Source organism: Enoplosus armatus, chromosome 20 (genome assembly GCF_043641665.1).
Source record: "Enoplosus armatus isolate fEnoArm2 chromosome 20, fEnoArm2.hap1, whole genome shotgun sequence".
Classification (NCBI taxonomy): Eukaryota; Metazoa; Chordata; class Actinopteri; order Centrarchiformes; family Enoplosidae; genus Enoplosus; species Enoplosus armatus.
In genome coordinates, this window is record NC_092199.1 from 4,261,929 (window position 1) to 4,363,408 (window position 101,480).

The 101,480-nt window shown below is 42.5% G+C and overlaps 4 protein-coding genes across 5 annotated transcripts in view; 2 read left to right on the forward strand and 2 right to left on the reverse strand.

Moving 5' to 3' along the window:
* Nucleotides 1–18,562: 18,562 nt before the first annotated feature.
* Nucleotides 18,563–82,672, forward strand: tanc2b (tetratricopeptide repeat, ankyrin repeat and coiled-coil containing 2b). Its single transcript, XM_070926534.1, has 26 exons — nt 18,563–18,686; nt 44,386–44,540; nt 48,441–48,624; nt 50,344–50,592; nt 55,752–55,883; nt 63,473–63,754; nt 63,962–64,086; nt 66,067–66,298; nt 67,192–67,361; nt 67,880–68,158; nt 69,202–69,369; nt 69,897–70,057; nt 70,664–70,772; nt 70,883–71,005; nt 71,218–71,454; nt 71,557–71,766; nt 72,666–72,759; nt 74,347–74,480; nt 74,676–74,799; nt 75,534–75,709; nt 76,212–76,344; nt 77,332–77,361; nt 78,729–78,820; nt 79,321–79,467; nt 79,585–79,685; nt 79,790–82,672. The coding sequence occupies exons 1-26, from the start codon at nt 18,566–18,568 to the stop codon at nt 81,864–81,866; spliced, it is 6,045 nt and encodes a 2,014-aa protein (XP_070782635.1). The 5' UTR covers nt 18,563–18,565; the 3' UTR covers nt 81,867–82,672.
* A 3,218-nt stretch (nt 82,673–85,890) lies between these two features.
* On the reverse strand, nt 85,891–87,971 carry g6pc3 (glucose-6-phosphatase catalytic subunit 3). Its single transcript, XM_070926535.1, has 6 exons — nt 87,686–87,971; nt 87,013–87,119; nt 86,842–86,932; nt 86,642–86,760; nt 86,325–86,466; nt 85,891–86,233 (listed from the first exon to the last, which is right to left on the reverse strand). The coding sequence occupies exons 1-6, from the start codon at nt 87,901–87,903 to the stop codon at nt 85,891–85,893; spliced, it is 1,020 nt and encodes a 339-aa protein (XP_070782636.1). The 5' UTR covers nt 87,904–87,971.
* A 321-nt stretch (nt 87,972–88,292) lies between these two features.
* lsm12b (LSM12 homolog b) lies at nt 88,293–93,923 on the forward strand. 2 transcript variants are annotated; one of them, XM_070927265.1, is made up of 5 exons: nt 88,293–88,423; nt 90,475–90,608; nt 91,569–91,678; nt 92,481–92,607; nt 93,343–93,923. In XM_070927265.1, the coding sequence occupies exons 1-5, from the start codon at nt 88,297–88,299 to the stop codon at nt 93,433–93,435; spliced, it is 591 nt and encodes a 196-aa protein (XP_070783366.1). In that variant the 5' UTR covers nt 88,293–88,296; the 3' UTR covers nt 93,436–93,923. The 2 variants fall into 2 exon arrangements, with proteins under 2 accessions (XP_070783366.1, XP_070783367.1); XM_070927266.1 differs by lacking the exon at nt 90,475–90,608 and having other exon boundaries at nt 88,297–88,383.
* A 4,286-nt stretch (nt 93,924–98,209) lies between these two features.
* Nucleotides 98,210–101,480, reverse strand: part of tmem101 (transmembrane protein 101) — a 3,745-nt gene continuing 474 nt past the window's right edge. Inside the window, exons 2-4 of the mRNA XM_070927608.1 lie at nt 100,401–100,581; nt 99,338–99,484; nt 98,210–98,804 (exon numbers count right to left, since the gene is read on the reverse strand). Of these exons, the coding sequence (XP_070783709.1) occupies nt 98,496–98,804; nt 99,338–99,484; nt 100,401–100,581 (637 nt within the window). The 3' untranslated portion in view covers nt 98,210–98,495. The remainder of the gene's footprint in view (nt 98,805–99,337; nt 99,485–100,400; nt 100,582–101,480) is intronic.

A 101,480-nucleotide genomic window follows, 5' to 3' on the forward strand; every position in this document is an offset into this window, starting at 1 on the left:
CATGATTCCTCATTGCAGACATGAACAGTAACATTTGGCTGCAGCCTGAACTGTGTATGAACTGGGACGTAGAGCTGCAACTAAAGATTAGTTTCATGATCGATTAAGTGCCCATCACAATCTACTAAAGCCCAAAGTGACTTCTTAAAATGTTTTGTTTTGTCCAACCAGAAAAGACATTCAATTTAAAATCACATAAGGCAAATGAAAGTAGCATGTTTGGCAGTTTTGCTGGAAAAATGCCATTTAATTTTACTAATTGACAATCGATCATTTCAGCTGTACTGTGATGGATGTTCACATCGGACAGTTCGGGTAATCATTTTACCTTTTGCCTTCACAGCTGACTGTTTTTAAACAATCACTTCACTCATGAAATACATGGCCTTTGTCGTGTGATTGAGTGCCACTGCCCCTTTTCCCTGAAGCTTAATGAGCCAATTATTATATTTCATAAAAATGTCATGATTTCTTCTGTTCCCACCCTCTTTATTTCAGGCGAGGCGGGTTGCCTCGACTGTAAAACACAGCGGGAAACCCTGCAGAAAAATCCTTAAATTTCATACTGTGTGTGTTTAGTTACTGCCCTGCTATTATGGTCTTGATAATGTTAGAGACTGAGTTTTGGTAATAAAAACCACGTATTTTATTGGTGTTATATTGGACGTTTGCTAAAGATACCAGGCCTGCTCACTAGTCATCTCCTTCCTCTGTCACTCTCTCCCCCTCACTCTGTCATCACTTCACTTACTGTAACTTTCTCCTTGTTTCTCGCACACTCTGTTACTCTCTCTCCCACCCACTCAGATATTTCTGGAGAACAAAAGGAGAGAGAAGAGAGGGAGATGAAACAGTAGAGCAGGGAAGGCTCAATGTACCAGCCCTGCGTAGGCTAATGAGTCTTCACCGCTCCATCCCCTCTTTCTCCCATCCTCCTCCTTTTTTCTCCAGTCCTTCTGTCTCTATTTATCCACATCATCTCATAACCAAACTTGTCCACCTTTCTCCTTTCACCCTCCCCCCCCCACCTTAAAGTCATCTCCCTCTTCATCTTTGTCTCCTCCATTCATTGCTGCTGCTTCTGTTCCTCCTCCTTCATCTCTTTTCATCAATCCCTGCGATCACAGCTTCTTTTTTACATCCGTCCCACTGTTCCTCCTTTCTTTTCATTCCTTCTGGAGTGGTTATTTCCTTACACCCCCTCATCTTCCTTTTTTGTCAAGTCCCACTCATCCCACCCATTCATCATCCATTTATTCTCATTATTACAGGTGCTCACCATTTGCTATCCCTTGTCCTCACTCTCTTTTCTTTAAACCATTTGTTCTTGTTTTTCCAAAGACATCAATCCATTCCATCACCATCTTTTCTCTTCCCGGCATACTACACACTGACACACATATAGACCCAAAATCCTCTGTAGACAAAACAGCCTGCTAGATTGTGCACTTGGCCGTGAGAAATATGAAATAACATGGTGGTGGCCCATTTAAATTTTTGATGCCATACAGGACTTATCAGCCCCCCCCCCTTCTGCAGCGGGCATCCTGTTGTTTTTGCCATTCGGGAAACTGGGCTTTCATTGTGGCAGTTGATGTGGATGGGCTCATTATTGTCGCTCAACGCTGTGTGCCTTTGAATGGCAGGAAGTGCCCTTGCTAGCTGAGCATACTGAGGGATATTGTGTTGCTTTGCTTCGCATGATAAATGCAGCAAAACACAACGTTGCATAAGCGAACGGCGGCATTGGTTCACTTCACAAGAGCTGCAATTGCGAGGAACACAACAGCAAGGCGTGGACTTAAACCCACGCCAGCTGTGTGTCCAAATGCGTCTCCCCGGCTGTCTCTGTTTGATGGCAGTTATCGTGCCATCTCTGAATTCAAACCTACAGTCTGTCTGTGTCTGTACTTGTCTGTCTGACTGTCTGGTGCCCCCCTCCTCCTCTTCCTCCTCCTCCTCCTCCTCCTCTCCAGTGTGTGGCAGCCATGTTTGTCACTCTCAATAGCATTAACTCCTGCTGACAGTCGCTGGAAGGACTGGATCTATCAGGCTTCCGGATGAGTTTATGTGTTGCGACAGGTCTGATGATTGTGCCACACATTTGCAGACACGTATACTCTAACAGGCGCATCGACACTAGTACTGAGATGATGAGTTGATTGACAGAAAATGTATTGCCTGCAGTTTTGATCATTGATTATTTGATGATTTATCAAACAAAAATGCCAAATGTTCACTGGTTCCAGCTTCTCAAATGTGAGGATTTGTCGCTTTGGTCTGTTTTATATCGTTATACATTGAATATATTTGTTTTTTTTAAGACTGTTGGTTAGACAAAACAAGAAATGTGAAGACACATTTTTCACTCTGTTCTTACATTTTGTTTTTTGAGAAAATAATTGACTGTATCGATAATGAAAATAATCATTTACACCATCGGTTGCAGCCTCACATGCACACTTACATCATCAAAACAAATTGAAATCCTTCTGCAATTTCAAAAATATCCCTTTTCTAGTATTAGTACTAAAGGAAAGAACCAAACAACACCCAAACAGGTCGAGGTGCCCAGCTGAAGGCTATGCATGAAAAATTGATGCCAGATCAGCACGCTGGATCTGTGAAAAACAATACTTGCTTTTCCCTCTCTCTCTTTCACACACACACACACACACACACACACTGACCCATATCCTAGAGTTGGTGATGCTGTTTTGTTCACCCATTGTTGGACAAACACCTTTTGAGTTATCTCTGTTAAAAATTAAAAGTTCTTTCTATGTAAAACATAGAACTTGACAGTAGTTTGTTTCTGAAGTTGAAGTTATTTAAATTAAATACAATATCCTGCTTTAGTCCATCCATCTTGACAAATATGTTGTCTAAAATATGAGTCTAGTTGTTTAGTCTGAATGGTAGTAAGAACGATCCAGCAGCAGCAGCAGCAGTTCAGGTTAGGACATGTACGCTTTACACTTTTACCGTTCTAAATATAGTACACATACTGTAGCACACGTACAGTATTATAGGGATGTAGCTGTCATGTTAATGATAAAAGACATCCAGCCACATACAGTAGCCTACTTTCTCCTCACCATGTATAAGTGTCTGCTGTGGCACTGCTGGCTCTGCAACCCCCCAGTCTATTTTATATTTAATGTGTATTTCATTATTCAGGCCCCTCTTGTTTGCAGTTGTAGTCTCCATTGCAATTGAGATGGTGTGTGAGTATACTCTGTGTGTAGTCCCCCCCCCCCCCCCTTCTCCTATCTTCACAATGACACTGAGAACAGAATGAATTATTGCATTGCTGTGGGCAAGCATAGGATAAGAATAACAGAGCGCAATGAAAGAGGGCGCAGTAGCAAGGACAGCGTCTGTCGTCTCCCTAATTCACCTCTCTCCGTCCTCCATGCTTCATCTGTTACTATGGGCACAGTCAATGGCCGCCTCTTTCTGTTTCTCCGTCTCTTCCTCTCTTTGTCTCCCTAATTGTTACCCCCTTGCAGGTTGAAAGCTTTGCATTCCGATTGGAAAGAGGAGAAAAACAAAATGACACCCTGCTTGCCTGCCTCTGGCCTTTTTCTATCCATCAAACACCCCTTTTTTTTTTACGGTTGTGTTTTTTTGCTCATGGCTATTTTGGAGACACTGTATGCTGGTCTTTTTTATCTGTTGTTTGTTTGGCATTCAGCTGGTGTTCACAAAGAGAGGTGCACGCTGTGGCCAAGCATTAAATCATCATATAAATAGATACACTAGTGATTGCATTCTGTTATTTGGAGAAGCTTTTGTGTGTTTTTATTTTTTATGCATTTGTTGGTATTCTTTTAAGGCTGCTTTTCTGTAAAAGTCTTTTCGTGGCACTAGCGTACAGCACCCCTCAATTAGGTTGAATTCTATCAAAACAAAACTCATTTCAGAGTTTTCGCTCTTCAAAATGAATATCACCAAATGGCCAGTCAACAAAATGATTTACATTTGTCATACAGCCTGCAGACAGTTCATGGAAAGCTTCTGTATGAACCTGCGAGAGAGGATTTAGACTTAAAATGCGGCGCTATATGCTAATCTACAGCCAGGAGCTGTGTCTTTGACACTGAATACAGTGCTGCCCTTGTGGATTGTTTGTCTGAATTTCATTACCTAAATTGAGCTTTGTATATTTCAAGTCACCGTTTGCATTGAGCTGTATAATTTTGAGACATATCTGTTTCTGTAACCTTCAAGTTGTTAAAATCTCATTTTCCCCTTTGTCAAAGCCGAGAAATAATTGTTGCTGCTGGCGTTATCACAGAGAGCAAACTAATGCATAACTTTGCTTAATGGTTGCAGAGTTGCTAATATAATAGCGCTGACAGTTCCTCCCAGTTTGTGGGTTTTGTTGATTTTGAAAGAAACATTTCTGTGTTCCTTGATTGATCTTCTAAGAATTAGTTCACCCTAAGTGGAGCTGGCAAAGACGAGATTAGGGTGTGGTACAAACTTCTCCTTCCACATTTCTGGTTTTGTTGTGAAGCTTACAAATCCCCACAGTACAGAGAGCCCCCCTCAGCAACAGCAATAAGGATCAAATTTAGCAGTATTCCTCTTTAAGCCGCTGTATGGGAATAGCTCAGTCTGTCATTTACCGAGGCAGTAATTTGAAAGGCAGTAAATATCTTCCACCATAATGAACAAGCACTGACTGCAGCAGGAGCTCTTTTCTTCAGCCTCCCTCTGAGTGAATTTATCAGGATCCCAACCTTTTCTCATTAAACACTCTTCGTCGGTGCAGAGAGAGAGGCATCTGCAACCTTAGCAGGAGTCGCAGACGCCCCTCCTCTCACTGTAGACTGCCAGAGGTCAAAGGGAACCGGAGGTGATGCTGCTCCTGTGCCGCAGACCGAGATGTGTAGATTAACTACAAATCCTTGACAGCAGATGCAGTATGATGGTGTTAGTCACAGCACATACTGTCTACGCATCAAATGATAAAATGTTCACTTCTGTGCACTTACTTAATCCGGTAATTAATTAATCAGTAGACAGAAAATGAATCAACAACAGCTGACTGTTCGCTAAGCCCCGTCTCACTTAGCTACTGATGCTAAGCCTGTCAAGCTTTCCATTCTTGCATATATTCTACATTTATTCAGTTTACAGTAATAATGGTGGCAGATTTACCTCTCGAAATTCTTTGTAATTTTTGAAGCTATGTGTCCTTGATTTCAGACAGTGACTGACAAAAGCAGGCTTCTCACTTCTAGTTGGCAACTGTCTAACCCTAGCTAGCAAGCTAATAAAGCTCCATGAATCGGTTGAAAACAATGTCACTGGCTGACTTTTTAATGTTTCCTGCTGACCCGTTTTAAAACGAGAATTTTGAAAAGGGGTCTTACATATGCATTTGATTGCTACGTAGGCCTACGTGATATTGTGCTAAAAGATTGAGGCTAAAGCTAGCTACTGCTGTTCTAACATAACTCTGTCTTGCTTTAGCTTACATGCTTGTTTTTTATTATAACGGTGTGTTTTCACTTTTAAAGTTACAAGAGAAAAAGCTTGCAGGTGATTCCTAACCAATGTGTTTGGGTAACGATGGCTGTGCACAAATGCAATAAATAGCAAGACAGAGCCGCTAACGTTATCCTTAACTCTGTTAGCATCCCGGGGCCCGGCTTTCACACAGTGGGGAACTACTACATGTTATATGTTAGTTGTGAATGTGGCTTTTTTAAACATAACATGTAACCTGACAAACTAACGTTTCTCATGCTCCTCTGTTACTACTGAAGGTTGTAAGCTAATTAGCTGAACGTGCTAATGTTTGCAGCTTACGTTACAGCAGATAAACACACTGTTGAATGTTCCTTATACTTTAGTCCTTGTGTTTTTAGTTTTGGAAAGGGAAATAAGACACCACCCTTGAAAATCTCTAAATGCTGAGTCACTCTTACTACAGCCTCATGTCAACGCTTCAGCATGTGGAGAAATTCGAAGCTTGACAGGCCTGCCATGCCTAGTTATGGTTTCCAAAGCTACATTGGACAATCTGTGTTCAGGGCAGGGCTTTAGTGAACAGCAACTCATTGATTCCAGTTTCTCGATTGTGAGGATTTGCTGCTTTTCTCTGTTTTGTATCATTGTAAATTGAATATCTTTGGATTTTGGGCTGCCTGTCGAACAAAACAAGCTATTTCAAGACATCACCTTGGGCTCTGGGAAATTACGATGGGCATTTTTTTGTAGGCTATTTCCTGACATTTTATGGACTAAATAATTGACCGGGTGATGTAACCTATTAATGATCGAAGAGAGGCTGAAATCGCAAAGACAACGAAGGAGATTGTCATTGCCTGAATTCTCGTATTAGTGCTGGAGACGTAAGAGGGTGAAATAAGGAGGGAGGCGGTCCAGGTGGGATGTCTGCTTTTCACTTTTTTTTTTGTGGTCCCTCTGTGTGTGATTGTCAGGGATTAAAAATGAATAGAAACAAAAGCATCATTCTTCATTGGAGCGCCTGGAGGCAGACCAGGAGCCATACCAGCTTTTTATTTCACTGCTCATCCTCCTTTCAGAAGGCAACCAAAGGAAAAAATCCCAACAACACTTCCATTTCCGTTTGGTTATTTTTGCTGCATGCTTTTCACTTCTCTGCTCTGTGATGTAACCCCAGTGGTGTGTCAGACTGAAGGTAGGAGATGCTTGATGCGGCCTCTCTCTCTCTCTTTTTTTTGTTTTTTCCAGACTCTTCTTCACTAGCTTTTATTTTTATTTTATTTTTAAACGAAGCCCACCCACTCAGTGCTGCGACACAGCTTTTCTCAGCATAGGACGGCAGTGTAGGAGTCAGGGCATTTCGCTCTTTTCTTTCTTTCATTTTTTCTCTCTGTTACATGCACACACATTCTGTATTTCTCCCTACTTCCTCCATCATAACACCTCCATCCATCCAGGACACTGCTGAGTCGTGGTGCTGTCAGCCAGAGCCTGACGCACTCAGCCACTCACATATGCGTCACCTCTCTGGCCCAGTGCCGCCACCGTGCTGTTCGCTGTCCTCCACATATACCTCGGTGGCCAGGGTCATAGGCCCTGGGCTTTTCTGGAGGGTGGGAGGGAGATGAAGTGTTATTTCAAGCCAAGGAAACACTGTTTTTTTTTTTTTTTGGGTTGTTGGAGGGGATCACAGGTCATGCTTGGGCCAAGTACACCACCATACAGGTATACATTGAAGTATATCAGTTAAAAACATTAGAGATATTAGCTTTCATAGCCCGACCACAACTGTTTTCTTTTAGGTCAATACAAGTATTGATATTTGAGAGTTCTGACAATGTGATAATGAAATATCAAACAATTATTTTGAAACACTTTGTAAACACTTCTGATAAGGATCCCATAAATTTGTCTCTTTAGCGGGACGTTTTACAGTTGAAAAATAAACTTGTACAAGTTGTAATAAATCTGAATTTAGATATATAGAGAGCGCCCTGAGGCAAATTACTATAATTCAAATGACTTATACGGCAATACCAATGCAGGTATCTAATATCGGCCAATAGATGAAGCTTTGTACATTAACATTAATATTAAATAGCAGACAGACACAGTTATCAACTAGCAGGTGAACATAGTGGAGCATTTAGCAGCTAAAGAGCCAGATATTTCCCTCAGGAGCTGGTAGAGACCAAAAACAGAGCTAAAAGGAGAGTAAATATTGGACTTACATACAAGCCACATGACTCCAAGTGAATGATAATGTTGCTCCGTAACTGCTGGATGCATAAATAAGCAACTGTTTAAGTATATCAGCTTAAAAGGTGATAATATGTAAAAGCTGTGTTTCCAACTCGCTGCCCCCACCAAAAAAATCAGTTATTGCAGGGTTAACTTATTTGTTTGTTTTTCTTTTTTTTATATATTATCTGATATTATTAAAAGCTCTAGATTAAGGTAATGCTAACCTCAAATAAGTTAATGGTATGTGTTTAATTTGAATTTGAAAGAGCAGTGAGGTGCAAATAAATGAAACAGTTGTGCACATTATTTTGCCATATAAAGATTCAAAGAATATTCTGTTTTGTACTAAAAGATGAAGATTGAACTTTGTTTGTCCATTGATGGGCTACGAATAGTTGTCTCGGATGTTTTGTATTTATTCTAATTCACATGAATTGATTGATTGTTAATAAAGAAATCAGCTTCATATATTCATATATTGGAGTTTTATGGCTTAATCTTGATGCACTGATCATATATTAAAATGCTAAACATTGGCTTATACGTCTTTGATTCTATTATAAAAACATTGAAATGAGCCAACGTAAGCCCATCAGTGCAATGCTTGTCCAAAATAACTAGAATATATTGTATAATGTAGGTCATATTATAGCTGGGAACACAGGTGAGGTAAAAAGAGGAGCAGCAACAACAGTAGTATGAGCTAAAAAAAGACCTGCATTAGGATTTGTCGTAGCCGCCGGATAATCAACAGTTATGTAACAACAGGACAAATAGAGATACCCCTGTAGTGCTTTGGGCATTACTGGGATATAGGAATATTTCTTCTGCTGTTGCTTGGTAAATTGGAAGATGCCATTGATTTACAGTTCGCTCTGGGCTTGTAAACCAACGTGCAGAAAGAACAAATGAGCATACAACAACAAAGATTCGTCTAAATTATTTGCAGTGCTATTATCTAAGTAAATACTCTTCGTTTAGGCTGTGACTTGTGTTGAGTTTTTGCCACCTTTTTAAAGAGGTATTTTGTCCAAATTAGAGGTAAAGCGTGTACTGGCTCGGATAACAATTGGCTTAATTTGGCTTATAAATTTGACTAATGTATAAACTACACCATATGGTTGTTGTGTTTTGGCCGTTTAGTTGGCGCATTTTGAATTCCACATGCAGGCTTGTTATTTGAGTTTGTTGGCACCATTTTTGACCAGACCACAAATAAAGAGTGCTAATCATGAAGCATTATAGTTGCAGAGAATCTTTTGGTCCTTGGGGGGAAAATATCAGTACAATCTGTCCTATTGAATACTTAAACTATTAAACCATTGTTTCCTGGATTGTCCTGTGGTGTTCTTCCTTTAATAACTATTCCTTGATTTACTTGGTACAAAGAGTGGACAAGAATGCTTGTGCACAAATTACCTGGAGACAGACTGGAGTATAAATTTAAGTTAAGTTATCCTTTATTGATCCCTACAAGGGAATTCATTCTCATTTGACCCATCCGAGCCACTGTGCAGCGCCTGGGGACCAGCTCTAGTTCTAAGCCAGAGCCTTAGTCGAGGGCAGAATTAGGATACATACGTGTTTTCACGGGGAGAAAGGTCCTGACCCACTGTGCTGCCCAGGCTTGAAATCTAATATTAGTCTGTCCAAACAAGTCCAGCTGGTGCTGGTAGTGTGTGTTTTAAATTCAGTTTTTGCTGTATATTATTGGACTATCCAGCAGGCAGTAGGCATTAGAAACATTCAGAAGTGTCTGCTACCCACACAGTACACCAGTTTCTTTGCTCTCATGCAGGCTGGCTGTTTTTTTGTTTTTTTGCCTTCTTGCTTGTAAAAGAGTAGGACACACACATTAAATCAAAGCTGATATGGGCATTGCCCTAAATGCAGTTAACAGCTTGTGAAACTGCTGGCTCGGCTGGCCCTCCCTCTCTCAGTCTCCTTCCTGCTCTTACACCTGCATTATGTTGTCTCCACAGACTCACAACAACAAAGGGTCCATAACAGTATCTTCCCTCTACTGGGAACCCTCGTAACTGGTGCAGTTTGCCCTTCCTCAAAGAGTTGACAGGATTGTCTTTTGCCCCGTCACAGCTGGTAAAAGAGCCGGTGACAAACTGCTCAGCGTGCCTCACTCTCAGCTTTACATTTGCTTTAAAATCACCACGAGGTTGGAACATTGTTTACATCCATCAGATGCTTTGCTCATGTGTTTGTGCATAGCTGATATGAGGGTGCAGGTATAAGGATATATGGTTGCTTACAGGAAAACGATTTTCATTATTGATTAATCTGCAGATTATTTTCTTGATTTCTCAATTTACAAATTAGTGGAAAATGCCTGTTATAATTTCCCAGAGCCCATAAATGACGTCTTCAAATTGTTGTTGTTTTGATATTTAGTTTTCAGTTTTACAGAGAAAAGCAGCAGATCCTCACATCTGAGAAGCTGGAGGCAGAGAATTTTCTGTCGATCAACTAATTAATACTATTAATGAACTAACTGCTCTAATTGCACGTGTGTGAGCTACAGGTAGGATGGCTTATATTTCACTGACTAGACCAAAAGTGTAAGTTGCCATTTTGTAAATTATAATGGGCATTTTCCACTAATTTTTCATTGTGGAATATTGCATTTCATCTGTTCTTTAAATAGCTGGATTATTTCTGATAAAAGCAATGATAAATTAAGAATAAATTTAAATCTCAATGCCAAAGTTTACCCTGGACGTACTGTACTGTTTGTTCCTTTCTCTTGTTCCTTTCTGGCACAGTCCTGATGAAGCAGATTATGTGACTGATAAACTCTTGTTTATTTCAGACTTAAACTTAATTTTTTGTATATTTCGTAGAAAAGCACTACTGTATCTGGCTGCTGCTGTATCACTGGTGGGTTTTTTTTTGATGATTTTGCAGCCCTGCTGTGTTTCCATCACCACTTCCCTCTTTCAAGGGAAGTGGTGATGGAAACACAGCAGTGATTTGCTGCTGATTCCAGATCAGAGGGGGGGCTCCCAGCCTTGTTCATGTTAGGGACCCAAAATAGATAACATAACACCTCAGAATGACTTTTAATTAAAAAATTTTTAGTTGGAAATGAAATGAATACATTCTTTGTATTGTATTGACGTATGATCACATGATTTTCTCATTGTACTAAGTTCAGAAGATAAAAGTAAAAATTGACTCTTATTGTTATGACACCAGTGTCCCCTGCAAAGAATATTTTTGGTCTCATCTCAGTATATCAACCTCGCTCCTGTTGTGCATGGCCGTGTGTCTATACAGTAAATGTGCGTGTTATGGTTTGGATGGAAGCGGTTCCCTATTGTTTTACATTGGCAGGATGTCAGGACCCTCCACTTCCTGTGGCAGACCAGCGCTGGCTGAGTGCAGCGGTGGTGAGAAAACACTTGACAAGCTCTCTCACAGAAGATGTGTGTGTGTGTGTGTGTTTACCCTTTAGAGTACGCATGCATTTTAATGTTAGCTCACACTGAGGCTGATGCTAATGAAGATGTCCGCCAACTTTACAACTGAGCAGATGTCTGCGCTCTCATATGGCTCAGTGCAGCTCGCTGTGGTGCTGTGATTCATTAAGATGCTCCACTTTGTTGTGAATGTGATTTAAGTGAATGTCAAACCAGAGGAGCAGCAGAGTGTTCATCTGAGACCAAACTCAAACACACAGCCGCACACTTTTGCATGCTAGCGCTGAAATGGTTTTCAGCTTTTCTCTGTTTTGTGTCATTATAAATTGAATATCTTTTGGTTTTGGACAAAACAACTAGACAAACACTTCACAAAAGACTTTCCTTTGGGCTGGAGGATATGTGATGAGCATTCTTTCACTATTTTCTGAAATCTATTTTATAGAGCAAACGATTAATAATGTAATCAAAATAATCATTAGTTGGAGCCCTTATGCATACATAAATATCTGATTGACAGCAGGAACAGCGTGCTGATATTGGTGCTGTTAATATGACTGCTGACAGAGTGTTTGCTTCTGCAACTTAAAACCGAAATAGTGCTGAAACGATTAGTTGATTAATGGATTAGACGATTAATCGATTGTCAGAAACCTAATACACAACAATTTTGATCAAGCAAAAGTGCCAAACGTGATGTTTTCAGCTTTTCTCTGTTTTGTGTCGTTATAAATTGAATGTCTTTTGGTTTTGGACTGTTGGTCGGACAAAACAAATGGTTTGAAGACTTCAAACTTGGGCTGTAGGACATGTGATGAGCATTTTGTCACTGTTTTCTGAGCCCTTATGTGTACATGCATGTCTATATAGCTGAAAGGCGCAGGAGCAGTCACACCCCAGCCTCCTCTCTGGTGACAGTTTGGCAGCACCGGTTGTTGCTCTCTACAGGAATCAGCACACAGCACTGATTCACTCTTTGGCATTTACCTTTTCCAATTTCAAACTTTTTTTTTTTTTTAACACTCTCTTTAAATCAATCTCTATTTTGGTGAATTACCCGTGGTACATCTGCTCACACACGACAACTCCTTGTGATATATGGTGTGCATATTCGTTCTTTTATTTGTGTGTGGGCTACCGCCTGCTGAATAAATGTCAGCATGTTTTATTATCGCCGCTCGCACATGATCCCTCTGTATTTGAGATAGTTTAACATTTAGCTCTCTTGAGAAAGCAATGCATAATAGGATTCCAGGATAATGCAAGGATAGTGGCACTTCTTGCGACAAACTTACACAATTACTTACTCTGAATTTCTAGATGTCATGCTTTTAAGGTATGCAAAGTACAAAGAGGATTCCTGTGCCTGGTGTAATGCATTACAGAGAAACTGTGATAAAATAGGATGAAGAACTCATTTGTGTGGCCTCTCTATTTCTAACCTGGAATGTTATTTTGATGAATGGTGAGAGGAATTTGCTGTGACATGGAGAGTAACAGGAGAATAGGGGTGTTTAATTAGAGGCCCTAGTTTTCTTCCTGGTGAGAAACTGGGGAATGACAACAAGTTGTCAACAACATTAGGGCGCCACAGAGGCAATCAGGAATGGTAAGGAATAAGACAGAAAGGAACTGATCCCAACACTGAAACACTGCGCTGTCACTGAATGAAGTCATTGAGCTGAAGGATGTAATTCCCTGGGCTCCTAATATCCGGGATGTGTCTCAGTTACGTTGCTCGGTAGCAATCTTTTTCTCTTTCCATTGTCGGCTGCTTTGGAGGGTCCCGCGAATAAAAGACGGGCATCGATTGGACTTTTAAGGCGAGTTTATCGGTTCCTTTTGTGTGTGACGTGATCGATCAGTCACAGAAAAAGAACCAGATCCGTTTCAAATCTTAATTTGTTCCACCTACTCTCCTCCAGATTAGGTATTTTAAAGTTTTTGGACATCCAGAGTAAAGATCAAAACCCCTATATGCGACTAGTGATGACTTCGACTGCCTGTCAAATACTCTGCTCTTTCTGCCAAAGGTGATCACACAAAAGACCACAATTTATAGTAATCACGCTCAGACAGTACCTGGGGAAGAAGCCTCATTTTGAAGCAGAGGTCACATTGAACACTGTGAACACGGGCAGGTTCATCAAAGTCAGTCTGAACGATAATGATAGCGGAGTTCTCCGCCATGCTCCGTGGGTTCACTATCAGATGTCACGCTGACTTCTCCCATAATGACTCTTTGTCCAAGTGCGAAATTGGCTTGCTCCTTTGACATCTTAACACAGCACCGCGGCATTACAGCTGCAAAGAATAGCCAACAGAGTAAGTGCACCATTATTTCTTCGGTTTAGGAGATGGTCTTTTACCTTCCGAGAGAGTAAAGCTTTGATTTTACAGCTGAATAGGATGTGGTTACAGAGTGCAGACGGTCGGTTCTGACTTTGAATCGGATACTGAGACACTGAGCTGTGAACGTCACTTGTATTGTCACGTTGTTGTTGACACAAGTGGTTGACAGATGTTCTGTAAGGAACTAGAATGATGCCCACTGTCTCTGCGGCTGGAATGAAAACATGTCTCTCAGTCTTCTGTCAGCCATAGGGTCCTCCCCTTTCATGTTCCCTGCTTAATGGGCCATTGATCTGTGTGGCAGGACATTGTACTGTGATCACTGGTAACAAGAGAACAATGTGCACAGAAGAATAGAAGCGTTCTCCCTCGAATAAAAGAGGCACAAAGATGTGTTTCCCAAGCCTAAAAAGAAATGCTTGTTGAGGGAAAGGAGGCTGCTGTAAAGAGGTAAAGCCACATTTGTGCTGCTTGGAATTTTTCCAAAACCTCCGTACCAAAGTAATTTAAATTGAAGGTTTAACATAGAATCGTCATTTAGTGGGTGGAATGGTATTGAACCTGAATGAAAGTTCATTTCCAGCAAAACCTGCAGCTCTTTTTTTTGCACCAAAGCGACTTGCCCTGTGTAATACAGTGTGTCACAGACAGGAATACTGTTTTTAAAACTTAACAGTATCACCACACATCTGAAGAGGACAAGGCCCAAAGATTCTGTGATCTATTGTAACTAAATCTGTAGCTTATTGTCATCCATTCATTTAAATGATTAATGCTTCAGATGTGACATGTCGAGCTACTGAACTCATCTGATGGCAAGCAAGTTGCTCAAAGCGTTACCTGAGGTGCTAATCAGATACGCTGCAGGAGCGTGGCGAGTGTGCAAAATCTATTCCTCTATATCATTGAGCTTTCCGCTCACAGCGTCACACTCTTTATACACACTTTCATGTGTGTGTTTTCATGGCTCACTGTGCAAGAGATGCTCGTAGCTAGAGCGCGTCATCTTCAAAGCCCATATTGATTTTCACGACATTGATTTTACTAGACGATATGGCTCATCAGGTGCACGAGGTGAGAAGCTATTCTTGGTGGGTTTGTTGGTGTTGAACATGCAAGAAATGGTGTCAGAGTACAGGTGTTAGCAGCAGGATCTATACTTTTGTCCGTAAACACCAAGAATAAAAAGGTTATATTTCTGAAATTTCTCAAAAACACTCCCAAATGATATGTATTTGAGTGCATAACATTTCACGTTTTGTTGGTATACCTATTAATTTGACACTTGACACATCCTGACATGGTGGCTCAAGTCAGGACGTGAGCCCTGAAAATCCTCTGCAGAGGACTCCCTTCCATAATCAGTGTCAATCTTAGGCTGGCCCAGTTCTCACACAATCATGCCCCACGGCTTATTCTATCTGTCCATCGACAACCTTGATCTTTCCACCAGCTAGCCAATCTAGCCTGCTGTGTGGCTACTGGCACACAGTGTGTGAATCTGCGATGGGAGAGATAATACTTGAGTATTTGTTTGGGCTTTCTGGGCTGATGGTGAGCTCTGTGATTGAAACACAATGCGGGGCTGGCCAAAACATACAATCCTTTTTGCGATAAAAAGCCTTCTTGTCGTTCTGCTTAATGCAGCAATCTTTGATCTATCTACACACAGAAAATCCATTGGTTTAGACTAGTTTTCATACAACATCATAGTTTAGATGTTATTAATAGCTCACTTAATTCCAGTGGGTTGTATTTATTCTGAGTATAAATCGTTTGTTCCAAAGCTCCTCTGCTGGCCTGTCGTGCTTTACAGTAGATCCATTCGCACTTGAACAGGATTATGAAACAATCCCCCGGTGACACTGACTGTGCTGCCCAGTGATGCCACCCCCCCACCCTGCCAACTCCTCTCTTCTCAGCTCCATCCACTGTGGCTAATTCCGCCTGCCTGCCCCCTTGGGCGTAATTGATCATATCATTAACCGTATGTGGATCTATCCCAGGGAACGCCCACTGTTTCTCTGCTAGTCCTCGCTCATTGAACCATAGAGCGCAGTGAGATCTATGATTGTGGCTCTAAAGCAGGACTCTCTGCATGCAACAAGGACTGTGATGTAAACTATTTTGTTATCTGCAGGCCGTACAGATAGAGGCTCACTGACTGTTTAGTCTAACCATGGGGAGGCGGAGAAAGTGGAGCTTGGTGTCGCGGCCCACCTTCGCCACTTTAAGGGGCCGCTTGGGCCCCAGGAGCAAGGGCGTGGAGGGTCTGTGCGTGAGCAGCTTGCTGGGGGTCCTCCGGTCCCACACCTGGCTGATCGGAGAGGAGGATGTGGCCCTGCTGCTGGCCCGCACCTCCTTGCCACGCTACCAGCACCAGCGATCTCACTCCCTGTCTTTCTCTTTCTGCTCCTCGTCTGCAGATGGCGGGAGCGAGGACTTGGCAGACCCCCGCTCGCCCAGTCTAGACCCTCACCTGAGCCACGTCGGCCAAGGTAAGCAAACAAAAATCTCACGTGTCAAAAAAAGAGTACATGCAGTAAGCTGAGTCTGAAGCCCCGACCTCAGAGCTGCCTGTTAAAGCCATTTGAGCACCCCAGCAATACTTTGTCTTCTCTTCTATTGCTTATTATGGAGTGTACTGAGCCGCTCCCAGGCGCGAATGTGTATTATGAGAGTGAATGAGAAGCCGAGCTGCTGAGAAACAGCATGTGAGCTCTTTTCCCACCTTTACCTCCTCATTTCCTGTAATATTTCTCTCCTGGCAGCCTCTTTCCAGACTCCATTTCTTCTCCCTTAATGTTTCCACCATAGAAACCCATGGAGGCCTTCTTTAGCCGAGTTGTATTTTATTTGACTTTATTGCAGAAAACTTTTATGACTAGTGGAAATGAAGTGATATTTACAAGGAGAGAACTGTATGAATTTTACATTCTTGTAATTTTGCCTGTAAATCTGAGTTACTTTGAGGGGAAATGGGCTGTATACAACAGTAGATGTTTATCAACAACAGGAATGTCAGTGCTTGGCAGGAAATGTTTTGGGCAATTATAATTTCTTTTTCTGCCCCCCTCCCCCTCCCTCGTGCATGTTTTGAGCCGAACACCTCGACGAGTAGGTGTTTGTGTTTATTTCGAGGCATGGAGTGGCCCTTAAACGTGTCTCTCATCACAGTCTGAAATAAAACGCCGTCATTTCCCCCTCGGCGCTTTTGTTCTCTGGATTTTCACAACTGAAGTGCGGCTTTTCCTCCCTCTCCACCCTCCATCTTTGCCCTGAAATCACACTTTCTACTTCAGCATGTTGCAGTTTATGTCTGTTTTCATGAGGCTGTTCAGAAAAGTGTTGAGATTGTGCACCAAACATTTTTGGTATCACTGTTGATTTTAAGATGATTTGTTTTAATAGTATAATTGTGTGTTTTCATCCAATATTGGAATGCATAAAAATTGAGTTGGATGTCGACTAGTACTTTAATTGCTGCCAGAATACTAAGTTCCCCCTTGGTATGGGAATTAACACCAGACATGAGGAGAATTTCCATGCTTTGGGGATGTAACCGCTGCTCTGGCTGTTGTTTTCGCGTTTGCAGCGACATTCCCCAGTGAATGGATGGAGTGACTCCAGCTTGTGTGCAAGTGTTTCTACATACTGGTGTATTTGCATTACAGCAACCAATATGACCCCATCTTGACCGTCATACAGGCTTTCCTCTGGGACTTGTCACGGACTAGTTGTCCGATAATGGTCTCATGTCTCACTGTGGCGGCTGCTATCTGATGCGAGACTGTTGCTTGACCAGTTGCTTTTACAGCTCCGTCTGCAGGGAAATGGGCAGTCTGAGCCAGAGCCGATTCACAAAATGGATGTTGTGTTTACAGACAGCTGGCTGGTTTTGGTCACAGGGGAATGTGTATGTGTGTGAAGTTTCAAAAAAAAAAAGCCCTAAGTTGTCATAATTTGTGGTTTTTGAAGCAAGAGAGGAAAAGGGGGTGGGTGAGTGATGGAGAGTGGTTGTTTTTGCTACGTCTGTAATTACTGCTCATTGTGCGAGCCTCTTTTTTTGTAAATAAAATGCTCTCTCATGGTCATGACTGTGCTCTTTCTAAACACATTTCAGATGGTTAGAAAATCCTCCTTTATTATATAAAAATTGTGGGGTATTGTGTTACCATGGGGCTAACGGAGGTCAGCCAGGCTGTTGTTTATAACGTAAACGGCACGTGTTGCCTGCAGGGCTTCTCTCTTCTGGGTCACGCCAATCTTGTTACATTCAATACTGGTGTTGCACTGGAGCAGGCTGAGCTACTGTGAGTGTCATTCACTTTCCACAGGGGTGAACAAAGAGAAACACCAGTAGAATCCAAAGCACTCAAACACAGTAGCCCTCCAATGAACAGTAAAAGTGCTAAAACGATTAGCTGATTGATAGTAAATTGTATTGGTTTTAATAATCAATCGTTTGTCGTTTATCAAGCAAAACAGACAAACATTTGCTGCTTCCAGCTTGTTAAATGTGAGGATCGACCTTTAGGTTTTGCCTTTCTCGGAGGACCAGAGATTGAAAACACAGCTTTGCGCTCCAGGGATTTGTGACAGCCATTTCTGATATCTGTTAAACAAACTAAACAATCAGTTAATTAAAAAAAATATAATCAGAAAGTTAAGTCCTAATGGAAAGAATTGTTAGTTAAAGCCCAAAACACTACCTTTGTACATCTTTGTGTAACTTTTTTGAGAGCTGAATGTTAAATTATTAAAGTGTTTCTGTCATTTTACAATTAAATATCAGCAGAATATCACTCTCATGTAACTGAAATGATTTCCATTCATGAGAGGCAGAATGTCATTTGAGAAGATTACATCAGTGACAGACTACATAGACTCCTTGCTTTCTTTGCACAAACTCACCCTTCATTTAAATTAAATGCACCATTGAAAGCAGAGAAAAGCCTCTCATACCATTTTGTTTCCCCTCCCATCCTGCAGGTGGCAGCATAGACAGCGACTGTGCCTTTGAGGGAGACTACGCTGTGCCCCCGCTCTCCATGACCGAGGGCATGCAGCACATTCGCATAATGGAGGGCGTGTCGCGCTCGCTGCCCTCCTCCCCGCTGCTCACCCACCAGACCATCAGTGTCAGGCTACAGCCCGTGAAGAAGCTCACAGGTAAACACACTGCAACTCAAGTTAGATTCATAAAAGTGCGTGCAGGATTTGAATGAGTCAAGCAGTGTCACATTTTGTAAAAACTTGGGTTTGGGAAAAAAAAAACACGGCCAACAGAGATGTGGGCTGAATCTGGTTCAGATTTGTCTTGTACGCACATCCTTGCCTGTAGCTGTCCTCCCCCATAGACTCATTGTACTAACACAACCTCCCTTAAACCTTCACTGTGCCACTGTAGGCGGGATACCTAATCACAGAATCAGTGAATTAAAGCAGATTTCACGAGACAAAGTGAAGAGGAGTGGAGTTTCTCCTCACCCTCACGTTTGCCGATAAGCAGTAATCACTTCCCGTATTACTTACCCGCTAATTGTGAGTTGAAACATAAAGCTTGGCCCGGCTCTGGCCTGCGGCAAACACTGCTATTTCCAATTCTTGTAAGCACCAAAGTCCTACCTAATTGAGAGTGCCAAGAACAGCTGATGGACTGTGAGCTGTGGTCGGCTCTGCCCTCCTTTTATCGCTCTTTATCTCCCACCACTAATCGCTTCCTTTCCACACTCATCTCTGACATTCAGGGAATGTGGAACATCGCCTCCCCTCCGTCTCCCCATTAACTGGATTATGAGTCTGTGTCATGTTCCCTCTGCTATTATTATTATTATTATTATTATTATTATTATCGGGGAAGCTGTGGTTTGGTACACGGGGCAGTGTGGACATCCAAGGCCTTAATGCTGCTCTGGATCTCAATATGTGGAATGAAATATTGACATTGCAGCTTTACCCAATATCGCTGCAGCCTCCACACAGAAGCAGAGTGGGTGTGAAGGACTTTAAAGCTTGATTCTGTAGCCACCACTAGGGTGCACCAGCCTCTCAGCTACCTCAGATCATTAACCATTTCTGATATGCCGGGGGGACCGTGATTTTTACATCAGACAGAATGATTTATACTCTCTCCCGGGTCGTCCAAACTGTGAGTTTTAAAGAGGAAACACTGATTTTCTTCCATTATAACTTGGTGTGCCACATCGCTGCAGAGGGCTCTGTGTGGGTGACAGGATCCAGCAGTTTTTTGGGGGGGATCAGGACTTGAGAATTAGATTTCAGACAATATTATCACACTCTCTTCGCTGCTCTCTGCTCTTTGAGGAGCCATCTTTGCTCCATTCGTTTTCTTCTTTTACTCCATGTTTCGTGTGCAGATTCGGCCTAATTTGATGTCTACACTTTCATCTGCGTGAATCAAAGTTAATTTTTTAGATTTTCTGTAAACATACATATGTGTGTGTGTCTAGATGGCCGTCACAGAGGAGAATAGCTTGATTAAAGATGCGCGGTGCTGTCTCATTTGTACTATTCTCATTCCATGGCTGACGTAGGGAGACGTCTCTTTGCAGTATTGTCGCACATGTCGTCATTTGGCGCGTTATATTGTGCCAGTCAGTTGCTGCTTTTAGACCTTAACTTGGGAATTAGGGAGTTTCTCTCAGTTTTAATATCCTGCATGTCTCAGCTGTGTTTCACTTACACTTCGTCATCTTCAGAGTGTGTTTGCGCGCATGACAGCGAGCGATATCATTTTGGCAGGATTAGCCCTTCACCGTGTTAATCCTTCCAGATTTATGTCTCTGTCACACCTCCTATTGTGCGTTATATTGTAATCTGTTGCAATAATTAAGTCACTGACAAAAACAACAACATAAAACTGTATGATTTTGTACAGGACTGACATCTGTACATCATAAAACGTGATTTTGGCTGTATGAGAGGAGCCTTCACGTCAAGGGTTATTCTTCAGATATGACTTATAGCTAAATGGCTCTTGAATCAGCACATCTGACTCTACATGCGCAAAAGCCCTCAAGTGCCCTGAGGTTACTTCTGTCCTTCAAGTCCTCAAAGACCTGTGTCTGCTCTCAAGTGGCACTGAGCACCAGATTGTACCAGGTCTCAACCACGCCGGCTTTCTCTCACCCTTTAATTAATTCAACTCAGCACCACTTCCTGCACAGCTTGACAGTACCAAGCTTGTGTGTGTGTGTGTGTGTGTGTTGGCGTCAGAGGCCAGAACCCCTCCCATGCCGGAGATGGCAGAGGTGGTGGCAGAGGAGCGCATCAGAGAGCAAACAGCAGCAGGTCTAGAGGCTGCAGCACTTTGATCTCCCCCCGGTGGCCTCCACCAACCGCAGCCCCTCTTTGCCCTCCTGTGTAGCCCCTGATTGGCCGTAGGGAGGCAGAGATGTGGTGTTGGTGAGGACTAGTTATTCAACCTCAAGGCTCTCAAGGATGAAAACGCAATGAAAGCGCTGACCTTTTTAGAGAATCATTGAGTTTTCTGATTTAATCCCCTCTCCCTGCATGAAGACTCTCAAGGGGGCCCTCGGATACTCGAGGGGTCGACTTGTGAAACAGATTGGTGAGGAAGACGTACAGTACTGTACCATACCATCACAGTAAACTCATTTCAGACTATTTTGCTGGTGGAATCACAAGTTGGTAACTCAAGATTTAGTATGGACATTAAATGATGATGTTTTGTCGAAAAATGTAAGAAAATACTTGTGATAAAGATAAAAAATAAACTTTATTATCAAAGATGACAGTAACAGTAGATATGAGATAACACTACATTGTGAACAATGAAGAACAAAGTGAAAGAACAAAGTTACTTTCACTTCTCAATTCTGGTGAAATCACCTTAACTTAAACTATCTGAGGAAGATCATGTGAGGCAGTTGAAAGCCTAAACAGCTGCTGTATGGACACTGTGGTGAGATTGTTTCGGGGGATTTTAACCCTTCGATTACTTACTGGAGGTCATGTGAGGACAACTCAGCTATCTCCATATGACAACTGCAAACCTCCCTCCTCTGAGGAAGACCTTGACAGCTTTGTATCATGTCACATGATTTTCCTCAGCACGTAGATTTGTCCAGCTGAGTTTAAGTTCAAGTTTATGTTACACTTCAATTGAGAGTACTGCACTGTATTTAAATACAGTTTTAGGTACATTCTATGTTACTTTTGCTAAATATTTATACTCCAATATTTTACTCATGTAGTAATACGTTTTACTCTACTACGTGCACTACATGTACATCAAAGATCAAGATTTTACATATGAACCGGGATCATCTTAGGCTGTAAAATATGATGTATTGAACTGAATTTACTACCCAACAGTATAAAAGTTACGCTAGTTGAAGCCTAATTAGCTCCACCTCAACCAGGCAAACATTAAAATACTGCTCACTATTAATAAGAATCTAATAATATAACACTGACAGGAGCCATTCTGCCACCTAATGACTACTTTTACTTTTGATACTTTAGGGACATTTTGCTGCTAACACTTTTGTACTTGTACTTATAATTATGAATATAAAACTATACATTTTTTTAGTGTGATATCGCCATTTTTACTTCATTTGTCTTAAACCAATATGGGCCTGCTGATGTATTGCTCTGCCTCTAATACTCCATTCAGGAAAACTGGAGTCTCCATCACCTTTAATCCAAACAAACTAACAATAATGTTTTTATACTTTATTAAACCTCCAAGGGAAAGTGTCTTTTAATCCCCCTGCGTTACAGAAAGGTCAGGCAACTTGGTCAGGGGAGAGTTTCTGCGTCTGAGTGCACTTTAACCCAAAGTTTGCCAACACTTGAGCGTGTCTCAGAGGACAGTGTCCTAATTATAAGCCATTGCAAGTTCTCAAGGAAAATGTCCACTTTGCAAAACATTTTTAGAGGCTTTTCTGTCTCCTGCTGTGCTCTCATGAAAACATATGTTCTGAGCAGTGGGGTTTGTTCCAGATATGCAGCATTCCTTCATCTTCATTTTACCATTTTGTGTTTACGTTGTCTATTTTTAGTCCGCTGCAGTCTAAGGCTATGAGTCTCAATGATTTCTCATTCTCAGTGATATCTCAGTGGCTGCTTGTTATGAATTGTAATCACTGATTGCTTATTTGTTCCTTAATAAACACCTCACTCAAGTGTCAGGAGACGTTGCCCCAGTTGATTGATTGGCCTTGCTCCACTCTGAAACATTTAAAGGGAATTATTTCAACATCTCTCCCCAGATTACACTGCTTTCCCCTAATTAATGGCAGCAATCAATACAATTACTGCCTCCCCATGGATTGCCACATAAAGTTGGAAAATTGCATTTGGCCTTAAAACCTGCGAATAGGCTTGATTTAATTATACCACCTAATTTTTCTCCCACTCTTGCTGCAATTATCACAGTAATATGAGTATATGTAAAATCAATTGTCTTTCTGGTGCGTACAGTAATAGAGTAATATGTGAATAAGTGGCAGTGTACTACAGTAAGCTAACTTCTAAATGGTCACATGATGTAGGCATAGAGATGCTCAGCAGTGGTGTGGATGGTCGGGATTAACAAGGCACAGTGTGCAGAACTGCTTAGTCAGGTTTCACAGCTCATTGTGTGGGTGGTCTTAAAGGATCCACATTAAAACATTGAGCTCTGTTAAATTAGCTACTCGTGATGAATGCTGCAATTCTGGGCCTGTGTCATTGTTTGGTGTCTTAATGGGGATGACAGGATCACTTGTTGGGATGTTTCTTGCACAGATACAATGGACTATAATAAGATTTCGCTTTGTTTTAACCTCCACAGCTGAAACTCAAGTTCAGGCACGTTATTTGGGGGGATTTTCAAGAGGCACCTGGGAAATGTAGGGTATCATTACCTGAAGTGCTGGAGGAGGCAAGTTGTGGGAAAGGCTGGTAAAACTAAATGGCTCCAGTTATCTTGGTGGTCAAGAGAGAGGCATTGTTGCAGACACACAAGTAACAAACCATCATTGATGAATCGCTAGTGATTTTTCAAGTCAAACAGTCGTTCCAGCTTCTAAATTGTGAGGTTTTGCTTTGCTTTTCTTTGTCTTGTGATAGATTGTCTTGTGTCTTTTAGTTGATCATGTCACATGGTCTTCATCAGTAGATGGAGTTTTCCCAGTTGTCATGGTATTGTAGATTTTGTCTAATTTTTTGTTTTTGATTACTTTAAGGACTTCAGTGTGAAAATACTACAGGTACAAAGTCCTGAATTCAAAAGTATTGTCAGAAAAATATACTTACACATCAAAAGTATTCCTTATAAAGAATCACCCCTTTAGAAGGTTATGTATATATATATAGTATATTACCGGGTTATGATGCAGCATTTTAATGTTGCAGCTGGTCGAGGTGGAGCTAATTTAATAAACTGCTTTATATGATATTGGGTAGTTTCAGTTTATAACAAGGCATCATTTGTATTTCAAATCTTAACCTGCACAGTAACTAGGTGCTTGTAAGAAGATTAACTGGATGCAACAAAGCAGCTGCCCTGTTTTTTTTGGAGTAATATGTTTTATGCATCAGTGGATTCCTTGGTATCGTGTAAATCTGGATTTTTTTCCCTTTAACTCATGATGTCGTTTAACACAAAGCTGCAGTGCACCGTGCCTTGAACGTTTTATGATATCTTGTCCCCTCAGTGTATTGTTGAAACATTTAGGACATCTCAATCTCTCCCTCTCTCTCTCTCTGTCTCTCTCTCTCTCTCTCTCTCTCTCTCCACGACTCCTTAGCCAGCCTCGCGGTTTATACGGCATCTGGTATCCTCTGTGAATTTTTGAAATGAACACTGACATTTGGGACATCTCAATCTCCACGCCTCTTTACCCAGCGTCGCACCTTGAGAAAATCGTTCTTCAATTATTCTCATTATTTCTTGCCTCCACCGTCCCAGCCACCACGGACCCTCCAAATCATTTGTTCCGCTGAAAGGAAATGTGACATTTTCAGCTCCACTGTCACAGGTGAAAAATAAAGAGTGAAGGTTAAGTGTAGGAAGGAGTAATTGAAATGGAAGTATGATGCCCTCAGGAGGAGCACTAAAGAGCCAGTTCGATTGAGTGCTGTGACGGAAACTCTTGTCATATTTTAGTCATTGGCCAAATATTCTGGATGTTTTAGTGATGAAATATCATCACAAATCTGCCTTTTCTTCATTACAGTGTGTCACTGTAAAGTTACTTGCGGGAATTAATATTAATATGTATCTGTATCTGCCATTTGTTCTGCTGACATTTATTGTTGAACGCTGGTGCCGAATAGTAACAGAAAGAGACAACAAGCTGTTCCATTACAGGATTTTCTAAACTGAAACTGCTGAAGTTGTTTAGTTCAAATAAAGAAAAAGATTTGGAGCAAAATGAAAATACACAGGGTTTATCTTAGAGCTTCATTTGTTTATGCCTTTGTGACTCACATCTACACGCTTAACCAGAGGAATACAAGAGTTCATTGACGTATTTTAGTTTCGCTCTAACATCTAAGATTTCAAGATCACTGTTTGTTACTTATTGGAGGTCTACTGTAATGACCGTACATGGTTCGGTTTGAATATGAAAGAAAACCCATTTTAAAATCATGTTGGAAATGCAGAAGACACCTTAAAGGAAATTATTGATTTAAAAATGAGAAAGAAAAACTCAATGTGTGATTAAAGAATACAGAAAAGATGATTTTGGGAGGTGTGCAGCTTAGAGGAGATGCTTTTGAAGATGCAATCAAGAAAGGTTTGCGAAATTACCACTTAGAAATTGTCGATTTATGAGTTGCATTAAAATGCATCTGATGGAAAGAATAAATAACCATTGATGAGGGTTGTTATCATGAAAGGCACGAGTCAAGTTTTTCAAAAAGAAAGTCTGCCACCGTCTCTGTCACATAAATATAGGAAAAAGACACGGGGAAGATAAACTGGTCATATTAAGAATGACAAAACACCACATTATATCAACAGAGCTTTGTTTTGTGGCAATTGGAATAAAGATCATAGTTTATTTCTTGAGCTGCAAGTTGTCATGCGCTTCGTGAGGATGTTTAAAGATTATCTGAAGACAACACACATTTGCACAAGATTTATAATGTTTGATCCCAACAAAATGCAGAACTCAGGATGGGATTGATCACTTCCCAAATGATAGCAGGTTTTTTTCACCACCAGTCAGCAACATAAATGTCTCCTGATGCTTCTGTTTCTCTCACACTTATGCAACCTCCTTGAGCGAATGTTTCTGTGCTCATTTTAATTCTAACAGTGTCTTACAATTAAAGCCAGGCATGTGATCAACCACCCCCTCTTGTCATCTCACTGGATTATGTTGCATGTTGTTGACAATATGCGACCAGCCTACAATACGCATCACTTGTATCATGCCACAGATGTGAATGCAAAGTTATTTTTTTTCCCCCACACAAACTTAAAAATGGCAGAAAATAAATCGCTGTGTGCTCTGACTGTCCAGAGGCAATGGTTGATTCCAGGGATGAGACCCAGGTTTTATGATGTAGAGGACTCCAAAAACTTTGACTTGTGACTGCAGCACATATTTAAGGCTTGTTGGTAGCATGCTGCAAACGATGCTCAGAGACGTCTCTCTGGGGAAATAAGTGTGACTGGAGGAGATTAATAAAAAAACACTTAGAAAACAGCGGGCTTACAGCGTAACAGATATGAACCCCAACAAAAGCAAAGGAGGCACACAATAAACTCTCAGCCCCTTGAGTTTGAACCCCCTAAATAGCCATAAAACATGGCTGCAGCTGTACAAATACAGTTTCAAGGGTAAAACAAGGACAGACAGGGACGCCTGAGCCCTAGAGGAAAATGGAGTATGTTTTATTGAAACCCTTGTTCGTTATCAAGTAATACCGCTTCTCTTTTTTCCCCCTCTTGTGATCTGATGTGTCCCCAAAGCTCCATCCACGAACAGCAAAACTGTGTCCCTTTAATAATACGCTCCCTCCCTTCCTCCTTTTTTTTTTATTTTTTTTTATGCCATTTTCTTTCCTCCCTCAATACCCACCCTTCTCCTCCCCCTCCTTTTGCTCTGCGGTTGCCATGACAACAGCAGCACTGCACCATTCATCTGTTGGAGACCTGGGCTCCTGTTCCTGTAGAGAGAGAGTGTGCGCGCCTCTCACATCTATACATAACACGCTAAGCGCTAATGCAGTCACGGAGGCGAATGAGGAGCTCACTCTCTTATCTGTGCTCGCGGGCTCCTCGCAGGAAGAGCTCTCTACGCCGTTTCTTTTTTACTTTCTCTCATAGTGGTGAAGGTTGTGGTGACCTGTCAGCCCTACTGCCATTGCAGAGGTGTCACCTCTGTGTCCCCCAGTGACACAGTGACTGCTGCGTTCTTCCTTCCTCCTTCCCTTTTCCTCCCTCTGCCTCTCTTTTCCTCCTCCTCCTCCTCCTCCTCCTCCTCTCGCTCCTCCCGTCACTGCCATATCTGCCTGGCTCTGTATCATTTACTGCGACTGAATTGAGCGGGCAGCATCAGCACTGAAACCTGTGGAGATTTCCTCAGAAAGGAAACAAGAGGGAAGAAAGAGAGAGAGGGAGCTTCTGTTCCTCCGCACTTATCCTCCCCTGCTTTGTGGCAGGTGTTTTTTCTGTTTTCTTTTTTCTTTTCTTTTTTCTTTTTGCTTATTTTTGATGAACTGGTCATCGCTCAGGGAGGAAGGACTGCTCGTGTCGCTGGAGGGGGAAGGAGGGGAGCTGGTGCCGTACTCCAGCCTTCAGGAATGCGAGATCTGGTTTGAGAATGGTGAGCCCCTGCCACACCCTCTTTTTGCTTGTTTCATTCCTCCATATGTGCCTGCAAACTCTGTCTTCCCCACCTTTTCACCTGCTGCTCCACCGTTTGCTCGACCAGAGCTTGCTCCAGGTCTGTCGGCTCTCTGCTGTCACAGCTGGAACGGCTGTGTCGGCCACTGGTTCGAATGACGTTTGTACAGACATGGGGCTAATGGGAGGAGCGCAGGAAAGTAAATTTCTCTCCATGAAATGATGCATTTGTCAAAGGGCTGCACTCTAATGACAATGTAGGCTCGAGGACCTGTGAATCAACCAGAGTGCGATAATGTAAGTGTTTTTTCGTGGCGAGCTGCTCTGTTTCATGCGTCAGCGTGGGTGAGCATTCAATTGTCTTTGAGTGTGTGTGTATATGTGTATGTCTGTTAGAGTGTGTGTGTCTAAGCACAAGCTGTGGGCGGCTAATGGTGCTTGTTCTTGTTGTTGTGTGTCTCACTTTTCCTTCCAGAGCACAGCGTCGTATGTAGCCTATAGTTGCGTAAATGGGTTGAAGTTGGTGGGGAATAGTTTGTCCCCACACCATGCAGTCGGCCGCAGCAGCAGAAGCAGCAGAAGCAGCTTGTTGTCGTGTACCAGAACCTCCCAGTCATGTGCTGGGATATGGTTCCTCCTTCCAGTTCCAGTGCTGCAGGCTGCCTCTACCTTCCCAAGGGACTGCTAGCTGGTGTGTGAACAGAACAAAATGTCTCAATAACACTGTCTGCCAGCAAAACACAAGCACCTCATCAGCAGCTGCTATTGCTAGTCTCAGGTGAATGGTTTTTGATGAGGCGCCCACAGCCAGTTTTCACACCACTTAGTATCCCCACCTGGAGAGTGCTTTGATGAGCTTACTTTGTCAGCTGCCATTCAGGATGACACCACGGACTTCATTTTCAGGGTGGCTAAATAACCATATTGATTGTTTTGATTTGATAGGTGGGAGAATGTTTCCTGGGTTTAAGGATCCCTCGTGGGGTTATTTGAATCTGATGGAGCAGAGCGAGTGATACACAGCATCCCTCCATGGTTATGACACAAGTATTATTTGTATTATTTCTCTCCCTCTCTCGACGTCTTAGCTGAGTGTTGATTGTCTGACAAGAAGTTGTTGTTGTTGTTGTTCCAAGAAAATCTAAAGATGGCAATTCAACTGGGACAGAAAAAGATAGTTATAGAGTGAGGCAGTATAGCTGGTGATGGGGCTGATAGTGGCAGTGTATTTTCCAAGGTTATTCTCATCTCTTCTTCTGTGTCTATGTCAGTCAATTGAGCCTGGCTTTGAATTCCCCGGCTTCTCAATTGATGAGACCCACTTACCTGAAAATCAGCCAAAAGACCCCCCCAAAAATTCCCCTCATAATGCCCTCTGCAGTGGTTCAGAGTGATATTGATTTATATAATTGCTCAATTTCCCACCCTTGCAATCCCTTGAGCGTGTGTGAGACAAATGGCTTGTAAGCCGAAGATAAGTTATGAAGTAAATACGACAGACCATCTAAATTCCAACCTCCTTGGGTCCATTTTTTTAGGCATCACTTAACCTGACACACAGTGTATAAAATGTAGCCCTAGCTGGACTAATATTCGATGCCTCTGGAAATTAATGTGACGTTAATTTGCTAACCAGTGGATTAGAGGCTATATGCACCATTTAGTGACAGTGTGGCGTCTGGATCTCTGATGGAGCTGCAGGCCTGTTTCACCACTCAATCCTGATTACAAAAGCAGCCTGCTGAGTGAATCTATTGGCGGGTGGGCACAGTCTGTACTATGCGTGACACCCTGGCTATAAATCAAGCATTGACGACACCACTGTCCTTTAAAATCCCTCACTTTGTTGCTCAGTGGAAAAAGGTTAGAAGAGGAATCTAATTATGAGCTGCATACTGGAGTTGTTGAAAACTAGTTGGAGGGTGTCACATTGCCCCCATCGTGACTCAGGTGACCCAGCAACTCCTACTGCCTGCTTTTCACACAAATGACAGCCTGGAAGTCCATTTCCTTTACAGTCAAGCAGCACTATGTAACAACTCCCTGGGATCTAGAATCACCATTTTCTTTATTATGATGAGAGAAGACACAGTGGTGGCGCCATTAGCAGGAAGTCATCCTCTTGTGCTCTTGATCCCCCTCCGACCATGCTCTTTAAAGTCAGCTTCCAGTGTACTCCAGATAACAACCTGCAATTAAAAATCTTCCCCAAAGCTTTCAAAACATCTACCATATACCCTCTGCTAAAGAAACCCAGAGAGTGCCGACCTTAGCAATTACAGGCCCATCTGTAATCTCTGTTTCTAAGGTAAACTTCTGAAGGAAACAGTTTTTAATCATCTCAATGACAACGGCATATTACAAAAGTTTCAGAGAGGCAACCACAACTCTGAAACAGCCCAGTAGCCAACAGTAATACAGGAAGTCAGAATTAGTGCAAAGTGGCTGTCCTTAGCACAGTGTTTGACAAAGTAGTTAATCATTTGATTAACAGTCCTGGATAGTGTACTTGCCTTGTTTTGTTCACACTAAACATACTTTTTTGTGATACTGACAGTGGCGTTCCTCAAGGAACCATTCTTGGTCCTTTCTATTTTCTTTATACATGATCCCGCTTGGTAACTTCATCACAATGTCGTTTACCACTGTCATGGAGATGATACACAATTTTGTATTTCAGTTTTACCAGCTGCTCTGAGCACATCAATGCATGGAGGGGAAGTAGAAAGAGAAGAATTTTGATCAATATTTAGCCGTCTGGCCAAATAGATTAGAACATATGCAGAGTTAAGTAAATTCAGACTTAATTGAATCTTGATTCGCATTGAACACTATATTTATACATATTTATCTAAAGCTAAAGACCTTTTACTGAGGTCAATTTACCCAACTGCTCAAGGCACTGTGCATAAGCACTGACTTTTACTTGTTTTGTGAAGCTTTAAATAACCTACTGTCTCCTTACATCAAAGATTACCAGACGATTAAAGACCTTCATTGTCTTATTTCTTAGACGTTCCCATTTTCTTCACACAGTAAAACTGCCTCTTGATCTTAGAATAGCAAACTTGCTCTGTATTGTTTTTGTTTTAAATACCAAGACCCATCTTTTTTCTTCTGGGTTTTAATTTGAAACATTGCTGCATCCAGGGCTTTCATGTTTTTCTCTTTTTGGTTTTACTCTTTAATCCCCAGTGTTAAAATAATTTCTCGACATAAAACTTCTAACTATCTTTCTGAGTTTCACCCCTCTAATGTAAAGCTAAAGGCTACATCTTTGCATGAGAGCTGCTTTACAAACTAAGTTACTGTTACTATCTTACTACCCCTTTAGTGTTGTTGTTGCTTACCTTTTAGGTTTATCTGGATATTTAGTAAAAAAAAGCTGTAGAGGGGATAAGAGAAACCCGCAGTGTGCTATTAATAGCGATGATAATGATTTGCTTACAAAACAGAGCAGTGGGTTACACATACCACCTCACTGCTTTCTGCACATGCCGATGATGGAGAGCTGAGCAAACATTTCTCTGTGAGATATACACAAACACACACAGAGGCCTAAAGAAGTGTGTTATTGTGTGTGTACGTGTGTCCATGCGTATACAAAACCCTTACTGCACAGGACTGCACAATGACACCAGCCTCAGTGTTAATATTCACCACTTGTCTGCTGTTAACTTATTTGCTCAGTCATTTCAGGGTGCTGAACCGCTATGAGGCATTTGTCTGGATCACATCTCTGACTTTGTATGGCTGCAATCAGTCTGCTAACTATGTCTGCTGGATTACATAAGAGCAACAATTGATTACAGCTTTTGTCAGACATGAAAGAATGTTTGGGAAGGCTTTGATGTTGACATGCTAAAGATTATGAGAAACATCTTAATCTTAATCAGCCTCAAAAGTCATGTTTCAGTTCATGTTTTCCTATTTATTGTCTTGTTTGAGTGTTCAGTTTAATTCCTTAATTGAATAACGGCAGAGAGACATCCTGCTCGTCCTGATATTCTCAATGACGAGGGTGTGGCCTTCGAGTTGAGTGTGGCCGAGAGGTTATAAATACTCCAGCTGGAACAGAGGTCAAGGCAGCCTAGCTATTATTAGGCCCGCTGTATCAAGTGGTGTCCTTGGCTATTATGCTACTCTCCTTTTCTTTAAGTGGTGTTGTGTTTGACTTTACAGCCTGCTGTTGTCCTCAGGCCTCAGCAGTGCAGCCCCCCCCCCCCCGTGTCTCCTGCTGAGGAAGCGTATGGGAAAAGTTCACGGTCACACCTCTGTGTCACCCCGCCACCGAGGGAGCGAAACCATGAGTGAAGAAAGTTAACAGTGTCTGAGCCACTCAGTGTTAACAATAGCTGCTGCGCTTCTGCAGCTGAGTCATGAGGGCCGAGTCCTTCAAGAATGAAGGGTTTGTTCACTGGAGTAGACAGCGGCCCAGAAAGCCTGCAGTATGGACATAAGGGGAATATACACGGCAGGGATTTAGACCAATAGATGGTATGATAAGAATAAAGCTGCTCAGAGCAAATAAATGGTCCAGTGTGGCGAAATGCAATAAAACAGAACCCTATTGATCTCCCCGAAATAGTGTCAAGCTGCAGGGCTCTGTTCACTGTAATGCTAATGTGCACTTGATTAGCAGTTTCTAAAAAAAAAAGCCTTACGAACAATGAAATGACACACAAATAGTAGTGAGATGGAGCTCAGTTAAAAACCCTGATAAGAGTACGGTCAGTAAGAAAAACCTCTCTAAAAAGTGCTTTTGCGGAGGACTGTTTTGGTTTTCTAGCCTCCACTGTTCATGCAGGATGTTCCACAGCGCTGTGGGAAAAAGCCCCATCATGTTCGCTCAGTCGAGTTCGGTCTTGAGACTTGAAAAACGCCTTTAGACGCCACTATGTCCCTCTGTTAGGTTGTTTTAAAAAATCTTTCTGAAGCCAATCGGATTTCAGACTGCTGCTCTTGTTCCGAGGCTGGGCTGCTGCATACAGATTAATTGCTTCATGAAAAATCAATTTGTGATTTTGGACACTTTGATGGATAAACAGCTCCTCCTGCATAGATTGAAGTCCTCCAGATTAATTTACTCATTTGTTGATGTAGCTTCGATATCACTTGATTTTGTGCTATTGGTATAATCCAGGCCCAATAAGGTTACGTGAAATGTTGAATTAACAGCTTTTCGGGCGAGGGAGAGCTCGGCTAATGAGCGTTCTTAAAAAACCTGCCCCTCCCTCTGCCCTCTTAAAATTCTGCCTGTGCCTCACCTTCCTCGGCTAATCCTCCCAAGGCTGTAATGATAGAAACACAGACACTCACACACATACATAAAAGAGGGAGAGGCAGTCTAGCTAATGGACTTGCACTCGCTGCTGACAGTCAGCAGCCTCTGTTTTGAGGCTGTGACTGAACAACCCGCTGTGTTGCGCAGAAACATCTGGTCGGCATTGTTTTGTTCAACAAGTCAACAAGACGAGCACACAAAATCATCAGCCTGATTACTATATTCACCCTGGGAATAAGCCTCTGGGCCATACCTAAAGACCGGTGAAACTGACAACATGTCTAGAGTCCTCAGTATTATTATCAGCCACATCTGTGTTTCAATTTTTTTATGAAAAAAAAAAAGTACTCCACCGATTTTAGTATCAATGCAAAATCAAAATCATTGCAGCAGAACTAAAAATATTGTCTTTTTCATTCCATGTATTCCTCAAAACCTGGCACCTCCATCACCCACAATGCAACTTGACTGCCAGCAGCTTGGTCAGAGATTTGGGTGTGTTATGCTAGTAGCAGGCAGTTAATGCAGCCTCGGTGGAGGTCCCCTTTTAAGGAGTTGCACAAGATAAAAAAGTTAAAGTAAAGATATATTATTGAATTTGCACAAAACTTCATACTAGCACCGTTTTATTACGCCTCTTTTGATCTTTTGCAATTTTCAGAGATGTCACATAATCACATAAAAATTGTCAAATTACATACAAATGTAAGAAGAGATTATACCTGTACAACAGTCTTTATAATGCTTTGAAATTAAATTCAACATTAACATGGAGAATCTGGCTTGCCGATATTGATTTAACCGCATCACCCAGCCCTCCTGGAGAATATAGGATCTCAGACATATGTAAAAAGCCTCTTTTTCGTCCTCACATTCGTAGATAAACTTGATAAAGACAGCTTCAGCTCTTTCTGAGCGCACAGCAAAAAAAAAGAATCAGAGCCTCAGCTGCAGCAGCTTGCATCTTTTGAAAGCTGAATTCCTTCAACTGAGGTGACGAAGGGGAAGACCTGGTCCTGTAAACCAGCTGAGGGTTGTCAATACGAAGAGGTTGTTTGATTACCTTTGAGCAAAAAGTGATGGGACCTTGAAGCTTTCAGTGCTGGTGAAATCACCCTCTCCCTGCGTTACCGCCACCTTGGAAAGGTGGACGAGACTGGTCGTTTCCCTGTGCTCTGCTGTTGCCATAGTGACCAGCGCCGCATGCTCGCTTTCTGCTTGGGTTGCAGGCAGTTGGGCAATGTATGTCCTTACCCACATTATCGTTCTGTATGTGCTTGTGTTTGTTAATGCGTGCATGTGTGGGCGCCTATGTCTTTGTCTGAGCGCCTCAGGTCGTATGCAACTGAGACAGTGGTACAGACGAGACTTCAATGCTATAGAAATGTCTCCTTTCACCTGCTTATCGTTCACTAATCTGCAGCATGTGTGCTTTGCATATTTGAGTTTCCAATTCATATTCAGATCTTGTTATGTATTTGTTGAAAACCCAGGTTGTGTCTGAGGGGACTGTCGTGTTGAAAAGAAGCTCTCCTCTTTGCACAACACTCTGCATATGTGAATTTGAATCACAATATTGACTTGCTTTCTTTTTTGTTGATGATTCCACCAAAGGCTGCGTGTATGTGCTGACGGTCTTGGGAATAGAGATCAGCTTTTTAAATTTTCACATTGTCCTTTAGCTTATTTACTGTCACCAATCTCTCTGCGTCCCCTCCCCTTTCTCACTCTAATCTCACATGTACACTTGCATACATGCCACATGCATATTCATGTTCATACCATCGCATCCAGAACATGTAACAAATATCTATTTCACGGCTACGTGCATCTGCACACACAGACAAGATATATTTATTCATAAGCTCATTAGAGGAGTGGATTTGCCTGCTGCCATCCATCACACTGTCACCCATCCCCAGCCTGGCACACACTGACAACAGAACTGCAGGAGAGAAGTCCCTGGGATTTAGTCTCCTGGAGCTGCTGCTATAGAGGGGATTTACTTCAATAGACAAGGTCTCACTTTACCATTTTATAGAGGTGAGATCAGGGAGACAAAATCCAAAAGAAATGGTAATTGCTCATTCACCGTAGTTCAGCAGAATGCTAGCTTTGGAGTGGCACAGGTGTACTGTGAAAGATTTAAAGATGTAAAAGCTGTTGGTATATATGAGGAAGTTGTTTTGGATGCTCCTTCTGTCACGTGAAGGCTCAGTCCATCACCCTGTCCTTGGAGTAGTTTGTTACAAGCTGTTGCGAGCTTGTCACTCCGGGTGCAAGAACAACTTACTGAAATAAGGCAGGACTGTGGTTTGAAAGAGAAATCTAACTTTGGGCCCCTTTTTGCATGAAAGAAAGTCCAGCTATTGCAGACTGCTGTATTACTCCCATTCAAGACTCAACTGGATAAATATAGTATTTAAGTTTATATCTGATATAATGTGTTTGACCACATATTGGCTTGTTTGACACACTTGCATGTTTATAAGATATATTTTATAGATTTTTTTCTATGTCATTTTAATCATCCTCAGTTCTGCCTACTATACATCGCTAATACTATCAAGTTAATGTCAAACAAGAAACACGTATTTAAGCTTCATTGTAAGCTGAATTAATTGTGAAGATGGACAACTAGTACTCTTTGAAGAAAAAAAGATGTTTGAGTTGTCTGCGAGCCTGTTTGTCAGGCTGAATACATCAAGTCTGTCAGAGTTGCTGTCATGGCAGTTGATCCAGTCGTGGGTAACTCTGGTCCCTTCTTCCTCCTGGCTGTCAGTTGTAGTTCCTCACTGTGGCATCTGTGCTGGCTCACTTCCTAGATGTGGTCAATGAGCGGAGTCCTTTCCAGACCGTACCAACACAGTATTAACACTGTGTGCGGCAAGTACTTACACACATACATGTAGCTCTGAAGAACTTCTTTTATTTCTGCCAAGGAGATTTTTTGTTTTTGTTTGTTTGACTGTGTGTTCGTTAGTGAGCAGAATAGCTCAAGCCTTGACAGCAGATTGCAGTGAATTGGCGGAAAGTTAGACCACGGGACGAGGAATAAGTGATCATTTTCTGGTGCAGATCCAGATCAAGTTGCAGATCTTTTCAAGGAGTTTCTATAATTGCTAAATCGGACGTTTTGCTCATGAACCTGGCACCTGTATCCCATCATTGTCAGTATAACGTCATTGTCCTTGAAAACTGCTTTTCTCCAAGTTTAGTTTTAGCCATGCTGGTGGCGTGGCTCTAAGGAACGCAGTTGGTCGGTGGGGCGGTCTGCTACTTTGGTCCTGGATGGATTAACTTGAAATTTGTACAGACAACCACAGTCCCCAGAGGACGGATCCTATTTACTTTGGTGATCCTCTGACCTTTTAAAACTCTAGCACCAGCATGACATTTGTGGCTTTGAGTGAAATATCTCTAACAATTGGATTGATTGCCATAAAATTTGATACTTACATTCTTGTGCCCCTCAGGATAAATTGTAATAACTTAAATGATCCCATCACTTTTCAAGTAGTGCCACCATCAGATTAAGATTTCAGTTTGTCCAATACTTTGGTTTATGACGAAATACCTACAAAACTGAAGACATTACCATCAGCCTCAACTGTGTTTATCTCTACTTAGCATGCTTACACGCTAAACTAATATGATGACCATGATAAATTACACATCTGCTAAACATCACCATGTTACCATTGTCATTGTGAGCATGTTAGCATGCTAGCATTTAGCTCAAAGCACTGCTGTGCCTAAGTAAAGCCTCACAGAGCTGCCAGCTTGGCTGTAGACTCTCAGTCTTGTTCAGATAAAATGAAGGATTACATGCTCCCTTATGGCTTGAGAAATTCTACCACTGATATATATTATTAAGCCCTTTGAACCCATTGAATTACCAGTATTGAAGAAAAAAAATCCTTGTCACAAAGCATAAAGCAGAGCCGTCTTAGTACCTGAAAAGTTGACATTGTGAAGACAGTCTGTATCTGCTTTTATATATTTGGAAATGATGGAGATTCTGTTTTTAAAATGGCAAGTTTAGAGGATTGTTCTGCCTGCTGTCTGCTGCCTTGGTCACATAAGACATGCAGTATACTCTCTAACAATTACACACGCATATGTTGTACTGGCTTTAGCTGTAACATGAACCCCAAACAGAAGCCGTAAGGAGCCTGTTCTTGTTCTGCAGTCATTGTTGCTCGAACATATGTTTCAACTGCTGCTCATGACTTCCTGCTCACCCCTCTCAGGTTCAGCACAGTGCTGCTGCCCCGGATAGCTTTGGACATGTTCGCTCACCCGTAATAAGAATGGTTAGCAGTTGCAGCATACAGTACATAATATACTTTAAACCCTTATTTAACCAGATTAGTCAATTAAGAACAAATTATACTGAGACCCTGCCCATACCAAACCCCCACAAGTACAAAAAAAAGAATAGGTTGAACAAATGAGCCATGCACACAATTTAGTTGAACTCCATTACTGCAGCCTTTTCAAGAAAGTGAGGACTTTTATTAGACTCAGGGAAAAGATGCTTAGAAATATCTCCTGATTCCTGTCGTGTGTGAGTGTAGCTTTGGAGGTCACACCTGGGCAACAAGAGACACCCTTTTGTCGGCTGTATTTATTTACGAGTTTTAGGTGATCCGGTGTAAGCAAGCGCAGCATTTTTGTGTTAATCGTCAACACGTTAAACGGCAGACAAAGCAACGTCCTTGCAGATTTGTTCCACTAACTAACAAGTGTTTTGTTTGGCATCTCTTCCTATGTGTTCATATGTGTAAAGACTCCTCTGCATTGTGAATTCTTGTGCGTAGTAGACCTGCTACTGCTGCCACCATCTATGCACTCATGATACTCTAAGCTGGTCTGGGTAACAGTGCTCACAATCCTTCTGCCGTGACCGAGGACCCAGAAAAAGATCGTGTCACAACCACCACCCCCGACTTTCAACATGCAACTCTCTCTCTCTCTCTCTCTGAATTTCTCGTTGGAAGGGACTCGTTTGATGTCTCAGACTTTGTGCTTTGAGTCAGGCGCAAGAACATTCCAGAAATGGATCTCATTTGCATTTCTTGGTGTGATTATGACGCTGGACAAATAGACACAACAAGCCAATTTAATACATTCCATCTTTTCTGTGAGAAAGTCCATCTTGTCTGCTGCTCTGTGAGTGTTGTGAGTGAAATGCAGAGGAAATATGGTGATATTTTCACATTTCAGCAGTTGGTTGAGGTTCTGCCGTTCTGCCACTACCTGATTGCCCATGTGTACTCATGCTTTAGCTTTATTTGACCAAAGGCAAATACAAAGCTGCCTAAGAAAGTCTTCAGGATGTTTTCATTTAATCAGTGTGCTGCTTCAAGTTCATAAGCTCTCTGTCTCCCTCCCTTTCTTTCCTGTCCCTGTCGCTCCTCTCTTTCTTGTCTTCTTCCATCTCCCTGATCTGTATATGTGTGTGTGTGTGTGTGTCTCTGTGTGTGTGTACATGTTGTCTCCTTCTCTATATGTGTGTGTGTGTGCTTTCTGCTCCCAGCCCCTCTGCGGAAAGCAAAGTTTGTGGAGAGCCCTCGCATTCCACAATCAGAGCTTGGCTCCCCTACACACACCTCCACCACTGCCAAGAATCCAGACCTGGACACATACTGCCCTGGTAAGTTTTTGGCCAGCCCATCCCTCATTTCGTTGTGTTACTTTTTACTTGTCGTCTGTGAATGCAGTAGAGAGAGACTCAGAGAGAGAGGGAGATGGGGAGAATGTACGGGTTTGCCAGTTTTTCTTCCTGCTGCTGCAATGACAAAAACGTTGTTAAGGTCATTAATGACATTAATGAAATAGCTCTGTTGGAGCCCACAGTGTCCATCGTCATCGCCTCCTCCCCCTCTGTCTCTCTGATCCTCCCTGCTGCTTTCTCACTCTGCTCTGCTTCTCCGGATCTTGTTTAGGTGCCGCCTCGGTTGTCTGTTAACTTCACAGTCGGTAGTTGCTCGGTAATCCTGTGGACAGTCCGGATTTCCCTCTGTCCCTGTATCTATCCCCGTCAAACCCCCTCTCTCCACCCTTCTTCGCACGAGGACGCGAGTAAAGCCGGTCACTCGAGGATAGCGCTCTGCTGAGATTTGGTTCTAGTATATCTGCTTTCTCATCTCGCCTCTCCTCTTCCTGTTGCCACTGAGAAGCGCTGTGTTAGCTTCCTGACCTGTCTTGTTGGCTCGACCTCTGGTGGATGTGTGGGCTTCTCAACAGAGCAGGGCGATGCCGCAACACCCGAGGGTTGGATGAAGACATGAGAGAAATAGTGATGGGAGGGGGTCTGAGTGCTTTACTGTTGTAATTTAGGAGGAAAATGGTCGACAGAGTGCTACCAGCCTTCTCCATCTGCCAGCCTCTTCTGCTGAGTCTCTGCTCAGTGGGAGCTATAAGTAGGTGATCTGTCTGCAGACACATACTAGAATATAGTTGTTTAAAGGATTTCTTACTTCTGTATAAGTCTAAATAGTATGTAGTACATTAGGATATACCCTTTATTTCTGGCTGTTGGCTTGCTGTTGAATCTCATGGATGAAAAACTGTTGACCCTGGCTTTATTTTGCATCAGTGCTGTGAAATAGACTGTGGAATAACCTATCAGTTGTGATGAGCTGCTAAGAGCTCCAGCAGATGTGACATTTCAGGGTTGAAATTGTAATCTCTTGTGCCATTGAGGCAGGAAAACAGTTGATTACAAACAGGAATTCTCTGTCTGTGCAATAACAACTTGAGCTGGAGAGGAACCAGCAGGGCTGAGATGAATTTTCAGGGGTAAAGACTCGCGCCTCCCAGGTGGACAGATGGACATCTTAGCTCTTAACAAGGGCTCCCTGGCATGAAGCAGAAGCAGTGACTTAAACATCTGATCGCATGCCAGTCCGCACTCTGCTGCTGATACTGTAGGGCGCCCGGAGGAAGTCAGGTATCAGCTGAGTTTTATGGCCTACAAAGAAATTTGTGGTCTCATAAATATGGTTTGTGAATACTTTGCGAGATAGCTTGTAAAATTCACCACCAGCTGTCCTCCTTTATATAAATCAAAGTGAAAGCTTTTCTAATGATGTTATAGCTCAACCATCTTACAGTATTTATCCAGACTAGGTGTGGGCCTCTATCATGGTATTATGTCATTTATATCATAATATCTGTATATAGTTGACTGAACTTTGAGTTAAAGTCCAACTGAAATCACGTTCAGTAATCCCTTTTTGCAGTCAGAAATAATGTCAGCGTTATTTGAAATGTGTTGTCAATAGTTTTTTACTATAAAAAGAAAGAAAGAAAGATCTTTGGGTAAAGAAATATTCCTTTTCGTCTCAGCCGCTAGAGGGGCGTGTCTGTGTTTGATTGACAGCAGCTGGCAGGCTGAGCCTCAGCAGGGGAATGAGGGGGAACACACTTGCGCTGTAGCTTACAAGCCATAGGTAGACAGTGTTATTGTAAGCAGTGGTGTTGAGAAGAAAGGACCACATGCATGCTTACATGCTGTTTTAATGTGCGATTTGATTGGATGTATGGAAACAAGCTGACTGGGGGCACCGACATTAAACCAGAAAATATAAATATCTCCCTTTTGGTTTTGATATGTGTTTTACAGAGTAGATGTGTTTACTGTAGCAGACAAAAAAAACATGCAATTCAATTTCAGTTGGACTTGGGGAGCTCATAGTGCCGGAGAGACAAGACAGCATTCAACTCAGTGTACAAACGCCACAGATAATTACAAAGAAAACCATTAGCTAAAGACAAAATGTGCCTTAAAGTGCCAAAGGATTTCCATTCAAGAGTCACGACACAGTTTTTGTAAAATGTTCTGGAAAATCAGTTGAGAAACTGGTTATAGATGAAACAACAAAGATAACAATGTGTATTTTTGGTTATTCTGGAAAATGAAATACCTGACATATCAAGGTACAAGGTAAATATCCAATATGACCATAAAGTAGACCTGCTCATTGATTTGTAACATTGCCCTCAACAGCCAAATACACCCAGAAATAGTTTCTACGGTTTAAACAGTATAGTAAAATGTCTGACGATGGTCTCATGGTGTATAAATGTACTCTATATCAGCATATCAACGAGTCCTAACCCAGACCTGGAGTCCTGAGTCCTTGCTTTCATGTATAAAACCTCCAAATGTTGATGCATAGATAAAATCACTGCTGTGCACATGAGGAATGTGAAATTCACTCCTCTGATCTCTTGATTATCCTTCCAGTCTCTGGTTTCTTGGTGACGTGTCTGCCTGTGAATACCTTATCTGCGGCTGTTCGTTCATTGGCATTCGGGTTTTCTTTTGCCCTTATATGAAAAAAAAAAATAGGTGTGAATCTACCTTGTTTTCATTTCCTTTAGTTGTCAACAGCTATTTCTGCAAATTCATTTTCACCCTCAATATGCATTACACTTCCTCTTGAAGCATCTCTCTCTTTCTATCTTTGTCATCGTTTGTAAATATGTATGTGCTCTCTGTGGACTTGCCCTGCTGAAGTGAAAGTTAAAGTGCCCAGGTGGAGGTGAAATAAGAGCCACCGCATGGTATGCGTTATCTTACCTGCGGCCCGGGCCTATTAATACCATCTCCCCGTCCTGTCCAGTCCCCTGCTTGCAGCACACATGCTTCTCTCTCCCTCCCTTCTCTCGGGTGCGTGAGGGCAGATCTGTGGACGACCAGGGAGAAACAGATGCGCTCGCACAGAAACACATTCCTAGCTGCGCGCAAAGATAGTTGCTATGGCAACCATCTGTCTCCTTTGCAGCTCAGGAATCCAATGGAGAGTGTGTGTGTGTGTGTGTGTGTGTGTGTGTGTGTGTGTGTGTGTGTGTGTGTGTGTGTTATGGGGGCTGGTTCAGTGAAATAAGAAATGTGTTTTATGCCTGATTTTTTTTTTTTTTTCATATTCAAATTTTATCATTAAGGATCTCATGGTGTCACTGTGATGAGAAATGCCTGAAGCTCCTCTTTAGGCGACTGTTATGTTCTCGATGCTGTCATGTAGCTTTGAAGCGATGTGGATGTGTGTCTTCTGTAAGATGTACCGCGTGTGACTGTCATAATATGTATTTTAAGAACAAAAAGTGGAGCTATAAACCGAGAGAAATCAATACATACAACCCCTACGTTATGGTAATGTCTGCTTCTCCTTTGATAGTAGCTCATTAGTATTGGTTACAGAGGAAGGTTTAAAAACAGATGTACATCTATCTATATCTATGATATCATACTTTAGTTTCTTTGGCCTACCAAACATTTAGATTTTGATTTGATTTGACAGCTCAATGATAATAGTTGTCCAAACCACTGGATCCTAGCCACGTTTGACTGTGTTGTAGGTTTTGGTTTTTGGAGTGTGAGAGTTTAAAGATGTACAAAGGGATTGCCTATGTTTAGCTCAAGGGAGTGACTGCGGGCTCTGGCGTCGAGATTAGAGATTTTTGCTCCCACATCAAAAGAAACACAGACAAACTGCTCGCCCCTGCACAGGGTTGTCCAACAGCTAGCTGCGACAGACATGCCGTTGTATACATATACAGGAGCTAAACAGAAACAGTACAAGGCAGGCGGAGCGGTAGAAGTAGACAAAGCGATGAGTGAAAGGGAGGCAGACAAACACTCACACAGAGGCAGGGATAGACAGACTGAGCCCCTGTTTGATCACGGTCACGGCCGAAACCCCTCAGGAGCAGTTGACTAATCAGTGCTAATGTATTCACTGCTTACTACTACCAGTCTGTCAACTGGGAAGCCTGCACTGCCTCCATGTCCAGACACACAGGCATACAGACACTGCAGAACACATATATAAGCTTCAGATAGATGTTTTGCTCTTTGTTTGCCTGCAGTTTTCTCCTATTGGTGGCTGCACATCTCAGCAGTCCCCTGTGATATTAGCCATAAGGAGCTGGAACAGTAATTCCATCTACCTACATCTTCTCTATTACTGCATTCACCTCAAGGGATGCTCGGGGATTCAGTGACCTTGGAGACCCATGTAATCTGCTCCGTATATATATCCAGCTGCATCACTGAGCCGCTATATCCATCTCATCAAGGCTCATACGTAATTAGCTGTTTTGGACCGAATGTGTGCTGTGATTACCTCATTATTGGTCGCTGCTGTGTGTTTTTATTGAGGCTCAACAGCATGTCATCTCCATTCGCTTCAAAGGTTTGGTTTCTCCCCTCCCTCATAAGGTGCCCGCCTTCCTGACTTGCTCAGAGAGACTTGGAGTCAGTCTAATGAGGATCCTGACAGTGCCCTGCCTGTCCGTCCACCAGCGAATGGAGAGGGGAGCCCGGGCTTTAGATTGCCTGTCTGTCCGTTTGTCTTTGAACAGACGAGTGAGAGGCCACAGGCTTTAGACAAGCTGTCTGTCTTCAGAGAGGTGGTGAGGTGGCTGGAACTGTCTAATGGTCGTCAGTCAGGACTCAGTGTAGCTACCTGCCAGTCTGGTCCAACCTGCCCTGCAGGAAAACGAGTGGGGGAGAGGAGTCGAGAGAGGAAACTGGCCCTGCCGCTAGCTGTCTCCGGCTCAGCGCTGTTTATTTAAACCCCGGCCTTCTTGTGCTGTTTGCTTCAATGTCATTAAAGTCTGGGCCAATTCAGAGGCTTACACATCCAATCACAGCTGTTTGGATTTAGCCACTAGTTACTCCTTTTTACAACCGGCAGGGTGAGTAATTAGTGAAAGAGAGAGTGACACTCCAGTAAGTAAAGTGAAATTGAATTTGAAATTGATATAGTAGACACCTCCAGGGCATTATAGCCAGGTGTTATTGAAAAACATGATACCACCAATGAGGGTTTGTTATGGATGGAAAGTAACCAGGCAACAGGGCGAGAAAGATGAGGTCATTAAGGGATTTTGTTTTGGGTCCTATTGCAAAGTTGGCAACTGAAATCCCTCAGCTCTACGAGTGTGTGTGTGTGTGTGTGTGTGTGTGTGTGTGTGTGTGTTTATGTGTGTGTGTGGTTTTTGATCATCTGATCATCATGCAGGCTCACACTGGTGTTTTCTTTTCTGTGTAAACAGGATAGAGCGGTGGATACACACCCACTTTGTCTTGAAAAGTCACACACAGTCACTCTCTCCCTCTCTCTCACTCACACACACTCACAAACACACACACACACACACACACACACACACACACACACACACAGGTGAAGGGCGTATCTCATTACGTCACACGAGCTGCGGTGGTGATGAGCGGTGCGGAAGGAGCTGTCGTCAGTGTGGAAGGCTTTTTCTCGTCAGCGTGGAGAGTGGTTTCGTAAACAGTTTGAAAGGATTCATGTGGCTGCTGAAAGAGATTTTTGAGTTTATGTAAGAAGACACCTGAACAAAGACGTCCAGCTGTGGTGGAATGTGTAATGCACAGCTCTGAGCTCCGGGAAAACTCAGGTAGGGTGTTTCATGTCGTTGTCCTGAGCTCAGGTGCTGTGTATCCTGTATCCGGGTCGGTTGTCGCTGCTGTGGTTTATGCAAAGCGAATGAGGCAGATTTTCTGTGTGTTTAGTATTTCCAGGGACAGAGGTGGTGAACATGAAGCCCTTTAAAGGATGTTTTTTTGTGTGAAAACAAGCTGCTGTTCTGTTCCTACCCACCACTGACATACATTTCTTTCTTTCTCTCTTTTTTTTTTCCTTTCCTCCGCAATGTCTCCCCCCCACCTCCTTCCTCCTCCTCCTGTCTCTCTGCCTCTGCAGGGGAGTCAAGCCAGGAGCTGGGCCCCCCTCCGTCGGTGGATGAGGCAGCCAACACATTGATGACGCGCCTGGGTTTCCTTCTGGGAGACAAAGTGAGTGAGGGGCCGGCCGGTACCCAGTACAGCATGGAGGAGCCCGAGGCGAGACAGGTAATGGTCTCATTAATGAACTGGACTTGCTTTGGGGACTCCTTTTTGTCTGGATTTCTTTGAACAGAAGTTACCACTCTTAAATCTTCTATCAAGGAGCTTCACTTCTGTATACAAAAACCTACAGCCTGCAGCTCAAACATGGCCTTCAAATCTCATGATGTCACCAGATGCACACTGTCACTTTGAGCAAATTTAAGGGAAACGTTGTCTGAGGTTGTGTAAGACTTGGGATAAAGGACTGGCGCCAAAAACTTAATTTCTTTATCGCCCTTCATGCTTATTGTTATGGTTAATCCTAATCTAATTGTCTTATTGTGTACGTGATTTTGACACATTTCTATTGTGAGAGATCGTGCATCGGAACTTGAACAAACGCGCAATCGTCTGATTCGATCTGTTTTGACATTTATCTTCATAATGTCCTTGTTTACGCTCGCGTCTTGACAGATCTTTGGAAGACAGGATAGCCAGATCAAAAGACGGCTCTGTAAATTGCCCTCAGACACCACGGCGCTTTGAATTCAGAATTTATCAGTGCCTCTCCATCAAGCATCAGATATCTACCCGTCTAATTAGATTTTTATGTAACAAATACTCTTAATTATTTATTTCCCACGGTTCTTTAAACTTTGCTTATTGAAAGCAAGTTTCTTGAGTCAACTCAACGTTCTCCGTAACCTTTCAGCTTGTGAGTTTGGCAGTTGTGCAACAAACAGCTCTTGGCACAAAGGGCCTGCTCTAAGCTCTGCAGCAGATGCCCTGGTTTCTCTACCTAAACCTGATTTGACAGGTATGAATTTTCCAAATCAAGGGAGGAAAAACAGCGGCGGCAGAGGGAGAGAGGAGGGGAAAGAAGGGAGGTGGGGGGAAAGGGGCGAACCTGTTGCTGAAACATTCAACACGGGCCTAGGTATGGGTTTGCACTAAAGCAGTGTGGATAAGCGATTAGACTGATGGACTGCCTGTGCTTGATGTGAGCGCTGCTGTAGCAGTGGGGGTGTATAAATTGAGAGAGGTTTATTCAAGCGGCTCTTTTTAGAGACGTGACTCATACTAGCACCCTGCTGCATCGTGCACGCAGTACAAACTTATTATTTTAGATATCTGCCCCAAATACTGTTCTCCGGATTGCAGTTTTGTTTGATTCATTAACCACCAAATATGACGAGGATTGCCTCGAGACACCATCTATTAGCAGATTACAGAGTGGGTAATTTTTCTAATTTTCTTGGGATTTGCTAGCTTTCATTGGAGAGCACAAATCACAGTAATACAGTAGATTCACACATGTAATCTGGATATCTGCAGGATGCTGAAAGTGTGTCTTAATGTTTGTCATCATAACCAAGTTACCAACCTTTTTGATGCTGTAGTTAATTAACAATGAAGGCAGATATCAAGCTGCTGAAGCATGGGGTGAGGGTTTACTTTTCTTTACTGTAAAACACCAATCTACCATCTCACATTTGACATGGTTAAATTCCTACAATAGCTGCTGCCAGACCTCACCAGCTGACGGAGCAAGGTGACCTCAACTTGCAGAGAGTTGCAGTTAATTGCCTTTCATACTCTCGTGCTCTCGCTCCCTGAATAGACGCAATGCTCCCAGGTTCAATCCAATCCTCGTGCGACGATTAAGGTCAGATCCGCACCAGGCGGGGTTCATTAGCCCGGGCTGATAGAGCTGTGGTGTCGCTGTGTGTTTGTGTTTGTTTGCGTCGGGGTCAAGCTCCTGTAAACAAGCGGTCCCGTCCATGGCGAGATCAGAGGGCAGCGGTGACTGAAAGATTGTCTGACAAATCCTTATTCGTTCAGTCGCACACACATAAACACACAGAGGCTAGAGACCATGTACTGTAATGTACAGTGTGTTGACTTGTGTGTGTGTGTGCAAACGTACTGATGTCACAGTTTATAATTCAACCACTAACCAGTACTACTGTGCAACATGCGCTCCCTGTCCACTTATTAGACACACCTATACAATCTCATGTAATCCAGAACAACAGCTCTGCCACATATTCTGCCTTAAGAAGCTTATAGAGGCCAGTTTTTGTGTTTTGTTTTTGTTGTTTCAGAGAGTTGTTTATTACTGAGGTCATGGTTAGTGGTGCCGTTGTACTCGAGTGCATTATATTGAAAAGTGTTTCTAATATTCCTCCCCCCTCATGTTTGTAAATGTGGTGTGCAAAGCATTAGAAACATCTCTCAATATAATGCAGTCCAGTTCAACACCTTCAAGAACTTTATTATCTTAATGGTCGAATTTATGGCTCAGCTGTTGTATTAAGATAACGGTAAATGGACTGCAGTGATGTAGCACAATGTTCCGCATTCACACACACACACACACACACACACACACACACACAACTGGCAGTGGAGCCATGCTGTCGTGGCTATTGGGACTGATTGGGGGTCAGTGTCTCGCTCAAGGACGCTTCGACATGTAGACAAGAGGACCCAAGGATCAAACCTCCAACCCTGATCTATCTCCTGCGCCACAGCCTCAGGAGGCTGACGACAGATTAATCAATAATGAAAATAAGTTAGTTGCAACCCTGTGTGTGTGTGTGTGTGTGTGTGTGTGTGTGTGTGTGTGTGTGTGTGGGTGACTGACTGTATTAGCTCATCTTGTCCCTTCAGTCTTCTTCCTGTGGATTAAACCAGACTACATTGAGATTTGAGCACCACTTCACCCCTGCTGTTCTCTCTGTGTTCACCCCAGTGTTGACCTGAACTCATCGACAGCACCGTTAAGGAGAGACCTCCATGTGTTTGTGTGTTTCGTGTGTCGGATAAACATACTTAATCACTCGGCATGCCTGTTTTTCTTGCGCCTCATGCATACCCATGCATGTATCTTTTAGCCGTGTGCGCCTGTGTGTTTGTGTGTTTGTGTGAGAGTGCATCTGTGGGTGTTCGCAGCAGCAGATTAGACGCAGCAGAGTGTTTTTTTCATTTTGTCCCCTGTGGTCTCTTGTCTCCTAACCTGAGTTGATGCAGAAGAAGGTCACTACAGGGTACCAAAACAATGCTGGGGCTGGAAAGACTCCAGAAATATGTATTCAGAGCGTGTTTGGGATTTCAGTTTCAGCTTCTTCTGTTTTTTAACTTCGTCATGGCAAGAGGAAAATATGCATGAAAATAAGTGCGTAAGTGAGGGTAAGATACTGTGTTCTCCATCCAGATTATGATATACATTTAAAGTTGTATTAGTGTTAAAACGTGGGGATGAAATTGTAACACATCTCCTACAATCCCCCCACCTGTTTAGGGAGAACGACAGTATACAACCTCACATGTGCCATGAGACTGTACAGAATCAGATTTTGGAAATGCCACTCCCTCTCGTTTCTAAAAAGGGGAAATGAATGTTTTCCTGCATTTAGATGTTCTGGGTCACGTCCCTGGTATGTATAATCACTCTCCAACGTTTGTTTTCTTCTTGCGATGCTCCTCAGCCGTAGTAATATGGGCCATAAGGTACATTTGTAGAGTGATTGTAGGTGTTACAGGCGCGATTTACAGGTTTTATTAACATTATTGGAAAGAATACTGGTTATTGTTTGTGTATGGATACATAAGCTGTCTGGCGTCATCTAATTTGTGAAGCTCTTTCAAACCTATATTTTAAATGCTACAAATGATTATATGATATGTGTTTGTGTGTGTGTGTGTGAGAGAGACAATCCTTTGAAGGACTGACTACATGAAGGCAGCAGGGGAGCTGAGCTTTTGAAAACTGCAATATTGAAGTGACATTTTCGTCTGTATATGACTCAGATATTAAAGTTCAAACATTGTACTTTGCCATTTATACCCGCGTGTGCTAATTGAGTTGTTGGAGCCAAACAAAGCTTTTTAGAAATGTGTGTGTGTGTGTGTTTGCGTCTGTCTCAGGGCCAGAACCAGAGGATCAGCCCTTGCTCCACCCTGACCAGCAGCACTGCCTCACCCCCTGCAGGCAGCCCCTGCTCCACCCTCCCCCCTGCCATGCCTGGCCAGGCCGGCAACAAGGACTGTGCCTACGGTTCTGTCACCAGTCCCACCTCAACCCTGGAGAGCAGGGACAGCGGGATTATCGGTGAGATCTACACACAGATTTACACAGAACACTCTTAACAAACTAACATGTATAAATGTCCTTAAAGGCCTTAAATATGTTTCTTATTGTCAACTAATCTCTGCCTTTGGTGCACTAGTGTGTATTTACGGCAGCACGGCGGTTATAATGATTTTAATCTATTGATACACAGGCGACACGTCTTCATAGGAAAAAGTCATCGTTGATTTTATTAGTTTCATGGGGATCTGTTGACAATAAGAAAAATATAGGATATCACCAGCTTTTCTTGTAGAAGAGCACGAACTCCTGTACAGAACACGACAATGGTATGGTTCATTTGTTTTAATTTAATTTAGTTATTTACTTACATTCATCATCGTCTAAATGTACTTACTTGGAGTCCTGCACTCATGCAAGATTTTAGATTTTTTCAAGTTGACGTTAAAACAATACTGACATGCACATGTGTTCGTTTTTAGTCGCTGTCGTCATTCAGCCTGTCCATACTGGTCACAAAGGTCCCATACTGGTGCCTTCATGAAGCCATTTTGATGTAAGTGACGGGGGACAAACTCGTTAGTTCTCATTCTGAAGTTCAGCTGAAGGTAAAATGCAAATCAAGTGGGAGTCTTCCCAAAGTCTTTGTAGTATGATAATCCCTCTTTGTGTTTCCACGGACAGTGTTTCCTTGCTGAGCCGTAGCAGCGGGATAGTAACACGAACTGAGGATTTTGACCTAAAAATACTGTAGCTTTAGATACCCACTTGATTTGTTTTACAAATTGATTTAACTTTTGAACAAATCTTTGCCTGAAACGAGGGCTGTGGATTTTGTCCCTCATCACTTACACTGAAATCACTTAAAGAAGGGTTTTCTTTGCGGCCAGTATGAACAGGAGGAGCAATCACACGGACCAATAACCTTCTCAAAGTACCCATGGGCATGTCAGTATTGTATTAAGATGGGCTTCTAAAATTCTTAATCAATAAAGGTAGATTTCAAGTGGCAGAATGCAGACCAGGCAGAGCAATAAAGTTAAGTTAGAAACTAAACAAAACATGTCTATAAAACACGTGATTTAAAAAAAAAAAAAGGTACAGAAGTAGTCAACATTACCTGCTCAGACAGGTAGCTCCAAAGACTAGGAGACCTGACAGTTACTGTAAAACTTGTGACAGTCAGTAGGAACACGCCTGAGGGTGTAGCCTGGTTCCAAAACCTCCACTGCACCTCAAACTTTTGGTAATCTGAATGTTTTTCCGAACCTGGGTGCAGACCACAAACTGTACCCGACTCCACCTGAACAGTGTGGTCAGTTTTCCAGTCAAACCAGTCTGTTCTCCCACTGGAAGACGATTCAGGTGTCATGTTGACATTAACTGTGGCTTTCTTGCATTGTTAGTAAACAAAACAGGACAGATGAAATGCTCACTGATGTGAAGCGTTTTGCATATGTCAAAACTGGTGCCAACATTGTTTCCTGGCAAAAATGGTGAATGCCCGCAGTTTGACAAGGAAGGCACTACATCAACACACGACGGATCGATTCAGAACAAGAGTAAAATAAAGTGTGAAAGCAGACGGGCTGCGTAAAGTGAAGGGAGGACAGTCAGACTCAAACAACCCCGGTGTGAAAATGGCCTAAAAGCATGACTCACATGTCTCACAGTGAACCAATTGTAGCTGCATAAGCAAAGTAACAGCGCTGAAGACACTGTTGTTTTGTTCTGTTGCAGCCACACTGACCAGCTATTCCGAGAACATGGAGCGAGGCGGCAAATACGGCGAGGGCTCCCGGGGAAACCTGAAACTGTGGCAGTCCCAGAAATCAGGCATGGACTCGTTCCTGTACAGGGTGGATGAAAACATGACCGCCTCCACCTACAGCCTCAACAAAATCCCCGAGCGCAACCTGGAGAGCATGTCCTCCCACTCTGCCCACTCCATCCCTCTGTACCTCATGCCCCGCCCTAACTCTGTGGCTGGTGAGTCCCTTCCTCCGTCCCTCCCTCTCCTGGGAAAGTAGAAAAGGAGGCAACAGTTTGTCTGAGGAGCCAGACATAAGGTTTTTTACAGGTGCATGAGCATGCAGTACACAAATTCTGAGTACTTTTCTGGCAAAATTGGATTGAACTGAAATAGGGTGTCATGTGACTCAGCACAGTCACATGACACCCTATTTCTGACTCCTTTAGTTCTCCCTCTTCACTCCTTTCAAGCTTTCTTTCCTCGCTTGTTTTCTTCCTCCCTTTGAATTCTTTGACGTCTGTGTGTGTGTGACTCCTGTGACCACGACTGAAACAATGAAACACTATTGAAAAGACGAGAGGAATATATTATTATATTGGAGGTCCAACCTCATCTGTAATTATATCGTGCTAAAAAAAGCCTGATCGAGTCTCGTTAGGCCGTTGTTTATCTTGCCAAATTTCAGCTAGAATTTCCTCCAACTCAGCTGTCAAAAACACATAAAATCCTTCTCCTTTCCTTGCCTCTCATTGGCTGTTAGCAGTGATGTAACCACCCATAATATGTGACATTTACCCATTAATATCACATATTATTGTAAATTACTGGGACATCTAGAGCTAGCAGTTCAGGAGGGGAATATTTAATGTGTAAACTGCTCATATGAAGGAGATGTAGTGCAGATCCCAAAGCTCCACCACATTTCTCCGGCAGATCTGGGATAAATCGGCCTAAACTTCCTAAAATCTGAGCCTGGTTTCAGGAGTAGCTCAGTTGTGGTTTGATTTGATTCAACTTGTTGTAATTTTTTAAAACATTCATCTTTAATTATCTAGGGAGGAAACAACTCTTGTTTTCATATTTTATGGGGTTTATGTTGAAGTTTCGGGTAGCTGCAAATCCGCAGTGGTATTTTGTTAAACTCTCGCAGCCCTCTGGTGTGGATTGAAACCACAGAGCAGAATAATACAGTCTGGGAAAAACAGCTCCAGCAGAAGAATGTACTGCGGCTGGAAGAATATCACAGAAGAAAACTGGCATTTGTGTTGCTGACAGAGGTCTCATTGATGTGTGTTTCTTATTGTAGGCCACAGCGGCCTCAAAAAGGCTCCCAAAAGTAACTATATCAGGAAAAATGTCAGTTTCATAACACTGAGGCAGTCCTAATGGGCCTGATTTGTATTATTGTTCTCCTCATCAGAGAGGCTGTTACAGACGATGAGCTCTATTATGCACTTCTCTGACTCCCACAGGAAAAAGTGTGTGTGTGCATGTATTGTAGACACGCATATGTATTTCACTAAACACTGTAATATGCCTGACAAGGCCCGTCGCTGCAGCTATGACCCTCTCTTTATGCCGGTCATGTTCTGCTGTTTGACACTGCTGTCTGGCAGCGCAGCGACTCTGCCGGGTTTAGAGATTCATCCTAGATCTCCTCTCCCGCCCCTCAATACCCAGACCTTCAAAGGAGACTGCGTGAGACAGCTTTAAAGACACACTATAAGCTGCAGATGATGCAACAAATAAAATAAAGAGAGCGGGAGGGAGGCAGTGAGAGAACAATAAAAAAAAACAAAAAAGATGATGTTTCTGAAGGCATTTGTGTTTGTCAGGAACAGGAATTCTGTACTGAGGAGATGCATGTGGAAGAGGAGTGAAGAAGAGTTTCATAATCTCTCTCTTTATCTCTCTCTCTCCTCCACAAAGAATTATTAGATGATGTAGGGATGGGGAGGCAAGCACAGGCTGAGGATTGGCTGGGCTCACACAGCAGTGGAACATCAAAGCCCCAGGCATTAACCGTTTCTATCCCCCAGAGTGACAGAGAGACTCGCTTTGATGTGTGGAGAGCGAGGGAGAGAGATACGGAGCGAGAGCAGAAGGCGACTGGGGAGGAAAGTGAGGAGGGAGGAGGGGGCTACTTTATTACCTAATGAAGGCAGCGCGTTGGTAGAGCTTAAGATGGATATGGAGGAAGGAGTAACCCAGAGTATTAAATTTTCTCTCTCCCGTCATGGTGTTAATACTGCTCTCTTTGAGGGGGAGTGGGGTTGATCAGAATTTAAAAAATTGTCTTTACTGCCCGTCGGGAATTCAATTTCTTCTTTTTCGAGTTTTCATTCAGTGAGTAAGTAAAGACAAGAAGTTCTGTTTGTTAATGTCTTCAACCTCAAGCCAAAACAGCCCTGACCTTCTCCTGAAGAGCCACATGACACGATTTATACAACTGCTCTAATTTACATTATGTTATATTATATACATATACATTATACAGCTGTTTTTACTGGCTGAGCAGTGCTCCTAATGACTAGTAAACTGATCTGGATGTGTAATATCGGTGGAGTGTCCTGACCTCCAGTTGTTTAAGAGCAATAAACAGCGACTAACAGCTACAGATATATGAACCCATGAAGGCAGTTATGGTTTTATTTGTCCAGGTTTTGAGATATTCATCTGAGATTTTAGAGGTGAAAGTAGTTTGTGGTGCACTTGTTGCTCTGGATAATCCGCAGATCTCACTGTGAACTACTTTCACAGGGAGGTGGAGGCACAAATCTCAGACACTGATATCTCGAAACCTTTTCGTGCCTTGACACCACAAGAGGAAAGTGTTTTTTTAAATGTAATTTGGGGTGAAGTGACCCTTTGAAATTGCCACGTTGGATGATCTATATACACCAGCTTACATAACAGCCTGGGGATTGTGGATTCCCTCCTCATACAAAGACTAAAAGGGTATAAAAGACACTCTGAGATTCAGTGGACTGACTCTCTCGTCTCTAAATTCACTAAATTAAGATAACAGCTCACCCGAGATAACATTTGTCAATTTGGGGGGCGGACGAGTGTCATTGATTTCCATTTTATCCTGATTTCCTTTTTGTCCCTGATCCCACCTCTGCTTATATACTCCGGCGTAATACCTGGAAATATTATTGTTTAAATACCAGGGCCTCCATTATTTATCATCTCAAGTCATCTCTCGGGGAGATGAGAGGAGAAGGGCGAGGCGTTCAGAGCACCAGCAGCCACCTCATATCTGAGATGACGAGTCGGCTCCCTGGCTGATACTGCGACTGGCTCTGGACGGCAGCCCAGCTGGTCTTTGAGCGTGTGTGTACCTGTGTGTGTGTGTGTGTGTGTGTGTGTGTGTGTGTGTGTGTGTGTGTGTGCGTGCACGCATGCGCTTATGCTATCAGTCACTCTTTAAAACAGGAAGTGTCTGATGTGGCTGTCATTGCTCAAGGCAGCAGAGCTCCCTGCTGCACAGTTAGACTCTCTCACTCTTCCTCTTCCATACTGGTGTTTTCTTTCCTCTTTATTCTTTTCACTATTCGTGCAGTCTTTAGCGCATTGGCTCAGGAGCTGTGAATGTGATCCCCAGCAGCCTGCTGCATTGCAGATAGAGATGATGAGCACACAGATTTGAGTCCTCACATTCAAACACAGTTGAAAGAGAGAAAAAAGCCCTGTAGCCCTGAGTCATTCTTCCTTGGTTTAGCAGCAGATTAATGCCTCCACTGTCTCCACTTTTAGCCCAGTTGGATGACCAGCACCCCCATTCCCATCAGGGCCAAGCCTCCAGCATTCTCAGCTGCCAGTTTCCCTCCATTTTGGGAAACCCATGAGGCTCATTTTTGGGTCCATGGCTGGGGTGACTCAGGCTGTCAGCAACACACACACACACACACACACACATGCTCAGTACTTCACTGAGCTTAACTCCGGCGGCACAGAAACCACTCTTTGAACCAACGACAGGACAGGATCAGCGTTGAGGTGCTGGTGAGTTTTACACCGGTGAGAGGTGGTGGGGCTCAGAGGCCTGCCACTTGGAGGGATTACTCTGCCTTACTTTTTGGAGTGACTGGATATCCTTGAGAAGAAGCATGCATTGCCAGTCACACCTTTTCCCCAACTCCTTGAAACTGATTTGGGATCTCAGGACCTCCAGAGTATTTCAGGTATATAGATTCCTAGCTCTGATAAGGATAAATCCGGCTTTTGACAACTTGGATCTTATTTCTGTAGCTTTGTTCGTCAATTCTTTCAGTCATGATAACAAGTTAATTGCTGATATCTGGGAACATACTGACATTGTTAAAAAATTTAGTCAGATGATCAAAAAAGTTTTAAACAAACATCCGGGTTAGCCAAATTCATTTTGGAGAGAAAACAATAGCAAAGTGTGAAATTATTACCCAAGCTGTCTGTTGTAAACACCCATCACAGTTTACAGACCCACTTCCTGGTTTCCTGCGCTATCTGCACTCGTTCAGATAATCTGGCTAAAGTGTTGTCTTGTTTACAATCTGTCATCAGACTTTGTTGTCTCGCTGTTCCCAGATCTCAGAAATGTGTTCTCATATCTGATATAAACAGCATGAAAAACAGCTACGAAAATCAGACCCAAGTTGAAATGAACTGGATTTACTTTAAATACAATTGAACAAATAGTCCCAAGATACCTGTATTCTGCCCTCTATCACCGTCTCCTTGGCTTTTCCATTACCACTGCATTAGTCGAGTTTATTCTAACCAAATCTCCTGTCAGAGCACTTGTTGCCTAAAGGACACACTAAATGACCCCTTCCCACCGACGTCTGGATGATTAAGTCCCTTAATCTCTGCTGGATTTTATTGTTCAGAGTGTCTTTCGTTCCCCTCACCTCTGGCTGAACCGCGGGGGTACAGGTGTGACGAAGAAACAAGTCCGCTGCTTACTCACACTGGCGGCGTCTAATCTCATTTAACATTCACTGGTTCCGAGCGTTGGCCCCGAAGACACAGCGTGGTGTGAACAATCAGCAGCCAGCGTCAGACGGCGCTCACTCCATGAATAAGACATTTGTCTGCTGAGCTAATTAATCCTGAGAGGGGCCGGATGGCATCTGCCTCCGTGCCGCGTGACAGACACTGCGAGGAGGGAGTTTTAGGACAGAACCATGTAGGGCTGGCTTGCTCTTTTCTGTAGGAGTTAGCAAGTATGAGAGCAGGAGCCTGACAACTGCCTCAGGACACTGGCATGAACCAGTGCCTTTCTTTTGTGTGTGTGTATTATGGGTTTGTTTACTGTATGTGTTTCTCAACGTACATACACATGCTGACAATGGTGTCTTCTCCCTGCTCTGTCTCCCTCTCTCTTATCACACGCACAAACACACAACAACAGCTACCAGTTCAGCCCACCTGGAGGACCTGGCATACCTGGATGAGCAGAGACACACGCCATTACGCACCTCGCTGCGCATGCCCAGACAGAGCACCACCTGCGGGCCGGGGCGCTCCGGGCAGGACCTGAGAGGTGAGCAGCAAGGCAGCGTTAAAGAGAGCACACACACACACACACACACACACACACACACACACACACACACACATAAACCCTCCTCACCCCTCATGTCCACTGAAAGCTGTGCTGGTTCAGTCTGTTCAATCATGCGAGGTGCATGAACGTCAGTATGTCTGCACAGCAAAGTTAAGTGAATACATAAGAAAGAGATCGGCCTGGTTCTCTTGTTTAAGCCACATTTTGGAAAAATACAGATACAACTTCAAGATATAAAGGACGTATTGTAGTAGAATAGGAATGAAGAAAATACAGTCAAAGATATCAAGAGACGTCTTTGAGAGGGCGTCTTTGTTGCTGAGCGTTTAAGACGCGTACCATACAATTGCAGTGTCGCTGGTTTGATTCTAAATTATAAGTCATTCCCCTCTGTCTCTCTATCTCCCCTGTTTCCTGTCTGGCTCTACTCTCATTGTCAATAATGAAAACAAAATCTAAATGAAAAAGATAATCAAGAGTTGATTGAGACATTTTGAGAGAAGGTATTATTTGGCTGCTTTTGCCTTTATTGAACAGAGAGTTGACAGGAAATGAGAGAAAAAATGGACGATTACATGCAACAAATGTCCACGGCTGGACTGGAACTGGGGATATTGCGATGGCATGGTCACCATTTTAAAATCCGTAAGCCAACAGGACACCACAAATTATTGTTTAAAAACTGAGAAGAAAAATCATGAAATAAATTTGTTTTTTAAAGATTCCAGTTTGTCCGTGACTCACGGTGACTAACTGCATCAAAACACTGCAAACAAAAAGCTGTTTGCCACGAGAGACACTGCAGTATGTATGACCCTACGTGCAGACATTTGCAAACCACAAGTCAAAGCATTCAATCATCACTTACTTTCACTTTAAATATTCAGTTTAGTCTCAGGTTGGGCTGCAATCAGCCAGTTGCATCAGACACGGCGCAGACGCAAACAATAGGACACTGTTCAAACAGCACAACTCAAAGCAGCTGACGACAAACTTGCGTCAGATGCAAATGTCTGCATCTATATATGTATATATATGTATATTGCCACAACACTGGAGGTTGTCAGCTGTTGTCTGTTGTGTCCTTGTGTATGTTTTTGTGTGTAACAGACGAGTGAGAGAGAGACTGGGGGAGTGCACAAAGAGCATTTTGTCAGGTTGTGTCACTGCTAAGCTAAAATTTGTCTCAGTGCTTAACATTCACAGTCAGCGTGCGCTCCACTGCACACTGTTCAAGTCTAGCACACATCCAGCGCCTCCGTGATCGAGCAAATCTCCTCAGCCTCCTCACCAAACGGCCAAATGGCCTTATGTCACAACATTATGTGTCCCCTCGCCCTTCTTCCTCTGTCACTTAGCCAGTAATGAGCACCGTAATGGCAGCCTTCTGCCATCCAAGCGAACACAAATATGCGTCCCTGTGTGTTTTAAACACCTGTTAAGACCCCACTTAGCTGGGAGTGCGCTCGGCTGAGCTGCGATGTCATTCCCTTGCCCTCGATCGGGCGGCGAGCTTCCGACAAATGCAGAGTGAGAGAGTGTTAGAAAGAAGGAAAGGTAGGTCGGGAGAGCGATGGAGATGGACAGTAGAGAAGGGATAGTTCCTCTCAAAGCCTCGCTGTTCCTGCCAGAGCCACTTGTTTCAACCTTCCTCCTCTAAGGGCAGCCAAGTGTGTTTACATGCCAACCGACTGCGTCCTAGCATGCGTTCTGCCTCCTCGGATCAGTGTCAGAGCCTCCCTGAGTGCACTGCTCCTGCAGTTTCACCAGGAGAGACACAGAATGAGACGGAGGGAGACAGGATGTGGAGGCAAGCAACTTGAAGAACGGGGGTTTTCCCCTGCAGATGATATGAGGACAAATTCCAAATTCCTTTATTAGCGGGAAATTTGATGTAATAGACTTAAAGGTGGGGAATCGTTAAATAAATGATTAGTTGTTTACTTGATTGGTTGTGTGTTTGCATCACAAGTTGTCAAATTCAGTCATGTTTTTGTAGCAAGCTTCAAAGGGTCAATACCTGTCTGACACAAGATAACTACTAATATATAGTATAGTATTCAGGGTTCCCACCGATGATTCATGATGTTATGACCTCTCCTGACCTTTTGTCTACTGACGCCACCAAATCAAAACTACATAAAGATCTAACAGTGAAATCGGAGTACTTTTATGCTCTCGAGAGCCTGAACCCTTTCCATTGTCTGGATTGCCAGACAATCTTGGTTCCCAGAGGATGAACCATACTGACTGAGATGATCCCACTGACTTTTTCTCAGCACCAAACTGTCCAGTTTCACATATTGATATTGTGAAATGTACAACCAAACAAACAAATAACAAATAGATTTTTAAAGAAAATGTACAATCAAGTGATGTAGCTTGTGATTATTTTACATTTGTTACATTATTAGTAGCCTCGTGCCTCCGAAAGCACACAGAAAGAGGCGCGTTGGTTGCTTTGCATGAATGCAGACTTGCAGATGAACTAGAGGAGAAGAGGACTGCTGGTTATGTGTTGGTCAGGTGGCAACCAGCTGACAGATGCAGCTCTCTCTCTCTCTCCGGTTGGTTTTGTCGAAGCTTCTTTTGATGCCGGCCATCGGGGGCCCAAGCTGTGCTGCTGTTTTGAGGAGAGTGAGTCAGACTGTAATGGACCTTCTTGTGCTCCCGCCTGCCTACCTCTAAGATTTACCACCCACCTTATCTATTCACCGCAAACTCACTCACATAACTGTACACTGCACACACATTTTCTCCCTCGTTTATCTTTACTTCTCTCTCTTTGTCTTTTGTTGCTCTCTGCCCCCCTCCCCTTCCTGCCTCGCTGTCTTTCTACCTCTGCTCGCATACACAAAACAAACCTTGCGTTAGCTGATGGCTGCAGCTTTTTGGCTGATAAAAATATTTTCGACTGCAGAGGGTTTTATTACTCCCTGACAGGGGGTGCAACTTAAATAATAGGTCTTAGAAATTCAGGTGAGCACTGTAATTGATTAGACATTTAAAGGGTAACGCTGGTGATATTCAGTGTTTTTCTTCTTGTCAACAAATCCCATAAAAATAGCAAAAACAAAAAGGAATTGATCTTACTAAAAAGTATCGTCCGTGTCTATCCAAAGCTTGTTATAGGTTATTCTTCTGTGCCATAGACCTCCATTGTTCAAGTCAATCCCACAAACACCATCCTGCTGCCGTAGATACTCACTAGAGCACCAAATATGTATTAATCTGCACGTGAAAATAGTCCCTAGTGCCCAGTTGTTTTAGGAGTTATATTTGTGACTGTTTTTTAAAAGATGTGTACGTCTTCAGTAGGAACCAATGTGCTTGGAGCAGACAGGGAAGTCAGAAAGTAATGAAAGACATATAACATATGGTTGGTTTTGGTCTTTGCATGGGATTTGTTGGCATCAAGATCCGTAGAGAGAAACAGCTGCAGGTCTACATTAACTTGCATTACAGTACTGTTTATAGTCAACATTTATTTACAGCAAACAGAGACTACAGGAAGTCCCTATTCCTGTCTTAGCCCGTTAGATAGCAGTCTAGATTTGATGACAGTGCATCAACATGTTTGTAACAAAACAACTGAACAATGACGAGCGTTAGATGATTATCTCGCCTTCATCAACTGTTATTCTCATCGTTTGACACCCCTGTTTTCTGTAATCCGATAGACCATTTTTCATTTAAATTATCTAGAATTTGATATTTGATATGTAGGTCTGTCTTATATAACACGTTGACATAATGTTTCCCTGTTGCTGCAAGACATGAAGTACGCCAGTAAATAGTATGCCAGCAAGGAAATAGTGTGTTTTAAATGAGGAATAAGCAAGAACCTGTTTTCTGAAGTAATGCACATCCAGGTTTATTATGTTGCTCTAAACCTACTGTGCAAATTACATAAGATTAGACTTTTTTTAAAACAGAAATTATGTAAGATCCTGGTGGTGTTGCATATGCTGGCTGTAGCTCTGCATGCACTGTTGGAAGAAATGAATTTTAACTCTACGTCTGAAAAACCAGACAGCAGAAACAAATCCTGGGACAAAGTCTCACATCCACAAACTCCCACGTCAGCCATAAGAGAAGTCTTTCACCTGACCTGAGGTAACCCGTCGCTACACTCCCCAGACTCCTCACAACATCTGAACCACTTCCCTTCCTCTTCCTCCTCCCATCTCTTCCTCTCTTCCTCCACCTCTTTGCCAACTCCTTCTCTTCTCCTCCCCCCTCTCCTCCACTTCCCCTCCTCTGCTTCTCCTCCTTCTCTTCTTCCTCCTTCTCAAGGCTGTTCAGCCACCGTGAGTCATCCTCACCTGGTGAATAATTAAAACGTCTGAGACTCTCGCTCCGTCTGGCCATGGAGGGTTGGTGGTAGAGGAGGAGGAGGAGGAGGAGGGGGTAGGTGGAGTGATACCTTGCTCAACGTCGCCTGAGGGGGAGTGTTATGGGCAGGATTATGAGCAACTGCTATCCATCCATCCTTTCCCCACACACACACACACACACACACACATTTGCTTTCACCGTCCTGGAAACAACTCCCTCAGCCCCCGTTCACAACATGGCTGCCATGTTTTCCTGGAATACCTGACACAGTGGAGCAGTAGTGGCTGCACGACTTATTGCGCACAAAGCGGTGTAATCGTTTCTGCCATTTGGAGGATGGTGCCCGATAGTGCGAGGGTGTGTTTAGTAATTCCACGAGGACGGAAGGAGCTTTACAGGCACGTTTGGCATTTAGTCAACCCCAAGATAATTGGATTAGCGCCACTTAAAACAGAGTAGCTATGGGTGTTTAGCCTCTTACTTCAGTGGCTTATGGTATTGTAAACGGCAGCATTGGGTAGTTTTTGCATTTCCCATCACCACTGTTGCATCAGGTCCGTTCTTTCACAGCGTGACATCCAACTGGAAGAATATTACATCAGTTTGTGAATTATAGACAGAATAGAGTAGTCGCTTTCTGTCCCTTTGTGTCTCTCTGACTGTTTGTGTTTATGTGTGTGTGTGTGTGTGTGTGTGTCTGTTTGTTGAGTTAGCATTAAAATAATCTGACCAGGGAATATGGATGAAATGTCTTTTATTACATCGGGCTGCAGCTGGCACAGAGCTTAGTGCAGTGAAATGCAGTGCTGGCCGTGCACTCAGTATAAAACGAGGACAGCTTTTCACCCACTTCCAGGTATATCTGTTTGTACTTTTTGCTGATTGCATAAGTACGAATATTCTCAGTGTGATCGTCGCATTTCTTTTCACTCTGCAATTTATAATTAGCATTCCTGGGGAAAAAAAAGTCATGCTTGCAGCAGCATTTTGGAGTCCTGTGTGGTAAAAGAATACATTAAGAGCTATATCAGCTCATTATGTTGTGTAGCAACTCCTAATCAGCACACTGGAGTCATTTACAAGACATACAGCTTTAATGCAACACTCGCTCCCTCTCTGCCCCCTGATACATTTTGCAGCACCGTACCTGCACACAGTATAGAAAATTTCTGCCAACACACACAAACTCTGCGGGCTCTCACCGTCTTATCCGACCAGTCTTATGCATGATACATATTTCCTACAGCTCTGACTCACAGAGTGCTTATTGCCTGTATGCTGCAGAGTGTGAAATGAACTACTGCACTGGCTATCGCCTCACCAGCAGCTATTTTTCACTGCACATTCCAAGAATCTGATCAAATTGAACCTCAATAAAGGACCCAAAAGAAAGACTGAGGTGAAAACCAGATCTGTAATAATGTCTTGTACCGAGGTCAATTACTTTATGCTAAGATGTGGCTAACTTTAGCAGCCTGTAACACAGTAGTCTTGTGAGTTGAGGTCGGAGTCTCCCATCCCAGGGTTGAATTACTACTAGAACTGGATTCAATTATTTTCATTGTGATTGATTGATCTTGCCCCGCACAATGGAACCAATTAGATTCTCCCAAAAGTGCGAACCTTCCTCCGGCCCCCCCCCCTCCAGACATGCCGAGGAATACGCTGAAGGTAATTCAAAAGATTTGAATCGACCCCGGTCTGGTGGTTCCCCATGTTTCTGACATCATGATGTGCTGATGCTATTGCTGCTTCCTGTTTTTTTCTTTTCATTGAGCTACACGTTGCCCTGTGCTCTGACACAATGCACACTGCTGCCAGTTTTCATTCCTGGCCTCACTGCCTTTCTTTCTCCCCTCTCTCATCGCTCTCTGTCTCCTTTCACTCTCTGTCCTTCTCTCTCTCTGTCTTTTGCTTGCTGTTCGTCTCAGCTTCCGCTAATAACACCCATGCCTGGCAATCCCAGTCACGTAAGTTACTTTAATTTCAATCCCAGTCACGTAAATTACTTTTAATTTTCATTTGTTGCATCAGGCGGCACGCTCTGCTCACAGTTGCCCCGCTCGCCGGCTGGTGCTTCACAAGTCAAGTGGCGCACACTCTTTGCCAGCAAAGTGTTTGGATTATTCACGTACAACTCGCATTCCTAATCAGGCGTAATTACCAGATGCTGATAAATCATTTAAAGAAATGACACACAAGATAGAAGGATGGTTTTTTTTTTTATTCTCAAAGCTCAAATCATTTTTAAAAGACGGCACCCAGGAGAGGACACCCAGAAGCGGCCGACTGAATTTTACACTGAATTTATCACACAGCTTCAGAAGTTCATACCAGATTCATTTTACCCTCATTAGTCTTTAATGGTCCATATGTTCTGCTGAAAAGATGCCCAACCTCTGGAGGACTTTAGTTTAATGACTCCCCCTAGTGAGTAAAACCAACAGTCGGCGGTGGCTGTTAAAGCAGTCACTCCCTTGACTTTTTGTAAATTTTCTATTGCAGCAAAATGCGCCTAAAGCACCAAAGTCTGGACTGTCAAAGGAGTCACTCCCTTTAAACTTTTGAGCTGAGTTTTCATTACATAAACTGTATTATTCCTACTTCATCTTCAGATTATAGTGAGATCATAGTGAAGACACTTTATATGCAGCCCCTCCATATATATTTAAAAGATTTAAGCACAATATTTATATTATTTAGATATTTATAATATTTAATCTCAGAAGGAGCACTTTCCTGTAGGTTATTAAGTCTTCAGTGATGTTGATCTGAATGTTAAATATCATTGTTTATCCTTTTATTTTTGCCATCATATTTGTAACCTTAAAATCAACATAAATACACTTATTTTGTTGTAGGTAAATGTGTAAAACATCAATTCGGTGGCCATATAGTGCAAACTGAAAGCAACAAACCGTCCATTTAAACAATAAACATCCCTTATTAGAGAACACAAGTGTTGACTGTATATGAGACAAGAAATAAAGTACTTGTTTATTCATGGATATGTGGATATGTGGGTGTTTATGTGTTTGCAGTGTATATATATATATATATGCACCCATATATATGCACCCAGTATTATTAGCATGTTAGTATAGGGGATTTTTACTCTCAGTAACGTATTTCAGTTTCCAGATGCATTACTGCAAGACGGGGAGACTCTAATTGCAAAACATGAATGTAATACCACTAACCAACTCTCCATTTTCTTGACCCACCAGTGCGTTTTGCACCCTATCGGCCTCAAGACATCGCCCTCAAACCTCTGCTGTTTGAGGTGCCCAGCATCACCATGGACTCCGTCTTCACGGGCCGCGAGTGGCTCTTCCAGGAGATCGATGCCCACCTCAACAGCCCCAACGCCAGCACCAACCGCGGCGTGGCCGTAGTAGGCAACATCGGCTTTGGCAAGACCGCGATCATCTCCCGCCTGGTGGCGCTCAGCTGCCACGGCACCCGCATGAGACAGATTGCCTCCGACAGCCCTCAGGCCTCACCCAAACGTAAGCATCCACTTATATCTACACATGATTTCCAAGCCTGTTTTGCTTGTAGAGTTTCTTTCCTAATTCCATCTCAAAACTGTAGTATTTTAGAAATGTTGGACAGTCTTCACCTCCTCTGTTTAGAGAATAACAGTGTGAAAGGATTGCATGAATGTGACACGTGTTAGAGCTGTCCCTGAGTGTGTTGTGCTGTCTTGTGTCCAGATGGAGAGGGGCTCCCTCTCACCCAGCCTCAGCCCACTCACGGCACCCTGGGAGGAGGCAGCTGTCCCGGGACCCCCGAGATGAGGCGACGTCAGGAAGAAGCCATGAGGAGGCTGGCGTCTCAGGTACCAGATTACACCTATGACCATTTCTACACATAGTCTCACACACTTTTACATTTCAGCCTCTGATACACAGACAAAACACCCTTAAGACCACCAAAACAATATGTGTGGAGCATTTGTCTCTAAGTACTTAAATAATCTGTTTTGGTTGATTGGTATGCTTTTGACTTCATCCCATTGGCTCCTTTTACAAATGCAAATTATCTATTTTTCAGCCATTTGCTCCAAAAACAAGTGTGCTTGTAGTTATTTCAACAGGAAATTTCCAGCATTCAGTTGATTGCTGCATATTACAGGATGATAAGTGCATACTTATGAACATTACTACCTCCCCACACCTCCTGTTCCCCTCATCCTTTCACAGCTGTGTGAAATGAAAAAATATATATATTTAATTGCCAAGTATTGTGGCAGAGGTCTCATTTGCATGCTATTCTATTGTCAGTTCTTTCTTTCAGTTTTTCTTCACCGAAGAGCAGCTACATATTATTATTAAGAGGAAATAGTGCTGTATCACTAAAATGGTCAATTTAGTATAATTGTAAATTGTGTTGTTTGTAGTTTAGCGTGAGCTTTTCATGCTTCAGTCCATCTATAATTGAAAAAACTGCGAGATAATTTTAAATTACTCCTTTTTATGTCTTAATTTCAATCAATTAGTGACAACATAGGCGGTAGGATAGCCAATGATTCGCTTTTTTTGAAAATGCCTTTTCCAAAAATACAAGCAGGGACACGGCTCAGGTTCTGTCAGGAGTGATATGGCTTCAAGCTTTTGAAAGAAAGTCAAAAGTTTCGTGCCACCTGCGAGCTCACACAGGGTTTGCTTCTGAGGTGGTAGACTTCAAAACAGGTGGAGATACGTTGGGTTGTTTTTTAGACTTTCAAAGTTTCGTGCAGCTCTTTTTTTGTGCTAAACGTTGACTTTTAAAACCACATTACCGGAGTATTTAACTAGTTTTAACCTGCCTGCAATGTAAACCTTTGTGACGTGTGAAAGCGGCTCTCTTTCCTGCTCCTCTTCCTGTCTGCTGTTGCACCTTGGTCCCCCTCCCCTGCTGCTTAGCCATCTGCATCCCCAGTCCCAGCCTGATGCATTATGCAGATGTGTTTAAAAAAGAAAAAACAACTTTGCCAGGGAGCCTTATGAAATATTTATACCTGCAGAAAGCCATTTCCCAGCCAAGCTATTAGATCTTGTTAACTCTGTGCATTAATAATTGAGCTCACTCCCTTTTTCACCCCTTTTGTTTTAAAGCCCTTTTATTCCATTGTGACCAAAAATTAGCATTCCATTTTGATTAGTCTTTTTTTTCCCACCCCCTTTTCCTCACTGCCCTCTGATCGCTGCCTCTGAAAACCAAAACTCTTTGTGATCTCAATCCCCAGCAACGCTCGGTCACACCTGCTTCCATTGTTGACTAACCTCTCAGAAAATTCACCTGCCCTCGACTACTTTCTGACGCCGCCACATGTCCGTGCAAATACTTTTTTATTCATTTAATCATTCATTCAAACATGTTTCAAGTACGTGGCTGTGAAAAATGACAGTTTAACACTTGACTCCTTCGTGCCACAATCATCTAACACATGAGCATGCATGAGCTAACTCCGAATCAGTCTCTCTTGGCAGCCGGAAGCGATGAATTATTAATAGCTGAAACCGTACAGCGAAACGAGAAGTATTATGTTTCATTATACTGCAATCATCCACCATGAAGTTGACTCAATCCCAAATGAGTTGTAGCTGTAGTAGACTCTGGGAAAACTGGCCCTGCACTGACGGAGCCCTGAGAAAAGTGTTATTTCTAAAAGTGTGTCATCTGACTCCCATGCTCCCTGACGCTGATCTCCAATCAGTTTTGCAATACCCAAAGGTTGGTCAAGGTTAGAATCACCAGAAGGGAATGGAGGCGTTCACCTTTACATTTCTCTGAGTGACCTGGCTGTAATCTTCTCCCAACTCTCTGTCGCCCCCAGGTGGTGGCGTACCACTACTGCCAGGCAGATAACGCCTACACCTGCTTGGTGCCGGAGTTTGTGCACAACGTGGCGGCTCTGCTGTGCCGCTCGCCGCACCTCGTTGCCTACAGGGAGCAGATGCTGAGGGAGCCACACCTACAGAGCATCCTGAGTCTGCGCTCCTGCGTCCAGGACCCCCTGGCCTCCTTCAGGAGGGGGGTCCTAGAGCCCCTGGATGCACTTTACAAAGGTGATACACTTGCAGTCTCAGAACAAGACTTAAGGTAGAAAACAAATATAATATTGTACAAAAACAAAACAAAATGCAGGAGCACTTTAATATGATGGATATTCAGTATAGACGTTATTCCATGAGCATGAAAAGCATGACAACATTGTATTTATCTCTCCTGGGGCAACTGTATAAAGTAAATAATCTATTGCATAAAAAACAATTAATATATTTATACAAAATATGTAGTAAGCTCTGTTTTTAATCATTTAACTCAACAACAGTCCAGAGTGAACTTAATCCAGTAAACTACAGTAATCTGTGAATGATTAAAGGGCCTTTCAGATGTTCAGTTTGTATAACCTTGATTTATTTGCTCTGTCTTCACATTCTTCATAATAAACTGGAATTTGTAATAATAATTATAATAATATTTAAAGGTATTTGCCTCACATTCAAACACAGCTTCTGGCAGTTTATAACTGATGCGTCTTCAGACCTCAGTATTCAATTTATTCTTTGACTCGAATCCTTGGTGCATGATATTAGATGCTTCTTGTGCGAAATGCACTCAATATGAAGAAGATCAAATTTCCTAATCTCAATGCTGGAACTGAATCTTTCTCTCTCTTTCCAACATTAATATTGTTCCAAGCTTTCATTTTAAATAGAGATGAAAACTAAATCTGTTATGATTCACTTTTGAGTGTGAAGTGAAATATGACTTGGCCAGAAATGTTAAGCTTTTATCAAGAAGAAGACAGCTCTGACAGAAATACAATGTCAAGCTTCTGCTGAGGAAGACCATCAAGTAAATTAGATCTATGTCAAGAATGAACTTTCAAGCTAAAGATGCATTACAGTCCATCATTTCTATGTAAATCTGCTAAATGGTATCTCCTCTGTTTCAGAGAGGAAGATCAACTCCGAGGAGGACCTCATCATCCTCATCGACGGCCTGAATGAGGCAGAGTTCCACAAGCCAGACTACGGAGACACCATCGTGTCCTTCCTCACCAAAACCATCAACAAGTTCCCTCCCTGGCTCAAACTGGTGGTCACAGTCAGAACCACGTTACAGGTAGAGGACACACAGTCACGTCAATAAATCCCACTGTTTGTATCTGCTCCTCCGCTGTTTCATATTGAATCTAATTCAAAAGTTTTTATTTATAAATTCAGCACGGAAGGTCTTAAACAGCAACTGACTCTTCATATATTATTCTGTTATTGTTTCCACTGCCAGCTAAGAGGGTTTTACATCAACATTATCAGCGGGTTATTGTTGCATCAACTGGAGGCCACTAACTGACAATATTGAATATGTCATAAATACAATTCTACCTTCTTTGTCTCTGACCTTTTCGTTTTTTCCTATATTATGCAGAGGATTTTAAGTGTTTTATTGTATCTCCTCTGCCTTTACCTTTCATTCATGAGGAGGAAATAGGTGTAGACTTATTATTCATAGCATGTTGTACTTTATTTTTGACCTATATATGAATCATTGTACCTAAGTGAGTAGGTACGTAGGCTGTTGTCAAATCTATCAGGATGACTCCACCAGTACACCACAATATACTGTTCCTGACTGTTCAGGAGATCACCAACGCGCTGCCGTTCCACCGCATCTCTCTGGACGGCCTGGAGGAGAATGACGCCATAGACCAGGACCTGCAGGGCTACATCCTGCACCGCATCCACAGCAGCCCGGAGATCCAGAACAACATCTCGCTCAATGGCAAGATGGACAACACCACCTTCGGCAAGCTCAGCGCCCACCTCAAGGCCCTGAGCCAGGGCTCCTACCTGTACCTCAAGCTCACCTTTGACCTCATCGAGAAGGGCTACCTTGTCCTCAAAAGCTCCAGCTATAAGGTATGGAGTTATTGTTTAGTTTGTAATGATTTTCGCAGGTTTAGCTTAGACTGATGGTTTTCAAACTGCCAGGTGCAGTCACATGGGAGAGTTGAAAGAAGGGCGTGGAGGGAGAGATGTGAGGTAAAGATACTGCCTGATTGAAAGGGATAGGTGCATGCAGTTGCTCTAAAAACAACTAGAAGTTAGTTATTGTAGTTTGGCCCACTGATTTGTCCAGTTTACCAACACGGTCAGCATTGGAGCTGCGACAGTGGCTGTGACACACAGCACACAGTGGCAATTAAGGTACTTCAAAAACCCTTAGCGCCTGATTGCCGCAAATACTCCTTCTCACTGAAATCTGAAGACACAGACATGATGCGAATATTGTTAGATTCAGTGTGACTTATACTGACTTTCTGAAGAAACAAGTCTTTGATGTCCATCACAAATAAAGGTCCATAAATCTGCTTAGAAATCATAGAAAAAAGACGCTTCTTATAACTCCAGAACTTGCCTGAGAATCATCATGTTTTTAAGTTTTCTTCGGTATCAAAGCGATCCAGTGATAGTTGTCTGCACAATCATGGGTACACCGCTAACAGGAAACTCTAACAGCTAATTCAGCATACTTTAATGGTGCCAATTTGCCAAAATGTGTGAAAAACCTTGATCTAAACTAAACATGTTGTGCTCATATTTTGCAAAGGCAACACTTGAAAGGCATTTTTTACTTACGTGAACTCTGACATGCTTTGTGTTCATAAAATCTTCTCTCAGAGCCTTCAGAACACCGTTTTGATAAATAATGCAGTTGAATTGTTTTAGAGAGTATTTCATAATGAAATATTTTATATCACAACCCCCAGATTCATTTAATTTCATGTATTCAGAAGTGCTTCCAGACTGCATAAAAAAAGACAACTGATAAATTCCCATGCTCCTCTCTGACGAAGACCACGTGGAATAGTCGAAGACGCGCTGTACAAACACGATGCATTATTCATATTCTGTAGAGCCGATCCCGGGGAAATCAGCATTATGGTTCCTTCCCTCTTCAGGTGGTTCCAGTCAACCTGGCAGAGGTGTACCTGCTGCAGTGCAACATGCGCTTCCCCACGCAGTCATCGTTCGAGCGGGCGCTTCCTCTGCTCAATGTGGCCGTGGCCTCGCTTCATCCACTGACTGACGAGCAGATATATCAGGCCATCAACTCTGGTTCACTGCAGGTAGGAAGACCTCAGACCTTTTAATATCTCAAGCCCTTTAATGGAATGATAATCTGTGATTTTACTCAATCAAAATTCATAGCATCCTTTAAAATGTTTATTCAACAGGTAGGTCTACTGAAAACGTATTATTTTAATCGGCTTCTTACTCTAAGCTGATTAAAATAATACGATGGGGTCCTACATGAACTAGAATAACTAGAAATATGGGCTTTTTATGGGCTTTAACAATTTGAAAGAAACAGCATCTTTCTGTTTTATTTGCATGAAAAGAATAAATAAATGTATATTATATTTGATTTGTGCTGGAAGATGCAATAGCAGCTTGCTGTCAAGATGAAATGAAGAGGATTTTTTCGTGCGCACTGAGCACAAATGTCTAATATTTCATCCATTATTATAGAAATTAAACTTCCAAAAAGCAATCTCTAATGATGCAAGTTGTTCCATGCTGAGAAATCTGGCTACTATCAACATGACCCGGCTATAAATATCAAATAACATCAAGACAATGTCTGTGGCTGCAGGGCACGCTGGACTGGGAGGATTTCCAGCAACGCGTAGACAACCTGTCAGTCTTCCTGGTGAAGAGGAGGGACGGTACCAGGATGTTTGTTCACCCCTCCTTCAGGGAGTGGCTGATCTGGAGAGAAGAAGGAGAAAAGACAAAGTTCCTCTGCGATCCAAGGTGAGGACGGGGAGGACTGAATGAGAGGAGAGGCAGAAAGTGATCATAATGTATGTTTAGAAAGAAGGTTTGTAATATAAGGTCTTAAGGAAACAGAAAGTCCGTCATGTCTTGCTTAAGGAATTTGAATTTTCCCGTCTGAAAACAGGATGTCAGGGTGGATCAGGCTGTAACTCTTGTGCTCATCTGCTGCGACAGATGTAATCAATCAGAAGTAGAATTAATAGGATTCTGATTAAAAAAAATCTATATTTTCTAGCATTCATTGTGAAATATATTGATGTTATAATACAAAGATTGAAATTACGAGGTACCTAACTCCATTCAAATGTTACTATGCACCACAGTTTTACCAAATATATGACAATTATTGGTTCTGAGATACTGTCGTGTAGTTAATCAGTCGTGTATAAAAAGAAATCTCTCGTTTAGTCACAGGTACATTATGTTTATCTTGCAGAGGATGTGTTATATTTTCAGCCGGAACATTTCATTTCCTGTATTATAATTAAAACCGATTGCACCGACTGCAGACGATAACGCAGCGTAATGACCTGATGAGTCACTCTCAAGTATTGAAGGATTGTGTGTTTGTCCTCTCTGCAGGAGCGGTCACACGCTACTGGCCTTCTGGTTCTCTCGGCAGGAGAACAAGCTGAACAGACAGCAGACTATTGAGCTGGGCCATCACATCCTCAAAGCACATATCTTCAAGGTATACCATTATTTGTCTCCACACACATCTATACGCACACACACGCCCCCACACAGCTGTGGTCTGGCTCCCAAGTAATGAATATTTACACTCTATCTCTTCTGTTCAAGGGTCTCAGCAAGAAAGTCGGGGTTTCCTCATCTATCTTGCAAGGCCTGTGGGTATCCTACAGCACAGAGGGCCTTTCAGCTGCACTTTCTTCACTCCGAAACCTCTACACTCCCAACATCAAGGTATAGGCGCTAGAGAGGAGTTGTACTTAAAGAATATTTCAACATGTTCTGGGTAGTAAATCCAGACTACTTCTCAAAATATGCATCATGGAAATCTTCCTCTCTCTGGACTGAGAGAGTTTGAAGTCTGAATATTTGAAGTCATACTTTGCTATGTTAACATTTTATGTTTGACATTGTGTGTGTGTGTGTGTGTGTGTGTGTGTGTACAGGTGAGTCGGTTGCTGATGCTGGGCGGTGCCAATGTGAACTACCGTACGGAGGTGCTGAACAACGCCCCCGTCCTGTGTGTCCACTCCCACTTGGGCTACATGGACATGGTGGCTCTGCTGCTCGAGTTCGGCGCCTCTGTCGACGCTCAGTCTGAGAGCGGCCTGACGCCGCTGGGCTACGCCGCCGCCGGAGGACACATGGCCATTGTGACTGCGCTTTGCCGCAGAAGAGCGAAGGTGTGCGAAGGAAAATGGCAAAGGGAGACGGAGACATTTTAGCCCCAGCTTTGATTTTTCTTGCTGTTTGTTTTCCTGATCAAATCCATGTCCCGTTAACAGGTGGACCACCTGGATAAGAACAGCCAGTGCGCTCTGGTTCATGCGGCCCTGAGGGGCCACATGGAGGTGGTGAAGTTCCTCATCCAGTGTGACTGGGGCATGGGGCCACAGCAGCAGCAGTCTCCACAATCCCAACAACAGGCAGCCTTCACCAAGAGCCACGCAGTCCAGCAGGCCCTCATCGCTGCAGCCAGTATGGGATACACAGAGGTACAGCAGGGAGGGGGGAGGTGGTGAAATGGTTTTGATTATCATGCAGTGTGACATATTTACTTCAGCCCAAATTAGGGACTTAAGTGATTTAAAGCAAAAATGATTAAGGTCTTAAAATGAGCTCCTGTAACAATTTAGCTTTTTGGAGTTCTTCTCTTCTGAAGAACTGAAGGTCTGCACTTGTTGAGGTTGATTTTGCTAGTTTTTGAAGCTGCAGAGGAAAGAAAATATTAAAATGCTAAATTACTTATTATTTCAACACTCTGTGTCTTTGTGAGCTGCTTCCACTTCAAGGTTGCTGGTAGAATATATTCAGTAATGCAATAACATAGCAGTGTGTCAGACATTTTTAACAGCTACCGGAGTCCTGTTCATTTGGTCACAGGAGGAAAAAGGGCTTAAAATGTTAACAAATGTTGGCGTTTGATGATAATTCATTGCAGAGATAGTTAGTCAAACAGGCAGAGAGAGAAAGCAGTTTGGAAATGTAATAAATCTCTTTGCAGACCACTAATTTGAATTTGAGAGAGTGAAGGAGGGAGTGAAGAGACCGAGAGTGTGATGGAAGAGAAAATAAGTTAGTGGAACGACTGGAGAGGCGTACAGAGAAGCCAATGAACGGAGACAGGAACCATGTATGAATTATCCTCATGTGGTAAATCCTAATCAGGCTAAAGCAATGACTGTTGTGTTCCAGCAGCTGATGTAGTTGCTAATGATGACTGTCAATCACTTCAAATTCAGCCTTTTTAGATCAGATTACATTTAATCAGATTACATTAAAAAGGAAAGTAGATTCATAATAACAAGTTGTTGTTTTTTTTATGATTTATTTGTACTTATCATGTTTATCTGTGACATTAATCTGTGTCATCTTGAATCTTGTCCCCCATCAGATTGTGTCCTACCTGCTGGACCTGCCAGAGAAAGATGAAGAGGAGGTGGAGCGGGCTCAAATCAATAACTTTGACACCTTGTGGGGGGAGACAGGTGGGGATACCTACTTTAGCCGGACATTACACCAATAAAACCCTGCAGTCAATACTGACAGCTGGCTGTGAATGCTTAATGGTTCTTGCAGTTGTGAAATACAATGTTTTGTTACGGATTTATGGAGTGTTTTGGAGTGAGAGGGTTCCTGTGTGTTGCACTGAGAGGCAGAGCGCTGCAGTGCGGATATGAGAGCTCCTGTGTCTGCTGCTGCTGCTGCTGCTGCGTCAGATGCTGATGGCAGTGCAGTGGTGTCATTGGAGCATCGACAGGGCTGGGCTCACATGGGGGAGGGGGGAAGGATGAATGTGATCCAGGGTGCTTAGAAATGACGAGTCTGATTGCCCTGTGGCAGGGTGTAGAGAAATGTAATGTATCATCGTAACCCAAAGCTATGAAACCTCATTGTGAGCCCCACCCCACCCCCCTACCCTGCAGTGTTGGAGAGGCTGCTCCTCACTGTCAGTTGAAGAGGGGACTCACTCAGCCGTAATTTCATTGTTTATAAGGGATCAGAGGGATAACAGTCGTTCTGGAAGATGATTTGTAATCGCAGAGTTACTGGATAGGTCAACTGAAAATACATTATTCTGTACAACCGCCACAGGGAGAGTGTGTGTACCGACACGCACAGATTTACTTACTGAACTGTGTGTTCTTCCAGCAAAGAATAAATAGGTTGAAACTTGAGTTAAAAATAAATCACCTGATATTATCTCATTGCAGATATATCACTGTCAGTGTATTGTTTAAGTAACAACAACTTACAGCACAAACTAGGCTTAAGGTAATTTAGAGACGGTGCCACCGTTGTATAGTTTGTCCACCAGAAAGCACTGACAACTCTGTATCTTGGTCACAATACTTTAATTGAGGGATCTGAAACATGATTGTTTGTTTATGTTAGGTTTGCATGTTTAAAAACAATATATCTTTATCAGTATCGGCCTCAAAAATCCAGTATCTGTTGGGCTATAGTTGAAACTGGGGTCACGCCACTGAGGCTGCGAGCCCTCTGCTTAAAAGAGATTTATTCACTCTGCTTAAATTATTCCTATTATAATCATTACAGTTGAGAAGATGTCTTTTCAAAGGCCTCTGCTCCCTCAGAAATCTCAAAAGTATCCTCTTCTCTTCTCTCTTCTTCTCTTCAAGTAAGACTTTAAAATGAATCCCAGAGATGCTGTGTTTTCCCAAAGGGCTAAGATTCAACTATAGTTGATATCTTTATAACAGTGTGTCAAATGACACTGAGACCAAAACAGAGCTAAATGTGAGTGAATATTGAGACTTACTTTCTTACTTTGGACACAAACGCTCCAAATGTTGTTCTGCAACTGCTGGATATGTAAATAAGCAACTGTTTGCTAAAAGGATTTCCATATCAACTTAAAAGATATTTCAAATGCTGTTTTCATAAGTTTCCACTGCCCCCAAGTGGCCAAAAAAATCAGTTATTGCAGGTGTAATAATGACTTCTTATAGGTAACTCCCACCTCTTCCAACAACAATCATGTTTGTGTAAGACTCAGAAAAACTGAAAGTCAGATTTCATTTACACGACTTCTGTGTGTTTGTGCGTTCCAGCTCTGACTGCAGCCTCCGGTCGAGGGAAGCTGGAGGTTTGTCGTCTATTACTGGAGCAGGGCGCAGCCGTGGCCCAGCCCAACAGAAGAGGCATCGTCCCTCTGTTCAGCGCCGTCCGACAGGGACACTGGCAGGTTAGTGTCCACCAAGACTAACTTTTGCTTCCAGTAATGACGTGGCGATTACGCTCTAGAAACCAATATTTTTTGTTTTATTTCCTTTCGATTGGATGAAAATGATTGTCATGTCTTCACCTCACAAACACTAAGCAAGTAAGACATCCAGTCGCTGTTACGTAATGACACAGGAGCTGTTTTTGGGTGTTTTAGATCGTGGACCTCCTGCTTACACACGGCGCAGATGTCAACCTGGCTGACAAGCAGGGTCGTACCCCTCTAATGATGGCCGCCTCAGAGGGACACCTGGGGACTGTTGAGTTTTTACTGGCTCAAGGTACCAGACTGTGACTAAGATAAAAATCCAGTGTTTAGAACAGATTTTGGGTCAGTTAGGGCTTTATGCATTTACCTAAAGAACATTTTGTGGCACAACTGAAACCAAAGTATCAGTAGATCCTTGCAAACATGAATAGGAAGATTTTGAAAAATGACGGCCGAAGGTCAGTTTAGTTTAAAGGATAGACTGAAAATGACGCAGGGAATCATTTTGAATTGTTCTGTTAAACATGTCTTTTTAACTCCAATCTCCATGCTACTGCTCTCAGTGTTTTGACAGCAGCTCCTGTGTGTCTTTCCCTCTTTGGAAGGGATTCAAACACAATCTATAAGTCAGAGACAGAGACGGATTTGACATGTTCATGAAGCCACAGAGGAAAACAATCTCCTTGTGGACGCTGAAATATAATATAATAGTGTAATTGTCTCCAGATAAGCTAAGAATCCAAGAATACTTGGTGTACCAGGATATTTCCTTCTCTCATACTTGTCTAAACCTCATAATCCTTCATACAAAAAGCACACAGCCACTGCTCTAATAAACACGAGCGTAATTACTGTTTTCAACTTGTGTTTACAATAATTACAACCAAATTAAATTAGCAACAGCTTTCAAAATTCCATCAAACCGAATTTTGCAGTTAGTAAAATAGCAAAAATGTCAGACGTGGCAACAGAGTGCAGAGTGAAAGACGCCAAGCTGTGTCTCACTGCTGCCGTGTCTTTTCCCAGGAGCCTCTCTGTCTCTGATGGATAAGGAGGGTCTGACCGCTCTCAGCTGGGCCTGTCTGAAAGGCCATTTACCTGTCGTCCGCTGCCTGGTGGAGAGCGGAGCCGCGACCGACCACGCAGACAAGAACGGACGCACGCCCCTCGACCTGGCTGCCTTCTATGGGGACTCTGAAGTGGTAAGTGGCCATAAATGAAAAGGGCCTTTAAAGTTCCCCTCCACTCAGAAATGTGGATGTTTGACCTTTTTCATCTGCTTTCATTCTGTGCTCACCCTGAGCCAATGACGGCCCACTATCCAGTGCACAAACACTGAGAACGAACTTTCCAGTGAAGCAGGAGACGTCTTGTTCCCAGCATTTTAACTTGATTCTTGATTCTTCAGTGAGGGAGAAGGACTAGATTGTAATTGTAAAAGAGTCATTTTAAGAACTTTAAACAAGGTAATTGATATCAGAGAGCCGTATTGATAATTGTATTATTTATTATTTTGCCACTCCTCTGTTTTTAGTGACTGATATATGTTGGGACCCCCTCAAAAACAAGATGCTACACCTTAAGGGGTTTATCCTAATAAATAAATTTGACTATTATTCCAAACTCGTTATGTGTCTAAAAGCATGTAATTGTTCTTTTAGAAGGTTTCCCAGCTATTCTCACCACATTTCTTTGTCTTTTCAGGTCCAGTTCTTGGTTGACCACGGGGCCATGATAGAGCACGTAGACTACAGCGGGATGCGTCCCCTCGACAGGGCGGTGGGCTGCAGAAACACGTCGGTGGTGGTCGCCCTGCTCAAGAAAGGAGCCAAGATAGGTAAGAGCAGGTGGACGGATTCGAGGGCCGGCCATTTAGCTCATGAAGGACCTCTTCTAAACGCAGCATCCTTGTCCTGTAGCGCCGTAATAAAAGGTCATTTGCCTGCTGTGAAATGAGATACAATTTGAGGTTGTATTTTGGTTGAAAAGGTCATGCATTGGAGTGCAAGCATGAGCTGTATGAAGGGAAGAGTCCAAAGATGAAAACGCACTTCCTTTTAAGTCCTGCTGGTCATTATAGAGCACTGTAGCATTTTACTGCAGTAAGCCATGGATTCAGGTTCGTGTCTCCATGTTGCTTAAACCACTTCCTGCTACTGTATGTCATCCGCCCCCCTCCCCCCCACACTGCCGCATCGTGCTGCTTCTCCTCAGCTATTTATGGCTCTGATGTGTGTTTCTTTTTATTGTACTACTGTTGCCGGTGCGTTATTTTGCTTCTCTCTCTCTCTCTCTCTCTCTCTCTCTCTCTCTCTCTCTCTCTCTCTCTCTCTCTCTCTCTCTCTCTCTCTCTCTCTCTGTCATGTTCTCTCAGTGCCTCTGTTTGTCGCTCACACTATCTCCCTGTTTCTCTCTCAATCACATGCTCTCTCTTTATTCCTCTGCGGTTGCTCAGAGACAGGTTGTTATTAGCGCTTGCGGTGTTTCTTTTCGGTATCTGTTTTCCTTTTTTTTTTTTTGCTGAGGCACTTATCTCCGCTTCTCACTGCTGCTTTTTTTGTGTTCCTTTTCTCACTTCTCCTCCTCCTCCACCACCACTGCCATCACCTCTCCTTCTCTTTCACCTTCTCGCTGTTTCTCTCTGTTTTCTCTGGCAACTCTGCCCTCCCCCCCACCCTTGCTCTGCCCTCCTCCCCACCCTTGCTCTGCCCTCCCACTTACACTCCTTCCCTTGCTCATGACCTCCTTCCTCCTCCTTCCTTTCCCCCTCCTCACCTAATACCCCCCTCTTGCCCCTATCCCCCGCCTCTCTCTCCGGCCCCAGGATGTCAGACGCTGCCCAGTCGGCCCCGAGGTAAAGCCAAGGCTGTCGACTTCTCACCCCACCAGGCATTTTGACAGCTCTATCTCCTCTCTCTGTGTTGTCTGTGTCGTCCTAAGTGTCGGCAGGCCAGCTTAGCTACCAAAACCTTCTCAAACTGACAAATAATAACATGCAAAGGTATTAGCACTGACAGTGATGCAGTCGGGATTGCCTAGAGGTAGATGCTAACGTTCAAGTGGTTAATGACAGCATGCCCGGCCTCCAGCCTGTGACGTCGTATCGAGGTGTTGACCTTCCATTCCACAGATGCATGACGGAAGACCCTCAGTAACACTTGCGTGGTAGTGATTTAGCAGAAAAATGCATGTATTTGTAATTCCTCTGTACCACCGCCACCACAGACTAAGGTGATAAACCACTGTACTGTGCATCGTTCATCTTCCAGACGTTTCCTCAGTGTCAGCTAGGCCAGTCAGCAGCATTCCTACCCTCACCACTACCACCAGCTCAGAGGACAGCTAGCGCCTGCAGAGCTCTGTTATATCCCTCCTGCTTGCCTCTTTTGTTTATTGTACCTGCCCTGTGTCTCCTTGTGCAAGATCCCCTCCTTTTCATCTCCGTGGTGTGTGTGTGTGTGTGTGTGTGTACATGTGTCAAGGACTGCTGTTGCGCAGATACAGAAAAGACACGTCAGTTTCAGTCAAGGGATTGTGTTTGATTTTTTTCAGTCATAAAACAGTCTGCAGGGATGAAGTGTCTTTTTTTTCTTTTCTTTTTTAAATACACGACTCCCACTTGTATTTACTGGGAGTTTTTCCTGCTTCTCTGCTGTTATTGATCACATCCCTGAATCAGTCAGTAGTACAAAGATTTACTGTACATCTGCACTTCTTGACAAGACAGAAAATGTGTCTCAATAGAAAGACATGACAGCATTATTATTTATTTTTGTTTGGGGTTTTTTGTACTCTACATCTACTCTGGGTTTGCCTGGGCCAAAACTGTATTTGCAGGTAATCGCTGCAGTTCATTTTAATCAACCATGTGAGAACAAGTCAAAATGTGCTCATTCTGCACTCCCAATTGGGCAAACTCGCTAATAAAAACACTCACAATTATTGGCAAATAGTATTTGACCCAGGTCTGATGTCCCATAGCGAGGTCTCAGTGTTCTCGAGGTGTCAGAGCAGATTTTTGTAATCTTTTCTCTGCAGTGGATTGCCTGTCTTTTCTCCTCCATTCCCCATTTTGACTGTTGTCCTCATCCCTGTTATTATTGTTGTGTGTAGTGTGACTCCCAGTCGCTCCTCCCTTCTCTTCTGCGTATTACTGTGTGTCTTTCTCATTGTGTTTTTTTTTTTTTTTTTTTTTCATCTGCTCCTTCCTGTGTTACCCAGGTCCAGCCACATGGGCCATGGCCACCTCCAAACCCGACATCATGATCATCTTACTCAGCAAACTCATCGAGGAGGGGGACAGCTACTACAAGGTCAGAGAGAGAGCAGGGCTGTGCACTCTGTAGCTCAGACTTCATAGTTTGAGTTAAAGATAAATTTGCGCTATGGTGTTTTAAATGTGAAATATAAAAACATACTGATATCATACCAGTTACCAATTCAGTATATGTTACTTTTTCAGCAAGCACCGTTATGAGCAATATAGACTTAAGTGGAGAAGGTAGACAATTAAAGTTCTTAGTTTTATAAATGTTAATCATGACTCTATGCACAATGCATGTTTTTCGTATAACTGTATTGTAATATCCCAAACAAAACACATTAGTTTAAGTATTTTATTGTCAATAACAACCGAGTAGTCTCTCGTCACAGGTACTATGAGGCTTTCAAAGTTCCCCTCTCTGAGAATGCGCTCATACTAAGAACAAATAAGTGTGATAAATGTATCTCTGTGTCACAGTGTGTGAGCTTGTGAAGGTTTCAGATTAGCTGTTTATTTCACAACCAGACTTCTTTCTGTTTTGTCCAACAGAAGGGGAAGGTGAAGGAGGCAGCGCAGCGTTATCAGTATGCCCTCAAAAAGTTTCCACGCGAAGGCTTCAGCGAGGACCTCAAGACATTCAGGGAACTCAAAGTATCGCTCTTCCTCAACCTGTCCCGATGTCGGAGGAAAATGAACGTGAGTCGGCGGGATTTACTAAAGCAGACTTATTTTAGATGAACTTTTGAGACGTTTATCAAACATCGGAACATTATATGGATAATACTGTTGTTCTCTTCTGCTCAATCTCTCCAGGACTTTGGGATGGCTGAGGAATTTGCTACCAAGGCACTCGAACTGAAACCAAAATCGTATGAGGCGTACTATGCCAGGGCACGCGCCAAGCGTAGCAGCAGGTACGCTCCTTCAGAGTGAAATACTCTCTTGGATATACATTTTGTCTCTGTAGCTACATCCTACATTTACATCCCCAAAATAACCATCATTCTCTTATTCCCAGACAATTTCCTGAAGCCTTAGAGGACCTGAATGAAGCCATAAAGCAGTGCCCCAACAACCGAGAGATCCTGCGGCTGCTCCAGAGGGTGGAGGAGGAGTGTCACCAGCTCAATGAGGAGGAGCACCAGCAGCAAGACCTGGAGCTGGAGCCTCCTCCCTCCCCTCCTCCTACGCCTCCCCCAGAAGAGGAGGAGTCCCTGTCCCTGTCCCTGTCCATGCCTCTTCCCCCTCCCCCAGAGCCCCGTCTGGAGGACATGGAGCCCGTCCAGGACCTGTTTGAGGACGAGGACTACCTGGAGCAGGAGCTGGAGGCCATGTCTGTGGGTCTGCCCCCTCCTGAGTCTCTCACCAATCCTTCCAGCCTTCCCATCATTCAGAGCCCACCGCTCTCCCCCACACATCCAGATCAGATCTACTTAGCTGGAGGTTCGCCCATGGGCCAGCCCTACGAATATCACCCCACCTCCTCCTCCATGTCCTCTCCAACCCGCGGTTCATACCAGCCCACATCGCCCTCCCTCTCCCCGACACATCAGAACTCCCACTACCGACACAGCCCGCCTCACACCTCCCCGGTGCACCAGCAGTCCTACGGCTTCAGCCCACCTCCTATGGGTACTGGGGGTCAGGGGATGGATCACCAGAGCCCGCCGCCTTCCCCTTTACGCCGGGCTGCTCAATACAGAGCCAGTCCACCAGTAGAAAGTGTTTGTCTGTACAGGTCCCAGTCCGGGTCACCTGTGCGCTACCAGACAGAGCAGCTCCCTGGCCGACCCAAATCTCCCCTCTCTAAGATGAGCAGCCAGCGTTCATTCCAGCTGAGCTCGCAGCCCTCCCTGTCTTCCCAGCACCACCAAGCCCAAGGTCTTCGTCTTCAGCCTTCTATAGCCCAAATAGTCCGCACAAACCAACCCAGCAATGTGATGGGCAACAGCATTTACAGTGGCCAGATGGGGCACTCCATGGGTGGTCGCTACCAAGGGAGTTCAGTGGACGTGGAAAGCCGACTGGTGTACCAGCCCTCCCTGGATGGACGGTCCATGCCCCAGGTTCAGCCCAGCCTCAGTTCTGGGGCCCTCTGTCAGCACGGCGGCCGAGGAGGGGTTATGGAGTCGGGCCTGTTGAAGGATGAGCTACCCCAGCGCCCCTCCTCTGCCTACCGCGCCAGCAGCGGGGGCCCGGGGGGCATCCGTTACAGCCAGACACCTCAGATAAGCCGCAGCCAGTCAGCCGCCTACTACCCAGTCTCTGAACACGTACTGGAGCGCGCCAACGCCATGCCCCCCTGCCAGCTGGGCTCTCCTGAAATCCCCCATATGGTGAGACGCCCCGTCAGTGCCAATACTACTGAGATGAAGCAGCACGTGCCCACCCCCAGGCCTCTAATCCATTCTCAGAGCGTAGGCCTTCGATTCTCCCCCTCCAGCAACAATATCTCAACTGGATCCACCTCGAATTTAGCGCCAGGCTTCAGGCCTTCCTCTTCCATTCAGCAGATGGAGATCCCCCTGCAAGCCACGTATGAGCGCGCCTGTGATGACATCTCTCCGATCTCCCCCTCCCAGGGCGGCGGGGGACTGTATCAGGGCGAGACCACCCGCTCTCGGAACACGCCCTTCATGGGCATCATAGACAAGACGGCGCGAACTCAGCAGTACCTGCATCAGCCCTCACGGTCCAGGGCCATGACATCCATGGACTCTGCCATCAGCCCCACCTCGCCTGGCCAGCTAGTCCAGCAAGGCTCCACCTACAGTCCCCCCGCCTCGCTGGGTAATATCGCCTACTACAACAAGACAAACAACGCCCAAAATGGACACCTGTTGGAGGAGGACTACTACTCCCAGAGCCAGCCCCCCTCACTGGGCAAGCTGGCCAACGGCTCCCGCGGCAGTGGGGACATCCTGGAGCGGGTCAGCCAGGTGCCCACCTACCCGGACGTGAAAGTGGCGAGGACTCTGCCCGTGGCACAGGCCTACCAGGACAACATGTACCGCCAGCTCTCGCGTGACTCCCGGACCCAAGGCCCCACCTCCCCCATCAAACCAAAGAGACCATTTGTGGAGTCAAATGTGTGATGGCCTGCCTGTGATTGGTTGGTTGGACTGGGCTTGTTAGTGGGAGTGAGAGGAGATAAATAGAAAAATATTTAGCTCAACAGCAGATGCTGCTGACCCTTGTGTATGTGACATGGACGAACTCACCTTAAAGAACTCATGAGAGACAGATCCAATCAGAGAGAAAACCCCACAGCTGGCACACACACACTTAGGGTATTAGACATTATCTTATATGAAAAACATAACTAACAGTGAGAAGCGATTATTTCATTATCATATTCTGCACACAGGTAGGATAACAGGTGGGTCCTAAGTTCTGATCTCACACTGAATCAAAGACCAGTGCACTTCCAAAATGATGCGTGGCACAAAGTTCCCACAAGTGAACACAACAGGTGGGACTGCAAGAGTGAAAGTACTAATCATCGGACTCTACTTGTGGACTCTGTATCCATCTTCTGTTCTTTCAAAGTGTGCTCTTAACCAAGGTTGCTAGTAGGCTCTATTCTATGTAATACAATATTATATGTTCAATACTGTACATTGCTCAGAAAATACAAATGGCTCAAACAACTCAGTACTTAAGAGAAAAATGACAATATTTATAATTAAGTTATATATTGTACATAGAAATAAAACAAAACATAGTTTGCGTTTGAATTGTATTCTGTTAACCCTGCCTTTGTGTCCCACTGCTAGTCATATGGATGTGGAAAACTGACCAGGGTAAGGAACGAGGGACACTGACCAACTTTGAATGATATAATTACCTCTATTGTGTCAGAATAAAAAAGATTTTGTGGTGGTTTAATGCAAGAAAATGATTTCTATGCTGCAATATGCCTCAATGTCTTTTTTTTCTGTAAAATATCAGAAAATAGTCAAATATGCCCAGTATAATTTCCCAGAGTCCAAGGTGACGTCTTCAGGTGTCTTGTTTTGTCCGATCAATGGTCCAAAACCCACAGATATTCAGTGTGATATCATATAAAAACTAAATCCTCACATTGGAGAAGAACCAGAGCAGGTTTGGCATTTTTGCTTGCAAAATGACTGAAATGATCAATCTATTATCAAACTAGTTGCCTATTAATTTCCTGTCAGTCAGTTAATGAATGAATTGCTTTTAGCTCTAAGTTGATAAGCACACATGTAGATTCAAATCTTACCCAGAATATCAAAGTCTACCTTTAGACTATTTCTGCATAATTTTTAGTTGATTAAATCATTCACGAAACACTTTAAATTATGATTTTCTCTGTTTCCTTTTAGTATCATTTCTGTATCACAGACCTCATGATATGCCTTAGGGTGACATTAAACCAGTTGTCAAGGCTAACGTGTTCCCTGTCAACAAACAACTTTGAATACTTGTTTAACCATCTGCTTATATAAACAGGCGCAGCATCCGTTTCTGTAGTTTTGTACAAGCTCAAATGATTATTTTGCAGAACTCATAAAACTTGTTTTGAGGACAAATTGCTGTATCAGACAAAAACATTATACCTTGAGTGCAAATACATTTGTTCCTGGTTTCAATCTTTGGAAACTGAAGGATGCTATTCAAATGATGAATAGAAAATCCTGTGGTAGGTGATTTTATCATGTGGGAACATGAGTATCAAAGTTCGCCTTTGTCCCTCCTCCCTACATAATACCGCTGTGTGTTCCTAAGAGAGTGCAGTACATATGCTAGTGATGGGTTAACATGGATAGTGCTCAGCGATTAAAAGCAAGCAAATGCATACACGACCACTGTTGCAGACGTTTCCCTTTCTCCTGCATTATTTTGTCGTTTCTTTTTACCCACAATGCATTTTTATTCCGCCACTTCTGCACTAAAAATGCCTGTTAAGTTCTTAACTAAGGGTGCACTTTATGTATTTTACTTACTTTGTTGTTATGATTGTTGAATTTGGAGAAAGTGGGTGTGTGATCAGTCAGATCTCTGACCAGTGATACCAGACTATCATAGACACTATTACTATATGATTTACAAAGCAGTGATGAATGACAATATGAAGAGCAAACAATGTTTTTAAACTGGTGAAGATGTATAGACTTTCTAGCACAAGTTGTATATACTGACTCAGATATTCCACTCAGTCCAGCTCGGGTTTGTTGGTTAAGCAAGTCTGTTTCAAGAGGCCGATCATATTTAAGTATTCCACATCATAAAAAAATATCCATTAAAGTCCTCTAACTCTAAATTAGCCAGTCTAATCCACTGTTCTTGCACACATCTTGAAATTTAGTCGAATCTACTGCAAAAAAAAAAAAAAAGGATGACTGATGTTTCGGTACCCAGAAACTCCATATTTGGGGAGTTTGGGTGCTAGAGAAAGTGGAATAATAAGAATATTGGAGTTATTTGTATATGTGGGAAAAGTTATAGACCATTTGTCTGTAACATTTTATTTTGGTTCTCTGATAAAGAATATCTAAAGAGAGACATTTCCTGTCTCCTGTCCGTTCTCAGTTTCACCTGCTACCAGAGAAATGCCCTACTTATCTTTACAGAAATGAAGGTATAAACTGTATTATACTTAATTTAAACAAGACTTCTAAATTGAGGATATTTGAGGGTGTATGGTTTCAAGCTGTCTGTGTATATTAGTTTGCTGTAAATAGTCTGATGCATGTTCTATTCTTTCCATGAGCTCAAGCAGAAACATGTATAGCAGTGTTCCCACTCTGGTGTGTGATACAATGTTCGGATCAAGATAAGGAGACTGCTATCCCTGAACTATCCTTATCATTTTCCTTCGACCTCACCAGACAAACGCGAAAGGTTCTTTTATTTTATTTTAATGTATTTGCTTGCTGAGCAGAGTTCTCTTGTCTGTAAATGTGAGCTTTCAGATCGCTGTGATAAAAAGTTTAATTAAAAACAATTAAAAAGAATGTGTTTTTATCTCATGATAACTGATTGTAATCTGTACAGTCAAACCTATGTATTGGGAAAAAAAGAACATATTTATAAATGGTTACCAACTGAAACACGCCCTGCATGTCAGTCATTTATTTTACTGATTATTTGAACATAACATACAAATGTAATTTTTGGATTTTTGGTCCACAAAACAAGATATAACACCAGTGTATCGACAGAGTAACAGACAACCCAATACAACTCCCAAAAATACATTTGTAAAGCTATTAATGGTGAAATGAATCATGTTGTTTGCACTGGATTTCATTATGTTGCTAAGCGCTCATGTAACTTACATTGGCATACATCTGTTTACCTTTTAACCCGAGTATGAGCACCAGTTCGATTTTTCTGGTTCATCTGAGTTTTTTTGATTGTTGAATTTTTCACAGAATGTCATTTTATGCTTCTGTTGTGCAATTTTAAAGGGGAACATCAAAGTTTTCAGGTCTTGGGGAGTACTCCTGAAAGTGAGGGGGCTGCGTAAAGTCTGATCAATTTCATTGGGGCTGAAAACTACAAGTTTGAAAATGAAAAAGAATTTGGGGGTGTGGAAACCTCTGTGGCCCGCTCCTCATCTCTGCTTGAGGCTATAGTGCATTAGCCGTTACCATTTTTTTGACTGTACAGCTCGAGTCCAACAGTGTTATATAAATGTAATGCTAAATCGGTGGAGTATCCTTTGACAAAACGTAAACAGAAGTAAAGCTCTTGCACACCGGAGAGTCTTAATGATAGGTGTGTAGGATCAAAAACTCTTGACTGTGAAAAAAACAAAGAATTCGCTTCATGAACAACGTTTCAGTCCTCAGACCTTCATTCAATAAATCTTTTATTTTATCTGATTTACCCAATCTTTTACTTTGAGGGTCTGAGGGCTGAAATGTCGACAATAAAGTGAGTACACATAATTTCTTTCTCAAGTAACATTCAAAAGCTAGATCAGATGCGCGCAATCAATCAAAACTGCACTTTTCCCACACAAAGAAACATATAGCAAAAAGTACTATGCTGTAGTATTTACAACACTTATTACTATTACGGTATATGCATTTACTGCAAATGTGCAGTAAATTACAAATCTGATACAAGGTGTGACAGCGATGGTTTCTAGTCCTTCTTCTTTTTGTGTGTGAAAAGGTAAACCAGTCCAGGCACAAGCACCATGACAATCTGGGGCACTATGACAAATTTGACAAAGAACAGGCCATAGAAGAGACCCTGTGGTTGGACCGGGAGCGGCAGACGATTGACGTGGTACAGTCCCATGGATGAAAAGGCCAGAGACAAAGCCCGTGGAGCCCAAGGCAGAGACCATCCGCCAGGCTTCCAGTACTGGGCCAGCCCCAAACCCAGAAGGGCCCCGCAGTCCCGAGTCAGAGAGGAGAACGGGGCTGTATCCAAACGAATCCACTCAGCATGGCTGCACCATTTCTTAGCCAAAACAATTGACCTGTGGAATAGAAAGAATGTCCAGTCTCACAGAGCTTATTATGCACTGAACAGACTCATCAATACACATAAATATAATAAAAAAGACAAACCAGGAGAGGTCGATTCCCAGCTGCTGCAGTCCAGCATGCAGTAACAGAGTACTGAGCAGCAGACCGATGCTGACGCTAAAGAAGAACAGCAGGGGGCGACCTTCTGGGACTCTGCGGCTCAAAACGATCCCTAAAATGAGACCTGACAAGAAAAATTTGCAATGAAAAAAATACTGTACATTCTCGCTTAATGTCGACGCGAGACGTATCATATTACAATACTGATATTTTTCTGTAAAATTGTACATACAGAGATTCAATCCATACAGCCTACCCATACTCCATGTTTCAGGTTGTGCATGAAACTGTATTCAGACCTGTAATGGAGCCAGCAATGACCTGGTGAGGGAAGTGGGCGAGGATAAAGATCCTGGACATTCCAACTGCCACCAACATCACGACATAGAGCAGGTAGGGAGCAGCTGACAACACTACACTGGAGACACAGAGAAAGAGAGATTCATTAAAAATAGCTCTGATATGCTCCCATTTCCATGTTTGTTTTAAATGGGCATACCTGCGAGTACGTGAGTACAGAAATGACCCCAGTGAGGACACCACGACCCACCAGACTGCTGCCGTCACCATCGCATGACCCGACGGACTGCCTGAGAGACAGACACCAACTTTAGAGCTCTGCTATGAATCTCATATGATTATGTATTATGTTTCTTTTAGGACTTCTCACCAGGGCCAGTTTCACAGGTGGAGGAAAACTGGTGAACTTTGGGTTGCTTGTTGACGAATAGACGTGATTCACCTATCCACCAGAATGGCCTTTCTCCAAACAGCATCCTGGGAAATGTTTAATTCACAACACACGATATACAATAATGTACATTTCTTTATTGGTCATAAAGGTGCATGTTGCCACCTACTTTACCAGAATGTGTAACATCATCACTTTAGGTAGAGTTTGTACTCTGGATGTTAAACCTATTTGGTTGGTGGGTGGATATTGTTTTAACAATGCCTAACACTATTCTTAATATTCTGTTGTGAGCAACCAATGATATAGATTTTCTGACTACTCTCTTCCCTTTTCTTCGAAATTGTACAGCATATAAAAGGTTCCGCTGTTTCACTTCGGACAGTGCACAAGGTTGGACTGGTCCCGGAAGCTGCAACGTCAACAGAATGAAACACAAAATTGTTTCTAACTTCATTGTTGCAAATAAAAATGGAAAAACTTAACACCACGGGTTTCGTTGTATTTACCTGACATTGACTTATCTGCATGTCAACAGGACGTTTAGCTTCATGCTAACATGTTAAAGATAACAGAAACAGTCAGAGAGTACAAGCTAACGTACACATTAAACCCATGTTTAAGACATGTCGGCTGCTTCCTTTAGCCTTACCATTTAAACACCAAGTTTAGCCACTCCGATATAGCTGCTACCCAAAGTACAGCTACTCCAGCTCGTTTGCTGAAGAAGTATGTGAAAGGAAAGACGAGCAAGAAGGCTGCTTTGGGATCTCCAATATGAGTGACAACTAGCCACAGTTTTTCTTGACTTATCGTCTTCTGCTGGAGACTTTCCGCCATCCAGATGCCTTGGGTGTAAACGGCCTCCATTCCTCCGTCTTCTCCCAATACATATATTTCAACGAAAATCAAAATTAAAACGCAATCCTGATTATGTTGTACTTCAGTAAGTGTGGCAGCAAAGCTAGCAGTATAGTCATATCGCCGGTAGGGGGAGCACTGGAAAGGGGTTGAAAGGGAGACAAAGCCATGGATTTATACCTCGATTTTTGAAATCATATTTACATTTATTATGTAATCAAATCGTGTAGCAAAATATTTAATTATATAACGTGAGGTTAAACGGATCAAATGGTAAGTATAATTCATCGTATTTGAATAAACGACCATAATGCGACGTACTTCGACACGCCCAGGTTTCGTCTCAATACGACATCGCGTCGTTTTACGTAAGGCAGGCGCTCCGGTTTCCTGGCGGAGAAGATGGCGGCTCCTGGACCGGGGGAGTATTTCAGCGTCGGGAGCCATGTCTCTTGCCTCACCTGCTTGGGCCAACGTCTGCAAGGAGAAGTGGTCGCATTTGACTACCAGTCCAAGATGTTAACTCTGAGTATCCTTTGATTATTTCGAGTTGCGGACGGCTTGCTGGCCTGCCTGGCTGCACGGGCCTGTAGGGTAACCGAAAATATGTCAAATAGTGATCCGCGCAGGCGTAATTGGTGGTAGCTGAGTTACATATCTTTGTCCGTTTTAAATAATTTCATTTGCGAAATAATTGCCCATCCACTCCTTATCTGCTGAAGACCCTGTTGGTGTTGCCGGGTTATTTCACGGCTTCACGATATCTGCTAGGAAGTGCATGTGTTTTGAATCCACTCATTGTATTGCCAGACCTCAACATGGATCACTATCTGGCAACGAATCCTAGTAAGGCATCATGGCTGTGTGCTCTCAACAGGCACAAACCGTTGCTAGTTAGCAAGCTAACTGACATTTAGCGCATCTCGCTCTATCTTGTATACAAACATTTACCCCACATAGTTTGTGTTGCCATTACTTGGAGATGCAAACGGTTATTTCCAAAAGCTATAGTGATGAATGGACACCGAGTACGCTTCCACGCTACAATCAAGTTGCTGTTAGCTCGGCTAACATGCTAACTTTCGGTCATCCCCACACTGCCGCTGCTAGCTCAATCAACGGTATTAGCATTCCCAAGCTTATCAGCTGGGCTTTTTCCCATGTCTCACCCGATTCTGGTGAAATTGTAATTGTTGGGTGATTATGGGGTCAATGGTGCCACAGTTTTGTTTCATTTCAACATGATTGCGGTGGCACAGGCATCATGGTTTCATTACAACTAACGTTAGCTTGCTGATGAACATGTCGAGCTACACCCATTCATGGGAGTGCGTGTGTGAATGTGTAATATGAACATTATTTCGGTGGCATGTTGGGCCACCTCATGGCTTACACTAACTTGATTCTTAATATGTAGTTAAACGTCAACGCGGCCAAGCTGTGGGGTGAGACACTAAATGAATGAAGTTAATACAACATGGAGGTTTGACAGTTGGCATCACAGGCCTTTATATTCGTTTGAACGGTTTGACACTGAGGTAACGTCCGACATACACCGAATTAACAATCACAGTCAAATTAGTTTTTAGCAAAGCCATCTGAGTCAGGCTAGCACACCAGTAACGCCTGGACATTAATGTTTAGCTCTCATTTTCAGGGCTTAGATTTAATCCTATGATATACAGCCTTAACGTGTAATACGTTAAATTACACTTGACATTGAAAGTTTGAGCGGTTTACTTTTACCACTTGGGTCAAACTTTTTAAGGTCATACTGTCACTGTTATAACGAGCCAGAGCCTGTCCTAGCTTGTGTGTGTGTGTGTTTTATGTTTTTTGGATCAATTGGCCTAAAAAAATTAAAGAGAACTGATGTGATTAATGTGTCTATGTCTGGCAATATTGCATCAGGTACATGTTCAAGCCTGACAAGCAGTGTCTGTGTTACTGACAGGGAAAGTGAGGTAGATGCCTTGAGGCCCTGGTAGGTCAGGGTTTTCTGAAAACCACAGATTTATTGTAAGATAAATTTACTTTTTGTGTATGTTTCTATATATAAATTGAGAATTTTGCTATTTTTTTCACTGCTAATTTACATCCTGGGGAAAAATAAAGGACACTGCAAGCCAGTGTGCTTAAACATCAAGATCCTGTGGGTTAAGTTCATTTTATTAATCAGGTACTTCATATGTTAAGTCAAGATTTATTGGGAAATTGACTCAAAAGACAATTAATTTAGTGGACTTTTCAGCAAAGAAAGTCATTCAAATCACAGAAAGCAAAACTTGCTTTGCTGCTTTATGTATGTGCATAAGCTGTACATAATTTTAACACATTTCCAACAAGTATTCATTCATCCATGATAACTATAGGTGGCAGCACTTCCTTTGGTGGTCGCATGCTGTAACTGGCACTACCTTTCACTGTCAGTGTCAGTCAGCCAGTGTTCTCTGTATCATAAGCTTCTCTGTTCCGTCTAACTGATGGTGTTCAGGTTCATCGGGGTCACATTTCAATAGTCATTTCATGTTGTGATGCATTTTCATGAAGTTATGAGCCTTGACTTAAATTCTTTCAAAGAATGTGCTTCCTCCAGCGGTAAGCCAAACCTCAACGACGTCATCCTGATCAACTTAGCCTATGTTTCTGATGTGGACATAATAAATGACCGCACCGAGACTCCACCCCCACTAGCATCACTGAATGTTAGCAAGGTAAGTTCATCAACATTGTTTTTGTCCTTTTACGTGTGTGCCTCCAATGATGGTGAGTGTGATGGGAATGATTAATTTCGGAGCCAGATAAATCAAAAGTTATGTACTGTAAGTGAGTGTGAGGTTGAACTTGAAAACGCATGTAACTTGAGGCTCGTTTAGTCTGAGCTGTGACTCAGTTCAGGGGCTGGATCCCCCAAAAGATGTTGTCCATGAAGGCCGGTCTTTCACAGGGTCTGAAGGCCACACTGAGTGTGAGCCTGTTTCCCAAATGAGACAGTCTCACCTCACAGAGACCCAAACTAATGGTGCATTCAGGCGATCCTTGTCAACATTAAAGTGAAAAAATTCCAAGTCTGTCACCAGGCAGTTTTTCTCAAATGACCAGCAAAGTCGGGGTTGTGATTTGTCACCTCACCACATGATGGACAACTTCACGTCCTGCATTTACCAGTGACTGAACATCACCTGACTGCAAATACCTGATAAATATGTCTACTCTGTCTAGAAATATGGACAACTGAGGATCCAGCTCCTGAACTGGGGCGTGACAACAGGAAAAAAACCCTGATGTTTATAGATTAATCTTTTACATTACTAAAATAAATCATACGATAGGCGTGTAACTTATGCCAGGTGGTTCAGCAGGTGGCCTATTCTGGTTGTTTTATACTCCGTTAAAGCTGGGATACACTCTGCCCCCTGTGATCCTACACTAGAATAATTCTGCAATGCAATTTTGTATGAAAATTATATTTAGAAAATGTAATAAAGTCCATTTCTAGTCTCTTAAGGAGCAAAACATTGTGAGCAAGATTTGCTTGATTCATTAACCAAAACACAAAAGAAGATAAATTAAATGAAACTGTCCTGACTTTTTCTCACTTCTGTTAAAGCTGTCAAAGCTAATAAATGTTTGACGTTATGAATGCCTTTTTTGTTCTGTTCATCTCTTCACAGCTTGCCAATCGAGCACGGACAGAAAAGGAGGACAAGCTGTCCCAAGCCTATGCAATCAGTGCTGGGGTTTCTGTGGAGGGCCAACAGCTATTCCAGACTATTCACAAAACGTAAGAACTTCATACTGCTGTATGGTCAACGGGGTCGATCAATGTTCTATGATAAAGATCAAAAGTATCATCTAATGGCGAGTCCCATGGCAGTAGAGCAGGACCCCACCGCATTAGACTGAAAATGATATGAACACGGTCTTGGTCGCTAGGAACAGAGTGGGCTCGTGAAGACTTTTACCTCACCTAGCAGTGTCCTGTTGGCCCAATGAATCCCCCCAGATTTGACAGTTACAAATTCTGCTATAAAAACTTTCAGTCCAGACACCTCTCCTCCTCTGGAGTATTTTATTGCATTCAAATGTTTGTTTTGGGGTGAACTGTGTGCTGGATGTAATGAATAAGCACCGGTGAAAAGAGAGAAATACAGAATAGAGATCTAAGACTAAAACAGGCTTTTAATGATCACAAAATATCTTGTTTTTAGGCTGAATAGCTTCATGATCACAGGAAACACAGCTTATGTCGAGTTCTCAACAAAACGTGATAAATAATTTCCATGTTTGCTGTGGCTAAAAATGTAAGAGTGCTTTGTGTCAAATTCACGTTTCGTTATGTTTGATGGTATTAGATTTTTGTGTTTTAGCCGAACATCACACTGTTATTGGACACTTGCATACGTATTTCCCTACTTTGTGGAACAGATGCATCTTCAGTCAGTTAATTTTATTTCTTTTTAAGAGAATTGCGACCGTAATCTTTCTTATACTCGCGTAGTTTCTGATATTTAAGGGTCATGTTGAATCCTGTTTTGTGTTCCAGGTCTCTAAAATTAAGATGAGATGTTTACTTTTCTTTGCAGCATCAAAGACTGTAAATGGCAGGAGAAGAACATTATTGTGATGGACGACGTCGTCATCTCGCCGCCTTACCAGGTTGAGAACTGCAAAGGCAAAGAGGGAAGCGCTTTAAGTCATGTACGCAAAATAGTAAGTGTGCTTTTTATATATGTTATATAATATTTCACCAGCAGTGCATCATTTCAAGCTTTAGGGCTCATGGATTAGTTTGGGGATTTTTCCCCTTTGGTTAATCATCTAAGAAATTTCTCACAGCCCAACTTTTAAAATTGCTTTCTCTTTTGTCCAGCCAACAACCCAAAATCGAAAGATATCTCACTTACTGTCAAATATGACAAAGAAAAGCAGTGAATCCTCACATTTGGGAACCCGGAAACTAGCAAGTGTTTGTCATTTATGCTTGAAAAATGACTAAAAACGATTAATCGATCATTAAAATAGTTGACAATTTTATTAATAAGACTGGACTTTTAAGCATTTCTTTGAGCATTTTTTGGGCATGGAAATTATCAGCTTAGTTGGAACAGATATAACTGACACAATATTATGATATGCATTTTTAAAATGTATATCATGATAATTGTTTAAATATGGGGGTAACTGTGCTTTTCGAAGGCATTCATAGTCCTACACTGACATGCAGATATGACACACAACTACTTATAAGTACATAACTGTTTGTATTTTATATATCATTGTGATTTTTATGATTATTTTGATCCAAGATTTGTAAAACTTTATATCCTGTTTCACTGTTATCTGTGCTGTTCTGTGTAAAATGGCAGCTCCTTATTTAGATAAATATGTTTTAGGATTGGTTTTTGTCCGTGTTGTTCATAAATGTTGTTGTTTTCATCCCTGCAGGTTGAGAAACATTTTAGAGACGTGGAAAGTCAGAAGTCCATGCAACGTTCACAAGCACAGCAAACACAGAAGGACTCCACTTTATCTTCTTGAGTTGGCAGTGTGGGTCGACCGGGGAAGGCGACGCGGGTGGTTTTGTTCCCACTGCCAGACTAAGTCGGCATTCCTTGTCCTCAGTCTGAGACCACAAGGAGGAGCGCTGAGGGCCCTGGATCCAGAAAGATCAAACAAAATACCATTTAAATGAAAAAGACAAAAAAGAAAAAATCTTAAATTAGACTTTATAAAAAATAATTTAAACAAAAACATAAATCATCATAGTAACTAACTTGTCTCATTCTGCCCCCACTCCTCCCCCCTGTCCCTGAAACCTTTTTTCTTTTTCCACCCTCCTTCCTTCAGTTACATTCGAAGAGAAAACTAGAGCAGTCAGAAAGGCTTGTTAGCTTTATTTTCTGTCATTGTTTCCTTTTTTGCTGTATCCATGTTCTACTGTCTGTATTTTCTGTATTTTAAACAAAATGTGACTTGAAACGCCACACTTTAAAGGACATTTTCTAAAATAAAAGTAACAAAAATTCTGACTGTAATACTGTAATTTTCAACAACTTTTTTGAAGGGCTCATTTACAGATTATGCAATCACTTTCTTGGTGTTTAATAATGGAAATGACTGATACTAAGCTTGCATATTTGTGGTTTGCTTGAAAACTCAACGTGACCACCACAGTCGTCCTTGACTGTCCTCAGGGTGACGGACCGGGCTGCCACATTGTCCACGTTTTTGTTTTTTTTGTTTTTTATTTGAGCAGATCCGGTTTTTATGGACCATGTTCAGGTTTCTTTTCGGGGATTGTTTGGTAGCCTGATTGTGATGCATCCATGTAATTACAGGGACTTGAAGCCGTCACTGTTTCAAATTCATTATTTAAAGCTTCTGGTTTCTCTAAAGCTGCTTGGTGACGTTTACTGCTCTCCTCTGGTGCGACAAAGAGCACTTAACAGTAAATCAGCAGTATTAAATCTTTATTAAAATTTGTAGTTTACAAAGTTAACTGAATGCTGGACTTTAAATACTTCAGATGAGCAGTGATTTCTGTGCCTTTGGTTGGAAGTACAGCTCAATTTTAGGTGGGCTGGGGTTGTTTGATGGTAGTTGATAGATCTGCAAGTAACGATTATTTCCATTATCGATTTAACCTTCAGATTATTTTCTTGATTAATTGAGTTAGTCTGCAATAGTGAAAATGGCCCATCACATTTCCAAAGCTCAAGTTGAGTAAATCAAATGTCTTGTTTTGTCTGACAAACGGTAAAACAAAAACCACAGAGGACAAAGAAAACAAAGAACACGCGTTTGAGAAGCTCTTACCAGACTTAAACAACTGATCAGTTATTAGAACTATATCAAAGCATTGATTAGTTTTGCCCAGCAATACTCAAACTTAATTTTGAGGTCATTGTCCGCTTTGGGACAGAATTGATCAACATGTAACTAATTAGAACCAGTGTCATCTTTACCAGTGTTGGTAACAAGCTGATTCCCTCGCCAAATCAAAGATTTACTCATGAAAAAGCCATATAATCTTGTGTGATGTGATTACCAAGATAAAGTAACTGCTCTCATGTATCCAACAGTAGCAGATGTAAATCCTTATTTTAGGAAAGGGTCCAAACAGACCAGGTTTGTTCCCCAGATATGGTTCTGTTTTGTGATCATCTGTTTAAGCCCATAATCTCTCTCTAATCAGGAATATTATAAAATCATAGAGAATTTATTGAAATTACATTGTTGCGTTGAAACAGGTTCCTTAGGTTTCTACATGTATTGCTCTGAGGGAGGTGCGTGCAGGAGGGTAACGGTGCCTCTCAGGAGTGATGAGACTGATCTAAAGATGGCTGCCGGTGGATGCTCAGTGTGTGATGCCTCTGCTGCCTCTTCTGAACACGGCGTTGGGCTTCAAAATGTGTCCCAGCCACTGCCTCTGCTACGAATCCTCTGACCTGGTGGACTGCCGCTCTCGAGTTCTGGTCCGAGTCCCTCCCGGTGTCCCCCACGGCGCCTGGCTGCTGGACTTGAGTGGGAACAAGGTGTCTGAGGTATGCACCAGATCCTTCATGGGGCTGTGATCACTCAACAGCCTCCAGACTCTGCAGCCACAGGTACCAAAAACAGGCACTGTGCGTGTAATACTTTGTTTTAAAGCAGTGGTGGAAGATCCATTACTTAAGTAAAAGTAATATAAATATTATGTATTATAAATACTAGAAATTGATCATTTAATCATTAGTACTGGTGCAGTTATGAGTAAGCAGCATTTTAATGCTGCAGCTTGTGGAGGTGAAAGTAATTTATACTATAATAATATTTTATATACTGGTAGTTTACTGTATAAAGACGCACCATATTCTATATTTAAGTTGGTCTTTGTATGTGAAATCTTAATGTACAAAGTAACTGTTAGCTAAAGCTGTGAAATAGGGCTTCAACTAATGATTATTTTCATCATGGATGAACCTATTGATAGTTTTACTAATGCCTGCACATGTTCTCAGAGCCCAAAATGACGCCTTCAAATTGGTTGTTTTGTCATCAACTGTCCCAAACCAAAGACTTTCAAATAACAAAGATATAAAACCCAGAAAAGCAAATATTTGGCACCTTTGCTTGATAAATGACTAAAAAGGATTGATCGATAATCTAAATTGTTGATTGTTTTTTTTGTCGAATACTTGTTTCAGCTCTACTTTGAAATAAATGTAGTGGAGTACACAGAAAACTGATATCTTTTACTGTAAATATCTATTTTATATTTATGATTCTTGACTTTTGCTGTACTTTATTTGACCAAAATACCAAGGCAGATTCTTTAAAAACCTCTTTGGCAGTAAACCGATTTGTGATTCTGATATTTGCCTCTGACATGTAGAAGAGTATAAAGTAGCAGTAATACTGTTTGTGGCACGTTATTGTCCTCAGCTGCGTGTTGCTGAGACGGCATCGGTGCTCGTCATCACCGTCACAGTGACGCTCGCTGTGATTGGTGCCCTGGTCAAAGCAGAGCACAACCATAAGAACAAACAAACTGTGAGTGAAACAGAGTCAGAGACGAGAAAAGTGATGTTTTATTCAGGAGCAGGTGTTCTGGGACTGAGGTGTGGACAGTATTTGGACGTTGTTGTAGACAAACACAATATGTTTCATTCAGCCCGTAGACCACATAGACTGACCTCATTTCTATATTTAGATCACTTTTAAAGCTTTCTTTGAATTACCTTTACCTGCTAGGTCTAGATCCTCAGAAGAGAGACAGATAGGGGGATAAATGATTCATATTCTTTCACCTTTCAGCTTTATAGTTTTGTAACAAGCTAGCAGGTCATTTTTTAATTTGCATACATTTTTAAGCGACGGCCACCCATTGTGAAAAGGCCTTCACTACACCCCAAGATGTCTAAATTAAAAATAGGACGCTGACCTTTTGTCTACAATATGTAGGCTGCATATTACAGAAAAACAGAACATGGCTCTTGGGGATGAGTTACCGCTTAGCAGCTCAGAAACTGATTTCTTTAAATGTGGGTTTGGTGGTTAGTACAGGTTACTGTTGTAAATTCTCATCACCAGCATTACATCTCTAAAATATATCTAACTACGTCTCATCTTCTGATCCTTCTTGTAGGTGCTGACTTTATTAAGCGGTGAGAGCCGAAACACGCTCGATGCTAACCTGTAGCTTCTTTTTTAAACTAGCAGTGGACATTTTTTATTATTACAACAATGATCAAAAACCAAACTTAAATAACAGTTCTGAGCCAGAAAATAAAAACTGACCAATCTGTCAGATTTAAGGTAGTTCAGTGAGATTAACGTCTTTATTCAACAATAGCAAAAGTGTAACAACTGCATAAATAAGCTGATTCTGGCTGGCCAATATTCATGCAATGAGCCTGGGGAATTCGCATAAGTACTATTTGACCAACTCGGTAATCATTTTTAATTTAAAGCTCGAAGGTGAAGTGTCTCCTTTAGTGGAAAATCTAAACACAGTTGCCAGTTTAATAGGTACACCAGCTAAAACTAATGCCAGCTACAGTAATACAACAGTCCTACTACAAATCCTAATGAAGGTCACATGTTCAGGTTTTGTTCAAACTGTTTCAGCTGTTTGGTCATTTTGGAGGCTGTTGTTTAATTCTATTGTTATATACTGACAGGTGTTTTTAATATTTTGTCCACCCAATTTATATCAATGTGGGTCGGCTAAATATCAGAAAGTTAACGGTTTGAATTTAACATTATAACCTTTATTAAACTCAGATTTATTTGTATTAGACAGCATTCGTTTTAGATGTGTATAATCATAGATTGTAAATCTATAATTTACAAATCCACGACATCAGTTACATTCAGCCTTTCATCCTGTACAACACTGTTCATTTTATGGGAAGTTGAGGTGGTCATAGATATCAAAATGAACAGCATTGAAGTATAATTACAGTGAAATGAAACAACTCAATTTTAATGGTCAAAATACTCAAACAAGGACAATAATCTTCAGCATTTTGTGCACCATCGTGTAACTAAACCGCGTTATTTCATACAAAATGTGAACAATATTTACACAAAAGATAAAAAAAAGCTGTGCTCATTAAATTGAATGAAATTCACATGAATGAATAAAAGCGACATAACTGTAGCCCTCCCAGTTCAAAGGCAATACCATATAAGTTAAAATTTAAGTTTCCCTTGATTTGTAAAATAGTTAAACTTTATACTGTAAAATCTTTTATCGAACCATTTAAGACGATAATTTTTGGAGTAAAAGGTATTCATCCCCTGTGGACATACAGTACCCGTACTCAGCGTCATGTTTCAGAGCATAATAGAGACATGAATCTGAATAAATTATTCAACTGAAAAAGGAAGCTCTTGTTTTTTTCTGTTCTTGCAAAAGCAGAGTTACCAACTGGCAGGCAAAGACAATCAACGCTGTTTACATCCAACAGTCTCAGCTTGGAGTGTTTGAACCCTGAGAGGTCACTGAGCGACGGCAGCTTCGAGTACAAAGTCAGGCTGTGACGTAAAGGCCAACAATCTCGTCCTGCGCAGACGCCTCGGTCTGTAAAAGTTGTCTGTGAGAGCCCGCGGGTTCAACCGTCAGTAGCCAGGATCAGCACAGCACCAAAGATGCCCACGTTGTGTCCTATCAGCTTCATCTGGTTCCAGAACTCCACTTTGCGAGTGTGGTGCCAGTAGCCCAGGTTGCCGTCGATGAGCAGGACCACCAGAGGCAGGACGGTGGCCAAGATCTGCGCGGCCAGGCGGACGTAGCAGCCAGAGAGGAAGGCCAGGGCCAGCACCCCGAACAGCACCTCCAGCAGCATCAGGGTGATCTCTCCTCCCACGATGTGGTTCAGATAGGCCTGCCGGTCCTCTTTGCTGTGCTGGAGGGAGTACACCTAGTGGGGGGAAAGTGGTACTGCATTATTTAAGATGACACTGAAAACAGGCTTTGGTTTGTTTTAACTCTGTTGTGAAGAAAATATTATACGTAAAGGTGTGATTCATTTGACATACGCAGAAATAAAGTGCCTGAAGCTTTATTCTTATTCATATAAATAATGAGGATTATCTGGTTTGTACATGTTGAATTCGGTCTTTTTCATGTAGTGATCAGAAGAAGATACACACAAACTAATCTTGGTCAGAACCTGTGAACCCAAACTATCTACAATCTACCTATTGATTGATTTAATCTATAAAATGTCAGAAAATAATAAGAAATGAGCTTCAGTTTATCAGAGCCCAAGGTAACATCTTTAAATGTCTTGTTTTAGATATTAAAGATATAACATACTCAATTTACAATCAATTAAAAACAGCATCACATTTAATAAACTGGAATCAGAGAATGAGTTTTTGCTTAAAAAAAGATCAAAGCTGGCTTTTAGCATTGCAACGTAAGGTCTCTTAAAACTGACACGGGTCTTACCATGCAGATGAGGTAGACTCCCAGGAAGACTTGCCCAGTAGACTGCAGGGATCTACTGCGAGGTTTCTGTCTGTACACCTCCCCCGCCCCACTGGCCAGAACCAGGAAGCCTCCAATAATGGCCAGCGCTCTGGAATACATTCGTACCTGCAGGGCAACACAGCTCAGGCTGTAATAACCAAAGGCAAGTTTCTACTACAATGACAAAACAATCTACTTTCAGACTTCTAGCAGTGGCCCAGATCCTTTTTTTCTCTCATGTGTGACCCAGATCACTAATCTGGGTCACTTTCATATGTGCTTCTAAATCTGAGCCAATTTTGTGGCAATTTGACTTCTGTCTGAACAGTCAGAGTTCAGCAGGGAGAAACATCACTTCACTGCAAACAAAAACAAGAAACAAGTGCTTGTATAAAGCATATTAAACGAGACGGCTGATTTGAAGAGTTGTGTCTAAAGAAAGACACTCTGATCACAAGAAAGTAATAATTGTCAAGGACATTTCTATGAAGTCTGGTCTCATTTCTTTCTTTCTTTAAAGAATGAAACGTAATAGGAAGTAAATATTCAATTTTTACTGTGAAAATGTGCTGTCTCCATTTTGTATTTATGCCACATTTTATTTGTACTTTTTACATTTATGGGGATGTCTAATTTTATTTGTATCACCTACTTTTATGTGCCCAGATTTGTTATCTGTCCTTCAATTTGTGTTGCATTATGGTCTTATGTGTTAATAACTTTTTTTTTATTACTCTTGTGCTGATTATGTTGACACTTATTCTTATTTATCGGCAAAGATAAATGTGTCATTTGTAGAAACATTATGATCAATACTTTCTTCATGTTGAGCCTCAGGCTGTCCTATTCAAAACCCTGATATTGCTCACAACTATTTACAGTCAAACCAGAGGAAAAGCCGACCTATTATATCATAACAAATATGTAAATGTGATAGTAAAGTTTCAGAGAGTCTGGTGCTGATGACTGATGCTCTGTGTTCAGACGCACACTGGTAACAGAACAGCAGCTTTGTAACTGTAAACCACAGAAGGTGACTCACCTTAAGCCAGTCTCCGTAGTACACCTGTTCTCCAATATACGATGCGTACGTGCTGATGGCCAGTTGTACAGCAGCGGCCATTGCAAACCACCTCCTCTTCACCCCAAATGACATGAAGCTGGCGCAGAGCACTGCAGCCCCCATGTCCACATACAGGTATGGTACATGGATGTCTGGCTTCCTGGAGATGACAAGGAACCAAAAGAGCATTAAATCAAACTCAGGATTATTTTAATTCACACAGCTACTGCTTTACTGAGAGTTATCTGATGTATAATGTTTGTTTCATTTACTGTTTGTGTGTGTGTACATATTGTGTGCAACTACTGATCATTTGTGCTACTGATTCATCTATTCTAGTTTGAGAATTTCATTAAAAATAATGCTGAACAATTACTAAATTTTGTCATTTATCATGTCAAAATGAATAATATTTTTTTTTCTACGGTGTGTGAAATCTTACATACTTTTACAGGATTTTGTCTTAGTAAAACCAAATACTCATTTTGACAACAGGAATGTTTGTACCCTCTGATTAATACTATGATAATTGTAGTACAATTGTTTTTTTCTATTCGACATTTCTTCTGTGTTACAGTAAGAAAAGTACATTAGTAAGTAACATTTAGAGGAATCAAAATTGATTTAAATTTCAATAAAAAAAAGATCTGAAACTGTACTCAGGACCAGGACCAGACAGATGCGTGTGCTTTTACATGGACATTTAATTCTACCAACATCAGCCAACCCAAAAAGTTTTGGCGTTTAATGATGTAGAATGAAGAACCACAAGCAACTATTCGCATCCAATAAATACTTTAAATACATTAAAACAGGTTTATTCTAAGTTATCCCCATCAACACAAATCAAAATTAAAAATAGTCTTAATTTAAAAGCACCTATTTGCGACTGAGAGGAAAAATAACCCAACCAAGAAGAGGGGCAGGCAGGTCTAACAAAGTCTTACATATGTATCCTTACAATTTCCCCCCGGGGATCAATAAAGTATTTCTGATTAAATTTGCTTTAATTACAGGATAATGGGTGAGGGGTGTGGTTGTCTAAACGAGACCAACCCA

Coding starts and splice junctions, on each gene's coding strand:
- tanc2b (XM_070926534.1), top strand. CDS start 18,566: ATGACCGAGGGCATGCAGCACATTCGCATAATGGAGGGCGTGTCGCGC. Junction 70,773..70,882: donor TCAAAGCACATATCTTCAAG/GTATACCATTAT, acceptor CTTCTGTTCAAG/GGTCTCAGCAAGAAAGTCGG. Junction 79,686..79,789: donor CGCGCCAAGCGTAGCAGCAG/GTACGCTCCTTC, acceptor TCTTATTCCCAG/ACAATTTCCTGAAGCCTTAG.
- g6pc3 (XM_070926535.1), bottom strand. CDS start 87,903: ATGGAGGCCGTTTACACCCAAGGCATCTGGATGGCGGAAAGTCTCCAG. Junction 87,120..87,685: donor CTAAACTTGGTGTTTAAATG/GTAAGGCTAAAG, acceptor AACATTTCCCAG/GATGCTGTTTGGAGAAAGGC. Junction 86,933..87,012: donor CACCTGTGAAACTGGCCCTG/GTGAGAAGTCCT, acceptor TCTGTCTCTCAG/GCAGTCCGTCGGGTCATGCG.
- lsm12b (XM_070927265.1), top strand. CDS start 88,297: ATGGCGGCTCCTGGACCGGGGGAGTATTTCAGCGTCGGGAGCCATGTC. Junction 90,609..91,568: donor CATCACTGAATGTTAGCAAG/GTAAGTTCATCA, acceptor ATCTCTTCACAG/CTTGCCAATCGAGCACGGAC. Junction 91,679..92,480: donor TTCCAGACTATTCACAAAAC/GTAAGAACTTCA, acceptor TTTTCTTTGCAG/CATCAAAGACTGTAAATGGC.